At 37.7% G+C, this 137,833-nt stretch overlaps 17 protein-coding genes, 1 long non-coding RNA gene, 2 other non-coding genes and 1 pseudogene across 40 annotated transcripts; 12 read left to right on the top strand and 9 right to left on the bottom strand.

Moving 5' to 3' along the window:
• The first annotated feature begins 858 nt into the window (after window positions 1-858).
• Window positions 859-1,715, top strand: LOC125480413 (annotated as a pseudogene).
• Window positions 1,716-4,440: 2,725 nt separating this feature from the next.
• LOC125469625 lies at window positions 4,441-6,623 on the bottom strand. The gene is made up of 2 exons (XM_048567215.1): window positions 5,853-6,623; window positions 4,441-4,722 (listed from the first exon to the last, which is right to left on the bottom strand). The coding sequence occupies exon 1, from the start codon at window positions 6,561-6,563 to the stop codon at window positions 5,856-5,858; it is 708 nt and encodes a 235-aa protein (XP_048423172.1). The 5' UTR covers window positions 6,564-6,623; the 3' UTR covers window positions 4,441-4,722; window positions 5,853-5,855.
• Window positions 6,624-11,888: 5,265 nt separating this feature from the next.
• LOC103960677 (DEAD-box ATP-dependent RNA helicase 51) lies at window positions 11,889-16,526 on the bottom strand. The gene is made up of 12 exons (XM_009373157.3): window positions 16,051-16,526; window positions 15,684-15,869; window positions 15,053-15,238; window positions 14,636-14,719; window positions 14,352-14,393; window positions 14,074-14,142; window positions 13,618-13,917; window positions 13,461-13,499; window positions 12,744-12,848; window positions 12,494-12,562; window positions 12,277-12,402; window positions 11,889-12,168 (listed from the first exon to the last, which is right to left on the bottom strand). Exons 1-12 carry the CDS (start codon window positions 16,393-16,395, stop codon window positions 11,986-11,988), a joined length of 1,734 nt encoding a protein of 577 aa, XP_009371432.2. The 5' UTR covers window positions 16,396-16,526; the 3' UTR covers window positions 11,889-11,985.
• A 1,344-nt stretch (window positions 16,527-17,870) lies between these two features.
• Window positions 17,871-19,340, top strand: LOC103960667 (uncharacterized protein At4g13200, chloroplastic). Its single transcript, XM_009373150.3, has 3 exons — window positions 17,871-18,170; window positions 18,417-18,571; window positions 18,931-19,340. Exons 1-3 carry the CDS (start codon window positions 17,954-17,956, stop codon window positions 19,165-19,167), a joined length of 609 nt encoding a protein of 202 aa, XP_009371425.2. The 5' UTR covers window positions 17,871-17,953; the 3' UTR covers window positions 19,168-19,340.
• Window positions 19,341-19,511: 171 nt separating this feature from the next.
• LOC125469618 (guanine nucleotide-binding protein-like NSN1) lies at window positions 19,512-23,080 on the bottom strand. The gene is made up of 9 exons (XM_048567210.1): window positions 22,920-23,080; window positions 22,506-22,747; window positions 21,995-22,103; window positions 21,709-21,882; window positions 21,381-21,598; window positions 20,954-21,218; window positions 20,599-20,778; window positions 20,278-20,489; window positions 19,512-20,060 (listed from the first exon to the last, which is right to left on the bottom strand). Exons 1-9 carry the CDS (start codon window positions 22,936-22,938, stop codon window positions 19,689-19,691), a joined length of 1,791 nt encoding a protein of 596 aa, XP_048423167.1. The 5' UTR covers window positions 22,939-23,080; the 3' UTR covers window positions 19,512-19,688.
• A 131-nt stretch (window positions 23,081-23,211) lies between these two features.
• On the bottom strand, window positions 23,212-23,296 carry TRNAM-CAU. The gene is given in 2 exon segments: window positions 23,212-23,247; window positions 23,259-23,296. It is a non-coding gene; the product is annotated as a tRNA-Met (tRNA).
• A 7,072-nt stretch (window positions 23,297-30,368) lies between these two features.
• LOC103960712 lies at window positions 30,369-35,113 on the top strand. Of its 3 annotated transcripts, none has more exons than XM_048567196.1 (9): window positions 30,373-30,634; window positions 30,845-31,048; window positions 31,481-31,801; window positions 32,063-32,285; window positions 32,681-32,824; window positions 32,916-33,040; window positions 33,688-33,892; window positions 34,344-34,594; window positions 34,750-35,113. In XM_048567196.1, exons 2-9 carry the CDS (start codon window positions 30,939-30,941, stop codon window positions 34,916-34,918), a joined length of 1,548 nt encoding a protein of 515 aa, XP_048423153.1. In that variant the 5' UTR covers window positions 30,373-30,634; window positions 30,845-30,938; the 3' UTR covers window positions 34,919-35,113. The 3 variants fall into 3 exon arrangements, with proteins under 3 accessions (XP_048423158.1, XP_048423153.1, XP_009371472.2); XM_009373197.3 differs by having other exon boundaries at window positions 30,374-30,634; window positions 31,478-31,801; XM_048567201.1 differs by lacking the exons at window positions 34,344-34,594; window positions 34,750-35,113 and adding an exon at window positions 34,011-34,337 and having other exon boundaries at window positions 30,369-30,634; window positions 31,478-31,801.
• A 27,002-nt stretch (window positions 35,114-62,115) lies between these two features.
• On the top strand, window positions 62,116-62,556 carry LOC103961618. The gene is made up of 2 exons (XR_007261155.1): window positions 62,116-62,225; window positions 62,347-62,556. It is a non-coding gene; the product is annotated as an uncharacterized LOC103961618 (transcript).
• Window positions 62,557-63,946: 1,390 nt separating this feature from the next.
• Window positions 63,947-64,616, top strand: LOC103961626 (basic blue protein-like). Its single transcript, XM_048564094.1, has 2 exons — window positions 63,947-64,128; window positions 64,224-64,616. The coding sequence occupies exons 1-2, from the start codon at window positions 63,954-63,956 to the stop codon at window positions 64,421-64,423; spliced, it is 375 nt and encodes a 124-aa protein (XP_048420051.1). The 5' UTR covers window positions 63,947-63,953; the 3' UTR covers window positions 64,424-64,616.
• Window positions 64,617-65,583: 967 nt separating this feature from the next.
• On the top strand, window positions 65,584-67,581 carry LOC103961633 (probable serine/threonine-protein kinase PBL26). Its single transcript, XM_009374209.3, has 4 exons — window positions 65,584-65,815; window positions 66,033-66,437; window positions 66,552-66,943; window positions 67,198-67,581. The coding sequence occupies exons 1-4, from the start codon at window positions 65,668-65,670 to the stop codon at window positions 67,579-67,581; spliced, it is 1,329 nt and encodes a 442-aa protein (XP_009372484.2). The 5' UTR covers window positions 65,584-65,667.
• Window positions 67,582-69,394: 1,813 nt separating this feature from the next.
• LOC103961642 (probable serine/threonine-protein kinase PBL26) lies at window positions 69,395-70,596 on the top strand. Its single transcript, XM_018650946.2, has 3 exons — window positions 69,395-69,455; window positions 69,570-69,961; window positions 70,213-70,596. The coding sequence occupies exons 1-3, from the start codon at window positions 69,422-69,424 to the stop codon at window positions 70,594-70,596; spliced, it is 810 nt and encodes a 269-aa protein (XP_018506462.2). The 5' UTR covers window positions 69,395-69,421.
• A 2,358-nt stretch (window positions 70,597-72,954) lies between these two features.
• On the top strand, window positions 72,955-75,437 carry LOC103960750 (thiamine-repressible mitochondrial transport protein THI74). Its single transcript, XM_009373233.3, has 4 exons — window positions 72,955-73,118; window positions 73,412-74,094; window positions 74,195-74,618; window positions 74,975-75,437. The coding sequence occupies exons 2-4, from the start codon at window positions 73,558-73,560 to the stop codon at window positions 75,268-75,270; spliced, it is 1,257 nt and encodes a 418-aa protein (XP_009371508.2). The 5' UTR covers window positions 72,955-73,118; window positions 73,412-73,557; the 3' UTR covers window positions 75,271-75,437.
• A 97-nt stretch (window positions 75,438-75,534) lies between these two features.
• LOC103960775 (desumoylating isopeptidase 1) lies at window positions 75,535-77,956 on the bottom strand. Of its 2 annotated transcripts, none has more exons than XM_048567176.1 (5): window positions 77,813-77,956; window positions 77,083-77,171; window positions 76,886-76,983; window positions 76,439-76,755; window positions 75,535-76,197 (listed from the first exon to the last, which is right to left on the bottom strand). In XM_048567176.1, exons 2-5 carry the CDS (start codon window positions 77,089-77,091, stop codon window positions 75,806-75,808), a joined length of 816 nt encoding a protein of 271 aa, XP_048423133.1. In that variant the 5' UTR covers window positions 77,092-77,171; window positions 77,813-77,956; the 3' UTR covers window positions 75,535-75,805. The 2 variants fall into 2 exon arrangements, with proteins under 2 accessions (XP_048423133.1, XP_048423141.1); XM_048567184.1 differs by lacking the exon at window positions 77,813-77,956 and adding an exon at window positions 77,614-77,768.
• Window positions 77,957-79,638: 1,682 nt separating this feature from the next.
• Window positions 79,639-85,313, bottom strand: LOC103960761 (desumoylating isopeptidase 1). Its single transcript, XM_009373244.3, has 5 exons — window positions 85,084-85,313; window positions 84,397-84,485; window positions 84,197-84,294; window positions 83,751-84,067; window positions 79,639-83,512 (listed from the first exon to the last, which is right to left on the bottom strand). The coding sequence occupies exons 2-5, from the start codon at window positions 84,403-84,405 to the stop codon at window positions 83,376-83,378; spliced, it is 561 nt and encodes a 186-aa protein (XP_009371519.2). The 5' UTR covers window positions 84,406-84,485; window positions 85,084-85,313; the 3' UTR covers window positions 79,639-83,375.
• On the top strand, window positions 81,238-82,899 carry LOC103960769. Of its 6 annotated transcripts, none has more exons than XR_007251832.1 (4): window positions 81,238-81,852; window positions 81,935-81,991; window positions 82,081-82,161; window positions 82,600-82,899. XR_007251832.1 is itself a non-coding variant. In XM_048567147.1 (3 exons), exons 1-3 carry the CDS (start codon window positions 81,238-81,240, stop codon window positions 82,102-82,104), a joined length of 696 nt encoding a protein of 231 aa, XP_048423104.1. In that variant the 3' UTR covers window positions 82,105-82,899. The 6 variants fall into 6 exon arrangements, 4 of the variants coding, with proteins under 4 accessions (XP_048423104.1, XP_048423099.1, XP_048423096.1 ...); XR_007251831.1 differs by having other exon boundaries at window positions 82,261-82,899; XM_048567147.1 differs by having other exon boundaries at window positions 82,081-82,899.
• Window positions 85,314-98,510: 13,197 nt separating the features above from the next.
• Window positions 98,511-104,687, top strand: LOC103960836 (transcriptional corepressor LEUNIG_HOMOLOG-like). 9 transcript variants are annotated; one of them, XM_048567029.1, is made up of 19 exons: window positions 98,511-98,677; window positions 98,766-98,851; window positions 99,186-99,273; window positions 99,426-99,523; window positions 99,787-99,896; window positions 100,025-100,317; window positions 100,419-100,494; window positions 100,613-100,724; window positions 100,827-100,876; window positions 101,014-101,217; window positions 101,680-101,751; window positions 102,011-102,229; window positions 102,487-102,628; window positions 102,714-102,823; window positions 103,138-103,287; window positions 103,481-103,636; window positions 103,733-103,849; window positions 103,972-104,169; window positions 104,316-104,687. In XM_048567029.1, the coding sequence occupies exons 3-19, from the start codon at window positions 99,242-99,244 to the stop codon at window positions 104,457-104,459; spliced, it is 2,283 nt and encodes a 760-aa protein (XP_048422986.1). In that variant the 5' UTR covers window positions 98,511-98,677; window positions 98,766-98,851; window positions 99,186-99,241; the 3' UTR covers window positions 104,460-104,687. The 9 variants fall into 9 exon arrangements, with proteins under 9 accessions (XP_048422986.1, XP_048422978.1, XP_048423008.1 ...); XM_048567021.1 differs by having other exon boundaries at window positions 100,972-101,217; XM_048567070.1 differs by having other exon boundaries at window positions 98,512-98,677; window positions 99,426-99,519; window positions 99,773-99,896; window positions 100,972-101,217.
• Window positions 104,688-106,678: 1,991 nt separating this feature from the next.
• On the bottom strand, window positions 106,679-109,868 carry LOC103960820. The gene is made up of 2 exons (XM_009373314.3): window positions 109,729-109,868; window positions 106,679-108,933 (listed from the first exon to the last, which is right to left on the bottom strand). Exon 2 carries the CDS (start codon window positions 108,896-108,898, stop codon window positions 106,679-106,681), a length of 2,220 nt encoding a protein of 739 aa, XP_009371589.2. The 5' UTR covers window positions 108,899-108,933; window positions 109,729-109,868.
• Window positions 109,869-111,685: 1,817 nt separating this feature from the next.
• Window positions 111,686-112,136, bottom strand: LOC125469597. The gene is made up of 3 exons (XR_007251828.1): window positions 112,107-112,136; window positions 111,970-112,026; window positions 111,686-111,884 (listed from the first exon to the last, which is right to left on the bottom strand). It is a non-coding gene; the product is annotated as an uncharacterized LOC125469597 (long non-coding RNA).
• An 8,438-nt stretch (window positions 112,137-120,574) lies between these two features.
• Window positions 120,575-127,025, top strand: LOC103960811 (putative disease resistance protein RGA1). 2 transcript variants are annotated; one of them, XM_048567010.1, is made up of 4 exons: window positions 120,575-121,800; window positions 122,085-125,696; window positions 125,796-126,338; window positions 126,602-127,025. In XM_048567010.1, exons 1-3 carry the CDS (start codon window positions 120,676-120,678, stop codon window positions 125,832-125,834), a joined length of 4,776 nt encoding a protein of 1,591 aa, XP_048422967.1. In that variant the 5' UTR covers window positions 120,575-120,675; the 3' UTR covers window positions 125,835-126,338; window positions 126,602-127,025. The 2 variants fall into 2 exon arrangements, with proteins under 2 accessions (XP_048422967.1, XP_048422971.1); XM_048567014.1 differs by having other exon boundaries at window positions 120,577-121,800; window positions 122,085-125,706.
• Window positions 126,225-129,384, top strand: LOC103960798 (transcriptional corepressor LEUNIG_HOMOLOG). Its single transcript, XM_048591243.1, has 8 exons — window positions 126,225-126,500; window positions 126,731-126,832; window positions 127,117-127,158; window positions 127,258-127,374; window positions 127,483-127,680; window positions 128,403-128,612; window positions 128,787-128,907; window positions 128,994-129,384. Exons 1-8 carry the CDS (start codon window positions 126,225-126,227, stop codon window positions 129,089-129,091), a joined length of 1,164 nt encoding a protein of 387 aa, XP_048447200.1. The 3' UTR covers window positions 129,092-129,384.
• Window positions 129,385-129,745: 361 nt separating this feature from the next.
• On the bottom strand, window positions 129,746-132,032 carry LOC103961652. 4 transcript variants are annotated; one of them, XM_048567115.1, is made up of 5 exons: window positions 131,772-132,025; window positions 131,462-131,541; window positions 130,999-131,096; window positions 130,054-130,229; window positions 129,746-129,967 (listed from the first exon to the last, which is right to left on the bottom strand). In XM_048567115.1, the coding sequence occupies exons 1-4, from the start codon at window positions 131,962-131,964 to the stop codon at window positions 130,091-130,093; spliced, it is 510 nt and encodes a 169-aa protein (XP_048423072.1). In that variant the 5' UTR covers window positions 131,965-132,025; the 3' UTR covers window positions 129,746-129,967; window positions 130,054-130,090. The 4 variants fall into 4 exon arrangements, with proteins under 4 accessions (XP_048423072.1, XP_048423079.1, XP_048423084.1 ...); XM_048567122.1 differs by having other exon boundaries at window positions 129,746-129,942; XM_048567127.1 differs by having other exon boundaries at window positions 129,746-130,229; window positions 131,468-131,541; window positions 131,772-132,032.
• Window positions 132,033-137,833: the final 5,801 nt, after the last annotated feature.

The raw sequence follows: 137,833 nt of genomic DNA, 5'->3' as shown, positions 1-137,833 counted from the left end.
AGAATAAGATTTTTGGAATACTAGTAACAGTTCCCTTAACATATTATAATATTTGTTACCTGCTCATAAGAAAAATGATTGAAGATGAATAGATTGGTTTGGTTCAGCTATGCTACTAAAATTATATGTAACCTCAAGTAATCAAAATTCTGCCTCTCTGTTTAACTCCCCTTCAGACAATTGGATTTGTTAGTAAGTCATTTAGAATCAACATATGATTTTCTCTAAATTCCTTACATCTTGGTGTAAATATAACGTTGTATTCAAAAAACGTATAGCCTGCAAAAGGAAATCATAGTTTTTCAAAAGTTAGGTTTGGTTTATTTCCAAAGATATTAGAGTGTCGAAAGAAACTGAAAAGTGAAATATAGGTGGCAAGAGAAATTGGATTGTCCATAGAGTAATAGAATCACTTATCTTATCACGTTATTGAGTAGAATGTCAAATGATATCAGTTGATTATATGCCTACACTTCTCCAAAACACAATGAGAATTCTACAAGGAATAAGTTTTCTAAGTGGATTTGTCCGTGTGATACAGAACAACGGTCAAGGTGACAAATTATGCTATGTTACAACCAAATTGGCAAAACCTAACTTTCAATCTCTATTCGCGCACTTAGAAACTATTGATTTACACATCTTTTGAATCAAAAAGTGTGAAAGTACGACTGACCGTATCAAAACCCTCATAACAAATACTGTAACACAAAAAATGCTACAAACAGATGAGCTTGAGCTTGTAGTGTTGTCAAATGAAATCACCATGAAGTTCAAGATCTTAAGTTTTGATAGCAAGATGTGTGGGACAAGATGCACAAATTTAGCGTAGACTGCACTTGTTTATATGGATCACGCATGGTCCGGGTGGACCGGAACGTTCTGGACGCCTTTTTCTTGGGGAAAGCTCTAGCTGAAGCTATAAACGGCCGCATTGAGTCAGGTGTAGGCGAGTTTTTGAGCACGATTGGTAGGCTGCAGGCTGAGCAGCAGAAGCTGGTAGAGGAGTTTCAGGTGAGCAGTTCAAGTTGTTAGCAAGTTATTAGGGTTCAGTTCATTGATGAATTCTTCCTCTTTGTTAACTTTCTGCTTTACAAATTTGCTGTCAACATTTCCGTAAGCGAAAAAACATTTCCAGAATTCATGGATTGAAGCTAAAAGTGAAATCTGTTTTAGATAATTTCTAAATCACTTCAGTTTAAGGCAGATCAACACCATATTATAGTGAATAGCGTGGGATCATCGGTACAAAGTTCTCTTACTGGTTCTCGATTTGGTTTAAACTGTATATTGCCAGTGATGTGAGGGATTGAATCAAAACAACTGCATAGTCTGCATTGATGATAATGGATATTAGTCGAAGTGCTAATTTATCAATTATACACAGGAAGATGTACTGGGAAGAGCCAAAAAGGCCAAAGAGAAAGCAGCACACGAGGCCGTGGAGGCACAAGGAATCGTGACATCAACTACAGAATCCATAACACCAGTCACAACCACCAACGGCGTTACAGCAGTATCTTCGACAAACGCCACGACTCTGGTCACTTCTGTGAATCAATCCTCATAGTCTGAACCAGCTCCCTCAACAACTAAGGACAAACAAGATCCGGGTGACGAGGACACGGGTCTAGGAGTGCCAATTGATGATTGAGATCCATCTTCATGTATTAGCATATCTTACACCTTCCAGCCAATACAGTTGGTTCTTAATCTGGTGTAGATCACTCGTTATAACCTCGATAATAAGTTGTTGTAGTCCATAGAAAAATGGCATAAACTTGGATTGCATATACAAATGCTGATGCTAGCTACTTATACGTCCTCCATTGGGAAACTGTAATTCAATTATGGTAAGACTTGATCTGAATGGCAGTTCAGATTCAACTCGGTTCAGTGAGGGTGACAGTGAAAGTCACGATCTTTAGTGAGATACGATTTTGTTGTTGTTTGTATAGCGTGAAAGACGAATCCAGGTCAAATACGCAGATAAATAATCAAGCTTTTGTATTGTTAGGCAGATATAAATCCTGTCCGTACAAAAATCTGAAAACCATTAGCATTCATACATATTTCTCTTAAAAAGAACAAAAAAACTGGCTAGATCAAGACTGAACTTGGTGTGCACCTTGGACCGCCTCTGATGATACAGTTCTATTTGATCGTCCCGGCTATTTCTCCGGTTCATCAAATCCAGTACCAGACATCGGAACCTTTCTTATAAGTTGACCATCACTAACATCCATAGCGGATCCCTTGTTCTTGTAATCCACTTTAAAGTCATAGTCACCGTCAGCATCCATAGCGTCGACTGAGGCTGCGGCTGACTTGGCCTTTTTCTTTTTCTTCCTTTCTGCTTTCTTTAGCTTAGGATTGAGAATACCTTCAGCTGTATACAATTTCTCATTTTGCCTGATAGTTCTAGTAGCTTTTCCTTGGGTTTGCCACCATCGTCTTCTTCACATGCCATCGACTGGTCATCGTCTCCGTCAACCATATCAGGACTTCCATCACCATGACTTGATGGTCCTGCTGTCGTGTCAACCTGGTGCGTGGTAATGTACAATCAAATTACATTCGGAATTTGATAAATGTCCACTAAATTTTAAAATCAAATGTGAATCAGTCGGCTTCCTAGAAGACTATTGAACTTATCTGTAAACAGCATGCACAGACTACCGAAAAACTGAATAACAGAAAAGGAGTCATAAGTGATATGGTTAGCACAGATCACAAACCTCTTCAATATCTTCATCAAAATTGAGCGGGCAACTGGGAGGAACTTCGACAGGATGGAAATCACTAACAGACTTGAGGCTTCCGATGAATGAAAATTCTGCATTGTATACTTCATCAATGTTAAACGCCTTACCAGCTGCGAAACAATGTTTGCCTCTGAAGGATGATCTTGATTCCTAACTGGGGGCATAGTGTAGTACGGAATTTTACCTGAAACACATTGAACGTTTAGCAACAATTATCAACTTTTTCAGCATTTACCTTCTTTACAATTTTTTTTTTCAGAGTTCTTGTCGAATGAAAAAAGGTCAATGCGTACCCTCGTTCCAGTCATGCAGCACAATTCTTGCGGCAGAAAGTGATCAACCGAATTGAAACTTGGGAGCTTGTATAGAGTCACCAAAAGTCTTTCTGGACAAAGCTTCAAAATTTCCTTTACTCTAGAATTACTAGATGGTTGGCTCGATATGTTGGAGCTCTTGTTTCTGTTTGTTTCAAGTAGATAATATTAATATATATTAGATTAGTGTAGCGATGGCAGAGTGGATCCTCAAGAATTTAGGCAACCCAGATAATTCCTAATTTAATCTGACCTCGAATTGTTGTGCGTGACCAATTCACCTGCAAATTATAAATACGGAAATAAAATTAATTATCTATTATATATGTCATTGTCAATGGATTGGAATTCCCGTACGTAGCTTACTACCATTTTTTGTGTTACCTTTCAATTTCCTTATTGGGATTTGGATAGACTTGATGAATGCTAATTGCATTTGCCTCAATCATCCAACGCCTTGAACTCCAAGGTAATGAGTCTAATGAAATGCAAATTGAGTAGTAAATTTAATTTATACAACCTTTGTTAACGGGTTGACTAATGCGACGAATAGATTGTTTACTTAAAGCCATGACTGGCTAGGGGACTCATTAGGTAGGACACCTCAGCAGGAGCCTGGAGGGAGGCCGATCTATGATCAGTTGATCATGGAGGGTTGGGGAGTGGTACTAGGAGGCCATCAGTTGGGGCGGTGGAACCTTCGGTGGTGACGCGGAAGCCATGCATGGTGGAGGATGATGAGGCGCGCGCTTAGAGAGCTTGACATCCTGAGGCCGACGCGGTGAAGTTTTTTGGTATCTCCTGATTCTGCATCCATCGACCATGCATTGTGGTTCTTGTGGCGAGAGGGGGAAAGAGATGAGAAGGAAAAAAAAATGAATGTGGTGTGGAGGTTGCATGCATGTGGTGTCCGTGCATTATTCGGGTTTGCTTGGAGTGAAAGTAACTAGCCCTACTTTATTTATTACAATTTATTTCATATACTTGGATGACTAAACAATCTCAAACTCTGAATGATTTTTCATAAAAAAATAATTTTTGAAGAGGTTTTTTCTTTTCATAATTAATACTTTGATATATGAAGATATGTTATATATACAAATATTTGAAGACTATTGTTATTTGTATCATAGTCTTACCACCTTACAACCCGTCTCTCTAATAGAAATAAACTCTATGTATGCGGGTTTCACTTGTATTCGCGAGGTGGGTTGCAAGGTGGTAGACAAGAATGATATCCAAATAGCATCACCATCCCTAGAAGTTTTTTTCCAAAGCAAGCCAAAAGGGCTTTGATCAATTTTTTCTAATAAAACTTTGAATTTGCAGAAACAAAGATGAAAGAATTAGAGCACGAAACATAAACCGAACAACCGAATATTAGAGAAATCTTTAGGGCACGCATCACATAAACTACCAGCTAGTAGTTCAAGTACATATACTAGGATAAGGAAGAAATCTCTTGGGCACGAAATATAACGGAACCCATGCAATATTACCTAGGAGTTCAATTACGTACTAAAAACACATATCCAGTAAAGTCTAAACTTGGTAGCCAAAAGCGCTATATAGCTTCCCGATCATTCCCTAGTAGCAGTCTCTCACTCTTCAATGTCAGCTATTAGCAGTACTGCGTTACAATTCTGCAACAAAAAGAAGCAACTGCTGTGTTAGTGAAGCTCATTTAGGAAGTCCATTGGAAATGCTCTTAGGATTCCGAATGTAACTTTGAACAAATCAGAGTAATATCTAATTAATTTGCAAAATGAACCATTTTGTAAATGAAAACCATGGGGAAAAGGCCCTTCAAATAAATATATGGATGGACTAATTAAAACATTTAACAAGCTCAGAGATTTCCATGTTGTGCAAAGACTAATTAAAACATGTCACGGTTACGATCTTGAAATTCGATGTAAAATGGGTTCAACAGCTACTTCCTGTGTCTAAATGAAGATGAAGACCCCTTTAGAGACCACATTGAAACCATGCCCATATTATATAGAGGGTTGAGACCTCATTTAAACTCTCTAATAATGGTAGGGTACACAATACAAGTATGTGCCACTTCTATTAGAGAATGGTTTAGATGTGGTTTACAGAATGTAGGCTCCCTAGCATTTTATTCCTTTCTTTTTTTCATCATAGTATAAAAGAGAAAAATGCTTCAAATTATTATTTAGTAAATTTTTTGTTTCTCACACATAATTCCTACGTGTGTGCGTGAGTGTGTGTGTGCGTATTTTTTTTTTTTTTTTCACATATGCATCGATCTCAGACGGAGACACAAAAAAAGAGTGATATAGTGCTAAATTCACTAGCCACAAGAACATCTTATACTTTTCCACGGCAAATGATTTCATTTGAGCATGAAAATAACCAAACACAAGTATTAATTACCAAGATTATGGCAAAGTCACTGAATGAAAACACAAATTAAGCAGTGCTACAACATAATTAAATAGAAATTTATGCATTGAATTTAATTAGTAGAAGAATAAAATTAAATCGAAAAAAAATCCTTTTTCCACAATTAATTTCATATGCAGAACGAGTACTGTGTAATTAATTAAGAGCTTGTAGTTTATCATATATTCCGACCAAAAAAAAAGGTTTATCATATATTAAACAAGGGCAGCAAATTATTTCCCCGCGAGTTGTTCTACGGAGGTTCAAAAAATAAATGCAGAGATCGATCCATCCATGGATCCCAGAAAATCAAAATAAAAAACCACAAATATGACATATGAGTGAGCAGTAATTAGAAACTTACAGTCTATGGATCCGCACGAACCAACCCGGCATGGAGAAACCGATCCACCACGAACCCCGTCATAATGTATACACCATTATTAACGTCTCTGGGCACGACAAAAACCTTGGGTGGCGGCGCGTCCCCGTAGCCTCGACGAAAGCGGTACAGGTCGTCGGGGCCCCGCACCTTTAGTTCCCTCCTCTCAGCATCCGGTGGAATGTCTTCAGCTCGGATCTCTGCATATCGGACACAGGCAAAAACATCCCTCTGGTCATATTCATCGACATTCGCGTCCATCACTTGTCGTACGGAGTACATGTTGTCCACCCATGCTCTGTTTCTGGCAATTTCAGAGGAGCGGCGGAGGGACAGTAGTCGCCTCCCCCAAGGAGTAGCCTGGTATTTTCTGGTCTGCTTCCTCATTTTCTCTCGGAGACGCTGGTAAGTGGAGTCGGCACGCTCGGTGGGTATGGTGATCACTTGAAAAGCCCTCCTCTCGGCCACTTCTCTTATCATCGCCTGGATACGCCTCGGAACTCCGACGGGAACTTTGAGGAGAACGGAGAAGCCCGTCCGAGGAGTCCTGATACGGAGCACATCCTTCACAGTGCATGCTCGGTACATCAGCCAGTAGAAGTTGGGGAATGGTAACGGACCGCCGCCTCGCCCGAAGTTTCGTCGAACCACGCGCCTTCTCATCATCAACATGGCTTCGTCCACGTTCACCATTTTTCAGTTATCTGTAAAAGAGAGAGACAGAGATAAGAAGAAGAAGAAGAAGAAGAAGAAGACGACAATGCAGAAGAAGAATCATTAGATATGGATTTTTTTGTTTTGTGAGATCCGATACCATGTAAAGATTGCAGAATCGAAGCAGAACAGAGAGAAATATTGAGAGAGATTTGCAGATGTAAAGGTTTTTCGTCATTAATTTGTATTGATTTACAATCATTACTTAAATAGGTGTTTTCAATACAAATCTTACAGAGCAAGTAATCTTCCTTTTAACTAACTCCTTATATCAACTAACCATCTCCTCATCCCAACTAACTATATCTCTGACAACCAAGATTCCAACTGATATAACAGCCTTTGTAATCTCTTGACAAGTGGCATTGTTTTAACCATATCCTTCTCACTTGGATCACTATTTTTCGCTTCGTTCTTCTTACACGATCGACCTACGTACTGGGCAACGAAGATTATGATGAAAACGATTGAAAGAATATATATATGGAAAAGTGTGAGATAGAAAATGGCAACATTTTCTCGAGAAAATACGAGAGAATGGAAAACTTTCTTATTACCTGTTTCGTTTGGTTACTTTGTGAGAGTGAAGGAAGAGCAGAGAGAGCATGAACAGCTCTGCGCCTTGCGGACATTAAATAAGGGGGGAAACGGCAGCAAGTCTGTCCACGTGACTGACTCGTGGAAACGGTATGCCTTTTCACTTTTGTTGGGCTTTTACCCAAATGGGCCAAACCGATCTGTTTTTCAATTTCTTTGGTAAGCGGCCCAAAGAAATTTCATACAGAAACAGCCATTTCTTCTCTTTACGACGGCAGAAAGGATTAGATAGGGGAAATATGAGAGTACGAAGCTTCGGATACCACGGTAAAAAATAATTACACTGAAAGAAATTCGGATTACCCCGGTAAAAGCATAATTACGTACGGATCTGGAAATACAATTTGATTGGTGGCACAACCGACGTCTACGAGCTTTTAACTACAAACCATTAAAAATATACAAGTTACAGCCACAGTAGTAGGAAAAAACAGGGTAATTAATGCCAAATATATTTTGGCCAAAATTTGTTGATCACGGTCCCCTGCCTTACCGGCATGTCGGAAAATTTGGCTGAAGCGTTTTACGACTTTCGTCGTAGTAAGGGTGTTTTATACCTCCTTGGCCTCGCCTCCTTTCTGTACTGTGTTTAGCTGACTTGCAAAGAGTGTAGTTGCGAGCCACCATCTTCTCCTGCATCAGTCAAAGCAACATACATTAGGAGGTTCCTTAGAGGAGAAGAAAGTTGAGATTTCACTATAAAATTAATTGGCAATATACGGATTAGCCCAACTACTCATTATAAGCAATGCAATGTCTCTTTTTCTCCGATGTGAGGTTCATACTAAGTGAGAACCATTTATTGTAAAATAACATGACAACAATTGAACAAAAACAGGAAATTACCAGTTTAGACTGCACATTTTTTAGCTTATTCACCTCAAATCTCCATGGTTGAACAATGATATCTGCGGCCTGAAAGCAAAATGAAATGCGGAATTGAAACGGAGAATAAAGCGAAACATTCGATCAAGCTTGCTTTGCACTCAAACGCCCTTCTCAAAAGCATATGGGAATCATACCATCAAGTAGTGAATAAATTTCGACTCCTCAGGAATGAGGAAAAGAAATGCCTTTCCTTTTCTTCCTTCCCCTCGAGCAGCTTGACAGAGCCTACGGACATATACCTGCAAACAGATATCCCATGAGACACATGTACTCAGAGAACAAACAAGGAATACTTGATACTATTAATTAAAGAAGGAATATTAGATACCGGGTTCGTCCGGAGGATCAAACTGCACAATCCAGTCCTACAAGTAAAAGAAATAAGAAAGCAAAAGAAACAAGATTAGCACGAGCATTCTCTTATAGCAGATACTGCTAATTAATGTCGGCAATTTATTTGTTATGAGAAGCAAAAATTCCATATTTTGGTAGGTAAATTGCAAAAGTGATAGGAGATAAACCATGGCAGGAAAATCCAGCCCACAGCTGCTTCACCGGTGCTAAGTAAGAACCCTTTCTCTGCTATGCAGAAGTCGAAAAAACACTTGTCTTCTTTTGCTGCGTTTGCTTTCCATGAAGATCAAAGCAATCCACATTACTGTCATATCGAAGAAGGTTGGAGTAGAAGCTGACTACGCTACAAGAAGAGAAGAACACTATCCCTTTCTTTGAACGATTCACCATCAGAAAAGAACAAAGGAGAACAAATTTCTTCTCACTAGGCACAATACAATAGCCTTGTTCTACTTCCACCCCATGCCCTTCGTTGGTCACCTATAGATATAGTGAACACAAAGATTAGAGATGCATACATGCAAGTCGCATAAGTCAGGAACTATAAATACTACTAGACTAGCCACTCTGGAATTTACCTTCATTGTCTTGGTCTTCTTAGGGTTTCGAGCAGCCAGTTCCGATGTTTTCTTCTTCTCTCTCTTCCTCTTTCTCGCCTCGCCCTCGGGAGATGCGTAAGGGATTGTGTCTTTCATGCAGACGACTGGTTCTACAGAATTTGGCACTGTAGGGTTTCTTGGACGCAGAGGAACAAGAAGAAGAGGAGCTCTAACCCTAAGCAGATACAGCCCGAAATCCGAATGCGATGGTCGAAACTTTAGTAGTGTTTACCAACGGGTGGGCCCGGCCTTAAAATCTCATGCTTGGACTTTTTTGCCTTTTTAAACACTACTGCCAATTAGTACTACATTTTAGTGATATTTTTCTTTCTTTACAAGTGACAGGTTTTAGATTCGATTCTTACAAAAAAACAAAGTTAAAACGCATTATTATAGCAAGCACATTGCAAGGCTTAACCTACTTCCGTACTCTTTAATCTAGATATTGTCATTCATTAAATTTAAAAATAAAAAAATAAAACTTACGTAATTTACACTAATTTATACAATGTAATGTATCAGCTATAATAAATGTTTGAACTCAATTTTTTTGATACAATGATTTTCGATATTCGATAAGATGTCCTATTTAAATAAGTAACATCATTAAACAGTAATATTATGTGACAATTTAAATTTTATTTTAATCTTTAGGTATGACAAGAGAATTAGGACACTAACCCACGATGAAGATATTTCTCACTCATATTGTGGTATTAACACTTGTGTTTATTGATTGATAATACTTTCGACATTAAAAAAGTTAGAACCTTGTTGCTTACCAACCGAAATATTAACACATGAATAATATTTGCATCCACTTCATGGAATACACCCATCAAATATATTCACCCATTGCAATTGACATATTTTTACATTACAAATAATCAAAATTGTTTAAATTTGTAGTCATCATTTAGTATCTTTCCTCCAAATTAAATTTCATTCAAATAAGAGAATGTGATCACAGTATCAAAAATGAAGTCTTAATTTTCTACAGAAGTCAGACTCGAAATATATGATTGTAGGTGCATTTCTCTCTATACGATCGGACTGATATTTAAAATATCTTTTCTTAGAATGTCGTTATTAAATAAATATATCGATCAATATCGTAAACTATTGTATTAGATATTACTTAACCGTCAGTCATTTATATTTATCTGATAAATAGATAGTTATTATAAATATTTTTATTAGGTACCAACATCATCATTTTGGTTCATGCATATAAATGACTAAACAATCTTCAATTTGATTAATTTTTTAGAGGCATAAGTTTAAAATGATAATTAAGAAAACCAATAGTTTAGATTATGAAATATTTGTTCATAAGAGGTGGATATAATGGTGTATAACACATATTGTAGTCACTGCCATGGCTTATTTGACATGGAAGGCCTTCGAATTTTATTCTATTTTCTGGGTAATAGACAACATCGTTTTCGGCTTTAAGGATTCTCGTTTCTTACATGACATAAATCCTCAACGTGGGAAATCTTTTCAAGGGGAGAGAAAATTCAGGGAAGAGAATCCTCAGTCCTATAAGAGCAAGTCCATCGTGTAGTATATCTAAGGAGACCAGCACCAATTGGTGTCCAATTGCCTGCTGAAGAGGCTCCAGCCCATTCGGACGATTGGGCTGAGGGGAAGCCCGTGGCAGAGGACATGCGAGGGTCCAAGGCCCGAACGCCTGGAGCGGGGGTGACGCAAGGCTAACGTTAGCATGACGTCAGTCACGTTCTAAAAAAATTTGCTAAGGTGCATGCAACGCAAGCGCGCGTGGGGACGCATCATTGACCAGGCGATGGGGTTCGCAACTGACCGGCTGTCTTCTTAGGTTGCTAGGCGCAACGTGGCACCCTTTTGGCCGTTGCATTTCAATGGTAATTTTTCTGGACTGTTCATTTCCAACGGTAAAAAAAAATCAAAACTTCCCCCAACAGCTAGATGGCGTGGCACGATCTCAACCATTGAAATTAATTAAGTTAATAAAAATAATAATGATCCAAAATTTTTTTAAAAAAATTTAAAAAAAAATTAATTTTATTTTTCTATAAATACCTTATCATTATCTTCCACCTTACACCACACTTTCATGTTTTTTCAAATACTTGCAACCACATTCCAATCTTTCTCTCAAAATTTCTATATACTTTTGTTTCCAAAAAAAAGACTAATGATGCAGGTACGAATTGGACACTTATTGAAGATGTTGCGCTGTGTTCTAGCTGGTTTGAAATTACTCATGATCCGATTACGGATAATGAGATGCAATTCAGTGTAGACGTGAAGATGCAAAAAGTAATTATTATTCATTAAAGGTAGTTACTGTTCATTGAAGGGAATTCAATTATCAATTGCCCTAGGGAGCCCTTCCACATTGGAATTGCTCTAATAAAAACACTCGCCACAAATCTTTTTTATTTTTTAATTTTTATTTATTTTGAAAAATTAAAGACATAATTAGAGATATATAATAATAATAAAAATGTAAAATAAATTTTATAATTAAGGAGCTATGACACACTATTAGTGAGCATAAGGACCTCTCCAATGGGGACGGCTAAATATCCAAAGCAAATAAATAGTCTGATTTGTCAAAAAACTCATATTCAACCGATGACTGGGTTTTATTTTTATGGAGCCCATCAGACTATTATTTGGCCAAATGGGCACTAGGTTGACATATGTAGCCCTCCACTTAGCCCTTATTCGGAGTCTATCTCCTTAGTGGTAATAATTAATTCAAATTCAATGGCTAGAATTGAAAACATCTAATGTTTAATTAAATTAACCGATAAATTTCAAGTTTAAATTAACCCTTCAATTGGAAATGGCATAATTATTGAGAGGGCTATGTTTAGCCCTTTCGGTTGGAGATGGCCTAACCTTATAACACATCCAGTTTAGTTTTAGATACACAAGTTAATGTGGATTATTTCTTTTTGCTCAAGACCCTCCTAATGTCTTACAAATTGTCGAATTTCATCTCCACCTTTTTGCCTTCCATAGGGACTGCTCATGCTGAATCCGTTTCGACTTCCTCTTACTTTGCCCATCTTCTTCCTGAACTTTGAAGCGTTGCTGTTTAAGTTCAGACTCATCTTGGGGGGACTCGGAAAGCAAAATGAAGCTGCAACCGCCTGCACACAGTCCAATTCCAGTTAGGGTCTCTTTGCCAATTAATTCAGATGAAAAGATAAATATTAATTTCCTCTGCAACATCAGTCAAGAAAGAAAAAGTTGAGTACCTGCATATCAAGTCGTTGGACGTTAAAGATGTCCTTCATAGAGTGTGAATTATACGCTAATAGATAAGATTTATATGCCTCTTTTGCTGATTTGCGGAGATAATCGTTGCGCTGAACCATCTCCACCTGCATCAAACAAAGCAACACATAAGGTTCCTTGGAAACAGTTATTGTATAGTAGTACATTACGATTTACGATTGAACAACAGAACATTACCAGTTGCGACTGCACATTTTTCAGCATACTCTCCTTGTATTTATGTTCTTCAACGGGGACTTTTTCATCCTGAACACATAATAACATAAGGAATTGAAATGGATAACAAGCACCGAAGCGTAGCAACCTAAATAAAAGCTTAAGGCCATATATTCAATCAAGTTTGCTTTAAACGGACACCCTTCTGAAAAGCATGGCATTTTAAGATTTGGTTGCTTCCGTTTGTTTCTTATTCTTGACTAAATCATACCATCAAATAGCGAATAAACTGCATCTCTTCAGGAATGAGGAAAAGGAATGCCTTTCCTTTTCCACCTTCTCCTCGAGCTGTTCGACCAACACGGTGGATATATTCCTGCACAAAGATATCCCATAGTTGTGAAATCGTTTACGAATGGGAAAAACAAATGAACTCAGGAAGCCCAAGAAAATACGCAAGAAAACAAAGAACATGAACTATCATGGTTTGCTTATATGCCTATGTATGTCCACAAGGCACAAACACAAATCTTCACAATATCGATAATGGGTACAACCAATTATCTTATCAAGCCTCTAGATTTAAGACTCGATGAGCCATAAAGAACAAGAAATATGGAAACACTCATATATCTTTTCTCATCTTTCAGACACTTTGCCCTTCGATATTATGTCACTTTAACTCCTTGAGTTCCTCTCACTCCTCTCTCTGGATGGTATTCCCATTCACCATCTTAAGAGTGGAAGTCTGAATTCTCTCTTTGCTTACTTATGCTTGTAAACCAGCAAAGCTCTTTAAAAAGCCACGAGAAAGGCATATTACAAAATCTAGTCCTAGAACCTGATAACCAAGTATATTAAACCGTGGTTCATTGGGAAATCAACTCCAATTGGAAATTGGATTCTTATCCTGAATTAATAATGGATAAAGAAAAATTACTCGATACAAAAATTAATTAAAATACATTAGTAGAGAAAATTTGGGCACCTTGGGATCATCCGGAGGATCAAACTGCACAATCAAGTCCTACAAGCAAACGAAAAAAGAAGAATAAGATTTACCGTGAACAACTGTTTGTTGCAGTATTGGTAATGTGATAGAACAGAATCTTATTGGCATAGCATAACAATTGAAGGAAACATACCACGGCAGGAATATCCAGCCCACGAGCAGCAACATCAGTACAAAGTAAGATTCCTTTCTCTGCTTTGCAGAAGTCGAAGAAAGTTTTTGTCCTCTTCTGTTGCTTTTGCTTTCCATGGATATCAAAGCACTCCACATTAATGTATTTAAGAAGTTCAGAGTGGAATTTAACTGAGTTACAAGAAGAGAAGAAGACCATCACTTTGTTAGAACGAGTGGTCTTCAGAAAAGTATATAGGAGAATAAATCTCTTATCGCTGGGCACAATAACATAGCCTTGTTTTAGCCCTTCATTAGTGACCTACAGTGCACATAATCTTGTTAGACTTTAGAGATTTAGAGCTATAGCAAAATAAACAAAGAAAGTATTAAATACATATAAGTAGATTTAAATGCATGACAGATATTAACACAAGAAAATTACTAAAAGAATACATGAAACCATCTGGATTCCTACCTTAGTCCTCCCTTCATCCACATCAATCAAAATAGGATCTTTCAGTGACAATCTAGCAAGATCTTCAACCTACAGGTTTAACGGGAAAAGTATTATCAGAACAAGGCAATTCATGTAGCATATGGGCACACACACACACAAGTAAACTCGATGCAAGAAAAGTAAATGAACAACTGAACAATGTGCAGCCTATTAATTCATGCTAAAAGAGATAAACATAATGCAGAAAGCAAGAGATTGACTATTATAAGATAAGGACATGAATATAACGCACAAACCTTCTTCGTTTGGGTGGCTGAAAATAAAGCTGTCTGCCTTTCCTGCACATCCAATAGCAACTGAATAAATCAAGGGAATAACCACGTAAAATCCATTTTGAATTGCAACTAAAACAACAAAAATAACGCGTTGAGGCTGAATGCTGAATATAATCATACACACTACACCACATTCTGATATTCATCTAATAAAAGAAAATAAGAATATGTTGCGAGCTGGATGCATCTATTGTTCAGCCTTGAGTATTTGTAACACAAGTTAGAATGCGGAATCAAATAGTGACCTGGGGTAGTTGTTTAATAATCTGTCGCATTTCTTCTTCAAAGTTATCTTCCAAAATCCTGTCAGCTTCATCAATGACGAGGCACTGCAAGTCCAATAGAACAACGAAACCAAGGATGGTCAATTGCTATGATGTCGGGATACAAACTTACATCTCGATAAAACATGTTTAGTCCAACCAGACCAAGAGGCTAAATTTTATATCTATCACAACAACCAAAATTGAGAAAAGGGTCAGAAATTTCAGTAACGGGATTATTAACCGTTGCAGAATATTACAGAGTTAAGAAAATAGTGCGTAGAATCATCTTTCAATGAGAAATCCATCGGTAGAAATTAGCCCCACTATACAAAATAACCAGATACAAATAATTTTGATAGACTACAACAATATTTCCATAGAAGAGATGTGAGGAACCTTCAAGTTCTTATATAGAAATCCCTTGGTATTCTGGAGATGGTCAAGAAGTCGGCCAGGGGTTGCAACCAATAGATTTACTCCTTTTACAAGACTTTCTGCTTCTCTTCTCCGATTTGCACCACCAATAACCAAGTCGACAGTCTGTGAGTGATACTTGAGGACGTGCTCTGCCACAGCGTGGGTCTGAATTATTGAGAGGAAAATATTCAGGGAAGAATCAAGATGATTTATTGTAAACCTCATAATGCGACAGCACATCGACTAATAAAGCACAATTTCTTTGGTTTTGTGAAGCATAAAATTTTACATAAACATTTCCGTTTTCAAACTTCTTTCTAAGAAGTGAATTTCTTAAATTATTGAGCATGTTAACTTTCATATCATGCAAATATGAATACCAAGCCATATTTCAGCCCACTAATATAGAGGAACTCCATTAACAAGCCAATTTTACAAAACTGCTCTGCAGAATGGCATTATCACTCAAATACAGGCAGGCCTTTATGTTCAACCTAGATATGTAACAGGCATAAAAAAATGATCTTCAATTGGAGCCAGTGAAATAAGACCGACCCCTGTAACATATCAAACCAATAACAAAGAAGGAATGTACCAGGGTTTGTTTCACCTGAATCGCAAGTTCCCGTGTAGGGCAAATGACAACAACAGCAGTTCCATTACGAGGAGTAAACTTTGTGTGATATAGCAACTCCACAGCTGGTACTAGAAAAGCAAGAGTTTTCCCAGATCCTGTCCTTGCAGCTCCCAGTATATCTTTTCCGATCAATAGTGGTGGGATTGTTCTGGCTTGAATCTGCAGCAGTTGAATTTACTTGTAAATTGCGTTAAGCCAATTTCGCCCGAAAAATATACACTAAGTTACACAAATTCTACCCCAAAAAAGCCTTTATATTAGAAGCATGGCAATGTCAATCCATGAATGAATCAGGAGCTAATAAAATCATTGAATTCGACCCCAGAATTTAACTTTTTACCTGAGTCATGTGCTGAAATTTCATATCTTGAACGGCCTTAAAAGTGTTGGAAGACAAATTCAGTGATCCAAAAGACTCTGTGGTCATAATCCCAGACCCTCCACCTCTCTTAACCTTCGTCTTCTTCTCCTCCTTCGCTGCTTCTACGCCTTCGTTTTCCTCTTTTCCCGCTGTTTCCTCTACCTTCATTCTCTTCGTCTTCTCATCTTCCCCTTTGTCTTCTTCTTCTTGGTCCTCCTTACGGTTTTGAGGCTCTGATTCTTCAATCGTACCAGTCGATTCCGACAGTTTCTTCGCTCTCTTTCTCTTCCGGTTGTTCCGCCGAGCAAGCATTGCGCCTTCCATGGCCACTGGTTCTATAGAATTTGGCAATTTAGGGTTTCCGGTCTGGATTGTACTAGCAATCGGAGGTTTAGGGTTTTGACTACCATCCACGGGGAAGTCTGGGGTTTTGACTATGATTGAGTGAGGGCCAAGCCAACTCAATTAAATTAGGGAGGTGATTTTTAAATACGAAAACTTACAAAAAGTTCAAAAAAAATTTTAGTTTTTTAATAAAAAAATGACAAATAAATGTGTAGTGAATATTATTTAGTATCGGGAGTATTTTTTTAAAACACTCTTTTTAAAAACTTTCTTCTTTAATTCTCGTCATCAGAATAAATAAATTAAACGAAAATAACCGTGTACTAAGAAAAAGGATGGGAAAGGTTTAAAAACGTGTTGAATTGTAATTTTTCTTTCATACAACCGATCATCAAATGCAAGCAAATGTTGAGACAGTCAAATTTGATAATCAATCGTCACATAACAAATGCCATCATGCTCTTATTAACATAGAGAATTGTCATTATCACTCCAAAAATCTCATTTGACACTTCAAATTTTTTATAATTAGAAAGAAAAATACACTCGTAAAGAGTGTAGAATGAGATTTTTGGAGTACCAGTAACAGTTCCCTTAACGTATTATAATATTTGTTACTTGCTCATAAGAAAAGTGATTGAAGATGAATAGATTGGTTTTGTTCTGACTCTTTGTTTGAACTCATTTAGAATCAACTTATGTTTTTCTCTAAATTCCTTACATCTTGGTTTAAATATAACGTTGTATTCAAAAAAACGTATAGCCTGCAAAAGGAAATCATAGTTTTTTTCAAAAGTTGGGTTTGGTTTATTTCCAAAGATATTAGAGTGTCCAAAGAAACTGAAAAGTGAAATATAGGTGGCAAGAGAAATTGGGTTGTCGATAGAGTAATAGAATCACTTATCTTATAACGTTATTGAGTAAAATGTCAAACGATATCAATTGATTATATGCTTACACTTCTCCAAAACACAATGAGAATTCTACAAGGAATAAGTTTTTCAAGTGGATTTTTTTGTGCGATACACATCAACGGTCCAGGTGACAAATTATGTTATGTTACAACCAGATTGGCAAAACCTAACTTTCAATCTCAATTCGTGCACTTACAAACCGTTGATATATACATCTTTTCAATCAAAAAATGTGAAAGCACGACTTACCATAGCAAAACTCTCATACAAATACTATAACACAAAAATATCCCACAAACAGATGACCTTGAGCTTGTAGTGTTGTCAAATCAAATCACCATGAAATTCAAGATCTTAAGTTTTGATAGCAAGATGTGTGGGACAAGGTGCACTAATTTAGCATAGACTGCACTTGTTTATATGGACCACGCATGGTTCGGGTGGACCGGAGCATTGGAAATACGTGTGTGTAAGTTTAGGCCCACGTCATTAACACAAACAAAAAACCCGACCCGAACCCAGCTGTAGACGGCAAACCCTGAAGATTTTTGTTCTGTTGAGCCGACAAGAAAAGGCGAGAAACACCGAGTAAGTGACAGATTCTGAGAATCTGAAGTGAAAAAATGATTAGTGGGGTTTTAACATCTGCTTCTGCTTCCCCACAAGCACTTTCTTCCCTGCTTTCTAAACCCAGAAGCAGCAGCTTTTTCTCTGCGTCGTCTTCAAGCTCTGCAAGTGTTCATACAGATTTGAAGCTTAAAAGCGTTGGACTTTATGGAAGAATTGGGTCTCAGAGAAGCCGATTGGACTGCAGTGCAAATCCTGGTGGGCCCGGATTTGGTATTGTTCTTACCTCTGTGTCTTCAATTTGTAAATTCCTTGGTGTTTGTTGAATGAATCTTGATGTGGAAATTGTTGATTTGTATGAATTGGGTTTTTATCTAAATTTAAGAAAGAACAAACCTTTGGGTACCCTTCTCCAGAAATCTCAGTTTTTTTTTTTTTTTTTTTTTTTTTTTCTTTCTTTCGGATAAATGTAAATTTTGGATTGGAATTTGCAAAGATTTGAGGAACTGAATGTTGCAGGTGAGGGCGATAGCAGGAGTGTTCTGGATGCCTTTTTCTTGGGGAAAGCTCTAGCTGAAGCTATAAACGACCGCATTGAGTCGGGCGTAGGCGAGTTTTTGAGCACGATTGGTAGGCTGCAAGCTGAGCAGCAGAAGCTTGTAGAGGAGTTTCAGGTGAGCACTTCAAGTTGTTAGCATTATTAGGGTTCAGTTCATTGATGAATTCTTCCTCCTTGTGAACTTTCTGCTTTACAAATTTGCTGTCAACATTTCCAGAATTCATGGATTGAAGCTAAAATTGAAATTTGTTTTAGATAATTTCTAATCACTTCAGTTTAAGGCAGATCATTGTGCACAGACAACACCATATTATAGTGAATAGCGTGGGACGGTACAAAGTTCTCTTGCTGGTTCTCGATTTGGGTTGAACTGTATATTGCTAGTGATGTGAGGGATTGAATCAAAACAACTACATAGTCTGCATTGAGCATAATGGATATTAGTCGCTGTGCTAATTTATCAATTATACACAGGAAGATGTACTGGAAAGAGCCAAAAAGGCCAAAGAGAAAGCAGCACGCGAGGCCGTGGAGGCACAAGGAATTGTGACATCAACTACAGAATCCATAACACCAGTCACAACCACCAACGGCGTTACAGCAGTATCTTCGACAACCACCACGACTGTGGTCACTCCTGTGAATCAATCCTCATTGTCTGAACCAGCTCCCTCAACAACTAAGGACGAACAAGATCTGGGTGACGATTGATGATTGAGATCCATCTTCCTGTATTAGCATATCTTACACCTTCCAGCCAATACAGTTGGTTTTTAATCTGGTGTAGATCACTCGTTATAACTTCGATAATAAGTTATTGTAGTCCTTAGAGAAGGGGCTTAAACTTGGATTGCAAATGCACATGCTGATGCTAGCTACTTATACGTCGTCCGTTGGGAAATTGTAATCTGATTTTGGTAAGACTTGATCTCAATCGCATTTCAGATTCAACTCGTTTCAGTGACGGTGACTGTGAAAGTCACGATCTTTAGTGGGTTAAGGTTTTGTTGTTTGTAGAGCGTGCAAGCCGAATCCAGGTTAAATATGCAGATACGTGATCAAGATTTTATATTGTTAGGCAGATATAAATACTGCCCGTACAAAAATCTGAAAACCAGTAGTATTCATAAATAATTTCTCTTTAAAGGAACAAAAAAAAGGCTAGCTCAAGACTGAAATTGGTGTGCATCTGCAACTGCCTTTGATGCTACAGTTATATTTGACCGTCCCGGCTATTCCTCCGGTTCATCAAACCCAGTACCAGACATCGGAACCTTTCCTATAAGTTGACCATCCATAGCGGATCCCTTGTTCTTGTAATCCACTTTAAAGTCATAGTCACCGTCAGCGTCCATAGCGTCGACTGAGGCAGCAGCTGACTTGGCCTTTTTCTTTTTCTTCCTCTCTGCTTTATTTAGCTTAGGATTGAGAATACCTTCAGCCGTATACAATTTCTCATTTTGCCTGATGGTTCTAGTAGCTTTCTTTTCCTTGGGTTTGCCAGCATCATCTTCTTCACATGCCATGGCCTGGTCATCGTCACCGTCAACCATATCTTCAGGACTTCCATCACCATGACTTGATGGTCCTTCTGCCCTATCAACCTGGTGCGTGATAATGAAAAATCAAACTACATTCAGAATTTGATAATTGTCCACTAGATTTTACAAATCAAATGTGAATCAGTCGGCTTCCTAGAAGACTATTGAACGTGTCTGTAAACAACATGCACAGACTATTCAATGTACAATAGTTTGGCTACTGAAAAACTGAATAACAGAAAAGCAGTCATAAGTGATATGGTTAGCACAGATCACAGACCTGTTCAATATCTTCATCAAAATTGAGCGGGCAACTGGGAGGAACTTCGACAGGATGGAAATCACTAACAGACTTGAGGCTTCCGATGAATGAAGATTCTGCATTGTATACTTCATCAATGTTAAACGCCTTACCCAGCTGCGAAACAATGTTTGCCTCTGAAGGATGATCTTGATTCCTAACTGGGGGCATAGTGTAGTACGGAATTTTACCTGAAACACATTGAACGTTTAGCATCAATTATCAACTTTTTCAGCATTTACCTTCTTTACAAAAAAAAATTTCAGAGTTCTTGTCGAATGAAAAAAGGTCAATGCGTACCCTCGTTCCAGTCGTGCAGCACAATTCTTGCGGCAGCACCAATATCAACAACACCACCCTTTTTTAGCTTACCCCTAACTGTAGCCACCTTATGCAGAAAGTCATCAACCGAATCGAAACTTGGGAGCTTGTATAGAGTCACCAAAAGTCTTTCTGGGCAAAGCTTCAAAATTTCCTTTACTGTTCAACAAAGGGTAAAGTGAGTAAATCTCAACTAAATTCAAGAAGGATTGCAATACAAGTAAGTTTCATATACACTAGGACCAACTAATCATTCCATGTTAGACCAATGCATGATTAGGGTAGTCAAGCAGATTACGAGGGTTAAATGAGGAATCAGAGAATGGGTTCATACCTGGAGCAATTGGATCCTCTAATTTCTCAATTCTTTTGCAGTTTCGAAGTGCTATAGAGGCATCACTCTCTTTAGATCTAAGCATTACAACACCAGGGCAGTCCAGCAATTTGACATTATTATCCAACTGAACTTCTTGCAGTGATCTTGTTAATCCCGGAGTAGAACCAACATTGACAACACGGCTTCTCTTCAAACTATTAATCAGACTACTCTTTCCAACATTAGGAAGGCCGATAACACCCACAGTAATTGATTTCTTGATCTGTGAAAGCCAAAAGCTCACATTTACACCGGAAAGTGATGAAATTATTCAAACTTACTCATATTCCAGCAATGAAAACCCTAATTTTAGAGGGATAAATAAAATATGCCTCTGTGTGTGTGACATTATGGCATTGCTTCCTAAAACAGATGATACAAGTACCTCATGACTTCTGGAATAGTTCTTCAACAATTTTAGAAGAGTTTCAGCTCCCAGGCAGTCGCTTGTCTGGAGAAGGCTGCTTGGTTTTGATTTCTTTGAAGATGATTTCCACCCTAAGTTTGACCTTTGCTCTTGGGTGTTGCACTTAAAGGCAACAGCTGGTAACTCTTCCCTAAGATAAGTCAGCCATTTCTCAGCAGCTTCTCGCGGGACAAGATCTGAGATCCAAGAACCATCACAGATATTAAAGGTTAACGTTTAGAAACAAGAAAATAAATGAAAGTGCATATCAATGTTTTAAGATACTGGAGAGCATGAAATGTATTACCAATTTTGTTCAGAAGTAAGACGAGATGCTTGTTAGGGCCCGATTTCATCACCATCTTTTCCATATCAATACATCGAGTACCCAGGGGATCTCGAGCATCAAGGACTTCCAAAATGACATCTGAGGCTTCAATAACTTTAACCAACTCCTTGTAGAAAGCCCTATCTGAGCTATCTGTACAGAGAGAAAATCGTTTTAAGAACAATTAAGGATAGAAAAGCTAGGTGATATTCAAGCTGAACCATCCACAATAACACATTCTATAAAACACCAAGTAACAAAATACCCCTATTCTTCCCGAATCCAGTGGAATCATCAATACTCTTTTCTTCTGCCACTTCCTCTGAACTGGGGACATCTTCATCCTCTAAAATCCCCATCTTCCTCTTCTTAGCCTGAATCAGAATAAAGAGTTTTCTTACCAATAAGATACGGCTAAAAGTGTGCACTAAACTCACGGAAGTGATTGCATCTAAATCATTGCATCATTGCAGCATCTATATCAGAACTCGAACATCGAAACTTCAAATGCACAAACAAGGGTACTTTATCGAAAAAGTATACTCATTGATTCTCAGCAATCATTGCATCATATGCTATAAACTTTAAACCCAAATTCAAATGCCAAGCTGAATGTCAATTGCATCAGTAACAGGGAGAAACTATATTTCACATCCAACTGCTCAAAAACTCGAGAAACTCTAATTCGTAAATCATAACTCAAAATAATTCAAACAACAATCAATCACAAAAACAGAAAACATGGGTAACGCTTGACAAATAAACTAAAGCCGTACCCTTTCTTTGCGGGCAGCCTTCTTTTGCTCTTCTTCTTCGATATATTTAGCCCGACGGACTTCGAGAGCCTTGAGCTCCTGCTCCTTGAAGGGCCAGTCATTAGGAATACCCGGGTCCTTCTCGACCTTCTTGTTCTTGAAGCCGAGCTTCTTGGCGTCCTTGGCCTTCTTTTTGTGGTGCTCCTTCACCTTCCTTATCACCTTGTACTTCTTCCTCAACGTCACTCTCTTACTCTTGCTCTCTGCAACCCATTAATCCAATTCCAATTAATTCCAGAAAACAAATTTATCAAAAAAATTAACAAAAATAATAAAATTGCGGCTTACTCTATTCAAATTCCGATTAATCCAAAAAAAAAAAAAATACAAAATTTAACAAAAATGAGAGATTTGTAGTGAAATTAAGAGGCTTACTTTTGCTTTTCTTCACCATCGTTGGGTGTCCTTCAAATGAAATATAGAGGGTGTAGAGAGAGAAAGGAGAGGAGAGAGAGAGAGAGAGAGCGAGGCCCTGAATCGGTTTAGGGTTTAGGCGGAAAGTGAAAGAAGACGGAGCCCTGGTGCGGTTTAGGGTTTATCTAATTTGGGTCGCAGTGGAGTTGCTGGAGACTTTGGGCCGACCCGAAAGATTTTCTAATTGAGTGTGGAGCCCAGAGTTGGACCGGGTCTAGGCCCAACTAGAATAACTGAAAGCATAAAAATAATTTGGGGTGAGAGAGGCTCGAACTCTCGACCTCAGGATCACTCAGAAGCTATGAGACCTACGCGCTAGCCAACTGCGCCACCACCCCGATGTTGTCAAACTTTGGTTTTTATGAAATATAACTCTTGGCCTCATTTTAACAAAGGATCTCATTTGAAATGGATAAAACGATAATTTAACGTATGTTAAAAAGAGCCACTCAATGATTTAGTGGTATTCCTCTTCACTTGTAATTGAGAGGTCTCTTAGGTTCAAATTTCGTAGATGGCTAATTCGATACCAAATTAGATTGCCCATTGTGTTACTTAGCCGAACTCTTTCATCGCTTTAGTGTAAAATATATTGTTGTATTATAAAAAAAACATATGTTAAAAGGAGAAAGGAAAATTTTGTTACGAACTTAGGAGTATGAGAATGAATCCTGAAAAAGAAAACTTACCAATTCCAATCTTTCTTAAAATAGTAGGATTAGAAGTGAGAAAATACGTTAACATATGAAACAATATTTAATGTGGTGTTCCTTATAAAAAATTAAAAAAACCATGGAACAATATCTTTGAGTATGAGTATGAGTATGATTAGTATCGTCAACTTGTCTTATAAAAACTAATGTCATCTTCAGTTAAGGCCTAAATGCCACATTTAGTCTAAATTTGATAAAAACGATTTCCAGATGACAAAAAAAAAAAAGTAAAAAATATTATAAGAATCATACTAAATTTAGCCTCATGACATATAAAAAATTGCCCATCCACGATCCTTGATTAAAATTTGTTGCGAACCCATAGTTCAGCCCAAGCGGAAGGCATGCTCCAATATCTCATATTGTAGAAAAAGGTATGTAGGCTAAAAAATATATTTGTTATTGATACGTGAATGTGGAAAAATGGAAGAGAATGCAAATGGAAGAGAATGCTTATTTTTTCATTATTGTTTCTCTACAAGATTACAAGGATATATATACATGATACAAATGTGTAGGTAGGACAAGGTAGCCGTCCTAGTGTGTAGGTAGGACAAGGTAGGACGGCTGTAGAGGACAAGGTAGCCGTCCTAGTGTGTAGGTAGGACAAGGTAGGACGGCTGTAGGACGGCTTGACGGCTGTAGGACGGCTAGTGTGTAGGTAGGACAAGGTAGGACGGCTGTAGGACGGCTTGACGGCTGTAGGACGGCTTATTCTTCCAATAATAATATTATATACAATTACACAAGGACTCCAACCATATTCCTTATTTGTCTAACACTCCCCCTCAAGTTGGAGAGTGGATGTCAAGAACTCCCAACTTGCGTAACATACCCGAAAACTTTTCTTTCTCAAGAGGTTTGGTAAACAAGTCTGCCAACTGTTGTGCCGTACCCACATGCTTGGTCTCTATTGTGCCATCTACAATCTTATCTCGTATAAAGTGACAATTCATCTCAATGTGACGAATTCGTTCATGAAAAACAGGATTGGCAGCTATATGTAACGCTGCTTGATTATCACAAAATAAAATGGAAGGACCATCCAAAGGAATGTTCAAATCCTTCAACAAAAAACGAAGCCAAACTATCTCGCAACAAGCACCTGCCATGGCCCTATATTCCGTCTCTGCTGAAGAGAGCGAAACGGTTTTCTATCGTTTCGTCCGCCAAGAAATCAAAGAACCGCCCAAGAATACACAATACCCAGTAGTCGAACGGCGAGTGATAGGGCAACCTGCCCAATCAGAATCACAAAACGCAGTTAACTTGGTCTGGTTGTCAGAACGAAATAATAAACCTTGACCTGGAGTAGCCTTCAAATAACGAACAATACGAAGCGCAGCATCCATATGAGATATCCTTGGCTCGTGCATAAAACGGCTTAGAACATGCACAGAATAGGTGATATCCGGCCGAGTGATAGTGAGATATATTAACCGACCTACTAATCGTCGATACTTTTCAGGATCCTTGAGAAGTTCTCCTTTATCAGATAATTTTGTGTCATCCATAGGAAAAGCAATGGGTCGTGTTCCCAAAAAACCATAGTCCTTGAGAATCTCTAATGCATACTTGCGTTGAGAAATATAAATCCCTTATTTGGAACGAGAAACCTCAATACCCAAAAAATATTTTAAATCACCAAGGTCTTTTATCCGAAAATGATCACGGAGAAAAGACTTCAGAGAATTAATGGCACTAGCATCATTGCCTGTAATCACAATATCATCTACATAAATGAGCAAAGCTGTGAAAGAAATACCAGACCTTTTAGTGAACAATGAATAGTCATATTTGGATTGTTGAAAACCGGCAGAAATGATGGCACTAGTGAATTTGGCAAACCATTGGCGAGAAGCCTGCTTAAGACCATAAAGTGACTTGTGAAGGCGACACACAAGATTCTCCCCCTGTCGCCGAAGACCAGGAGGAGGAGACATATAGATTTCTTCATGTAAGTCACCATGTAAGAAAGCATTATTAACATCAAGCTGATGAAGAGACTAAGACTGACTAGCAGCAAGAGCAAGAAGACAACGCACCGTAATCATCTTAGCAGTAGGAGAAAAAGTGTCATGATAATCAATACCTTCAGCCTGAGTGAAGCCTTTAGCAACCAAACGAGCTTTGTAGCGGTCAATAGAGCCATCGGAATTGTGCTTGAGTTTGTACACCCACTTACAACCAATGAGAATTTTGCCAGGGGGCAAGGAAGTTAAAGTCCAAGTATCATTAGCATGTAAAGCTTGAAGCTCCTCAGTCATAGCACGTTGCCAATTGGAGTCAGTGGCAGCCTCGGCAAAGGAGGAAGGCTCCACAGTCCGACTGACAGAGTTAATGTAAGAAAAATGCCTGGGAGAGTAACGGTGATAAGAGAGAAAATTACAAAGTAGATATCGCGTACCTTGTGTAGAACCAGGTTGCGAAGTCGAAGATGGGTGGGATGGCAGAATCACCTGCAAGCAAACGTAGTCTTTTAAATAGGATGGAAGTTTATGGGCACGGGAAGATGTGCGGGGAAGGGGAGGATTAGTAGGTAGTGGGGGGGTAGGGAAGTCCGTGGGTAAAAGGGTGAAAGGTAAGGAAGTAGCGGGGGGGGGGGGGGGAAGGAGGGGATACCGAGAGGGCAGGGGCATGGGGAAGAACGGGTAATGGGGCAGCAAGGGAATCTGTGGGAGGCGTGGAAGGGGAGGAAGGTGGAGGAGGGTGAGGCGTCGGGGCAGGAAGGGGTGGGTTATATGTAAAGTCCAGAGGGGGTGGGATGGGTAGGGTAGGCGAAGAGGATGGGATAGGAGGGTGAGAAACGGCATAAGGGAAAGTAGTTTCGTGAAAGATGACGTCTCGACTAGTGAAAATGCGGTGATTGTCGAGATCGTAAAGGGTATAAGCCTTTTGTCCATGAGGATAACCGAGAAAAATGCAACGATGAGCCCGAGGGGAAAATTTGGTGGTGGGAGTGACAGAGGTGGCATATGCCAGACAACCAAAGACGTGGAAGTGGTCATAAGATGGGGTTTTCGAAAAGAGAACCTCAAATGGGGATTTATGATGGAGAAGACGGGTAGGGAGACGATTGATGAGATAAGTAGTGGTAAGAACACATTCCCCCCAAAACTTGATAGGAAGATGGGATTGAAAACGAAGGGCGCGAGCGGTTTCAAGAAGATGACGATGTTTTCTTTCAACAACGCCATTTTGTTGGGGGGTATAAACACAAGAAGTTTGTAAAAGCACCCCATGATCAGAGAAAAAACTACGAAGAGATAAAAATTCACCACCATTGTCAGTACGAATACATTGGATGGTAGTGCGGAATTGGGTAGTGACATAAGCAAAAAAATCCTTAATTAATTGTTGAGTGTCGGATTTATGTTTCATGAGGAAGACCCACGTAAAGCGAGAAAAATCATCCACAATGGTTAAGAAATAATGAGCACCAGAAAGAGAAGAGGATTGATGATTCGGGCCCCAAATATCACAATGAATTAAAGCAAAAGGGAAAGTGGATGAAATTGAACTCAAAAGAAAAGGTTGACGAGTTTGTTTTGCCAACGGACAAACATCACAAATATGACTAGAATCAAAAGTGCAATTAAGAGAGCTAGATGCTAAAGCTTGCAAACGAGTGGAGGAGGGGTGACCAAGACGCCTATGCCAGAGGGAGGAGAGGATGGTAATGATGTTACAGAGAGGTTAACGGGTGGGGAGAGAAGAGGTAAGGGCCACAAGGTAATACAGATCGCCACGTCACTTACCCACACCAATCATCGCCTTCGAAACCAAGTCCTGCAAAACACACCAAGAAGGAAAGAAGGTTATGGAACACGATAATCCATCTGTAAGTTTACCAACCGATAAAAGGTCCACTCGGAAATTAGGGACACATAAAACATCCTTCAAAGTAACTGATGAATTTAAAGGAAGACTGCCGGTAAAAGTAATGGGAGCGGAAGCACCACTAGGCAAAGAAACAGGCGGCAAATGTGAAGGAGAGCGATTAACCAAACATGAAGCGGAAGAAGTAATATGATCCGTAGCACCACTGTCAAGAATCCATTGACCATGACGAGAGGTGACAGGTAACAAACCTTGGGCAAAATCAGTAGTGAGCACGGCATTGGCCTGAGGAGGGGTGGTGGTGTCACGTAGAGCAGCTAGAACACGGGAGTGCTGCTCGGCAGAGAGGTCAGGCATGGCAAGCTGCAAGTCATGCAAAGTGGGCTGGGCCCCGTGCACTTGGTGGGTCGCTGGAGTAGAAGAGGAGGCGGGGGCCTGGGTGCCTTGCACGTGATGGGCCTGGGTGAAATTATGGGGCCGGGAAGTAGAAAACCGTGGCTGCTGGGGAGGACTGGAAGGTGCATGGCTGCGGGAAGAACTGGAAGCAGTGGCACGGCGCGGTGGTCGCCACGGTTGGCCATGGAGGGGATGGCCAACGGGATAGCCATGAAGTTTATGGCAGGTGTCTCGGGTATGATAATCAAAATTGCAGTAGGTGCAGTGGAGGGGAGGACGAGCAGAGGAGGGACGGGACGGGCCACGAACAGCCATGGGAACGGCAGAGAAAGCTGCCGAAAAAAAAATTAGGGCTAGGGTTATAAACCTGCTCTGTATACCATGTAGAAAAAGGTATGTAGGCTAAAAAATATATTTGTTATTGATACGTGAATGTGGAAAAATGGAAGAGAATGCAAATGGAAGAGAATGCTTATGGAAGAGAATGCAAATGGAAGAGAATGCTTATTTTTTCATTATTGTTTCTCTACAAGATTACAAGGATATATATACATGATACAAATGTGTAGGTAGGACAAGGTAGCCGTCCTAGTGTGTAGGTAGGATAAGGTAGGACGGCTGTAGAGGACAAGGTAGCTGTCCTAGTGTGTAGGTAGGACAAGGTAGGACGGCTTGACGGCTGTAGGACGGCTAGTGTGTAGGTAGGACAAGGTAGGACGGCTGTAGGACGGCTTGACGGCTGTAGGACGGCTTATTCTTCCAATAATAATATTATATACAATTACACAAGGACTCCAACCATATTCCTTATGTCACATCCCGGCCCGGGACGGATCACTTCCCGGGCCCGCTCCGCCACCGTAGCACGATATTGTCCGCTTTGGGCTTACCATTCCCTCACGGTTTTGTTTTTGGGAACTCACGAGCAACTTCCCAGTGGGTCACCCATCATGGGATTGCTCTAGCCCCCTTCACGCTTAACTTCAGAGTTCCTACGGAACCCGAAGCCAGTGAGCTCCCAAAAGGCCTCGTGCTAGGTAGGGATGGGAATATACATTTAAGGATCACTCCCCTGGGCGATGTGGGATGTCACAATCCACCCCCCTTAGGGGCCCGACGTCCTCGTCGGCACATACGCGACCAGGGTTAGGCTCTGATACCAAATTGTCACATCCCGGCCCGGGACGGATCACTTCCCGGGCCCGCTCCGCCACCGTAGCACGATATTGTCCGCTTTGGGCTTACCATTCCCTCACGGTTTTGTTTTTGGGAACTCACGAGCAACTTCCCAGTGGGTCACCCATCATGGGATTGCTCTAGCCCCCTTCACGCTTAACTTCAGAGTTCCTACGGAACCCGAAGCCAGTGAGCTCCCAAAAGGCCTCGTGCTAGGTAGGGATGGGAATATACATTTAAGGATCACTCCCCTGGGCGATGTGGGATGTCACAATAATTTGGTATCAGAGCCAAACTCACGGTCGTGGTGTGCCGACGAGGACGTCGGACTCCCTAAGGGGGGTGGATTGTAGTATCCCACATCGCCCGTGAGGGCGTGGTCTTTGGGCCTTATATATCCATGCCCAGAGCTTTAACTTCAGAGAGGCCTTTTGTGGACTACGGTCCACAAGAACAAAATCGTGCGGTAGCTGGGTGGCTGCGACATAGTCCAGGCCCAGAATGCCAAAGCGAACAATATCCGAGAGGTTGGAGTCTGGGATGTGACACCTTATTTGTCTAACACATATGGAGAACAAAATATTTGAAATGATCAGGTTGAGTAGTACATTTAACTCAATTTATAGGTTATCTCGTAGTAGTTATTTTTATCTAATGATCAAACTACTAGTATCTTGCTTCATTTGCTAGTTTATGATCACCTAAGTACAAAAGAATCCAGCTTAAAATGTATTAAAAAAAAAGAGTTGGATCCACCGTCCAATGGAATTCAGATTATTTTCAAATCTCGCAGTCCGAAACTGATGAACTGAAAAATCTGGATCATTCAAAAGAATGAGAAAAAGAACTAGACTCTTAGTTTGTGTGAGGTGGGCCAAATAAATAGGTTAATACGTGTTGTAAAATTTAAAATGAATGAGTTAGATTTTCGATTCATCGACTCTAGACCGCAAGATTCAAAGAGAATCTCTGTCTATTGCATTTGTAAATGCAGATAGAGAGAAGAGACTAGAAATTAAATAATAAAATACAAATTCAACTGAAAAGAAAAAGAAAACAAGCAAAAGGAGGAAAAAGAAAGGAAGGCATATTGTTTGCCCTCCTGTTTGGCTATCATTCCTGTACTCTCCTATTTTATGCGATCACGGTTAAGGCACGTCAATATTTTATATTAATTTTTTATAAAGATAATAAGAAAAAAAAATAATATAAATATAAAATATTAACATAACATAACCATAACCGCGTAAATAAAAAGAAATGAAAATAACACTCAATCTGCCCTCCAATAGAAAGGAAAGTGTAAGGCATAGAAGCGCTGACCAATCAGCGACGGAGTTTATAGTACTTTGATTTTGTTTAGGTTGGTTCCCTCTGAATTTGAGCCGTTAACAACTCCAATATTATATCCAACGACCATTTGCCTTCGCCATCTTCTTCCTTTCTCATAGCCCAATTCATCTCCCAGATTCCCAAACCCTAACCCTAATTCCCCCATTGCTCCTCTACAATTCTGGAGTTCCGGATTCATAAATTCATGTATTGTACTGGGTAAGCGCTCGAATTGATTGTAATTTTCGATTGTATATATATGTGTGTACGTAAAGTTTGAGGCTTGGGATGTTGTATAGCAGTTCGACATTGGTTTATGCTCTTATATCTGTTGGGTTTATGAGTAAATATGCTAGCTGATTAATTGGTCAATGTTATTTTTGAGTTTGGAAACAATGGAAAGTGATTGTATGCTGGTGTTATCTGCAGAATTTGATGAGGTAGCTGAAATTCTCGAATTTTCTCATCGGCTGGTTTTATTATTACAATGTGCTGATTGAGGGGAGAGCAAATTTTGATTCGAATGGCGGAATGTCTGGCTTCACCTTTATGTATGAAGCTGCAGATGCAGAGAACTTATGTCGCAGAGAAAGGCTTTGTACACTGGAGTTCACGTCTGAAGAAAGCGCAAAGGTATACTCGTGGTGTTTAATTGTTTCTTACATTTATGCTTGTAGTATTGTAATTTGCATTATGTTGTTTGGAGAATAGGGGTTAGTGCACCAAGCAAGAACAAATTGTGAATTGTGGGTTAACAATGGTCTTTATTGAATGATAGTCACATATTACTTCGTACACGTTTATGGTGGGACAGTAATGTCTTTCTAGTGACTCCATGCTACAGTTTAGGTTGGAATGGGATTCTCTCTACTTATTTTCTCCCTCTGCATCTAGTTGTTGAGTAAGATTTGCCCTGCAGCTATTTTGGGCTTATGTGACAGTTAATGATTTCTAATGTCTCCCAGAAAAGTATAGAAATTGTGTTGACGTCAATATTGGCTTAACACTTCGGGGGTTATGTTTCATATTATGATTCTCACCCCTCTACTATATTTGTTGCAGTAGGAAGTATTCGTATGGAAGCTGCAAGACAGTTCCTTTTCCAACCTGGAGAATGTGTGAGTTCACAGCTCCTGGCATTTCAAATGTGAAAGTTGGTCCTTTTTCTGAGGCTTCCTCGAAATGTGCTTGCTTGGGGTCTTTGGTAGGCTCTGATGGTGCAAAAGCCTCTGATTGGGTACCTATTGCTGATCAAGTGCTTCTGACAGCCAGTGTATTTCTCACATATATGGCTGGAGTAATTCCTGGTCGTAGCTCTAGTCCAACTTTTCAAAAGGACATTTCCAAAGACAATGTGGGCTGTGAAACCTCAACCGCTTCTGGTAGGTAAGGGTAAGCATGTCCAAGTTTTGGAGGTTGAAGTCTTCGTCCATTTAAAATATTTCTTGTTAAATTAACCCTGGAAGTTACCTTCCAACCTTATTCTCAAGGGGAGGAAGTGCTATCAAGTACAAAATATATTGGCATTCAATTATGTTTCTTCAAAATGAATGACAAGTTTCTTGTCTAAAACTGAAGCTGCAATGCTTATGGTTTTTTTTATTTGGCTTATTTTAGTTAGCTGAGGTGTATTTTCTCTAATTGCAGTGGGAGAAAGAATGATGATCCAGAAAATTCAGGTTATGCCTTGGATTCAGTGAAAAGGAAACTTTCAGATTCACTCCAAGCTTTTGAACTTGGGGGTAATTTGGGAGACAGGGTCCTTCAACGTGAAGGATACACTGCAAAGCGACCTTTAAGTTTGAATGCTGTTGCTGATGGTCCAAGATTAAGATTGCTCTGGGCCTCATTTCTGCGAATTGAGGAAGAGGTCAGTGCTATCTCTTTTCTCCTGCTTTGCTATACTTTGTTTTTCCCCTTTCTTTTTTAAGACAAATATGGCATCTCGTTTAATTGAATAAACACAGTTGCGGTTTTGAAAGTGCTATGGGATAAAGTTTTCTTCTTTTCCATTTTCTCAGAGGTTATTCAATTAAATTCATTTATATTTTTGATATATTTTCTTTGCATTTGATTAACTGAGTCAAACAGATACATCTATGAGAACTTTCCTTGCACTACTAAAAACATGCTTTTATGAAGGAGCTACTTGGTACATTCGGCATTGAATGCTGTAATAAAACAGATTATAATTATATAGTTCTTTGAACTGCCTGAATTATTTTTCAGTCTTCTGATAATATTTCTCTAAAACTTGTTTTATAGGTGATTAATATCTCAAATTCTGGAATTTCTAAATTGGATGAGTGCTTGACGGATTTTTCTGATGTTATACGAAAGTCGTGTCAGCCTGTCTGCATGAGCTGGTTAGAAACAGAACTTCATCTTTTAAACAGCAAGCCTACCAAGGTATGTTGGATGGAAAATCTTGCCCTCTATGTTTTTTCCGCAACTTACACATTTAGATAAATTCTCTTATTCTGCTATGCATTCTGGCCAGGCACTTGTCACGCTGATGGATGGAAAGTTAGATGGAGACAATACTGTTTTACAGAACATCAGGAACTCAGGCAAGGAAGACCTTTATGCAGAACTAATGTGCTTTCTCAGTTTCGGTTCTCTCAGGTAAATTCAATTATGATCGTCTTTTATCTTGGCTGTGTTTCACGAGAACTGGTCTACTAATCTTCTGGTTTCTGCCATGTTTGAATTCTCTTGTTGGTGTTTCAGATTTCTTCTGCAAACTTAGATTCTCTACCTATGCAAAATCATATCTTTTATTGTCAATGGAAACAAGCACTTGAAGCTTACTACTCTTAGCATAATTGGATATGAAAGTTTTGAATTTCTTAATACATAGGTCATAAATTCATAATATGGCTCCAAGAAACACATTGCTGTAAAGCAATTGCCATATAATTGATAGGCTCACTGAGGAATAGAAACTAGGTAGTATTAGTAACGAGAAATAGGTCGATTAGGCTCTATTGTATGACTTCGACAGGTGTGTTTAATGTGTGGTTAACTATAATACTTTATTTAATTTCATCATGTACTCCAGTTACCAAGATGGTACTTATTATTGGTGATGAAGAGTTAAAATCTGTGGCATGTTTGTGTTACATTTCATGTTGTAATCATAGTAAGTACATTTGTGTTACGTAATTACATTCTGGATTAGCATCATGGCTTTCTCATGCATTGCATTCTATATTAATCTGCTAATTTTCATCTTATTGAGACACTTATTGTACCTTTATTGGTTTCATCAGGGAGGGATGCTGTTATGACGGTAGTCTGTTTAAGAAACACGGAGTTTCCATACTGGAAGATTTGGTGATAAGTTTAGCAGATGGGATAGTAAGCATATATTTGGAGCTTATTTCTGTTGACAGCAATTTCTCAGATGAAATGGATAACCTGCCTTTGACATTGTGTACATTGTCAACACGAGCACTTCAAAGATTACGAAATGAGGTACAGTTTGACAATTTCATCTTCAGCTTACTAGTATAAATATGACAATTGATTCTTAAGCATATTATTTTTAATCCTCTCTCTCACTTCCACGCCCACATACTAATGTTTGATGCAGAGATGGACTGGATCGCTTTATCATCAATCAAGCTGTTTGCTTGCTTATTATCTTGAATGCTGCACCACTGAGTTTTTATGAAAGGCCTCATAGTTTTATTCTTAGTTTCTTGCATCAATTTTTCTGGAACTTTATTTTAAATGTTATCTGGTCACAAATTAGGAAACTGTTGATTGGGCATGCTATACTTCCTTTAGTGGCTGCCTATGTATTCCGGAGGTGGTTGTACGTAGAGAGCTTGTGGGTTTTACGTACTGTATTATAGTTCAGTTTGATGTTAGACATTTAGAAACAAAATCCCAATTTTTCACCAAGACATGCCATTTTTACCAGGTAGCTTTGTACCAATGGTTGTATCAAAATTTGGAGGCAGTTGCATCAATGTATGAGGATCGATTTGATTTATGGACATTTCAGAGCCGGCTCATCGAGGAATCAAACAATAGCTGGACTGAGAATTATAATTGGTGGAAGTGGCTTACCGGGAAAAAATCTGACACCACATCATCATTACATCAGGTTGTGATAAGTCAATTCTCTATGCCTGTAAAGCGAACAAAAGAATTAAGGGCCCTTACGGGGTGGTACGCTCTTTCCCTTTGCCTCACATTATTATTATTTTCTTTCCATCTTCTGCATTCCAAATATCTTTGGCCATCACCCTATTGCCGGATTTAATCTTGACATAATCGAATATGATTTGCCTTCTCATCCATTGTTATTGTCTTGTCTATTGCAGGAGGTATTACTTCAGCCTATTCCTTGAGTTATATGACATCAGTTTGCCTTTGATTAGAGCAATTGTTGACAGCGTCAGCAAGGGTCTCTCCTTTTTTCTAAAATGCTTGATTGGAAGGTCATTAGGACTTATCTACACCGGAATTAGACAGTCTCTACGATGGAAGTGATACACCGGTACTCCCTTCCATTGTACATTGCAATTTACCTTTTTGTTAGGGAAGAGTTGGTTAGAAGAAACTGAAGAATGTAATTCGAATCTGTCTGGGGCCATTTGAGGCACTCCTTAAACCACATTTGTTAACAATCTGAGAATTACAATGAATTTAAATTTTGGCAAAAGTTTTGGTCTCTCTTTCAATCCATCTTTCTAGTATCGAATAGCCAAGTGACTGTCATACTGAAGAATTACTCGATCGGGTTTGTCTTGCCATATTCCATATGTCGCAAACTTTTATGTCTAACCTGGATTTTGAAATTGTGATTATATCCCTTAATGTTGATGAAGAAAATAGTTGGAAAATGACTGGCACATAATGATTTTACTTTTCAGAAGATCACAAAAGCAAAAGTTTAAATCCTCGGAAGATAATCTTTGTGATGGGAACACGGATAGTATATCACGTGTTTTTATATAAATGGTGAAAATTTTTAATTTTTAAATTATTAACCTTTTAATATATATATCCCACCATTTATATAAGCACACGTAATGTACCCTCTCACGTGACGGTCAAATTGAAAAATCTCTTCTACCATCTTTACATCCTAATCCTTTTTTTCTTGTTAGAAACTTCTTATTAGACACTAAACAATTCGTGGTGTCCACTCCTTTATATAAAGCAGGTTTCCCACTTTTAGCCTTTACCTAATTACGAAGAGGAAACATTATTGAGAAAATTGGTTACTTAATGGAAAAACCACGCTTACTCTGCACTATAATGCACTTTGCATCTACAAAATCATATGCATAAATGGAACAACTCAATCACTCAAAGCCATGCAATTGTTGGCTTTGAGTTATGCTACTGTCAATTGCATTGGGATGTGTGACGGTATTTCTTTGTTTGACGTGTGTGAGCCCCATTGAGAGACCGCCACGTACTAATGGGCCACTGGGGCCGCATTTTCCTTGTTGGATTGAGGTCTAGAAAGGGACTTGGATTGTCTACTTTTCTCATCTCATACTATTTTCATTTTTTTTTATTTCTATGATTATAATTAAGTCACGTTAACATTTTATATTTTTATTATTTTTTATCTTATTATTTTTATAAAAAAATTAATATAAAATATTAACGTGATTTAACCATGATCACAAAATATAAAGAAGAATGAGATGGATATGAAATGGAAAGGACAGACAATCCAGATCCTAAATCTTTTGCAAAAACATACATAATCTGGCCACATTCATTGAGAAGGCCTGGTGGACAAGATGGGCACAGAAAAATGGAATAACACAACAAGGGAGGAGAAAAAGGCATGATTAAAAACAAAAAAGAATAAGGGGGTTGAGGAAGCGTCACTATCCAAGCAAAACAGTAAGAATATTTTATTTTATACTATATTTATACTAAGGAAGTAAAGTATTGAGCTAACCCGTACAAAGTTGTCATTTATAATAGTCGAATCTAAAAATTCATAATTTGATGGTAACGAATATCATTACTGAGCAGCGAACAATATGGAATTTAAAAAACCTAATTGATTTATTTAATTATTTCTGTTTATATTTTATGGTAACAAACAAATGAATCTCTCTTAATCATAGAATAGAGTAATCACCTTTTCTTAGCAAAGATTGGACAATTATGAAGAAAACGTTGGTTGCCTGGTGAAAAAAAAAAAACTTACATACCTATTTGACGTTGTTTATGAATCTTGATGTGCAAGTGATCTAATCAAACAAGAAGAGGAAAAATAAGAGAAATATATTTAGAGTTGTGCTATCGATATGTTGACAATCTCTGATCATTGATTAATGCCAAAAATTTCACTTTAGAGTTTGTAAGCGACCTAGCTTTAACAAACATGAGCATGAAGGAATTCTGAAAATTAAATCGTAGCAACGTAAAGAGAGGAGCAAGATTATCACTCTCCCAATTTTAATTTTTTTTTTTTTTAAATCTATCATCTTTTTAAATAAATAAGGTAAATATTACCACCGACAAAGACAAAATAAGTATATTATACTGAGATATTGAAGTTAATTATTTGCATGGAGACATGCATTGCAATGAGGACAGCCTGAGCCTAAGCGGCCACCCTAATACCCTATATCATATTTTCCTTCTTCTCTTTGCTTCCATATTTGACCAGTCTTTCTTTTGCTTTGTAAAAGTTGAGGGGGACAGGAAGCTATCTCATTCCAGTGCTGGGCAACTTACAAAGTAGGACTTATGTAAAAGAGACCATCGACAGCGAGACTCTTACACAGGCCTTGTGACATCCCACATCGTCCAGGGAAGTGATCCTTATATGTATATTCTCATCCCTACCTAGCACGAGGCCTTTTGGGAGCTCACTGGCTTTGGGTTCCATGGGAACTCCGAAGTTAAGCGAGTAGGGCACGAGAGCACTCCCATGATGGGTGACCCATTGGGAAGTTCTCGTGTGAGTTCCCAGGAACAAAACCGTGAGAGCGTGGTCGGGGCCCAAAGCGGACAATATCGTGCTACGGTGGAGTCGGGCCTGGGAAGTGGTCCCGCCCGGGCCAGGATGTGACAATTTGGTATCAGAGCCTAACACTACCCGTGGTGTGCCGACGAGGACGTCGGGCCCCTAAGGGAGGTGGATTGTGACATCCCACATCGCTTAGGGGAGTGATCCTTATATGTATATTCTCATCCCTACCTAGCACGAGGCCTTTTGAGAGCTCACTGGCTTTGGGTTCCATGGAAACTCTGAAGTTAAACGAGTAGTGCACGAGAGCACTCCCATGATGGGTGACCCACTGGGAAGTTCTCGTGTGAGTTCCCAGAAACAAAACCATGAGGGTGTGGTCGGGACCCAAAGCGAACAATATCGTGCTACGGTGAAGTCGGACCCGGGAAGTGATCCCGTCTGGGCCAGGATGTGACAGGCCTTGATCTGCATATAAAAATCCTATGCAGATTTGACTATAATTGTTTGACTGCGATGATCTAAAAGTTAAAGTATCATACTCCCTATATATAAGGATTGCAGGAAATTGAATCAAAAGGATACAATAAGATAAGCCGCTGAGCACAGAAAATTACAAAGTAGCAATCGGCGAGTGGCACATATAATGTATTTATTTATACAATTAAAGGTGAGAAAAAAGGGGTAGCCCCATACCTAGAATTATGTGTGGGAACTGTTTCGGACGTATAAAGTGTAAATAAATAGCCTCTGCCTTCAAAGATGAATTGACCAAACACTGTTTGGTTACTGAGTAGCAAGATTAATGTTCATATGTATATAAAAGAAAGCTAAAGCGTTAATTAGCTACAAGATATGGCGCTAAGCTAACCACTCGTCTGATCCTATTACATAACATTTCTCATAATCTGAACGATCATTTTTAAGGTTATGATTAATAGAGCATCTCAACCAAAATTCACAAGAACCAAAGGCCCTTTGGTTAACCTAATAAATAGACGATCAATCACAATATTGTCGGAAAACAATGAAATCTTCATAATAACAATTAGAGAACTAAGCAATATTCCGATTTGAGTGTGTTTTTAAAAGGATGATCTATGAATTATGACCTAAAAAATGAAGAGTTCAAATCATGAAATTACTGTGTGGAGTAAACCAAATAAGAATTAATACCGTATTAAATTACTAATTAGTTAGCATTTGAAGATTCACCAAAAAGTGGCACTCATCAAATTCTTTGGGATAAGCAACTCCTAGACTTTCAATGGGTTCAAGGTTCGTGCTAAGCTTCTACGATCTAAGCTCCAAAATGCAGCCTTAGGGTTTGAAAAAATTATCACAAAATGCTATTAAAGTTTCTCACCATTAATGTTTTCAATTTCCACTCTTTTTTCTTTATTAAAAGAGAAAAATTCTCTTCGACGCCGTCTTCTACTTTTCTTGATTTGCAATGTTTGAAATTGTATTAGTGATTGACTCAGTTGAATTATTGGAAATCTGAGCCAAACTGTGTACATCAATTATTCACGTTGGTTCATTGCATTGCATATATGTTCGTTGCTTGATCATGTATACTAAACACACTCAACCATTTAACATGTCAACTTCGATTCAATCAGTCTAGTGGCCCAAACTCAAGAAACAAAATACTGATCAAAAGCCATGCATGCATAGTGGTAGGGCTTCTGTTTTGAAATTAAACATGACCCACATTGCTAATCAGTTGGCCAAATAGATGACCTTAATTACAACTGGTTGTATACATATATAGAGACAGAGAGTCTTTATCCATAGGATTTCCATTTTTTTTCAAATGGGGACTAATTATAGAGTTCATTCTATATCGAACTTTAAAAATTCGAATCATCTATTTCTTTAGTCTTCATTCATAGTTTGTTTTTGTAAAAATTTAACTCAATCCGAAAGTATTTATCCATTTGATTGTCATGATGAAATTCCAGCCTTAGAACACAGTGTTTGTCAATTTCTTTGAACATAATTAGATGCCTTAAACATTTTTGTTTTGACTAATATTTTGCAAAGATGATTATGAAGTGCAACTTGAAAAATAGAAGGTTCGAATCATTGAAGTTCGATGTGAAGTGAGCTCCACAACTAGTCCTTATTTGTACCAAAAAATGAAATGTCCTTCGGATAAGGGGCATATATATATTGGGCTACAGCTAATTATATAACGTTATAAGAAGTTAGATAGATGCTGTGTGTGCTCCTGATTATAAACCCTAATTCCCTATAGAATGGTGACGTTAAGGAGGGCTTATAAGTGTTACAAGATCGCCTTCATTCCTTACATATTTGTGGCAAGTGATTCATTACGTGTTACGTGAAGATTGAGAAAGAAACAATGGGAACATGTATCATGTTTCAGACAAGTTTGGCACCAATTATCCATTGAATAATTGGACATTAATTTGTCCACACTGCATCTGCATGTCAGTTCGTAGTAATATATGTAAGTGGGAAAAGAATTGTGATCATATAGGAAGCAATTAAAATATGCTTTCTAAAGTGATTCCTTACGCTAAAAGGTGGTTTATCTTGAACATTCGCTTCCCACCTAAGAATTGGAATTTAATTATTTGACTATTAAGCAGCGGCGAGGAAATAAAGGAGGGAAATAAAGTATCAGGTACATAAAGTTTGTGCAAGTATTGAAATCATGCAGACTATACAGATAATATTCTAATTGCTTTAGGCCTTAGGATGTCATTTCTTTGGGTCACATCCATAAAAACCCATCATCTTTACTATCTTTTTTTACATGCCGCAAAGGAATTATTTTGAGTGTCGCCGAGGCCATATTTCAATGTTATTGTCTCAGTCATCTCGTGAATATATTCCTAGTTAGACGGTTGAATCTATATTAATTAACAGATTATACATATGTATATCGTTGTAACTCCATGTATGCCTGTAGAGCTTAGACATACTCATTTATCGACAATAAGTATGACTTAACTTTTTCTGCCAGAAAAGGAAGAAACACGGCTTGTGATCAAGCATGTTCATAATTCCTTGGGTCGGCTTTTTGATATTATTATTAATTACTTCTCTGATGAACTACTTTCTTAATACAGTGATTCATGTTGGATGACAATCAAGCACGTGTGTGTGTGTATATATATTGCAAGAATAAAACGAAATATATATACAAATTAATATGTTAATAAATAAACAAATTGCAATTATGTATATTGACAATAAACAAGACTAATATACAAATAAGCGAAATGAAGATTGACGCTTGCGTACCGCAATTTACTTGAAGCAGAAATTCACCCTTACTCTGTGCTTGTAGTTTGGTAAGGGTCTACTTTACCAAAATTCAACGATCTAAGTCAAAATGTGCATTTTATAAAAGGAAAAAACTATATGTCGGTTTTTGGGGATTTCAGATCCCTTTCTCCTACTCGATGACAACAACCATTTTTTCCCTATTTCCTCTGTTCAAATCCCTTTCTCCTCGTTCATTCATCCACACTCAAAATTTCCCCCCTTTCCTTTCTTATTCTCTCCGGTGCCACCATTGCGAAAATCCACCCACCAACAAAGAAATATAGACAAGAACAAGTATTGATAATGAAATCATTATGCAATATTTTCATGATATGAAAAAACGTCATTAATAATTGTAATTCATAAGTTGTAATGTTGTTTCTTTTATGACTAATATTAGTACCGTTTAATTTCAAAGTGTCTTTATTGTCTACGGTCACTTAAGAGCTTTCATATTTTGCCCACCCAAGACTAATTTTTTTGGATCCGCCCCTGAGTTTTCTTAATATTACCAAGAAACAAACAATAATGGTTACTCAAAAAAGAAAATACACATCAATTACCTTTTTCTTTTTTTTTTCTTTTTTTTTTTGTACACTACAAGAAAAATGGGCTATGGATACAAAATTGAGGACACGGATGAGGAGTTTGTGTCCCTTTGAACACTAAAAGGGTGGAACAGTGCACATTTTATAAAGGGCACCAAGTATTGTGCCCAAATGTTAAAAAAGTTGACACAAGCACATTATTGGGCACGAAAATCGAGACTTTTGTGCCCAAATGTCCATCCAATTTTCATGTGTCCTTTTAATATCAGAAATGAAAATTTAATATTAATTTACAAAGACACAATAGCAGTTTTCGTGCCCTCTAATTTAATATATTTAAATAAAAAATATGGTTTTTGTGCCCTCTACATATTTACTTTTTCCTATTCCACAATAGTAAGATTGTTTATTAATTTCAAATTGACACAATAATATTTTCGTGCCCTTTGTTTTAAATAAAATAAGAATACCACCCTCAAATGTACATTTCGAATTATTTGCCCTATATACTTTTTAGATTTCAAACGGCATGTATAAAAATAATTGTGCAAAATAACAGTGAAAAAAATATGAAAAACTTGAAGATGAAAAAAGGTTATTAGTCTTCTCTCTCATCCCTTCATCCTGTCTCTTCCTTCCCCTTCACTCTCCTTCCCGTATCCTTCCTGTCCATATATTTCAGGCAACAGCGCCGCCTTCCACTTGTCACCACAGACCGTCAAATTATACCTTCATAATCATCTTCCCATCATCTTTCCGATCCTCAAGTTAGTTTCTACAAATTCATAGCCAAGTTTCTTCAATTTCAGATCTAAGAAACATATGATTTTGTTCGGGTTTTGTGTGTTTTGCAGGTATGAGAGCCGCGTGCGGGACGGCAAAAAGAGAAGTAGCAGTGGCGTCGATGGGTGATGAGGCCCGAGCTGGTGATGAAGCCGATCGTTTCTCTCGGTGACACACGACGCAAACGGTCTCGCCTCCGTCCTATCCTCATCTCGCTGCCGACTCCCTTCTCTCGCCTCCGTCGCCATTCTTATCCTTTTTCCACCTACCTTAACTTGCTGTACTAAAAGAGACACGAGAGTCTTAGAGCAGTTGAACCCGTCCAGCTCCACCTCGAACTGCGGCGGCGTCCTCCAGCTCTGTTTCTTCACACGAGCCTGAGGTGAGGACTCCATATTTCCCTCTTGCTTTGCTGTACTGGTCGTGTTACTTGATGGAACTGCGGCAGTGCTCTTCAGCTGCTGTGTTCTTCAATCATGATATGTTGCTTTTAATTTTTGGTGCAAAGCTTAAAGGAGATTGTGAAAAACTGCGCTCAGGTCCTCCCCAACGAAGCCGTCAATGGACTCCTCGCCCAAGGTCCTCCGCCTATTTCTCTCTCCTCACTTTGTCTCTCTAAAATTTCAGATTTATTTCTCTAATTTTTTAAATTGAAGTTTTTGGTTCTTTCTATTTTAGGCCAAATGAAAAAAAATAGAATTGGGCTGAGGCATAGTTGTATTAATGAATCCCTAACTCAGCAACAAGGGTGTGGAAGCTCACACGCTCAGATTTCAACGCGTTTCGAAGGTGGAAATGACAAGAATGTGCAGTGTGGACCTCCAATTTCTAGTGCTATGATGCATGAGGATTGCCAAAGTGAGAATACTGGTTAGTTGTCATCAAGCAGCCCTTGTAGATGTGTATTTTGTTTATATATTGCTAGTTTAACCATTAGTACGTTTGACTTGGGGATACAAGCTTGGATATGTTATATTTTGTTGTATATAGAGAATCCCGGGTATGTCCAGCATAGGATAACATGTATTTTTTGGTATAACATTTGGATGGGTTGTATTGTTAGGTTGCATGAATCGGTCTTAGCCGAGAACATGGGTTATGTAATATATTAACTTCACTATTTTAGTGCTAATGTTGATTTATGTTTAGTTTGTAATGGATGATTTGTAAGTTTCTAAATTTAGGTGGAAATTAGGTTCTATGAGCAACCTGATGATTTCCATGTTTAAATAAAAATATCCAATTATGCCACAAATTTTTAATTGTGCTGGAGTTTTATTGTATTTAATAAAATATAATAGTGGCACAATTTTAAAGTTGTGCCCTTGCTTTAACATTTATACAGCAATCTAAGCCTTTAAAATAGCAATTGTGCCCATCTTACACCATACATTCAGTAGCCTTTATTAGAGGTAAGACACAATAAGGGTTGTATTTGTGCTTAGCTTTGGGCACAAAACATCATATTGTGTGCTATAAGTAATGGTGACGCCCATAGAGGGCACAGATACAAACTTAGTTGCTGCACTGTTGCTATTGGTCTATGGGCACAAATGTTGGTGCTTTTTGGCCTCAAAAGGCACATATAATTTTTTGTGTGCAGTGCTCATTTTTTTTGTAGTGGTAACAACACATCAATTATCTTGTCATTGGCAAAACCTGCTAAAGGCAACACCCACAAACGATATTAGATTAGGGTTAAGAGCTTACCTCCCTTTGTTGACATTTCGAGCAAACAATAGTAGCAGTGTGGTACTGGTTTTGGTTTGCTGCTACCCCTAGGTCTACTATTATACCTAACTCAATGAAAAGAAGGATTAATATATGAAGGATGTCTTGTCTTTGTCCCTTTGAGATATTGAAATCAACTTTTGCAGATTTATTGTTGTTGTTAACTTGCATCACCTGATTTCTAAAATACATTTGCAAACGTCCACTCAATTGACTTCTGGGTTTTGGTCCCAGATGTCATGGAACCATACACACCAACAACACAGCACATGGCCTCAACTTACATTTTTTGTTTGATGTTTATTCTTCAATATTTTTTCATTTTATTTTATTTTTTATTTTTTTTTTGCATGTGCAGACTATTTTTTCCCAGTGAAATTAGCATGATATTAAATAGAAGTGTTTTCTTCGTGAATGTGTTATCTCTTATTCTTACCAAAGAAAGAAAGGGCATGCATTACTTACGCAGAAATTATTTATATATAATCGGTTTTGCTTTTCTTTGCTTAAGAAATAGGAAACAGCTGAAACTTGACCTTGTATTGATAAGGTGGATGAGAAGTTTGTATCAACATGTTCAATCAGTCTCTGTTGATGCCGCATTATGTTTAGAAAAGTAGCTTTTGTCATTTCCGTTAGATAGTTTTCTTTATATACACTTTTTTCATTCTCATTTTTATTATACAAAGCGAGAAAACTGAACACAAAAATTTCAGATGTAAAAGTTACTTTTATCTAGTACTAGTAAATATGTTTATGAAGGAAGTTAATTACATGACTGCAGTTTAACAGCCTTCATGCACATAAGTTGTCGAAAATTAAGAAGAAGATCTCTTATTGATTGTGTTTTAAACTTTTAATTGAGTCACAACATCAAATTCATATATAATTGCCATGAATCACATATTTGGGATAAGTACTCCACCATTGTTGGAGACATGTCATAGTTATAGTCAAACAAATTAACCCATGATTCACTCAATCAATCCCACAAATCTCTCTAGCTTTCTCATTCTAGCTTCTTGTGAACACGAAAGATTCCTTGAAACAAGAAACCAGAATAACGTGTACAAAATAATATTTTTGTGTTTATTGATTTTGGGGTTACGATCTCTCTCAAATTTGGTCCTCTGATTCTATCTTCGTAGGGTGTAGGTTTGTGGATGAGTTGTTGATCCAAAGGGCCGTCGGGGCTTGATCTAAGGATGAACAGTTGATGAACGGATCTTCAAGGGGCGTTGGGCTTGATCTTGAAGAATGGGTGTATGGATTTCTTCAAGGGCTTTTGGGCTTGATCTTGAAGGTTGATGGATGAGCAGATCTTCAAGGGCTTTTGGGCTTAGTCTTGAAGAACGATTGGATGTGTGGATTTGTTTGTGCTGTTGATCCAAGGGGCCGTTAGGGCTTGATCTTAGGATGAACGATGAACACTTTCTTCAAGGGCCGTCGGGGCTTGATCTTGAATAATGGTTGTGTGGATTTCTTCAAGGGCTTTTGGGCTTGATCTTGAAGGTTGATGGATGAGCGGATCTTCAAGGGCTTTTGGGCTTAATCTTGAAGAACGATTGGATGTGTGGATTTGTTGAGGTTGTTAATCCAAAGGGCCGTCGGGGCTTGATCTTGAATAATGGTTGTGTGGATTTCTTCAAGGGCTTTTGGGCTTGATCTTGAAGGTTGATTGGATGTGTGGATTTGTTGAGGTTGTTGATCCAAAGGGCCGTTGGGGGCTTATGCTTAGGATGAACGGATGAACACTTTCTTCAAGGGCCGTCGGGGCTTGATCTTGAAAGAGGATTTAACGAAGAACGAAGAGAGCTTTCTTGATCCTTCGGAATTCTTGGGAATTTGGATGGTTGAAAGCTTTGGAGTTTCAAAGCTTCAAGGATTTGGGGAATTCTCTTCTAATTTTGGAGTAGGGAAATGTATTTGTGAATTCCTTGATGCTTGATACCTTGATGGAGAAGCCTATTTATAGGCTTTGATCTTGAAGGAGGATTTGACGAAGAAACGAAGAGTGCTTTCTTGATCCTTCGGGATTTTCTTGAGAGCTTTAGGACTTTAAGGCTTCAAGGTTTTGGTGTGTAGAGAAATGTATTTGTGAATTGGTTTTGGTGTGTGTTGGCTTTTCTTGGGAATTTGGATGGTTGGAAGCTTTGGAGTTTCAAGGCTTCAAGGATTTGGGGAATTCTCTTCCAATTTGGGAGTAGAGAAATGTATTTGTGAATTGGTTGATGCTTGATACCTTGATGGAGAAGCCTATTTATAGGCTTTGAGAATGAATCACCACCACAAAATATTTTTTTCCTTTCCAAGCACCATTGCCTAATTTTCCCACTTAATGCAATATTGAAATTGAAGTGGTGTAACTTATGGCCTAATTTCCCACTTAATGCAATATTGAAATTGAAGTGGTGTAACTTATGGCCTAATTTCCCACTTAATACCATTTTAAACTTGAAGTGGTCTAACTTATGGCCTAATTTCCCACTTAACACCATTTTAAACTTGAAATGTGTATGCTTTGTCATTGCCCAAAATGAGAAGAACTTGCTTTGATCCGTAATGGATTGAAGTGTGCTTGCCTTGTCATTGCCCAACATGAGAAGAAAAACTTGTTTTGATCCTCAATGGATTGAAATGTACTTGCCTTGTCATTGCCCAAAATGAGAAGAAAAACTTGTTTAGTCCTTCAAGGGTATTTCTTCCTATTTTGTTGAGTCACACGCCATGTGTACAATTTGTACAACACGTGGCGTATGCCATGTATGCCTTGACACGTCAAAACTTTAATGCATTGGTGAGCATTTGTTTTACTGAAATTTCGATGTCTACAAATGCCCCCACTTCAAGGCGCGTCGTATACATGTGCTTGTCACGTGTAGAAGATGCGTTTTGAAGTCCCTTAATGTAGATGTCAACCCAAGGGCCGTCGAGGCTTGATCTTGAATTGGGCTGGAAATTTCTTCAAGGGCCATTGAGGCTTGATCTTGAGTTTGACTGGAAGATTTTCTGGTTTCCTTCAATCGTTGATTTTCCACAAGCTTAGTCTTGAACTGGGCTGGAAATTTCTTCAAGGGCCATCGAGGCTTGATCTTGAGTTCGACTGGAAGATTTTCTGGTTTCCTCCAATCGTTGATTTTCCTTTGTGCTACTCTTGAACTGGGCAGCAGGAAATTTCTTCAAGGGCCATCGAGGCTTGATCTTGAGTTCGACTGGAAGATTTTCTGGTTTCCTCCAATCGTTGATTTTCCTTTGTGCTACTCTTGAACTGGGCAGCAGGAAATTTCTTCAAGGGCCATCGAGGCTTGATCTTGAGTTCGACTGGAAGATTTTCTGGTTTCCTCCAATCGTTGATTTTCCTTTGTGCTACTCTTGAATTGGGCAGCAGGAAATTTCTTCAAGGGCCATCGAGGCTTGATCTTGAGTTCGACTGGAAGATTTTCTAGTTTCCTCCAATCGTTGATTTTCCTTTGTGCTACTCTTGAATTGGGCAGCAGGAAATTTCTTCAAGGGCCATCGAGGCTTGATCTTGAGTTCGACTGGAAGATTTTCTGGTTTCCTCCAATCGTTGATTTTCCTTTGTGCTACTCTTGAATTGGGCAGCAGGAAATTTCTTCAAGGGCCATCGAGGCTTGATCTTGAGTTCGACTGGAAGATTTTCTGGTTTCCTCCAATCGTTGATTTTTCTTTGTGCTACTCTTGAACTGGGCAGCAGGATATTTTTGGTCTCCCCCGAAGGTCTGAGCTTTACTCCTTTTTTTTCTGTTTCTTTGTTCAATCTCTCCAATTCGTATTGAAGAGGGTTAGAGGATAGCTCAGCATATGCAGTTGTTGCTTGTCTCCACATGCTTTAATGTATCATTTTCACTTGCCTTACTTGCTCCCCTTTGCAGAAGTGGTCCCTTCTCTGGAAGTGTATCAACCGTTGAAGATGACTACTCGAGAGCAACGCTAGGTAAGCAACCAGGGAATAGATTCCAGGCAGTCGGTTCCAGATCGGAAGACTGACTCCAAGTGCCGGCTGATTGCTTCTTTCACTTTGCCATGCGAGTAAGAACAAGGACAAAGGAAAAGACAAGGAAAAAGCATGATATGAGATACCTTTGCTTTCGACCTTGATGATATGAGATACCTTTGCTTTTGAAGAAGCGGCGAATGGATCAGCACATGTATTTGTTGTGCTTATCTCCACATACTTCAATCTACCGTTTCCTCCTGGGTCATCTGTACTCCAGGCATCTGGTATCTTCTTTGGGGAAGAAGAAAAAATTGAGTATTTCGAAAGGCTTTGCTGGGAGTGCGCCCTCAGAGGTGAGGAAGAGTTGGGCATTTTTTTTTTTCAGGTATGCCTTGCCATAAAAGATGAAGGTCGACATATATAGGGATTTCCCAATAGCAAGTGGTGGTTATGTTCTTTTACCCTTGTCGACAAACGTCTCTTCGATTTTTTAACAAGCGTCTCTTCGATTTCTGAGCGAGCGCCTCTTCGAAAAAATAGTCACGGGTGCGGCTCTGTCACCACGCTTGTTGGCAAAGGCGCGTAGTTGGGATGATAAACTTCACGTGTTTTCAACTTTGTCAGAGATCTTTTGACAAAGTTGAACGCGTTATCTGAAAAGCCGCGAAAGCGTCGCCGAACTTCACGCAGGAAAATCCGATTTTTTGAATCGGTGGTCGTGTCGCCTTGGCTTTTTATAGAGGTATCGATTACCTCCAACATGCACACTTTGAAGATCGCCCGTTTGTGAAAATCGTCTTCGGCCCTTTCTGATTTTACTCCATCCACCTTTCTCTTTTAACCTTTTGACAATGGCTAACCCGTCTAACATTTGCTTAGATTTGAGTCTCAGCAGTGATCCGAGTGCGCCGCGTCAGGTAAATGTATGGTGCCCTTCTTTCTTATCTTCTAATGGCCCTTTGACAGGTGAAGATTCTGTGATGAAGGACGCAACAACAGCTACGATAGTAGCTAGGAACTTCCTCACTCCAAAAGATAGTAGGCTGCTTTCAGAACGGTCCGATGAGTTGGCCGTTCAAGAGTCCCTAACTCTCAGTGTTCAGTGCGCAGGCTCTGTATCCAACATGGGCCAACGCCTACTTGCTCGATCCCGCCAAGTGGAATCATTGATGGCGGAGGTGGAAACTCTTAAGCAAGAGATCAAACAGCTTAAGCACGAGAATAGAAGTTTGCATGTGCTTGCAAATAACTATTCGACGGGCATGAAGAGGAAGCTTGATGAGCTGCAAGAATCCAGTGGTCGAATTCAAAGTGACCGTCAAAGTGACCGTCAAAGGCTTGCTGCTTTTTTCCAGAGGCACCTTTTTCCTGGCTCATCTAGCGTTCCACCAAGTATTGAGGCCTCTTCTTTGATGCCTCCCGCTTCTGTAGTTTTCCCAAGTAGTGGGGCTTCACGTGAACAACCTTTATGAAAGCTCCATCTCTTTTTTTTTTTTTTTTTTTTTTTTTTTTTTTTTTTTTGTACGCACTTGTAATTTCTCGGAGATCAATGAACATGCTTTACTTATTTAGTGTATTGTGCTAAATACAGATAAAACATATACATCACCAAGATGTGTTATTTCCTCTTTTTTTTTTTTTTGATGATGTGACTGTACTTGAAGTTTTGAAGTTTCAAGTTGCCTACGTACCCTTGGTTGAGGAGGGATCAAGTCATGACGTAGTTCAAAATGAGTGATGATTTTTTTTTTTTTTTTTTTTTTGATGATTTTGCCGTACACAGTTTATGCTCTTGCGGGCCAGGAGCGTTTGGTGCCGTTTGCAGTTTCAGCTCGTGCAGGCAATGAGCGTTTTGGTGCCGTTTGCAGTTTCAGCTCGTGCAGGCAAGGAGCGTTTGGTGTCACCTTTTAGGCTCGTGCGAACGAGGAGCTTGTGGTGTCGTTTGCAGTTTCAACTCGTGCAGACAAGGAGCTTTTGGTTGTCGCCTTTTAGGCTCGTGCGAACGAGGAGCATTGGTTGTCGCCTTTTATGCTCGTGCGAACGAGGAGCGTTGGTTGTCGCCTTTTATGCTCGTGCGAACGAGGAGCTTGTGGTGTCGTTTGCAGTTTCAACTCGTGCAGACAAGGAGCTTTTGGTTGTCGCCTTTTAGGCTCGTGCGAACGAGGAGCATTGGTTGTCGCCTTTTATGCTCGTGCGAACGAAGAGCGTTGGTTGTCGCCTTTTATGCTCGTGCGAACGAGGAGCGTTGGTTGTCGCCTTTTATACTCGTGCGAACGAGGAGCTTTTTTTTGAATTTGTCAAACGATCTTAGAGAGGCATTCCTCACAATCTTCATAGGAAGGAGCCATGACCGAGTAATTGAAAAAGTCTTCTGGGAAGAGGTCGCACATTGTGATGGGGATGGACGATCTTTGTGTCGAAATTTCATCATCTCCAACACTTTCACATTGTTCTGGAGGTTGACAAGAGCTGTTTTGCCCCCTTTTCGACTGATAAACTTGTGGACAAGATGGTTGCTGCTTGTCCAATTTCTTCGAAGCGATCTTCGAACTGCATTCCTCACAATCTTCATAGCAAGGAGCCTTGATCGAGTAATTGAAGACGTCTTCGAGGAAGAAAAGATCCCGCATAAACGATCTTTGTGTTGTAATTTCATCATCCTCAACATTTTCATGTAGCTTTGAAGGTTGACAGTAGCTGCTTTGCTCCCTTTCCGATTGGTGCACTTGTGGAGAAGACATATGTTTCTCGTGCAGTTTCTTCGGAGTGACATGAGTCCATCCTTCAATTTCACTTGACTTGGAGCATGCCCCCAACAGTCGAGGTGAAGACTTTGAGTCGAAAGAGCCAGAAGTGACATCTTTCTTAGGGATTTCATCTTCAGTGCCGTTCTCTTGGGTTTGTTGGCATGAAGATTTGTCAGTGTGGACGATGATGCGCCTCTTTACCTTCAGTGGTCCTTTTGTGTCGACCTCCAGGATTGCTTGGCGCTTCATCCTTGAAGGAATCAAGCTTCGAACGTCGCATTTTTCTGCTAACCCATCGAGCTTTTCTTCCTTTGGTGTTGTCTTCCTCTTTCCAAAAGGCTTCTCATTATCTTCAAATCTTTCCGAAGCTGATCGTCGCAGAGCAGAGATAGCTGTGTTGCTTTGTTTTTTAGGCTTTAACAACCTTTCAAAAACAGAGCTTTGGGATGTTGGCGCGTTAAGCCTCTTGAAGACGGAAGTTCGGTCTTGCCCACCAATATGATCAAGTGCCGAAATTCTGGGTTTTGAATGATTCAGCCTATCGAAGACTGACACTCGAATAGAAGGTTTAGGCTCCTCTTGATTTTGTTCAATGCTCACGCTGATGTGTTGAGCGCTAGCGTTTTTCGCTTTGCTTGAAATCTTCACGAGTGCATTTGGTGTGAAGCCAAGTCCAGCTTTGTTGTTGTCAACTCCGTAATCATGCTCCTTCAACTTCTTTTGAGTCTCGGTGAGGTCACGATCTTTGTCATTGACGGTGTTTGAAACCTTCTTTCCAAGATTTGAAGAGGAAGCAAAGTCATGCCTAGCCTTTGACATAAATTCGTAGGCATTTGGGTTAAAGCCTTCTTCGGTCTTCTTAGTTGGAAGAGAGCTTGGTTTCACTTTGACGCCATGCTGTGCCTCCAGACGGTTGATGAGTCCGGCGGTTTGCAAGTTTTTCTCCTCTGCAGTCTTTATCAGCCTTGCAACTGTTTCCTTTATCTGAACCAGCTGTTTTTCAATGGAGGTAGTGTCGATAGTCATGACTTGTTCTTTGTTTGAAGCCATGGACTGTGCTTGAATATCTTGAACGGAGACAGAGATGAGAGGTAGAGATTGTCCCACTGGGCGTGCCAAATTTGTGAACACGAAAGATTCCTTGAAACAAGAAACCAGAATAACGTGTACAAAATAATATTTTTGTGTTTATTGATTTTGGGGTTACGATCTCTCTCAAATTTGGTCCTCTGATTCTATCTTCGTAGGGTGTAGGTTTGTGGATGAGTTGTTGATCCAAAGGGTCGTCGGGGCTTGATCTAAGGATGAACAGTTGATGAACGGATCTTCAAGGGGCGTTGGGCTTGATCTTGAAGAATGGGTGTATGGATTTCTTCAAGGGCTTTTGGGCTTGATCTTGAAGGTTGATGGATGAGCAGATCTTCAAGGGCTTTTGGGCTTAGTCTTGAAGAACGATTGGATGTGTGGATTTGTTTGTGCTGTTGATCCAAGGGGCCGTTAGGGCTTGATCTTAGGATGAACGATGAACACTTTCTTCAAGGGCCGTCGGGGCTTGATCTTGAATAATGGTTGTGTGGATTTCTTCAAGGGCTTTTGGGCTTGATCTTGAAGGTTGATGGATGAGCGGATCTTCAAGGGCTTTTGGGCTTAATCTTGAAGAACGATTGGATGTGTGGATTTGTTGAGGTTGTTAATCCAAAGGGCCGTCGGGGCTTGATCTTGAATAATGGTTGTGTGGATTTCTTCAAGGGCTTTTGGGCTTGATCTTGAAGGTTGATTGGATGTGTGGATTTGTTGAGGTTGTTGATCCAAAGGGCCGTTGGGGGCTTATGCTTAGGATGAACGGATGAACACTTTCTTCAAGGGCCGTCGGGGCTTGATCTTGAAAGAGGATTTAACGAAGAACGAAGAGAGCTTTCTTGATCCTTCGGAATTCTTGGGAATTTGGATGGTTGGAAGCTTTGGAGTTTCAAAGCTTCAAGGATTTGGGGAATTCTCTTCTAATTTTGGAGTAGGGAAATGTATTTGTGAATTCCTTGATGCTTGATACCTTGATGGAGAAGCCTATTTATAGGCTTTGATCTTGAAGGAGGATTTGACGAAGAAACGAAGAGTGCTTTCTTGATCCTTCGGGATTTTCTTGAGAGCTTTAGGACTTTAAGGCTTCAAGGTTTTGGTGTGTAGAGAAATGTATTTGTGAATTGGTTTTGGTGTGTGTTGGCTTTTCTTGGGAATTTGGATGGTTGGAAGCTTTGGAGTTTCAAGGCTTCAAGGATTTGGGGAATTCTCTTCCAATTTGGGAGTAGAGAAATGTATTTGTGAATTGGTTGATGCTTGATACCTTGATGGAGAAGCCTATTTATAGGCTTTGAGAATGAATCACCACCACAAAATATTTTTTTCCTTTCCAAGCACCATTGCCTAATTTTCCCACTTAATGCAATATTGAAATTGAAGTGGTGTAACTTATGGCCTAATTTCCCACTTAATGCAATATTGAAATTGAAGTGGTGTAACTTATGGCCTAATTTCCCACTTAATACCATTTTAAACTTGAAGTGGTCTAACTTATGGCCTAATTTCCCACTTAACACCATTTTAAACTTGAAATGTGTATGCTTTGTCATTGCCCAAAATGAGAAGAACTTGCTTTGATCCGTAATGGATTGAAGTGTGCTTGCCTTGTCATTGCCCAACATGAGAAGAAAAACTTGTTTTGATCCTCAATGGATTGAAATGTACTTGCCTTGTCATTGCCCAAAATGAGAAGAAAAACTTGTTTAGTCCTTCAAGGGTATTTCTTCCTATTTTGTTGAGTCACACGCCATGTGTACAATTTGTACAACACGTGGCGTATGCCATGTATGCCTTGACACGTCAAAACTTTAATGCATTGGTGAGCATTTGTTTTACTGAAATTTCGATGTCTACACTTCTTTAATTACTTACTAATGTGACATCATTTTATTGTACAAATGTCAAAATTGGAATGGTTTATTCTTTTTGTGACCATCAATTTGTTCAACACATATGAATGACTAAACAATCTTCAAAATTGAATGAATTATCTATTGAAAAATTTAATTCAAAATGAACTAAATTATTTCATGTGAATATAAATTATATTAATGAGTTGTGACCATTGAATAAGGTTGTGATTGTTCCATTAAAGATAATGGGTGTAACCTTTGCCTATAGATGCAACCATCAACTCGTCAAGTAAAGACATAATTATTCTGAAGAGTCACTTCTACATCTATATAAAGGCCTCATCATATTGAGTCATTTGTGAATCAATTAGTGAAGTCATACAAGTTCTGTCTCATATCATTCTTAGGATTAAGTGAGCCTTGAGAGAGTTCAACACAATCGTGATTCATTAGAGTCTTACGATTTTGTATGCTACTATTTCTAGGAGATGGTCGTTGTATCGTGGGAGACAAACGCTGAGCAACGAAGATTAGGGGCGGAAATTGTCTTAAGGAGAGAGAATTAAGTTCTTAACTCGACCATATTTTCATGTTTTTCTAATCCAATGTCATGTGCATTAGCATTGTGTTTTGTTTATTAGTATGTACCAAATTCTTGTATTTACTTTGCATGATAATTTATGAATTTTGTGCTTGTTTAATATAGCAATTATACACTAATTTCTTGATTAATATAGCAATTATACACTTATTTTTCTCAACATTATCGAGATGATATCATGATAATAAAGAGAAATGAACCGATACCGACTATCCTTATTGTATGATAAAAAATAATGTCACATTAGTATAGAACGAAGACTTTCCTCTTTTTGAAGAGTGAAAGTATTGTCCTTCAAGAAATACGTTAATGAGAGAGAGGGGTAATTTTTAGTTGCTTAAAAGTCATCTTAAGCCCTTATGTCTAAAACCCCGTATATTATAGAGATGGTTAATTTAGAGGTTACTTTCTTCGTGGAGCAGTTAGCGGCCATGGAAGCAATATGTCTTTATACATTAGCTCTCTTTACTGATATCTGAACTGAATGGGAGGTAGCTCTAGCATTTTGGTGGGACTTGGAGTACAAATAAACGTATTGATTATATATATATGTATGCATATATGAAATTGCCAACATAACCTTAACGTACTATCCCTCTCTTGAACATGTTTCCGAGGTCGTGGGGACCCATGCATCACTTATCATGGGAGACATTGCATACAATATGTCTTTGGCCTCTTTCAGTACTCTCTATATAGTAATAGGAGTAGGATTCTCTCCCCTCCTATTCTCATCCATTTCCCTCCCCTCCTCTCACACATTGTTTTTTGTCTTATTATCTCTATAAAAAAAATCAATATAAGATGTTAACGTGGCTTAACCGTAACCGTTCAAATAGGAGGAGAGGAAAGAGGAGAGAGATTAAAAGGGGAGAAAATCCTGCTCCATAATAATATATAAAGTAATCCATATATGTATACACACACTGAAATATATGAGTCATGACTCACGACTCATGAGAGAAGAAGCAATGTGTAATATGTATATATGATAGACAATACGATGCTTTGCTTTCAGTGTGCTTTTTCCTATTTTGTTTCCAGACCAGACCATAATTTTGCTACACACACCCACTCTCGGTTCAAAAGGGGTTGCCTCACACTCTACATTCAATCAAATATTCAAATTAGAATACCCTACATCTTTGCTATAGTTGTTAGATTAAACATTCATCCCTTTTAAAAATTTGATTAAGGTGCTTCGATCAATTGTCACCTCAATAATTTTCTATTTATTTAATTTTCATGTCATTAATTTAAATGCATTTATATAGAGGCATAAGGTAGTTTAACAACTAATTGCCTATAATATAGGAATTTAATTTCGTCAATCCCCTTCTACGCATTAAATGACATTTTTTAATAAAATAAAAAATCAATTAACTAATTCCTTATTTAAAAAAACTCTTTCAATTAAAATTGTCTCAATAAAAAGTCTTCAATACATATTTTTTTCCTGTAGAGATATATAAAAAATATAATTAAAACTTATGGTAAATTTGAGAATAAAAGTATCGACTTTTGGTACGTTTAGATTTCAAATGTACCAAGAAACCAAATGTACCATAAAACCAAATGTATCCATTGTTATGTAACCCTTTTGGTACGTTTATATTTCAAATATACAGAGAAACCAAATGTACCAAAATTTCAAATGTATCATAAAACCAAATGTGCCCTTTGTCAGGTAACCCTTTTGGTACGTTTAGATTCCTATTGTACCAAAAGACCAAATGTCTGTATCAAATAACCATTTTGGTGCATTTACATTCCAAATGTACTGAGAAATACAAAAAATCAAATCCACTATAAAATAAATGTGTCCATATTATAGGTAACTAGACGTAGCTATATAATCAAACAAATCTTTATTATGTGTTGGGTCTTCTAAATAATAAAATTTGACAATTTTTTTTATTATAAATATTCTACTATATTCACAAAAAAAAAAGTAAAAATTATAACAAACAATAAAAAAAAATGCATAGAGATGGATAATAAATGCATAAATATAGGGATAATCAGAAAAGAAAACGAAATGCCCAGGAGAAGTCGTGGAAAACTAAAATTGTAGAAAAATTGAACTTATGTGAAAAACTGAAATTAATAACCAAAATTTTAGGAAAATGTTTGATCAAATTTTCAAAATGAGTGTATGTTTAGTCTAAAAAAATTTAAAAACGATGTGCCTATATCAAAACGCCCTTTTTTTTAAAAAAAAGTACAATATTCAGTAGTGGTACAGAACAATATGTATGTGAGAGGATATGGTATATTATTTAGTCTCAATAAGAATTTCAAAAAGTACATAATACGTACAATAATACATTCACATATATATATAATTATTTGAGTTTATTCATTCTCTTATAGTACTTGTAAATTCACGGTTTTTACCAATTTTTGTTGTAATAAACAATTTTTGGGCTTTAAATTACAAATTATAGTGGCTAGCAATTTATGTAAAGCAAACTCAAGAATATTCGAGTGTGCAAGGCACGCAAGAATGGAAGGGAGGGTAAACGAATTCTCTTCATGAAAAGAAAAATAACGCAAAGAACAAAACCAGTATATTTTTCCATTGTTAGGGTTCGCCAAGTCAAAGAAAGATTTCTTGAGGAACCGGCCAAACAGGAAAAAGCCACCACCTCTCTCTCTTCCCTTTCTCGGTAGTGCATTGCCTTTTTCCTTTCCTCTTTAATATTTCACTAATTTGTGCATATGAGTGCTAACTTGTCTTCGTTTCATTGCATTTTACAAGGGTTTTTTGGTCAATTCCTTCTAAGTTATAACTCTGTGAGAAATTCTTGAGTATATTTATAAATTAAACACCGCCACATTGTAACTTCAATCTCTCATAAATACAAATGTGTATTAAAATTCAAAACCTACTTTATATTCCTCACTTTTGCTGAAGCTTCTCTTCTTCTCTTTCTCCCTTGTCTCTCTCTCTCTCTCTGATCATCATCACTTTCTCTTTGTCTCTCTAGATCTCGGTCTTCCCTTATTCTTATCTAGCCTTGCTGCTGGTTCATGGATATTGAACCCTTGTGGGCTCTTGGGGGGTGGTTTCTTCTTCCAAATTGCATGGCAGCTGCACCTAAAACATCATCATCACCGCCGTCATCACCATCCATCTCTGAATTCCCCACCAAAGTAAACCCTAATTTGCTTCTCTTTCTTGCCCTAGTTTTTTTCATTTTTCTTCTTCTTGTCAGTCCATCATCAATGGCCTCCTCCTCCTCCTCCGCATCACCAATCACAAGCAAAAGGCTTCTCTCCGAGCCCTCATCAAAGTCTACCATAAATTTCCACCCAAAAAACACCAAAAACCCTACAACTACAACGTCGTCTTCAAATCCGAGTGCCAGAAGAGAGTTTGGAGCTGAAGCTCATGAAGTTCCTAGCGGACCAAACCCTATATCAAACTAGCTGCAGAGATGGTGAAGGTAGAGAGAAGAAAGGAGTTGTAACGGCAACAGTTATTATGGTTTGTCATATCTCTGGTTATTGTTGTAAAACTGCTTTGTGCCTCAGTGATGAATGAGGTTTGTTACCTTTAAATTGTTGTTATCATCATCCGTATTAATTAGCATTACCTTTTCCTTTATTATTTTCCTTCTTTTTTGCTTTTATATTGGGGCTAGAAATGTATAGCAAGAGTACACTTTGGTTATAAATAATATTTCATATTATGTAACATCCATCTATTTGTTTCATATATATATGATGATGGTATGATTTTGGGTGGTGGTATAGATTATAAATGGGATTGTTCCTTTGCTCTGATTAATTATAATACTTATGCATCTTAAATTTCGAAATGCTTTGTGTGTTGATGGTGAAATTTTGGTTTTTGTTCATATATATTGTCAATAGATATATGAAAACTCAAGTTTACTTTTGGTAATATTGGTTAACAAGTTTTTTCTCATAAAACTGCTATGATGCTATCATTTCACATTCAAAAGAAAAAAAAAGAAAAGAAAAGAAACCTCTGTAAACTTTTTGGCGAGTTTACATAGTACCCCTTCAAATTGAAGAAAGAAATGCATATACTTTGTATATATTGGGAAAAAATGGAAGAAGAAAATCAGATGTAGCATGTGGCTTTATTGCATGGAATGGTAATGATTCTTTAAAGCTGAAAAAAAAGGGGAGATAATAAGAAGAGAAATCTGAGGCTCAAGAGTGAGGGAAGCAATGGTGTCAGATCTTTCTGTGATAAATGCAGTAGTGGAAGCAGTGAAGGTAGGGGAGGACCTTTTGTTTTGCCTGCTGAGAAATTGAAATTATTTGATCGGCTTTTTGGAATTTGGCTTTTGTCTTCTCAAATACAAAATCCGAGAAAGCTGATTCCAACCAAGCAACCAAAACTAAAGTCATGATTTTGATAATGATAACAGTATCATTGCCTGTTGCTGAGTAAGCTGCTCCCAATCATAGGCTTTATCATTCTGCTTTTGAAAATAGGATTTCTCTTTCATATATATAATTAATTTCAAAATTTTCTAGCATACTCCGATATATGAAAAGAGTAAGTCTAATAAAAGTTTAGCAAAATCTCTGAAGTTAAGGCGAGAGAGGTCATATTGGATGGCCACTGTTTCATTATAAATTTTAATGATATTACCTTGTTTTCAAATTCATATTATGGTGTCGAAGTTATATTATCACTTTGCATCACACAAAAATGTACCCCAAAATTTGACAAAGTTCAAAAAGTAGGTCAATGGTCAAACACTGGTATTGTCATCAACTTAACAACTTGCAAGCCCAACAAGAATGACGACGTTTTATCTTAAAAGGTTTCAATATAATTAAGATTGGAACCATGCATTATATATTGTAATTTGTATGTTAAATGTTTTATGTAGAGTTTTCAACAAAATCCAAACCCAGAAAGTCAACTTCGTGAGACAACTTCATTTTCATGATTTCATCATAATTTTCTATCTTCTATATAAAAAATATAAATGCCTGCATTAAGTTTATAAGGCAAGCCAAATCAGAAAAGGAATTACCAATATTGAAAAATCAATAAAAGTAGAGTTGTAAACTTAAAACTGACACAAAAATCATCAGAGACTGATTGCCATTGTTTCATCAACCAAAATCTTGAGTTATTTATTTTTCCAAAATTAATGTTTGTTTTGTGGTTTATGCTTTGAAAAGGTAACTCTATATAAATAGTAACTTTTACTTTAATCTCAGTCAAAGACAGAAAAAAAGAGATCTGTCAAAGTTAAAATTTTGCATGCTTACCGTTTCATGATTAAAGGGTAGGCAGTGGGAAACACTTTCAAATTTATTACAAAATGTACATCCTCAAGTTCAACAATTTCAATCTTTGGAATCACACTTTTATTTATCTTTCCATATTTCATATTAAAGGTTCTTGAGGACATTACAAGGGATTAAGTCTCACCGGTACGACGATTCGAAGATAAATACACGCGACATGGACCTCGCAAGAGCCAAGAGCGTCTAGCTATAAGGACTTGAGTTATTCCTCCAATTGACAATTAGTTTTGAAGGTAGAACCTCGTATTTTTCATGGTATCAAAACAAGTTTGTACACATGTGAAGCCTAACGACTACACGTGGTTCATGCCACCTAGTTAAACTTGCTATACATGAGAAAGCGTGTGAAAATGTGATAATTGTCTCACATCAGAAAGTTAAAAAACTTTTAAGAGCGGATAAAGAGTTGAACTATTCATTTATCTCGCATACATAACTAATCACATATGAGAGAGAAAGACATTCAAGAAACAGAAACAGAAAGATGGGGGTGTATTCGATCAAGAATTTGAGAGTTTTTAGTGGATTTTTGGAGTTTAATTGATTTGTAGAGATTCCATATAAAATTTTGATTCAATTCCCTCAAAATCTCATGGGAAAATGTGAGATTTGTGGATGCTTAAAATACACTGCGAAATCTCTCCAATTGCCTCTAATTCCTCAACTTTCTCAAATCATTTAAAATCAATTTCTAATTGAATACACCTAGAATGTTATAAACTTCTTCAAAATCCTAATTGAATACACTCGGATTTTTAAGGATTTTAATAAACTATCTTAAAATTCTGATTGAATACACCTTGAATTTCGGAGAATCACTTAAAATCCTGATTGAATGCCCCTAGATTCATTAAAATAATTAAAATGTCTCAAAATTCCAATTGAATACACCCCCGAAGTTTGCATTATGAACTTTTTATTTTTCTTTTGATAATATTTTGGGCCAAATGGGATTTTTTTGGTTCTAGTCCAAATGGTCCAATCCAATCCTAAAACCCTCAAAAGGGCTTAAACCATAAGCCCAAAAAGATTAAAACCCCGCCTTCGGCCATTGACGTCGAACCAAAACCCCAACGCCCACAGCCAGAGAAACCACATGTTTCCGTTACAAAAATGGCTCTCAGATATAAGCGTTTCAGAGAAATCTCACGAATTTTGCCTCGAATTCACTCCGGTAAGCTTCACCCTCCACATATAAACTGAATTAACAGTTTCTACAATCTCATATGAATTATATAATTCAATTTTGGCATGAAAGAAACTCACTTTTACTTGCAATTTGTTGAAATTTAGGAAGCAGAAGTCTAGAAAAGTTCATTTGAGATTTAAAAATTGAATCTTTGATGTGTTGGTGCAGGTGATCATCTTCTACAATGTGGATTGGTTACCAAGTTATCGGCTTTGTCCATAATTCCACATTCACATGCTGTGGAAAGAATTGATACAGAGATTTCACAATGTGGATTTTGTGCTAAGTGGTAATTTTAAGTTGAATTTCACCTGTGGTTTTGTGACATAGTCATATTGTTTGTTCTAGGTTCAATTGTTGCTTGGCTCAGTCAATTTTTAGTTTGTAAGTTTCCGTTGGTGTTGTTGTTGTTGTTTTTTTTTTTTTTTTTTTTTTTTATGTAATTGGAGTTTTGCCCTCTGATTGACAGTCTCTTTTAGGCTCTCAACCACGTCAAAAGTATCACACGAGCGTACTGATGAGCTTGATCTTTTGGCCTTCATTAAATGTGCTCGAAGGTACTCATTTCTTCTATGTTAAGATTCAAGAAATGTTTTTGCAAATGTCGGTTGCTTGATCTTTTTTATGTACTTATTTAGTTTCATATTAATGTACAGGTCCTTGCCATTGTTGGTTGAATAGATCCAAGGGAGGCAAAGATACCTTTAAAAAAGATGAACTTTCTTGGTTCTTGTTGGACAGTTCCTTGAAACTTCTTTAACAACTAGTTGTGATGCCACAATCATGTTAGAAAAGGTGAAGTCACGTCAACAGAGGTAAACGATAAAATGTCATATGTTTGGTAAATTTTTTTTGTAAAAGTTCATTTGAAAAAGAAAAAAAAAAAAAAAGTAGTGTTATAGTGTTTGATAAACTTTTATGTAAAACAAATGTGAAAAAAAATCTAGTTTTTCAAAGTTGGGTTTTGCATCTTTTTTTGGTTTTTTTTCACTTAAAACTGTGAAAAAAAGCTGAAGCTGAATGTTTACAAAACATAAAAAAGCTTTCAGCTTTTTTTGATTGCCACTTTTTTTTCAGAATCACCTCAGTACCAAACTAGGGCTTAGAAGAAATATGTTCCTCTGCTGTCAGATGTTTGTTTTCGCTGCTTAGAATTGGATGATTTGGGTGAGCTAGTAGTCATTCTAAAGCTCTCTTCTTTGCGTGTGTTCTGTTGTAGGTTTCCTCGGCTCCACATTATGGGCTTTGTGTCAGGTGGTTCGATTCACTCAGCTGCTGATCGATACAATCTGATCCAATACGTACTGAAGGAATACATCACATTTCCTATTATATTGTCGAACAAGAACTTCACTAAGGTGAGGTAAAGATCCTTGGTTTGTCTTGTGAAAGGACCTACACATACAAAATCCATAACTATGTACACATTCATTGGCCTGTTGACGGTTCTCAACATTGTTTCTTACAATTATTATGTAATCATTAGTTTTTGTGAAGGAAAATTAATTAAAAGGGTTTAAATACTTTGAATTTTAACAATAAGGATAAAATAAAAGGTAAAGTGAATAGTACCAAGATTGATTTTTGAGTGTAAAAATATGGTTTTTCGTTAAAGTGAACAGTACCATGAGCTTTTCATTAAATTTTCCCTTTTTTAATGTGTTTAGATGGAAAACAGGGCATGCTGCATTTTGTTTAAAGGTTTTAAAAGTCTAGTGGTTTACCATGAGAAGGACATGGATATCAGAGTTCTTAATAAAGGTATGCATGTATTCCTGCATGACGTTGTTAAAAGTTTGTTTTGGGAGAATATGTTTCTTCCTGTGATAACTGTTAATATCTCTATATTATCATGCAATTATTTTTTTGCTTAAAATTCCAGTTGCACTTCGAAATAAGCCAGGGTACTTCCTGCTTTCAACATCCTATTTCTTTTCGACTTTTGTAGCAAGGGAGGGGAGGGGGTTACAAAACTTGCACGAAGTAATCTTTCATTTGATGAATCACCAAGACTTCATTCTTTATTGTTGATTCTAGCAAATGTAAGTTGTAAATCCTTTATGAATATATAAAAGTCATCATGAAATTCAAAGGTGGTTTCTATGCGCTCTTCTTTATTCCCATAGACCAATTTCAGTGGCACTGCATGGTTATTATCTCCCAAGTCTACGGTGCGAGCTGTTGTCACGATGTCATTGCTATTGCTTCTACCCGCCATAAACAAGACGTATAGCATACCAGAAGAAAACAATATATCAACAAGATCCTTTTCATGCCCCAAATCCTGAACGACAATCCATGTCGCGTCTCCAGGTCTACACAAACCCAATACCGTACTACAAACATTAGAAACCAGAAGTACGGTTGCGACCGCACAAGATTTAGAATTCATACCTGAGGTAGATGACAAGCCCCTTGAACTTGGTTCCAACGGCTTAATGCTTTCATGTGAGAACAAGGCTTTTCTCTCAATGCCAGTTTTCCAAGTCACGCTCACAATTGAAGAACACTAATTTAACATTATAATTACTTAATTTTGGGGTTACAGGATCCAAAATTTACATATTGGCATAGGATTCGATTCAATAGTGTCCATATCTTAAGACATGAAGTTAAAAGGAAGAAAAGGATCCTTTGTCAAATTGGTGACCATGGATAAGATAGTGCTGGTTGCAATTTTTCAGTCAAAAAACATTTGTACTAATAAAATTTTAATTTCTTTCTGAAAAAGATATAAAAGATTGAATAGTAATTTTTCTTACTTCTTAAGTTTCAAGTCCTTTGCAAATTTGCAATACTGGTTCAAGTACTTGGTGAAACTTAAAGGTCCTTTTCAAATTCATTAGGGGTCTAATTCTTTATCCTCAATAAAAATATAAGAATTATTAGGGGCAATTCAAATGTAAAATACAAGTTCATAAGAAATTCAGGAGATACTCTTATGCAAATTTTGCTTTAGACGACCGAGGAGCGCTTTCAAACGATCAAAAACACTCTGCTGGAGTACATATAAAAAGACCCTTTAATGTTTTTCCCCGAAGCTGTTCAACTTTAATTACAATTTGTTATGTTTAACAAAAACTTATGAGCATACCAGCTTCCCATCCAACCACCACCAAACGAGCCCGGAATATATTTATTTTGGGTTCCTATCGATTCTTTATTGGCTTCATACAAGACCCGTGAAGGAATGATTAATTGCTAATTATAAAGGGAACTATATACATAAGCATCATGGTTTCAAAATCCACTGCTTATTTTTTCTTATTCACTTTTCGATGGATCCAAAAAGGTCCAACGTATATTTTCAAGTACTTCTTTTTATTTTATGGAAAAGTGAATAAACAAAAAATAAGCGCCATTTTTATTGAATTAATGTTTTAAAGTTTGGTAAACTTCCGATATGCGACATTCTTTGCATTCCCTCAATCTTTTTATTATATAAGAAAACCTTATGTGTGATAATTTTATCATATCATCACATCAAGAATGTCTCACCAGGGAAGATGCAGTGTAACTCAAGCCAATGTTCATCTCCTCTTTCTCTTCCTCACCATTGTGTCTGCTCAAAAAACCACCTTCACAGTTGGTGACAAATCTGGGTGGACTTTCAACGTCGAAAACTGGACAGATGGAAAGAAGTTCAAAGCCGGCGATGAACTTGGTAATACTAGCTAGAACATTCATTATACAATTTTCTCTTTAGCGATACGTGGTGTTTTCATTCGTTTTACACGTGGGAAACTTATTTTTGTGCAGTTTTCAACTATGATCCATCCCTCCACAATGTGGCAGTTGTTGATGCCAATGAATATAGTAGTTGTAGTGCTTCTTCAAGCTCTAGGACATTCACCACTGGCAAAGATCCCGTCAAATTATCGAAGGGACTCAACTACTTTATCTGCACCGTCCCTGGCCACTGCGATGCTGATGTGAAGATTTCGGTTAATGCTTCCTAAATAGTTGGGAAAAATTGAAGGGGAGGGTGGGTTGTCGAGTGGTATCTCTATGTAATGTATGTAATTAATAATGTGGCTTGAATATTTATCTTTATGTGAAAAGGTTGGATTGCATGAATAAATGAATGTGCTGATTTTGATTATGTAGTTTTAACAAAGTTCTATTTTGGTCCATGTACTCTCAATTGTTACATAGTTTACTAATCGTCACAATATCAGAACAATTACGTCACTTTTTCAACAAAATTTTCACGTTAATGGCATGTTTGTAATGTTTTTATGCTTCAAAAAAGTCTAATTTACCTTCACATACATATCACAAGTGAGCTACAACTAGTAAATAACAATGGTTAAATCGATTACAACGTTAAAATAAGACCGAAGCTGAACTTTGCTCAAACAACAGCACTAAAATCATGATTTGGCCTATTTCTATTTTCATCTTTTATATTTAACTGAGCTAGAAAAATCCAATAATGCTAAACAACACCATAACCACCACAGCTTTTTTTTTTTTTTTTTAAGTTGAGCGATATTGTTGTTAAGTTAGAATTAGTTTGCCACTGGAGGGTTCGAACCCCCACTATCATGCAAGGGCGTCATTCCTTTACACCACTGTGGTAGAGGGCCACCTGCACCACAGATAATAATTAAGCTTTCTTTTTTTGGGAATTAATAATTAATTAAGCAGATTTGGGTCCGACGTTTTTCTGTTTATAATTCAGACACTTTGACAGCCTCACTTTTCTTCTTCTTTTCCATGCTCTGCGGAAACACCAAAAGATATGTAATTAACCTATTTTTGGTTTCTTGCTGACCTACACTTTCACCATTTTTTCCGGGAAATCGTAACGGCGGTTTTTCTTTTGCATGCCTGGAAGTTTGTTGATTCTGTTAGTTTCTTGATGGTTTCAGTTTTCTGGTAGTTGCTCTAGAGATTCAAACATGGTTGTACTCAAAATCTTTTTTTTTCGGTTTCATGGTTATAACCCCCTCTTCCCTTTCCATGCATTCCAATTAGATTCATGACACACTTCTTTTGAGCCTACCCAGCATTCCGTATCCTCACCGAGTTGTGAGAATTTCTTTCGTTTTTCGGGAGATCTTCATGATCAACTTTTTATCTGCAGTTGATCATATCGAAAAGTTTGGGCCTGAATGCAACATTGCATGGATCATAAACTGAGATTTTTTAATTTGCAAGGACTTTTTATAAGATTTCAAGCGATTATATTGCGCGTAAGATGAGTTGCTTTTCTTGCTTTTCATCCCATGAAAAGAAATCATCTAACACAAGATCAAATAGTGGGAGGAGAGCACAATTGCCTACCACTGTTTCTCAGAAGGAACACAATGTTCCACCAGCACAACAGCCTCGGCCACCCCCAGCTGGTAGGTCGGATTTTTTGTGCCTTTCTGACGAATAAAAATTGTGGTAACGTGTGATTTTTTCGTGTGACGAAATGATTTGCCAATGCAGCCTTCCCAGCATCGTTGAAAATTAGATTTTTGCCTTCTGTGTTTTGCATCACAAATCTTGCTCTTCCGATTTTTTACACTTTCGTATGGCAAATTATTAGCTTTCTAATTATTGGTTATGCATAAGCAGAAGTTCCTAAACCAAAACCTACACCACCAGCTGAGAATCCAGTAGCCAATGCCCATAATGTCAATAAAGAACCCGTAAACCACAACAACATTGCTGCGCAAACTTTCACATTCCGGGAATTGGCGACAGCGACCAAGAACTTCAGGCAAGAATGCCTCATTGGAGAGGGCGGATTTGGAAGAGTTTACAAGGGAAAACTTGACAAAACAGAACAGGTTGTGGCTGTGAAGCAACTTGACAGGAATGGCTTGCAAGGAAACCGAGAGTTTCTTGTCGAGGTGTTGATGTTGAGCCTCTTACACCACGAAAATTTAGTAAATCTTATCGGATATTGTGCAGACGGTGATCAGAGACTTCTTGTCTACGAGTACATGCCCTTGGGATCTGTGGAAGACCATTTACTAGGTACTATTTTGATGTGTTTGTAAACTGATTTTTCCCTCCATCTTGCAGCTACTTCCATTTGTATCCGCAAAGGGCTTAAACCCGGTTTCTCATGCTTCGTATCTTAATTTTCAGATCTTCCGGAAGGCCAGAAGCCACTAGATTGGTTCAAAAGAATGAGAATAGCTCTGGGAGCTGCCAAGGGACTAGAATACTTGCATGACGAGGCAAATCCACCTGTTATCTACCGCGATTTAAAATCTTCCAACATTTTACTCGACAATGATTTCAATGCAAAACTCTCCGATTTTGGTTTAGCTAAGCTTGGACCTACTGGAGACAAGACTCATGTATCTTCAAGAGTAATGGGAACATATGGTTATTGTGCCCCAGAGTATCAAAGAACAGGACAGCTCACGGTCAAGTCCGATGTCTACAGTTTCGGAGTTGTGTTGTTGGAATTGATCACTGGAAGAAGAGCAATTGACACCACACTATCAACCAGGGAGCAAAATCTAGTTGCTTGGGTAAATATCCCTGCATAATTTTCTTCTTAATTCTTATTCATGTGCTTTGCGTTGAAGAATCGCCGGATACTTGACAAAATAATACACGGTACATAAATGATTTCACTAGTATAACACCGAGGCTCACACCTGCTAGATTATGCAGGTGGTTAAGTTATGAACAATATCATGTTCGACTAATTAGTAGTAGGCTGCTAGTCCGTCTCTGTGAAATCTTTTGACACTTTTTATCATAATTTTTTTATCTATAACAGGCACAACCAGTATTCAAGGATCCTAATAGGTATCCAGAACTAGCTGATCCACTTCTTCAAGGAAACTTTCCTGTGAGAGCACTAAATCAAGCCATGGCAGTTGCAGCAATGTGCCTCCACGAGGAAGCACCTGTTCGTCCCTTGATAAGTGATGTGGTCAGTGCTCTTAGTGTCCTCGGGACAGGTCCGGACACAGCTACCTCGCCTGTAAGCAGCCTTCCCTCTCCATCACCGGATCAAACAATGGTCATAAACGAGGATTCTCAGCTCGAAGACAGTGTAACTGAACGCCAACGCGCTGTGGCAGAAGCCATGGAATGGGGTTCGAGCTCAAGGCACAATGGAGTGGTAGCATCACGGTGTGGAAGTACTTCTTCCTTGTAAAACTACAAGTTGCATAGTACAATGTTGTTTCCACAGGAGCATTTAATTTCTGTTGTAAAACATGTCTTTATGATTCGTTTGCTCATGAATTACTCAAAATTTGTATGAGCAATGTCAGATTGTAACAATGTATCGGGTTGTAAACGCGATAAAAATCAAACAGATTGAATGAGAAGTCAATTATATCGAGTTTTCTTTTATCAATTTATGATCTTCATTTGTCATTGCTTCCAGGATCTATTAATGACTTATCATCAGTTGTTTAGTTAATCAAATTAGAGATCTTTTGATATAGGCACCTCAGTTTTGAATTTTCTAAATCAAACATTCATGTCTTTTAGTGATTTGATTAAACTTTTTTTTGTCATAGTTTTGGTGCTATATGCACATTATATTGTATCAAATTTCCTATAATCTAGCATTTTGATTACACTTTCCTCCGTTAGAGATAATTGTAAAAAAAAAAAAAAAAAAAAAAAAAAAGTGGGTTAGATTCAATTTATTTTCACAATAATGCTACAATTTAGCAATAATTATCTACGATTTAAGATATTTTCTTTTCAAAATAGTTTAAAATATTTTTAAATCCCCAAAATCAAACGTACCGAAATAAGTTTTTCTTTTAGTACGTTAAGAGAAAATAGGATTGAGAATAATATAAACGTACCAATACACAATGTGTACAAAATAAAACGTACCAAAATAAAAATAATGTATCAATATTAACAATATGTGTCAAATCAAACGTACCAAAATTGCAAATAAACGTACCAATTAATGATTTTTGTAAATTCTACCCGCAGATAATATATACGTAATGTATTGTACCTAATAATAATTCGTCAACAACCATACTTAAAAAAACAGCAAAAAATATATATATAATTTCACAAAAAAATTGAAAAAAATTACACAGAGTTTTTATGTTGATCACCAGCTATTTGAAAAAGAAAAAACCATTTGGAAAAAGAAATAATATTAAATGTTTGCACAACCAAAAAAAAAAAAACCCTGTGATCGAAAAAACATATTTGAAAGAGATAAAATATAGTTTAATTACTAATATCTCCACTAAATAAGAAAAAAATGCATCATGCAGAATAATTAATTAGCGTTATATGTGGTAATTCTATCGTTACTTGAGTTTGTAAGTGGCCCAAGAAGTAGAACTAAAAGAGACGCTAACTGTTAATAAAAGGGCATTGCACGTAATATTTATATGATTTATTGTTTGTTTAGTATATGTCTAATATGTAATGAATCTACGAATCATATTTCATAGGTTTGAGTGCAAAAGTTCATAACTTTCTTATGAAAGAAACAGTGCGCACAAGGGCGCAACTTGTTTTCTAGTTCAATGTCAATGATTTTTGCCGAATTTTGTCAGTGAAACATTTATTGAGCACTTTATGAGCTTGTAGACTATTGCCGAGCCATGCCGTCGAACCATGTTGTCAATCCTGGTCGACATCTCTCGAGACAAGTCGAGCTCTCTTAACATCGATCAAGCCATGACAACATCTGATGAGCATATATTTCATCAAACACTTAACATTCACTGCTAGGTCACATACCAGATTGCCATACAACCTTTGGAGGGGGTATTCCAAGACATTTTCTTTCTTCCATAGGGTCCAGGAAGGAACCAACTAGCTCCCTACTGGATAGTTTTATTTTTTTTAATTAAAAATCTTGTAGTGTTAAAGGAAAACTTAGAGAGTTAGGGTAGGAGAGCAACGACAAGAGAGAGAAAGCTCAGCTGGTTTGTAATCGCTTGTTTTTCTTTTGTGGCTTTAAGCGTTTATTTAACGGTGATCAGAGACTTCTTGTCTACGAGTACATGCCCTTGGGATCTGTGGAAGACCATTTACTAGGTACTATTTTGATGTGTTTATAAACTGATTTTTCCCTCCATCTTGCAGCTACTTCCATTTGTATCCGCAGAGGGCTTAAACCTGGTTTCTCATGTTTTGTATCTTGATTTTCAGATCTTCCGGAAGGCCAGAAGCCACTAGATTGGTTCAAAAGAATGAGAATAGCTCTGGGAGCTGACAAGGGACTAGAATACTTGCATGACGAGGCAAATCCGCCTGTTATCTACCGCGATTTAAAATCTTCCAACATTTTACTCGACGTTGATTTCAATGCAAAACTCTCCGATTTCGGGTTAGCTAAGCTTGGACCTATTAGAGACAAGACTCATGTATCTTCAAGAGTAATGGGAACATATGGTTATTGTGCCCCAGAGTACCAAACAACAGGACAGCTCACGGTCAAGTCCGATGTCTACAGTTTCGGAGTTGTGTTGTTGGAATTGATCACTGGAAGAAGAGCAATTGACACCACACTATCAACCAGGGAGCAAAATCTAGTTGCTTGGGTAAATATCCCTACATATTTTTCTTCTTATTCTTATTCATGTGCTTTGCGTTGAAGAATCGCCGGATACTTGACAAAGTAATACACTGTACATAAATGATTTCACTAGTATAACACCGAGGATCACACCTGCCAGACTATGCAGGTGGTTAAGTTATGAATAATATCATGTTCGTCTAATTAGTAGTAGGCTGCTAGTCCGTCTCTGTGAAATCTTTTGACACTTTTTATCATAATTTTTTTGTCTAACAGGCACAACCAGTATTCAAGGATCCTAATAGGTATCCAGAACTAGCTGATCTACTTCTTCAAGGAAACTTTCCTGTGAGAGCACTAAATCAAGCCATGGCAGTTGCAGCAATGTGCCTCCACGAGGAAGCACCTGTTCGTCCCTTGATAAGCAATGTGGTCAGTGCTCTTAGTGTCCTCGGGACAGTTCCGGACACAGCTACCTCGCCTGTAAGCAGCCTTCCCTCTCCATCACCGGATCAAACAATGGTCATAAACGATGATTCTCAGCTCGAAGACAGTGTAACCGAACGCCAACGCGCTGTGGCAGAAGCCATGGAATGGGGTTCGAGCTCAAGGCACAATGGAGTGGCAGCATCACGGTGTGGAAGTACTTCTTCCTTGTAAAACTACAAGTTGCATAGTACAATGTTGTTTCCACAGAGCATTTTATTTCTGTTGTAAAACATATCTTTATGATTCGTTTGCTCATGAATTTCTCAAAATTAATATGAGCAAAGTCAGATTGTAACAATGTATCGGGTTGTAAACGCGATAAAAATCAAACGGATTGAATGAGAAGGAAATTATATCGAGTGAGAACTTCTTTTTTTTTATCAATTTATGATCTTCATTTGTCATTGCTTCCAGGATCTATTAATGACTTATCATCAGTTGTTTAGTTAATCAAATTATTTACACCACGTAAATAATTAATTAGCGATTATATGTGGTAATTCCATCGTTACTTGAGTTTGTAAGTGGCCCAAGAAGTAAAACTAAAAGAGACGCTAATTGATAATAAAGGGCATTGCACGTAATATTGATACGATTTATTGTTTGTTTAGCATATGTCTAATATGTAATGAATCTACGAACATATCTCATAGGTTTGAGTGTAAAAGTTCATAACTTTCTTATGAAAGAAACAGTGCACACAAGGGCGCAAATTTTTTTCTAGTTCAATGTCAATGATTTTTGCCGAGTTTTGTCAGTGAAACATTTTATTGAGCACTTTATGAGCTTGTAGACTATTGCCGAGCCATGCCGTCGAACCATGTTGTCAATCCTGGTCGACATCTCTCGAGACATGTCGAGCTCTCTTGACATCGGTCAAGCCATGACAACATCTGATGAGCATATATTTCATCAAACACTTAACATTCACTACTAGGTCACATACCAGACTGCCATACGACCTTCGGAGGGGGCATGCCAAGACATTTTCTTTCTTCCATAGGGTCCAGGAAGGAACCAACTAGCTCCTTAGTGGATAGTTCTATTTTTTTAATTAAAGATCTTGTAGTGTTAAATGAAAATTTACAGAGTTAGGGTAGGAGAGCAACGACAAGAGAGAGAAAAAGGAAGCTCAGCTGGTTTGTACTCGCTTATTTTTCTTTTGTGGCTTTAAGTGTTTAATTATACTAATCGCATGACCTTTACTTGCTATACAAGGAATTGGAAATCCTTTCAGAATTCTACTTCTAAATTTACACCATCACACTCCTAGATAATATTAACAACAATATAGCTAATATTATTTGTGCATATTTGGCAATATATTTTTTTCAATGACAGACGAAAAAATAAAGGTAAGTTACACAAAACTACCTTAACCATAGATATCACAATCTTATACCTCATGTTTTAAACATTACAATGTCATACCTCAATTTTTGAATTCGTTGCAATGTTAGATCTCGGTTAAATTTTCTGTTAATTTAGTTGTTAAATGATGACATGACAGGAGTAGAGCCCACAACTCTGCCAACTAGAATAAAAAAACTAATTATTATAAATAAATTATTTAATAATTAAAATTAATTAAATAAAACCTTTCTCTCTCCTTTCTTCACAGATCGCCTCACTCCTCCCCTCAATCCTTCCTCCTTCATCACTCCCTTCTCCTCATACCATTCCATCCCAAACCCAATCTTACTCTGATTCGCAGCCTCCTTCTTCTTTCCCCCGGGAACTCCGATCACCGACGGCAGCCTCGACAAATTGCTCAAGCCCAGCGCCGACCCTTTGTAATTATGGTTTTGCAAGGAAAGAGGTGCTGAAGCTCACGAAATTGGGAGGGAGAAAGTCCATTCCATGCCGCGAAACAAAGCCGTCGACCAAGGTGTTTGGGTTTGTCCGATCTGTGAGTGGTGGCCCGGGAAGGGAGTGAGGTGAGGATGGGGAATTGGCCGGGGAGAATAGGTGGAGGAGATGGGGGAGGGTGGGGATGTGGTATAATTTTATACTTTCTGAGTTTGGGATGGAATAATGGTATGAGGAGGAGGGAGTGAGGGCAGGAGACGACCGGCGACGTGGGGAGAAAGGGGGGAGAGATAGATTTTTATTAATTAATTTTAATTATTAAATAAAAATTAATAAATTATTAATTAAAAATGAATAATTTATTAATTTTTTATTCCAATTGGCAAAAGAGTGGATATAGCTCTTCTGACTTCATTATTTAACAGCTAAATTGATAAAAAATTTAATAGAGATCTGACACTTCAACAAATTTATAAGTTGAGGTATAATATTGAAATGTTTAAAATATGATGTATGAGATTGTAGTTCAACTAATAATTAGGGTAATTTTGTATATTTTACCCAAAAAAAAAATAAAATGTTTGACTTTGTGTCGAGTCTGGATTTGGGCTTGTGCTGAAAAGTAAAAGACATCACAATATTTCCGAAGCTGGGCCTAACTAACGACTAACGAGGCTGACCAGTACCCGCACCAATTTCTTTAGATTGTGTAACGTTGTACGTCTCTTCACGACCGGTGAAAAAAGAGGTCAAAATCCAACTGTATTACAAAGCTTACAACTTTGACAAACAAACAAAAAAAAAAAAAAAAAAAAAAAAAAAAAACAGGTACCTCTCTCCGTCAAAACAACGAACCTCTGAATCCGATGTGAATCTCGTCCCAGGTACATTTTCCATCCCCCTTCAATTCGCTATATATATATATATTTGATTTTTATTTTTTTCAGTTTTTATACTTCTTTTCAAATTATCTTTCTATTTCTGGGTTCAAATCCTCATTGAACTTAAATTTGATTAAATATTTCACATATTGGGATTTTGGGTCTGAGATTAATTCAGTTTATATCGTCATGGTATCGAAAAGATTGCGTCTTGGTGCAGTTTAGTATTATGGGGTTAATTCCACACCTCTTTCCCCCCTTAATTTTGGTAGTTTTTTTTTTTTTGGTGGTTTCAGGTGAGATTTGGGTTTATTAGTGACATGGGAAGTTGTTATAATTCTCTGAAAGCACAGAAAGTTTGCGTTTTCGGGCTTGGGGAATCGGATAGCTGATTTTTAGCAATATTTGGGAGCTGATTTGATTTGGGGTTGACTGGAAAGATATGAAAACTGAAGTTTGGAAGTGGGTTTTAGGTTTGATATACATATTTGCTGTTGCATCCATCTGGATAGCTGCCAGTTTCGTAGTACAGTCGGTGGTAGATGCCGGTGTGTCCCCGTTCCTCATCACATACATATGCAATTCTCTGTTTGTGATCTACATTCCCTTAGTTGAAATCGGGCGGTATTTGGAGGATAATTTTGAGGGGTTTTGGATTCGGAGAAGTAGGAAGAGTAGCCCTTTGCAAAGGTTAGGAGAGTCGGAGCAAATCACTCTCCTTGAGGAGACTGATGGAGTTGTGATAGTGGATGCGGAAGAGGGGGAAGTTAATCTTGGTGTAGAACCGAAAGGTGTATCATACGAGCTTGTTGGGATTTCAGCAACTCAAGACAATGTCACTGAAACGGTAGATAAGCTAGTGGATGGGAAGGGGCGTTGGACACGAACTCGAGTGGCTAAAGTTAGCTTACTGATTTCCCCGTTTTGGTTTTTTGCACAGCTGACTTTCAATTTGTCATTGAAGTATACTACCGTTACAGTAAGGATTTTTAGTGTTGCATGGCACACCCTGCTTCTTAAATTTGTCCATTTGTTTCATCATTTCGATATGATTGATTTGTTGTGTTTGTTGCGTGCAGTCGAATACCATCTTAAGCAGTTCATCCAGCCTTTTCACCTTTTTGGTCTCCCTAGTATTCTTAGGGGAGAAGTTTACTTTGGTTAAGCTTATTAGCGTTCTTCTTTGCATGGGAGGAACGATAATTGTCAGCCTTGGTGACTCACGAACTGCTCTGAGTGCAATTGCTTCAAACCCTCTCCTCGGAGACATACTTGCTCTTGTCTCGGCGGCCTTGTATTCTGTCTATATTACCCTCATTCGCAAGAAATTACCCGATGAAGATGATGAAAAAAGCGGCCGTGCCAGTATGGCTCAGTTTCTAGGATTTTTAGGGCTTTCCAACCTTCTTATATTTCTTCCGGTTGCCCTTATACTTCATTTCTCAAAGCTAGAGCCGTTTTATATGCTTACATGGGAGCAGGTTGGTCTCATCGTTGGTAAAGGTGTGTTCTTAACTTATACTTTATATTCTTTTTAACTTGGAGTTACCTGTGCTGGAGTTTTGCTTTGCTTTTTTCTATTTGTCTAAGCATGCATTCTATAGTAATGCCAAAGACTCCGACCCTAGAATTCTGGATAGGCAGGATTTTATTTCATCAAATTTAGTCTCACTCTAAACCGTATTATTTTTAACAACTAAGATGCGTGCAAATATCTTCCTTATCATTTGATGGATAAATCATAAATGTCGAGGACAAGATATGAACATAGTTGACATGAGGCGTACTGATAAACACAGATGATGTAGAGTTTTATGTAGTGTTTCTCCTGTGCTGAATCATAATTGTGTTGTGTTTAGGCTTGTTGGATAATGTTCTGAGTGACTACTTATGGGCCAAGGCCGTTCTTCTAACAACCACCACGGTAGCAACAGCCGGTCTGACAATCCAGGTTCCATTGGCGGCAATTGTGGACTCGATGACTGGCAATGCACCTCATTTTGCTGATTACCTTGGAGCAGGGGCTGTCATGATCGGATTCGCTGGCATAAACATTCCCTCTGATGCTTTTAACAGACCAAAAGAAGCCATACTAGTGTTAGAGAACGAAAATCTCAGCGAGACCAGTGAACGTCGCAATGCATCGGGCACATGAGGGCCGGTTTCAGCTGCCTCTTCATAGCATGCATTTTACACGTAAAAATGTGTGATATTTGTACTGTTTTCAGAATTTTTGTAAATGCAACTACGATAGCAATATTCTAAGCTACTGTAACTTACACAGATGGAAATCACACATCATAATAACCGTAGTTCTTTGAATTTCTTTCACTCGGATCAATTGACGATTAATGCAAATACAAATTAAGCTCATTTTATAAGATTCAAGTGATTACTCCTATCTAAATGCACTTAACAGTTAACAATGGCCATTCAATAATAAATTACTCCAAATCCAAATGAGTCCCTTTCGAGGACAAAGTATATGTCTACAAGTAAACATTAAGATTTTGAAACGACAAGGCCACAAATGAACGCTATAAGATCAATAATTATTCAATAAAAATTTACCAAAACCGTCTGATCATCCATCGGAGGACGTACTCAACTTCATTCAGGTAACATTGTTGATTACTTGGCTTCCCAAAAATAATTGCCAAACTCAAACAACTCTGAAACAACGCAAACCCTTAACTCTGTGACATCGTGGAACCTGCATGACCATATCTCTGCATCACTTTTCTCGTTGCAAGGGCTGCAGCCTCGCTTGCACGCAGTGTTCCACTGGCCATGATCGCAGCAAACTCAGCAGAGATCTCCTCTTGCACCTTACTACGAGCATCCCCAAGAGGATCTACAACTCCGTTGGGAGGTTTAACAGCACTCCCTGATGCTACCCGCTCCTCCGACTTGGTGAGCTGCTGCACTCCAGATTTCGATTTATCACCAGTCTCTTTGCTCGAAGTACTTGATGATTTCACAATATTAGCTGTTGGTTGCACCATGGAAGGAGGCCGGAATTGTGGAGCTTGAGGAGCAGCACCACTTTTCAACGTTGCTTCCAGATTCTGTATCATGGGCACTGCAAAACAAAGGCAGTGAAAATTCGCATTATTGAGTATTTAACCACATGGTTCTCCCATTAATCGCAATCCTTCTATCAATTTATAGTCATTATCTGAAATCAAATGGCACTAATCACTAATCAAATACAAATTAAGGCGTATTGAAAACAAAGGAAATAAATAGAGAACAACAAGAATTATAAATTAGCTTTCAGAATCAAATAGGGCAGAGTAGTATCCAAAGGATGAATAACTTACTAATAAGAGCTCCCATTGGACTGCCCATAACTTCATTAGGAAGCTGCAAAATATAGTCCGGAATGGTTGCACCCACCAAAAATTGAGCAACCTCATTGCTAAAGTTGTTGCAATTGTGAGTAAGCAAACTATAGGTTTCAGCAGTATACCGGGGACTGATCTCCTGCAAATACATCTCAAAGACATCCTTGGGTACATGTGTCACACCCAAATCTACCACTTTAATCGGTGTCCCATATGGCGTTGACCCAGCAGGAGCATGTTGTATGCCTCCCCCAAAATAGTACTCATTACCATAAACCACCAATCCCGTGTGCCTGAAATTGAAAATTCACATGGAAAGTTTAATTACCTTTACACATGCCTTGCTAAGAAGAAAATACAGAAATAACAATATGTCTTCATATCGAAGTTCTCATCGTATTCCAATGAACAAAAAACACTTACCATATGCCCTCGATGGCTTTCCCCAAGAAAGCCATGGACATTTGCCTGGCTAATCCTTGGCTCAGGTCATATACATTTAGAATAACCTTGTGACCCTCCTGCAACCAAATTAATACATCAATTAAAGAACTGCATTGCAAAGCAAGAAAAGAAGTCAACGCAATGAAACGCCAAAATACAACAAATATAACACACACCTCTGCCATCTCTGCGGTCCAAAATCAAAATGCTGAGAACACGAAAATGCGGGGTATTGAGCTAATGAAGATCGCGTATTCCAATCACACTGATAAAGATAACAATTAAAGAAACATCGTAAGGGCCAAAATTCAGGGAAAAAAAATAACAAATTCAGTTATAAGCAGCTAAAGCTGGACACTATGATTGCCAGAATCGACATCTAAACGCCCGAATTCTAAAGTTTGCAAATTGCTAATACAAGTTAGAAAAATAGTACTTCTGGTTTGCTCCTGTGCTTCAACCACCACCACCAAAAAACTTCAAAATACAAAAAAAATCACCAAATTGTATACGCAAAACAGTTTTATTTGTTTAACATCATCGACATATTTTCCCAATTGCAAAACAAAACCAGTAATTGGAGCTACATTGTTCAAATCTACACTAATTATCATACAAATCACCGAAATCAATGAACAAAATCCTGAATTACCTTAAAAAAACACCTTTTAAATATTCAAATCTAGCAATTACATACAGCAATCTACCTTAAGCATTGGATCCCACAGATCAAACCAAAATTCCACACAAAATTACAAAATTTAAAGTGTAAACTTTTCTACAAATCCTCAACAAAATTGAAAAATATATAAAGCGCATTACGGAAAGCAAATTCGATTAAACAACTGAAAGGCTGATGGATGACGACTAGGGATTCAATTGCGATTTTGTAACGAGAGAACGTACCTGAGCGCGAAGAAGCCGCGAAGAGAAGTTCTTACTTTTCTGCGGTTTGCGTGAGCCCGTTCGGATCCGTCGCTTTAAATACTTCCAACGAATTGGGACGACAATTTGGATTCCGGTCACTTCCATGACCTTCTAGAACTTACTAACCAGTTATGTTGGGACACGTGGATTGTCATTCAAAGCCCACGCGCTCTCTGGAAAATATTATTTTACTTTTCTTCTTCTTGTGTTTGGCGCGACCTCCTGTTAAACTCTTCCCGCTGATCTATCCTTTGTGTTAAAAGGTGAAAATAAATTAGGCTTTTTTTTTTTTTAAGGAAATTTAATTTAGGTAATAAATTTTCATATATTTGGAACACAAATTAATATTTTATGCGTCACAATACACATGAAGAGAAGATACATTTTTTAGCATTCTTCTATTTATATTATAGCACGTGGTATACTGACTTATATCATAAATAGACAGAAAAATTACTCACCAAATACAAAAAAGAATGCTCTTAAATAACTAAGCTTCAAGCTCATTACATTGTCGTTTTTCTTTTGAATATTTAGCAATAAGCCTTCAATTTTAGCCCAAAAATTATCTAAGGTCCCATTTTGGGGTCTTACATTTGTTTTTACAAATTTCACCTAATTCTTTTATTTGGAACTATGTCATGTTTTGTTATGTACTGGTAGGTATCAAGTTTGTTATCAAGGTATGAATGCAATGCGCACTTGTTCAAAGGCCAAATATAACTAAATGCTTGTATAAATATTTGGATAAGAATGTTCTCCGCAATAGCTACATACAACTGTCTGTTTACATCTCACATTACGCACGTTAGGCAATCGAAACATAATAAAGTTCACCACTTAGCTACTCTCTTTAAATATCAAATGGTATGCGAGATAATTATTTTTAAATATCTAAAGTTATTCAGATTACGAATAAAAGAAATCACAACCTAATAAAACTCATCACCCTACTATAATTCAACATAAAATCGACTAAACACTTTCTCTCAACTTATGTTGTTATAGAGCCTTGTTCATCAAATTGACATTCAACCACCACTAATCACATTGTTAACCAAATTAAAGTGAGATTATATTTTTAATTTTTGAGATCAAAGTGAGATCTATTATATGTTCAAAAAACAGATTAATAGATGTGTGTGGCACAAGATAGTTTCATGTCTTTAAGGAAGAAAACTGTTATTAGCACTTTAAAAATCTCATTCTATATTCTTTTTAGTATTTTTTTTCTTCTACTTATAGAAAGTTTAGAGTGTAAAATGAAATTTTTAGAATATTAATAACGATTATCTTAAAAAATAAAAATTGTTAACACCTATTATCACCCGGTGGATCCCACAACAGAGCAAAACCCAAAAGCCCGATGTCGAAACTCCGAACCAAAATCCGAACCTTATCCCACAGACAATAAACTCCCCCAACCGTTACTACTCCTAGCCTAGCTTCGGCTCCGAACCTAAAAACCAGCCTCTGTTAATATCTTCGTTGGGCGATTCCTCCTCCGCTTCTCTTTAACTGTTATAAATCTGGAAGGTTCCTCTTCCTACTTCAGTTACTTCTAAGAACAAGAGTCCATTATTTTCTCGGGAAAATTATCCACACTGTATGAACTCAATTGAGCATGTAAGGTCTCAGATTACTCTAGCTGCGCGAAATTTCAATTTGTTTGTGCTTTTGTTTTTCAGTTCGGGTTAGGGTGCATGAGGTGGAGATCTCCCGGAATGGCGGTGTAGGATTTGATCGGTTGGCTCACTGGTATGGTTTTCAGCTGAATTCCGATGGAAATTGTCAGAACTCTGTGATTTTTGTTTTTGAGTTTTTGCTCTGTTTGGTTGCTGGGAAAATCCAGGACGATGGAGGGAGAAAATTTGTGAAGTTGCGCATTATCTAGTTTTGTATTAGCGACATAAAAAAGTTCAATGTAATTCCTAAAGATGATAATTGAGATAATGATTGTGAACTACTCATAGTAATGGTTCAATTCCCATTTTTATACTGAAATTAAGGGCTGCAGTTAGGATTTTGTAGGATTTTAATAGACTTTAAAATCTAGGTGTAGTCGATTAGAGCTTTAAAAGAGGATTTTAAAAGTTTTTGAAATCATGGTGTAGTTAAATTACGATTTAAGAGGATTTTGAAGAATACATTCAAATCCAGGCCAGGGGTAGTCGATTTAAGAGTTTAAAAATACATTCAAATCTAGGTATAGTGAGAATTTCAAAGATTTATTAGGATTTTAATGGCCTAAGGGATTTTGGGGGATTTGAAGGTGGGTGGTATAAATACAAAGTGCCATCAAGAATCCAACCATACCCCATGTGATTTCTTTTCACATTCATCACAGAAGTGGAACAGTTTTGTCTCTCATCTTCCTCTATCGCCACAAGGTATTGCAGTATCTTTATAAAACTACAAAACTATTTGGGTGTGGCCAAATAGAAAATTCATAATATGTTATTCTTCTGTTGTATCTTTATGAATTACAAAACTTTTAATTTTTTTTTTTAAAGAAAGGCCTGAGAAAGTTGCAGGTATTATACATATCCTTCTGTACTCCACGGAATGCCTTTATACATTTGTTTTGCCATGCTTTATGGGATTGTGTTACTCTGTCCTTTACATTTGGGATTGTGTTACTCTGTCCTTTACATTTTTTTTTTTCCTTCCACTTGTTTCTTTGTAATTATATGTAGCAACGTAATTTTCATGGATTTAAAAGAACTTATAGAAATGAATAATTCAACATCTTTTAGGAAAAGTTGACAGAAAATGTATCTATGAATCTGTGTTCTCTTTTATGTATGGAACATAGAGAAAATAGACCTTAGGAAACATTGCGCAACTGAGTCATGAGACTTGGAGTTTTTATTTGCAGCCAGTGTTGGCATCCTTAAATGTCTTTTGAATTACCGATTTAAGATATACAAGTTAGGAAGATCTTGGGTTCTGTTAGATAGTTCCTAAGAAGATTTACATGATCTTTGAAATGGACAACTGGTATTGTGAGGACAAGCTGATCGAATAGTATTGGAAGTATGAGGTATCTGTGCCTTGTGCCCTTGCAGATTTGAGTGGTTTCTGAGGAGCTTTTAATTGGGTTCTTTTGATTTAGTTGTCTTGCTCTACTATTCTTCTTAAGTTGTGTGCATTGGGTTGAGTTTTATGCTTAATGTCATGTGTTTATTGGGTTTCCTAAATAGGTACTGAAGCTGCAAAAATGAAGATGCGTGTGGGATGAGTTTATCTCATATATTTGTCATTTAGTTTGTTATGTTTTGATTGAACATGTGCATATCTCTTCATGTAGGAATTATTTGTACATTATATGCTGGTAGTGAGCAAATTATAATCTCGTAATGTTATGTGATATATCATCCCACACGCATTGAGTCGTTTATATAATGTCTCAATCAAGCATGGAAGCGGAAGGTGGGGAAGAAATGAAAGTGGACGAAGTGGATGAAGAAATGGAAGTGGAGCAAATGGTGGAAGAACAAATTGAAGAAGAAGAAGAAATTGAGGAAGAACTTTATGAAACCATTAAATATTTATTGATTGCAATTCAAGCTATAGTCCACGTGCTAAAAGAGTTTATAATTACATTTGGACAACCTATTGAACGTCCTTTAAATCGACGATCAATTACTATAGAAGGATACAATTATATACATATAGTATTGAAAGAGGACCGCCCAGAGGATTTCCGGCAAAGGTATAGAATGTATCCTGATGTGTTTGTGAAGTTATGCACTATTATTAGAGAAAAAACACTCTTACGAGATACAAAATTCATTTGCATAGAAGAAATGCTTGCAACATTTTTGCTTATTGTTGGACACAATAGTAGATATTGTCTACTATGTGATACGTTTGAGCGATCACATTGGACTGTCAGTAGAAATTTTAACAAAGTTTTGAAGGCCTTGAACACAATAGCACCGGAGATGATGGCCAAACATGGATTAGCAGTGCCATCTAAAATAAGGGAAAGTACAAGATTTTACCCTTACTTGAAGGTATGTATAGTGTGTCGTTTTTTTATTTTTTATTTTGTATCATTCTAATTTATTCCAAATGATAAACTTAACACTATTTTAGGATTGTATTGGAGCTATTGATGGCACACATATCCCAGTATCAGTGTCCGGATGCGATGTAAGCAGTTATCGTAATCGTAAGGGTGTCATATCACAAAATGTATTAGCTGCTTGTAACTTTGATTTGGAATTCATGTACATCCTTAGTGGGTGGGAAGGATCGGCTCATGATTCAAGAGTACTAAATGATGCTTTGACAAGAAGGAATGGACTTAAAAGTGCCACAAGGTATCAAATTATTATTTATCATTTTTATTATTATTTAATTTCTTATTAATCCATTGAGTTGCATAATAAAATATATATTATCACGTAAATTTTTTATAGTAGATTGTGGATTTCCAAATAAACGTCAATTCTTAGCTCCTTATCGAGGAATCCGATATCATCTCCAAGAGTATAGTGATTCGGGTTGTGAGCCTAGAAACGAAAAAGAGTTATTCAATCTTCGTCATGCTTCTTTAAGAAATGTCGTTGAGAGGATATTTAGTATTTTAAAATCACGATTCCTAATTTTAAAGATTGTACCTCCATTTCCATATGCAACACAAGCGGAGGTAGTATTAGCTTGTGCAGCAGTGCACAATTTTCTTCGCAAGGAGTGTAGATCAGATGAGTTTCCTGTTGAACTAGATGATGAATCTTCTTTGTCTCCACCATTGTCAGTTTCTGAAGGGGATCTTGACCAAGATTTTCAAACACAAGAACAACGGAATATTGCTAATGAATGGAGATATAATATAGCTTTGGACATGTGGAGAGATGCTCATAATGATAACAATGTGAATGAAGGATAATGAGTCACAAATAATTCTAGTGTGGTAGTGATGAATTTTTTATGATGTTCTTGTAATGTTAGGTTTTGTGGTTGCGTTTGAGAAAGCAAAAAAGAAAGAAGAAAATATTACTTGTAATGTTGAATTTCTAACTAATATAAGGTTTTGTGGTTGTGTTTGAAACTTTGAATTTGGAATTTCATCTGATTGCTTAGCTACTACGATTACATTATTATTTTATGTATTTGAGTTCATGATTGTGCTTGCTAACATTTCAAATTTATTGTTAATGGATCTCCTTTGATTCAAAAAGTTTATGTTTCTTGTGCATTATTTCATTTTATGTTATAAGATTCAACTAATAAATCCTAAGAAATCCACAAAAGAAATCCATACAAATCCATACAAATCTATAATAGAAATCCATATAAATCTGTCGAAATCCATATAGAATTGAGAATCTTTTAAAATCATTTGAAATCTATCACTTAAAAAAAGTCTATTAAAATCTTGTAAAATCCAAATTGACTACACACCCATAAATTAAATTTACTTGTTAATTTAGTTCAATTTCCTTTGATGAGGGAATCTCAAGCTATCGGTGATGTATAATTGCTGAAATAAACAGTGACATTGCTGGTGATTTCTTTGTTTGCACTATCTCCGTCAGATCATCCGTCCGAGGAGTCTACGGATCAATCGTGGAGCAGCTGGAGCTTGAGGGGCAGCGGGAGCTTGAGGAGCAGCCGGAGCTTGAGGAGCACCACGTTTCAACGTTTCTTCCAGATTCTGTATTATGGGCACTGCAAAACAAAGGCAGCAAAAATTCACATTATTGAGTAATTAACCACATGGTTCTCCCATTTACCACAATCCTTCTATCAATTTATAGTCATTATCTGAAATCAAATGGCACTAACCACTAATCAAATACAAATTAAGGGGTATTAAAAACAAAGGAAATAAATAGAGACGAAGAATTATAAATTAGCTTTCAGAATCAAAAAGGGCTGAGTAGTATCTAAAGGATAAATAACTTACTAATAAGAGCTCCTATTGGACTACCCATAACTTCATCAGGAAGCTGCAAAATATAGTACGGAATGCTTGCACCCACCAAAAATTGAGCGACCTCATCGCTAAAGTTGTTGCAATTGTGAGTAAGCATACGATAGGTTTCCCGAGTATACCGGGGACTGATTCCCTGCAAATACATCTCAAACAGATCCTTGGGCACATGTGTGACACCCAAATCTACCACTATTACTGGTGTCCCATATGGCGTTGAACCAGCAGGAGCATGTTTTATGCCTCCCCCAAAATAGTACTCATTACCATAAACCACCAATCCCGTGTGCCTGCAATTGAAAATTCACATGGAAGGTTTAATTACCTTTACACATGCCTTGCCAAGAAGAAAATACAAAATAACAATATTTCTTCATATCGAAGCTCTCATCGTATTCCAATGAACAAAAAACACTTACCATATGCCCTCGATGGCTTTCCCCAAGACAGCCATGGACAAAGGCCTAGCAAATCCTTGGCTCAGGTCATATACATTTAGAATAACCTTGTGACCCTCCTGCAACCAAATTAATACATCAATTCAAGAACTGCATTGCAAAGCAAGAAAAGAAGTCAACGCGATGATATGCCAAAATACAACAAATATAACAGTACACACCTCTGCCATCTCTGTGGTCCAATATCAAAATGCTCAGTAGACAAAAATGCGGGGTATTGAGCTAATGAAGATCGCGTATTCCAATCATACTGATAAAGATAACAATTAAAGAAACATCGTAAGGGCCAAAATTCAGGGACACTATGATAGCCAGAATCGACATATAAATGCCCGAATTCTAAATTTTGCAAATTGCTCATACAAGTTAGAAAAATAGTACTTCTGCTTGCTCCTGTGCTTCAACCACCTTCGCCAAAAAACTTTAAAATGCACAAAAATCACCAAATTGTATACGCAAAACAGTTTTATTTGTTTAACATCATCAACATACTTCCTAATTGCAAAACAAAACCAGTAATTGGGAATCAATTACACTAATTATCATACAAATCATTAAATCAATGAACAAATCCTGAATTACCCGCCAAAAGCACCTTTTAAATATTCAAATCTAGCAATTACATTCAGCAATCTTCCTTAAGCATTGGATCGCACAGATCAAACCAAAAACCCTAAAAATTCCGCAAAAAATTCCAAAATTTAAAGTTTAACTTTTTCTACAAACTCTCAACAAAATCGAAAAATTTATAAAGCGCATTACGTAAAGCAAATTCGATTAAACAACTGAAAGGCTGATGGATGAATATTAGGGTTTCAATTGCGGTTTTGTAACGAGAGAGAACGTACCTGAGCGCGCAGAAGCCACGAAGATAAGTTCTCGCTTTTCTGCGATTTGCGTGAGCCGGTTCGGATCCGTCTGATAGCACCAAACCTCAACAAACCTTTTCTCAACCTGCAAGTTATGGAAGAAGAGAGGGAAGGAGGGAGGCAGAGAGAGACCTTCCCACAATCCAGCCAATTCGTTTCGTATACGTTTGCACTACCACCAATGACCAAACAACTTGATTAACTACTAATTAGTACTAATAAGCTTCTTCTAATTGCGATCAAGGTAATCACAGTCATAACACTATCGCGTTAAACACTTCTCCAAACAATTGGGAAGGCAAGTTGGATTCTGGTCCCTTCTATGACCTTTTAGAACTTGCTAACCAGTTATGTTGGGACACATGGATTGCTTTCAAAGGACACGCGCTCTCTGGAAAATAAAATATTATTTTACTTTTCTTATTTTTGGCGCGACCTCCCGCTAAACTCTTACCGCAGGCCTTTCCTTGTATTATAAGATGAATATAAATTATGTTGAAAATACTGATGGGTAGTGAATACCCATAGTATCTTGGTGGAGTTTTTTAATGCCCTCACAGATTGGTTTTTAATATTGGCATTGTTTATGACTATACACACACATTGTTAATTCCCATAACAGATTGAAATTGACTTTGGAGATGCAGGAGATCATATTTTCCAAAAGAGTGTTATAATTTTTCAATGTATAATTAATATATCAGTATTGGAGTTGCTCTATAAATAGAGCACTCTGTATGCTTTCAAGGTACACAGAGAAAATCATAGAGAAAAACATACAGATTGAAAGAAAGAAAGATAAATAACATCATCTATTCCTCCGTCTTTTATTTGTCATTCACTTAAGTTATAATTACGGTGTGGTACTTTACATCTGCCTCATATCTATCATTAAAAATGTTATCTCTCTAACTTTTACATATTTATAACACGTTATCAGCACTAATCTCTAAATATAATTATTCTCTCATTTCTCTTCGCCGAACGAAAGAAAGAAAAAATGTTTCCTCTAAGGTTTTTACTGTTCATCTTCTTCCTCTGCCTCAACTGCGCGGTATACCCTCACGACGAACTGTTTGCTCCATGCTTACTCTTAGTTTTCAACCTAACGGTTACATACATCTTTGATTTCTTGTTTGGTTTGGATATTGATTACTAACCCAGTGTTTATTTATGTCAATTTTACTGCAATTCAAGATGGTGTGGTACAATCGCCCATCTTGAGCTGCAAATTTATTCTTACTACGATCCAAGATGGTACGGTATCATCGCCTATCTTGGACTGTAGATCTAATTTTACTGCAAATTTTAGGTGGAGCGGTATAATCGCCCACCTTACTCTGCGTATTTAAATTTTCCTACTGCTTAAATGGTGCGGAATAATCGCCCATTCTATGTTACATTATTTCAATGAGAATGGTAAGGTACAATCATCATCCTCATTCACCTTGAAAATCTCGAGCCAGAAGTTTCGAGTACTTATCATTTTGGCCTGAAGATCAAAATGAAAAATTCGTAAGAACTAGAAGTTCTAACACTATATTCCTCCAGGAATACATATTACTGCAAGTTCTTACACATCTCATTTTCTGTCAGCAAAGAAAATGACGAACTTGACGAAACTTGATTATGCTGCCCTGGACATTACCGGAAAGAATTACCTGACCTGGGTACTGGATACCAAGATCCATCTGGAAGTAGGGAATCTTGGAGATACCATCAGGGAAGAGATCAACTCATCCTCTAAAGATCAGGCGAAGGCCATGATCTTTATTCGTCACTATCTGATGAGGCACTAAAGAGCAAGTACTTAAAGGTTAAAGATCCGTTAACTCTCTGGAAGGCCTTGAGAAATAGATACAATCACCCGACAACGATGATTCTTCCAAGAGTTTGTTATGAGTGGACTCACCTAAAGATCCAGGATTTCAAGTCAGTGGCTAAGTACAATTATGCGATGTTCAGAATTACCTCTCAGATGAAGCTCTATGAGGATACCATTACTGAGGAAGATATGCTGGAAAAAACTTTCAGCACATTTCATGCCTCTAACGTGCTTCTCCAGTAGCAGTATAGAGTACGAGGCTACACTGAATACAACCAACTGATATCTGTGCTCCTAGTAGCCGAACAAAACAATGAGCTCCTGATGAAAAACCATAATTTCAAACCTACTGGATCTGCACCATTCCGAGAAGTGAATGCTGCTTCCCCAGAAGTGAACGCCACATCATTTGGTGGTGATAATCATAAACGAGGACATGGTCACAAGCAAGGTCGGTGGAACAGGAAAGACAAGAATCTTGGAGTTCAGTTTCACAACCAAATTCTGAGGCATAATTCAAGCCTGAGCTTTAAAAATGTGAATCACAACAAAGGCAAAGCTCATATGAACAATGCTCTTAGGAACTCTGAAGGAGCCTGCCATAAGTGTGGTGGCAATGGGCATTGGACACGTACTTGTCGTACCCCAAAATATCTTGTGGATTTGTATCAAGTCTCCCTTAAGGAGAAGGGTGTCGAGACCAACTTTCTAGATCAGGCTAGACCAATGGATATACTTGATCCAGTGTGCGACTTATCAGGACAGTTAAACACAGTGGCATGTAAATTTCTTGTTATAACTTGCTTTTAACTCTGATTCTCTTACTCAGAGAGCATAGATAAAAACTATAGTCATTCTCAAAACATGAAAAATGGCGAAGATATTTGTCTTGCAGACTGCGCAAGAACGCATACAATACTTCTAGATTGAAAGTGTTTCTCAAGATTGATGCTTACAAAAGTAAGGGTAACAACAATATCATGACCTTCAGATGTAATTGAAGGCTCAAGGAAAACTCAGATTATGTTACCAAATGGAACAATATTGTCCATACAGAATGCGTTGTACGCTACTCGATCTACTCGAAATTTGTTGAGTTTCAAAGACATACGTTTAAATGGATACCACATTTAAACGAAAAGTGCAGAAAATGTGGAATATCTATGCATTACCTCCAATGATACCCAGAAACGTATTTTGGAGAAGTTGCATGGTTTGTCGAGTGGATTGTATTATATATACATAAAGACAGTTGAATCACATAATGTCATGAACCAGAAGTTCATTGACTCAAAAGTTTACATGATTTGGCATGACCGCCTGGGTCATCCAGGATCTACCATGATGCGTAGGATCATTACCAACTTTAATGGACATCCATTAGTGAGCAAACACATTGCTATCTCAAATGATAACCCTTGCAAGGCTTGTTCTCAAAAGAAGTTGGTAATTAGACCATCACAACTAAAAGTTGATGCTGAATCCCTATCATTTCTGCAAAGAATTCAAGAGGATATTTGTAGACCTGTTCAACCATAATGTGGACCATTCCGATATGTTATGGTTTTGGTTAATGCATCTACCTGATGGTCACATATTTGTCTCTTGTCTACTCAGAATGTAGCATTTGCGAGACTTCTTGCTCAAATAATTAAGTTACGAGCATAGTTCCCAGATTACCCCATTAAGTCAATCCAACTTAATAACACTGATGAATTTACATCTCAAACATTTGATGATTACTGCATAACATTGGGTATTGATGCTGAACACCCTGTTCCTCATGTCTATACACAAAATGGTTTAGCAGAAGCATTGATCAAGCGGCTTCAGTTAATAGCTCGCACTCTGCTTATGAAAACCAAATTACCAGTCTCTGGATGGAGACCTGCCATCTTACATGCTGCATCATTGGTTTAATTGAGACCTATAGTTAACCATCAATACTCATTAGTACAACTCGTGTTTGGACATCAGCCAAACATTTCACATTTACGAGTTTTTGGTTGTGCTGTTTATGTGTCTATTGCACCACCGCAACGCACTAAAATGGGACCTCAATGTAGACTGGAAATTTACGTGGGTTTTGATTTACCATCTATCATTAGATATTTGGAACCATTGACAAGTGATATGTTTACAACTCATTTTGCTGATTGTCATTTTGATGAGACAGTCTTACCGTCATTAGGGGGGAGAAAAGACCGTTCCAGAAGAATGGAAAAAGCTGACTTGGGTTATTTCCACCTTGTCTCATTTTGATCCTCGAAGCATTCAATATGAAAATGAAGTGAAAATGATCGTTTATCTTCAAAGTATTGCTAATCAAATGCCAGATGCATTTAATAATGCTATGAGAGTGACAAAATTACATATACCAGCTGCAAATGGACCTGCAAAAACTGATGTCTCTGTTGGACAAAATAAAATGGCAGCGAATGATTCATCTGGTACACGCCCGAAGCATGGTAGACCTCCAGGTTCAAAATATTCAGCCCCTCGAAAGAGAAAGTCGAGGGCATAACTGAATCCAGATGAAATTATTCAAGAAGAAGAAATCAATAACACATCCACAATTCATGATTCTGTACCTTCAAGAAAAGAAAATGTCCTTGATGAGACACATGTCCCTGAAGAAACAGAGGTACATGAAAATAAAGAAATCTCCATAAATTATGCATGTACAAATGAATTATGGGATCATAATGAAATAATCATCGATGATATGTTCGCATTCGCAGTAGCCATTGAAATCATATTAAGTGATGATATTGAACCCCACTCTGTTGATGAATGCAAACAGAGACAAGATTGGCCAAAGTAGAAAGATGCAATCCAGGCAGAATTAAATTCCTTAGAAAGGCGGAATGTTTTTGGACCAGTAGTGCAAACCTCGCTTGATGTAAACCTCGTGGGTTACAAATGGGTATTCATAAGGAAACGCAATGAGAAAAACGAGACTGCAAGATATAAAGCTCGACTTGTTGCACAAGGTTTTTCTTAAAGACCTGTAATTGATTATGATGAGACATACTCTCCTGTAATGGATGCAATTATGTTCCGTTACTTAATAAGTTTAGTGGTTTCAAAAAGACTTGACATGCGACTTATGAATGTCATCACCGCGTATCTATATGGAGAATTAGATACTGACATATATATGAAAGTCTCAGAATGATTTAAGTTGCCTGAAACAAGTAACAAACCACGAGGTATGCTCTCGATCAAATTAAGGCGATCATTGTATAGACTGAAACAATCTGGACGAATGTGGTATAACCGTCTCAGTGAGTATTTGATCAAAGAAGGATATATCAACAATGTCATTTGCCCTTGTGTGTTCATTAAGAAATCAAACTCTGGATTTGTTATAGTGGCAGTATATGTTGATGATATGAACCTAGTTGAAATTCCTGAGAAGCTCAATAAAACTGCTGAATATCTGAAAAGCGAATTTGAAATGAAAGACCTTGGAAAAAAAAAATTTTGTCTCGGCCTACAGATCAAGCATTGTGCTAGTGGAATTTTGATACACCAATCAGCTTACATTGAAAAAATTCTTAAGCGATTTGGTATGGACAAGGCTTATCCACTCAGCACGTCAATGGTCGTTCGTTCTTTGAACATTAAGAAAGATCTATTCCGTTCAAAAGAAGATGATGAACTGGTCTTTGGTCTAGAAGTACCATATCTCAGTGCAGTAAGTGGTTTGTTGTATTTAGCATAATATACTAGACCAGATATAACTTTTTCAGTTAACTTTTTAGCAAGGTATAGCTTTACTCCAACAATTCGTCATTGGAAGGGTATCAAAGATGTATTGCGATAACTTCGTGGGACAACAGACAGGGTCTCTTCTACTCAAAGAACTCCACAACTGACCAGGTCCTTGTTGGATATGCATATGCTGGTTTTCTCTCTGATCTGCATAAAGTCCGCTCACAAACTGGATATATGTTTAAGAATGAAGATACACCAATCTCATGGCACTCAACCAAGCAAACATTAGTTGCTACATCTTCAAATCATTAAGAAATACTTGCTTTACATGAAGCAAGTCGTGAATGTTCTTGGTTAAGATCAATGATCCATCATATGCGGAATTCATGTGGTCTAACTTCGAAGACAGCCAATCCAACTGTCATCTATGAAGATAATGCAGCCTGTGTTGCCCAAATGAAAGAAAGATTCATCAAGGGCGATAAAACTAAACACATATCTCCAAAATTTTTCAGTGCACATGAGCTTCAGAAGGCTAAAGTAATTGAAGTCAGACAAATCCGTTCTAATGAAAATCTAGCAAATTTGTTCACCAAATCTTTACCAAAATGCACGTTTCAGAAGTTAATGCAAAGTATCGGATTACGTTGACTTACCAAACAACTAAATTTGGAGAATGCGGAATTAAGGGGAGATATATATCAGGTGGAGCATCCATGATACATGCATGTTGTACTCTTTTTTCTTCGACTAAGATTTTTCACACTGGGTTTTTCCTATCAAGGTTTTAACGAGGCAACATAAGCATACATAACACTATATCAACAATCCAGGAAAAGTTGTACTCTTTTTCCTTAGCTATGGTTTTTTCCTACTAGGTTTTTCCAAGCAAGGTTTTAATGAGACAACTGATGTTGATATGTGGGCATCCAAGGGGGAGTGTTGAAAATACTGATGGGTAGTGAATGCCCACAGTGTCTTGGTGGAGTTTTTCAATGCCCTCACAGATTGGTTTTTAACATTGGCATTGTTTATGACTACACACACACATTGTCAATTCTCATAACAGATTGAAATTGACTTTGGGGATGCAGGAGATCATATTTTCCAAAAGAGCGCTGTAATTTTTCAATGTGTAATTAATATATCAGTATTGGAGTTGCTCTATAAATAGAGCACTCTGTATGCTTTCAAGGTACATAGAGAAAATCATAGAGAAAAACATAAAAAATGAAAGAAAGAAAGAAAGTTAAATAACATCATTTATCCCTCTGTGTTTTATTTGTCATCTACTTAAGTTATAATTACGGTGTGGTACTTTACATATACCTTGTATCTATCACTAAAAATGTTATCTCTCTAACTTTTACATATTTATAACAAATTAGGTTTTTTTTTTTTTTTTTTTTTTTTTGTTTTGGTTAACCACGAGTTGATGTTTTGAGCAAGGTTCTAAAAGACGTTAGACGCTAGTAGGACGGCGGATTGGGATCTAACGCCTAGGCGGGCGTCTAGGCAAATTTAAGTAAATATATTATATTTCGTTTAAATAAGTATCTTGTTATACTTAAAATATATATATTTCATTATAAACTACAAAACATAATGACAAATATCTTATGAAGTATTAAAACATAATAAAAATATGGGATACACATATAATGTGTGTTCATTTAAATTTGCAACAAGTCTCTTACAATTTATTAAAAAAAATGCAAAATGAAAATTATCTATTTTCTGTCTAAGTAAGTCGCAACATAGGCGGGTGGCTAAGCGGGTTTGGACGGGTTAGATGGGTGCCTAATTGATCTAGGCGGGCGCCTCAGCAGGTATAGACGTTCTTTTTTAATCTTCAAAAGTTTAGGCATTAATCAAGATAGTAAACAATTGCCTAATGCCTATGCAACGTTAGACGGATATTTTTAAAACAATGATTTTGAGATGAATTTTCAACTAATATCAACAAAAACAATTTTTCTTTTGAAAAAAATTACATTCCAACGCCATTTCTTTGCAAGCAAAAGGTTGCATCGAAAACTAAAAGAGCGGAATGGTGGTTTAAAGTCAGTACCATTTATTAAAATTTTCTTTATTTATTAAAAAAGTATTGATTGATCAATCACAATATTTAAAATATTCTATAAGCTTTAATAAATTACCCTTTTTTCTAGAATGAATTTTTTTTTCTCTTCACTGGGCTTCTACCATTTTTAGGTGAGATATTGTCATTTTCTTTGTTTATTTTATAGAAGTGATAATGGGGGGAAGAGAAGATTTGAATAAGAACCTTTTGTGAGAGACGTTTTTACATATTCGGAATACAAATATATATTTCATTATAAACTACAAAACATAATGACAAATATCTTATGAAGTATTAAAACATAATAAAAATATGGGATACACATATAATGTGTGTTCATTTAAATTTGCAACAAGTCTCTTACAATTTATTAAAAAAAATGCAAAATGAAAGTTTTCTATTTTCTGTTTAAGTAAGTCGCAATATAGGCGGGTGCCTAAGCGGGTTTGGGCGGGTTAGACGAGTGCCTAAGTGATCTAGGCGGGCGCCTCAGCAGGTATAGACGTTCTTTTTTAATCTTCAAAAGTTTAGGCATTAATCAAGATAGTAAACAATTGCCTAGTGTCTATGCAACGTTAGACGGAGATTTTTAAAACAATGATTTTGAGATGAATTTTCAACTAATATCAACAAAAACAATTTTTCTTTTGAAAAAAATTACATTCCAACGCCATTTCTTTGCAAGCAAAAGGTTGCATCGAAAACTAAAAGAGCGGAATGGTGGTTTAAAGTCAGTACCATTTATTAAAATTTTCTTTATTTATTCAAAAAGTATTGATTGATCAATCACAATATTTAAAATATTCTATAAGCTTTAATAAATTACCCTTTTTTCTAGAATGAATTTTTTTTTCTCTTCACTGGGCTTCTACCATTTTTAGGTGAGATATTGTCATTTTCTTTGTTTATTTTATAGAAGTGATAATGGGGGGAAGAGAAGATTTGAATAAGAACCTTTTGTGAGAGACGTTTTTACATATTCGGAATACAAACTGAAATATTATGTGTCACAATACACGTAGAAAGATGATATATTTTTTAATGTTCTTTCATTGGTGTTGTGATGTGTGGTATACATGCTTGTATTATAGATAGATAGAAAAATTTCTCACCAAATAAAAAAGATGATGCTCTTAACCAACTAAACTACAAGCTCATTATATTATAATTTTAGGTAAATGACAAAAAACTACATCAACTATTGGTGTTATGACACTATCATACATCATCTTTTAAAATTGACAATGTCATACCTCATCTTTAGAATATGATCCAATGTTATACCTTCCGTTAGCTTGGCCGTGAATTTCTCTGTTAAATGTTGACGTGGCTTGATTTGAAACCCACTTTCTATTAAAAAATTAATAAAATATTAAAAAATAATAATTTCCCCAAAAAAAAAAAAAAAAAGAAAGCCCAATCTTCCCTAACCCCTCCCCTGTCCCCTTCCCCTCATCCTCTCGCCTCTTCTCCCCTATATTCATCTTCTTCCCCTGACGCCCTACCTGCAACCCAGAAAAAAAAAAAAAAAAATTCCCAATTCGTCTTCCCCCTACACCCACCCTCTTCCCTCATCTACACACCCCACTCCTTAAATCCACATTCACTCCCCCATTTTCTCCACGCCCAAGTTCTCCATTTGCGGGATCGCCCTGGTGAAGGGGGTTTCCCGATTCCAACTCACAAACCCGCCAATAGCGGCGTAGGCATGATCTGGGTTTTTTTTTCTTGGTTGCAAGTAGTGTGTCATATCCTGGCCCGGCCCCGCACCACATTTCGAGCTCGACTTCACTGTAGCACGATATTACCTTCTTTGGGCCCTTACCACACGCTCACGGTTTTGTTTTTGGGAACTCACATGAGAACTTCCCAGTGGATCACCCATCATGGGATTGCTCTTGCGCGCTATTCGCTTAACTTTGGAGTTCCTATGGAACCTGAAGCTGGTGAGCTCCCAAAAGGTCTCGTGCTAGGTAGAGATGAGAATATACATATAAGGCTTACATGATTCACTCCCCCAGACAATGTGGGATGTTACAATCCACCCTCCTTAGGGGCCCGACGTCCTCGTCAGCACATTTCCGGGCATGGATTGACTCTAATACCAAATTGTCACATCTCGCCCCAGGCCCCCACCACATTCCAGACTTAACTCCACCATAGTACGATATTGTCCGTTTTGGGCCCTTACCCACCCTCACGGTTTTGTTTCTGGGAACTCACACGAGAACTTCTTAGTGGGTCACCCATCCTCTGATTGCTCTTACGCGAACTCACTTAACTTCAGAGTTCCTACCGAACTTGAAGCTAGTGAGCTCCCAAAAGGCCTCGTGCTAGGTGGAGATGAAAATATACATATAAGGCTTACATGATCCACTTCCCTGGACGATGTGAGATGTTAAATAGTGGGTGCGAGGGTGGGTGCAGAGGGTTTAGGGAAGACGGAAGGGGGGAAGAAAGGGGTGGTTGCAGGGAAGAGGGGATCGGGGAAGATGAAGATAGTTTTTTTTTTTTTTTTTTTTTTTTTTTTTGGGTTGCAGGTTGGGCTCAGGTGGGGGAGAAGAAGGGGTGGGGAGAGGGGGAAGACAAATTGAGAGTGGGTGTGGGGGGAAGACAAATTGGTTTTTTTTTTCTTTTTTTTGTTTTTGTTTTTTTTTCTTTTTTTTGGGTTGCAGGTAGGGGGAAGAAGATGAAGATAGGGGAGAAGAAAGAGAACGGGGAAAGGACGAATTGAGGGTTTTGTTTTGCTTTTTTTTTTTTTTACTTTTCTTTATTATTTTAATATTTAAAAAATAGTAAATGATTTTTTTTAGTTTTTAATAATTTTTTAATAAAAAGTGGTCTCCATCTCAAGCCACGTCAGAATTTAACAGAGGAATTAACAGACATCTGACGAAAGATATAACATTGGATTAAATTCTAAAAATGAGGTATGACATTGTCAATTTTAAAAAATGAGGTATGATAGTGTCATGAGACCAATAGTTGAGGTAGTTTTGTGTAATTTACCCTATCATTTTTCTTTTGATTGGGTAAAACCTTAACCCATCAACTAATTTGTTTGAGTATTTAGCAATAAGCCTTCAATTTTAGCCCCAAAATTTATCTAAAAGTCCCATTTTGGGGTCTAAAATTTGTTTTTACAAATTTCACCTAATTCTTTTACTTGGAACTATGTCATGTTTTGTTGGTATGAATGCAATGTGCCTTGTTCATCAAATTATGTTGTTATAGAGCCTTGTTCATTAAATTGACATTCAAGTACCGCCAATCAAATTAAAGTGAGCAAAACTCCGAACCTCATCCCACATGCATTAAACTCCCCCAACTGTTAATACTCCGAGCCTAGCTTCGGTCCGAACCTAAAAACCAGCCTCTGTTATATCTTGGGTAAATTACATAATACCCCCTCAGGTTTGAGGTCTATTACAATCTCATACAACATCTTGAAAACATTTCACTTTCATACCTCACCTACTATTTTTTTATTTCAATATAGTACCTTCGTTACATTTTCCATCCATTGATCCGTTAAGAACTGACGTAGCTGCCATATTTGTACCACGTGGTTGGCACCTATATGCCACTTGACAAATTTTTTTTTTTTTTATAAAAACCTGAATCTTCTCAAAAAAAAAAAAAAAAAAAAAACTGAAAAACGCAGAACCTATCCCATTTTCCCCGCAACCCCTCCATACCCCTCTTTTCCCTCCCAGAACCCATCTTCCCCCTAACTCACATCCCTCTCTTGCACCCCACCCACCCTCCCTCCCTCCCTCCCTCCCTCCTTCCTCTCTCCACAACCGACGCCCAGAAGAATTCACACCCATAAAAATGGCGCATTCTTCCTTATATCCCACTCAGTCGCCGACTGCCTCACCCCCATTGGCTCCAACCCCTTCCCCCACCTCCACCTCCCCTATAACCCCCCCCCCCCCCCCACCAACCCCACCCAAAACCCCAAAAAAGCCACCATAAACTTCTTCGACGCCGCCTCCCCATTTGCGTTATCGAGCAAGTTTTTGCCGTTCATCTTCACCCTCTTTCCCTTTTTCGTCCATCCCCCCTCCTTTTACCACCAAAACCACAACTCACTCCCCCATCCCTAAAGGCAGAGTCACAAACAACTAATAATCTGGAATTTTTAGGAAAAAGAAACCTTAATTTCTACAATTAGGAGGCGGAACTTTGAGATCGGATGCCAGAATTTGCCGCATAGTACGTTGGAGGAGAGGTCCAGCACATCAAAGAAAAGGAAGGGAGCGGGCCTTTGACGGAGAGTGACGGGAGTAAGGATGGGCAAGGGTTATGGTGGGCGGGTAACCACAGTTATTTACCCATAACCGTTTATGTTTATACCCGCATAACTGTTTACCCATTGGGTAATTGCATAAACGGTTATACCCATAACCATAACCGTTTATAAACGGTTATCCATACCCATAATCGTGTACCCATTTAACCATAACCATTTACCCGTTTACTCGTTTTTAAACCCGTTTATCCTTTTTTTAACCATTTTTTTACCCGTCTACATGTTTTTTTTACAACTTGAAAACTACAAAAGAAAATTTTTCCGAAACTAAACACTTTCGAACACATTCAATGACAAACTATCATCGACTCGTTTTAACCGCGGGTAATACCTATATAACCGTATAACCTAACAGTAAATGTTTTGATGTATTTAAAGCCATGTAAAAAAAAAAACTCACTGACTGAATTAAAAGCCCAACTAACAGTAAATATTTTTTTTCCAAATTTACCCCTGACAGAACCCAACCAAGGCCGTTCACTGTCTTTGCCTTTTTTTATCACATACGGGGCTTTCGTGTTGCCTCATTTTCCACACTCACCGCTGTCGGTTAGTTTTTTTTTTTTTTTTTAAATTATTTTATTTTTGTTGTTTTTTGTGTGTGTGTGTGTCTGTGTTTTCAAAGTCCCTGAGTAATTGTAGGTTTTGTCAGGTGTAAATTAACATTTACACTATCAAGTTCATATTTTTATTTTTATTTTTATTTTTTTATAATTTCGAACACTTGCGATAATTTTTTTATTATTTTTTACATATATTAAGTTAAATGGGTAAATAGATACCCGTGTAACCGTGGGTAATACCCATAACTGATAGATACTCGTTATAACAATGGATAATACTCATAACCGTCCATTTAAATTTCACGGATAAATGGTTATACTCATAACCGTTTATTTGTCTAAACAGTTACCCATAATCGTAACCGTGAACTTTAAATAGACGGATAACCACAGTTACCAAAATCAATGGGTATTTTACCCATCCCTAGACGGGAGGGGTGCCAACCCAATCATAGTGCATGGTGGAAGGCCATCACGAGGGGAGAATTAAGGGTTTCTGAGGGCGGTTTTGAAGGAAATAAGGGCTTCTCGTTTTGGGTTTTAACGAGTAGAAAGAGGGGACTCATAAACTATGAAAATAACTAAAAACAAAAGCGAGGAAGCCATTGGAGAGGTGGAGGGAGAAGTGGGTGTGGGGTTGCAGGGAGGTGGGGGGATGGAGGGGATCTGGGTGTGGGTGTGGGTTTTTTATTTTTAATAAATAGGATAAATGTTATAATATTTTAAATGGGTGAAAAAAAAAAATTTGCCATGTGGCACAAATATGGCAACCACTTTAACTCCTAACAGATTAATAGATGAAAAATATAACGGATGTACTATATTTAAAATAGTAAATGAAGTATGATAGTGAAATGTTTGAAAGTGAAAGAAAATAATAGACCTCAAACCTGATTGGTATTACGTAATTTGCCCTTATATCTTCGTTCGACGATTCCTTCTGCGCATCTCTTTTCACTGTTATAAATCTAGAAGGTCCCTCTCCCTACTTCAGTTACACTCTAAGAACAAGAGTCCATTATTTTTCTCGGGAAAATTATCCACACTGTTTGAACTCGATTGAGCATGTAAGGTCTCGGATCACTCTAGCTGCGCGAAATTTCAATTTGTTTGGAGGATTTGAAATTTCAGTTTGTTTGTGTTTTTGTTTCTCAGTATTGGTTTATTCAGTTCGGGTTAGTATGCATGAGGTGGAGATCTCCCGGAATGGCGGTGTAGGACCTTGATCGGTTGGCTCACTGGTATGGTTCTTCAGCTGAATTCTGATGGAAATTGACAGAATTCTGTGATTTTTTTTTGTTTTGGAGTTTTTGGTCTGTTTGGTTGGTCCGAAAATCCAGGACGATGGAGGGAGAAGATTTGTGAAGTTGTGAATTATCTAGTTTTTTTTTTTAGTGACTTAAAAAAGTTCAATGTAATTCCTAAAGATGATAAATTGAGATAATGATTGTGAACTACTCATAGTAACGGTTGAATTCCTATTTTTTTACTGAAATTAAATTAAATTTCTTTGTTAATTTAGTTGAATTTACTTTGATGAGGGAGTCTCAAGCTGTCGGTGATGTATAATTGCAGAAAAAAACAGTCACATTACTGGTGATTTTTTTGTTTGCACTTAATAAAGGTAAAACATGGCTCAGAGTAATTGGGAAGCCGATAAAATGTAAGTTTTTGGTTTGATCATTTTTCCTTTCAGTCTGCATGTAATTTCTATATCGGTATTTTTGTTGTTGTTGCTTTGTTTTACTGCCGTGAATTGATCGTCGGATCGATATTTATTGTTCACCCTATTGTTGATTTTGCTGTGTGCTGCAGGCTTGATGTTTATATTCATGACTATTTGTTGAAAAGAAAATTGCTTGCTTCTGCAAATGCGTTTATGACGGAAGGGAAGGTTGCTACAGATCCAGTAGGTAATGTTTCCAACTTTTAATTCATTCTCAACTCGCTTACTGATTATGTTATTTAGAAATTCTGCTTAGGATGCATTTGCACAGCAACATTTTGTAATTGTTGTGTATGCCCAGATTCGTTCACCGGGATGACATGTTTTGATAGTTTTTATTTTTATTATTTTTATTATTTTTTATTTTTTAAAGATTTTGTTGTGAATATTTTACAGTATATATTGAGTAATTCTCTGGAGAGTAAACCTGTTTTAGACTTGAATATGCAGCAATTGATGCACCAGGAGGATTCCTCTTTGAATGGTGGTCTGTCTTTTGGGACATATTCATTGCAAGGACAAATGAGAAGCATTCGGAGGCTGCTGCAAGTTACATTGAGGTTCCTTCATTTTGTTATATTTGGATTTTGTTATTTTAGAAATATGTTTTCAGGAAAAAAGAAATTTGTTGTTTGGGAATTTTTATTTCTTTCTGAACACGTTTTCGTCATGTTTTCATGGTATGAAGGCACAGCAAATTAAGGCAAGGGAGCAACAGCAGATACAAATGCAGCAGCTACAGCTATTGCAGCAGCACAGTGCTCAGTTACAGCGTAGGGATCCTAGTCATCCTGCTGTTGGTGGTGCTATAAATGCTATAAACTCTGAGGGTGGTATGGGGCAACCATCGGCCAGTGTGCTAGCCATGAAAATGTATGAAGATCGTATGAAACACCCTCACTTAATGGATTCAGAGGCATCCCCTTCACTTATTGATGCCAGTAGGATGGCCCTGCTCAAATCAGCTGCAAATCCACAAGGGTAACTTCTCCTTAGTTTTTGCATGTATTTGAGCTTTATTTTCATTCATTTCTTTCCTGGCCAGAATGGGTCGTTCATCTGTTTGGTTCTCGTTGATTCAGCCAGTTGGTACAAGGCAATTCTGGGAACATGCCTGCTGCCTTGCACCAAATCCAAGCACGAATTCCTTTAACCACTGTAACTACTCATTACCTTTACTATTCGTTCTTTTTTTGTTTTGTTCAAATGTATAACTCTTTGCCTCTTCTTTTCTAGCATACTGAGCAATTAGTATGTGGACTTGTGGAGATTGTAGGACATCAAAAGCGAAGTTAGCTTAGGTGCAACTCAGAAAAGTTTGCCTATGGATCCTTCATCAATTTATGGACAAGCAATTTTACAGTCAAAATCTGGACTAAGCAGTGCAGGTGACAACACTTGACCTTATCATTGTTAGATACGGCCCCACAGTTAAATATGATCATTATGCTCAGAGATTTCACGTCTGAATGCTTTCTTTCTTCCTTCAGGATTGAATCAAGGTATTACAGGTCTTCCTTTGAAGGGTTGGCCTCTAACTGTAAGTTATATGTGGCTTTCTCTTCTTGGTTGTTTTTCCTTTCAAGTGTGGATTTAACTCTTTGTTGCAAAACTACTCCATAAACCATAATACAGGGAATCGACCAGTTACGACCAAATTTGGGTGTACAAATGCAGAAGCCAAATCTTCAGACCCAAAATCAGTTCCTTTTGGCACCTCAACAACAGCAAGTTTTGGCACAAGGTAATTCAACAAGTTACGGAGATATGGATCCTCGCAGATTTTCTGGACTGCCTAGGGGTAGCTTGAATGCAAAAGATGGTCAATCTACCAGAAATGATGGATCTATGTCCTCTCCAGTTTTATTGAGTTCACCAAAGGTAACCTTTCTGATGTATCTGTTAGGCACACACTTAGACAGAAAGAGTTAAAAATTTGTTATTACACTGTTGTGCATAAATATGATAAGTCTTTACCTTCCTAACTTTTGCATGTGGCGTTTTTTTTCAACAATGATTAAGAACTTAAGTATTCTAAATTTGGCATGCTATACCTGCTCAAGAATAATGAAACTTCCAGGACTTAAAGTAGGGCATACATGACCCCTTTGTGAATGTTGGGGTCCTATAGTTTAAGGTGCTGTTAAATCTATTGTCGTAAATGCTTCTGCTCTATTTTCTGCAAATTTTGTCCTTTTGACTTTGAATGAGTTTCACTGGTTTGATCAATCATTATTTCATGTGATTTCTGACTTTGTCTGTTGACATTTATTGTTTCCAAAAAATTTGATCCTTTGAAAGGTGCAATTTTCTTTATTTGAGGCTTTTGTTGGTGTTCAACAGATAAAAATGGCTCAGATGCAGCACCCTTCCTCTCAACAACACGAACAATTACCACAACAGCAACTGCAACAGGTTGTGCATAGTTATGCAGACTTAAACTTTGTACTCTTTCTGTATGTCCTTGGTTAGGGATCCAAGTCTGGGCAAGGACAGCATTGTTATCTCTTATTTACTAGTAAGCTTGTTACGAATATTAGCTGTTTAAGAGAACCAAATTTTAGACAACGATGATATGATTTCTGCGACAATCTTATGCCTTGTGAATTAGGGCCTGAAGAACTTAGTTTTGGATAAGCTGATAAACATCTATTGATGTTTTTTTTTTCTGCAGAAAAACAGAAAAAGGAAACAACACTCTTCCTCTGGACCTGCCAACAGCACTGGCACAGGAAACACTGTTGGCCCTTCACCCAGTTCGCCAGCATCAACTCACACGCCTGGTGATGGAATTAACACAGCCAATAGTATGCAGCATGTCAACAGTATGCCAAAAAGCTTGATGACGTATGGTCCAGATGGAACAGGACTTCCGGCATCTTCCAATTTTCTGGTATGCTGAGTTGCTGACATTAAATGTAGATGTGAAAAGTACTTGAGCTGCCAATTTAATTATAAGTTTTCTCAAGGTTACCAAAAAAAATTATGCTGTCAGTAAACATTGCCAAAAGACTTGGTTCTATAGTTGAGGAATCACTATTATGATTGTGTTTTGAGTATCAAATTTCATTGATATTTTATGGGTGCTGAAACGGAGAAGGTAGAAAAGCCAGAGAGACTCTTCTTCTAATAGCGTCGGATTTTGTGCAGGATGACATTGAACGATTTGGAGATGTTGGTTCTTTAGAAGATAATGTGGAATCATTTTTGTCAAATGATGGGGGCAACGGGAGGGATCTGTATGGGACATTAAAGCAGAGTCCTAAACAGCACCAAAAAGATTCTTCTAAAGGTAACTTGAGGGTTACACATTGTATTCAGAGAGTTGCTCAAGTTTCTTCACTGTACCTAAGCTGTGGCTGCATTGTCCAATTCAGGTTTTACATTTGGTGAAGTTGGCTGCATACGGACCAGAACCAGTAAAGTTACTTGCTGTCACTTCTCTTCAGATGGGAAGTTGCTGGCTAGTGCTGGACATGACAAAAAGGTATGTACATGCTATAAGAAGACATTCAAATTATATGTACACACACACACACACACACACACGCATATCGTTCTCACGAAAAGTATTATCTACTGGATTTGACAGTTCTTATTAGTTTCGAGGTCAAGAAGTCTGTTCTACACGAGTGTGTTTGCTTGCACATGTTTTAAATTTTAATGAATGGAGAGGTCATGAGCTAAATAGATACTGCTGGTTCAGTTAATATAACGATTTAAATGCATGTAATGAAGATGCATGATTGAGATTGGAGGCTTGAAGGAATGAGAACAATTAACATTTGTCATATGCACCAGGTTGTTCTCTGGAACATGGATACTCTGCAGACAGAGAGTACTCCCGAAGAACACAAGTTAGTTATCACAGATGTTCGGTTTAGACCAAATTCATCTCAGCTGGCAACAGCTTCAGTTGACAAATCTATACGATTGTGGGATGCAGCCAATGTAATTGTCTTTACTCTCTTTTATGTATGGTCTGAGCTGACAACAAGGGTGTACCTCTAGATGTTAATAATTTAAGATTTTTTCTTATTCTTTAGTAACTTAGTCGTTAGAAACCTTATTTTACAGACTGCATAGTTTGTGTGTGCATTTTCATTGTACTAGCGTTGTTGACTTATTAATCTTATTGTGGCAGCCTAACTATTGTTTACATGCATATACGGGGCACAACTCACCTATCATGTCCCTTGACTTCCACCCTAAGAAGACTGATCTATTTTGTTTCTGTGATCATGACAATGAAATTCGGTACTGGAATATTAACCCATTCTCTTGTATTCGTAGTTCGAAGGTTTGTAATCTTCTGTTCTTTCCTTCCAAGTTAAGGGTTTTTTTATTTGTATGAAAGCTATAGTCACCCTAAAATTGTCTTTATCATTTGGGGCAGGGAGGTACTGCGCAAGTGAGGTTTCAGCCAAGAACTGGACAACTGCTGGCAGCAGCCTCAGATAAAATGGTTTCCATCTTTGATGTCGAAACTGACAGGCAAACGCACTCGTTCCAGGTACCATGTCCGTAAATATGGGATTGACTAACTGAGATCCTGATTAATATTAATCTGTTGCTTTGGGAACAAGTGATTAGGTATTAAGAGTTGTATAATTAAATCACCGTTCTCAATCTCAGGGGCACTCTGACATGGTAAACTACATTTGTTGGCATGCAAATGGAGAATATCTGGCATCTGTCAGTCAGAACTTGGTGAAGATTTGGTCAATATCTTCGGGAGAGTGTATTCAGGAGCTCGGCTCTAACGGCAACCGGTTTCATTCGTGTGTTTTTCACCCAAGTTATTCAACTCTCTTGGTCATTGGAGGAATCTCGGTAATTTCTTAACCTCTTCTAGCAGTAGCTTTATAAACAAATAAAGTATTCATAGTAACTGCATTGACCGTGGTAACCTATGATTAGTATGTTGTTACGTAAAAAGGTAACTAATGCTAATAGTCACTTTCATCCTTGTGAGCTAGTCTTTGGAGCTGTGGAACATGGCTGAGAACAAGAGCATGACAGTGGCGGCACACGAGAATATAATCTCGGCTCTGGCTCAGTCGCCTGACACTGGAATGGTTGCGTCGGCAAGTCATGACAGCTCCGTCAAGTTATGGAAGTGAATTCAAGCTTAAAATCCTCGGAGAGCGCTTTGGGGCGGAAATCTGGAGGGAGGACTGCCTGGCAGATCGAATGTGCAGTGTTTCCAAGTAACAATCTCATATGGTAATTAGATGATCCTAGTTAAACCCCTTGAGAAATAATGTAGAATAAGTTGTTTTTCTTATCTATGGGTTTATCTCTTCTGTCTTAATATAATCTTTTAATTTTAGTTTATATATTATTAAACATTTTTTTTGTATCTATTATTTAAGTTGGTTTGTGGTTGTGGTGCTTCTAAAAAAAGTAGCATATAAGAATTTGGAACACCAGATAAAAAATTGTTTTTTTTTTTAAAAAAAAAATTTAAGAAATTGCTGTCAATTGTAGTAGAAAAACATAGGAAAACATAAGCAGAGTTTATCATGTTTCTAAAATAAGTGTTTTTTTTTTTTTGTTTTTTCAAAGCATAGTGAATGGTGCCCATTCAATAAAATTTTCCAATGATAAGTATAGGAATTATTGTTATAATTAAGCCAACGATTGTATGCGATCCAAACTTGCTATCTCTATGATTGATATTCCTGACACAAAGCATAAACATAAGATATAAAAACTATGGTTTGAATCAATGTCGTGTCATACATTGTTGTACCGTAAAAAGAACTTCAATGGTTGTACAACTCCTCTCCTACACATATGGTCAGTGTACAAGATTGGCTTTTTTTCTTTCTTTAAATGAAAATAGAAAGTATATAAAGCATCTGGTAATTCCGTTCAGTAGGTGGTTAATTAAGTTACCGCAAGAATATGTGTATTCGATGTGACATCCAACAGCAAGCTCTCTCTCTTTCTCTCTCTCTCTCTCTATTATATACATTATGAATGCACTGCACAATTAACGTCTACTCGTATCACCTAGCTTATTACCGTTTGAAACTTGAAATCTACTACAGAAAACAGTGCACAAAATATCAGTCAGAATCAACAATGATTGGTTTTAAGATATTGAGTTATGTCCTCCGTCATTAGTATCGTAACTTCGAGCATATGATCTCATGCATAAAAGAAACGTAACAGTACATAGATTAGGCACAAAAGAAGCTAACAATACATAGATTACATATTTGTCCAGCAATATATGTGAGTCACAACTCACGTAGAGAGAAACACAAAAGCAACCTGCACATGCATTTGGTGGTATTGCTTTATTACATGGTTACTTCTTGAGAGGACGCACGACTCCAACTACCGGTGTCTGTTGTGAATGTTATGGTACGTTATACACTGAGAAACTAGAGAGAGAGAGAGAGAGAGAGAGAGATCAAAGAACAAGAGAGAGAAGGGAAATCTTTCTGTGTATTTTCATTAACCAACTCAATGTAACAGTACAACAATCTAACGCCGCTGTGAAATGTTCGGAGCCTTTGGGCGAGCTGTCTGCTGCTTTTATAAAATTAACTTTTTCCTTTCATTTTTGGGCGGAGGTTAACGCAGAGCTAGTTACAGTCCGATAATTCTTTTGGAGGTTTTCAGGCAGTTACGATAAAACTGGAATTATTTCTGAACTTTGCATTTCTATTTTCCTGTATACGTAGAGAAACAAAGCCGTGATTCTCAGCAGCAACGCCTGCTGATGTACATTATACGTTCTGTGGCTAACTATTCCCCCCGGAGTCGTCAACATTGTGATCAAATGGGTGTTAATGTGGATTAAGAAAATGGGAAGTGGGCGCTGCTTTCTCCTTCTTCACTTGGTTTTATAAAGCGTTGTAGGGATGTTTGTGACATTCACCGACTTATTTAGCTTTATTTTCGGTAGTAGCAGTCACTGACTAATCCCAAATGACATGGTTTTTACATTCTTCGAAAATGTTCTCTAAAAAGCGCGACTAGACTACACGGCCACTAATTCTACCTCAAGGCAATGCTAGCAATTCGTTAATCAACTGGTTTTTTAAGACGGTGGAGACTTTTCTAAGCATGGTGATAAGTTTGCAAATGAAAAACCAGATGATTCAAGAATGTTTCGAGTTTGTTCACATCACTGGCCGTATAGTGCAATTAATTGCTAGCACGCGCTTGTTTTGGCATGGAGCACAAGCTTTGGACATGCTCATTCTTGTTCTAAGTTTCATGAGTTTTTGCAGTCTTTTTAACAAGCGTTAATGTCTACAAGATTTGAGGCTTTTCAATAACATCCAAGTATTTTCATTCAAGTATTCAGGTTCAGTACCTCCGTTCACTTTCCCACGATGAGTTTTGCTCTCGCATGGCCCTCATTTATTTGGAACTGCTCTCCTATGCCAAAATGAGCCATCAATAACCAAACAAAAGTCACTAGCTCTCCACCTTTGCTCAGCAGTTGCGCATGGTCATTCGCTCGGCAATGAGTTGCGGTATAAGACAGAATTTCCACCCACACTTCACTCATCAGCTCCCATTTCCTGTCCTCCAATTTTCTCAACTCTTTGGCCAGAATACAAGCATCGAACAACACTGATTTACTTCTATCTCCTTTGACAGCAACTGGCTCAACATCTGTATTTACCTCCAGGAGTTTTTCGCAAGCTTCTTTCACTTGTCCAGATTCTAGATCCCTTCTGCTGAAGAATTTCTTGGCTTCTGCGCACGTGTCCCGGAATCTTATTTGTCCAATTCCTGTTATAGAAGACATCATAGAAGGCTGCATAACTAAGAGGTACAACATATAATCAGATATGGTCCTACTGTGTTCTTTACTTTTTTTAGTTTCATCACTAACTTCAGGCGCAGCTTCACCTTCAGTTTTGCTTTTGTCATCGTTGAAACACAACTCCGTAGCAATGTGCCACAATAAAATGCTCTTGTCATATTCCACATCAACAACGTAAGATAGTAACTTAGTGATCACATTACTATCCCAATCGCTACCCTCGAGAACCCAATCACCTCTGGCCGCACCTATTTTCCTTGCAGTTTCAGGATCATCAGCGAGCATGGATTTACTTATCAACTGCTCAAAAATAAAAACCCATAACTCTTCAGCGAGCGGCTTTTTGGTCCTATATGTCAACTTATCATGAAGATCCTTGAGGCCAAATAAGGTGATGACTTTAATGTAGCCAATGCCAAAGCAGTCATACCATTTCGGGGACTTTTTCCGCTTCTCCTTGAGGGAATAATGTATCAAGTTGAATGTAGAGACAGATTCGTACCACCTCCGAAATAGGATTCGCCTAATCCACTCCAAACATTTCGTTGCTTTTGTTTTAGGAACTTGGCCGCCCTCATTTCTTGTTTTTGCCGTAGGCCACCCCCACGATCTCTTGAAATCGAGATACTTTCCAAAAATAGTTTTGGCTAGACCAGAATTTTGCCAAAACTTATTCAGAGCAGCAATAGTCCAATCTGAGAATGTAAGCATAACAGTAGCTATTGAATCCAAGCTTATGGCACCAAACAGCAAGGTATAGGTAATTCTAACATCAAACGAGTGCAAACCCTCTTTCTCTAATCTATAAAAGAAAACAAGGGCTACAACAATCGCGCTGAAGGAAACCACCCGGAGAATGTATGCTGGCTTAGTATGCACCACAGCAGCCTTGGTGAAGAGAGCTTCATACATAAAGTTGAGCTCGACTGCAATTAATTTAAATGCTTCTTTCGGTGTTCTTTCATGGAAGACTGCACGACTCTCATGGCGTTCATGGAAGCTGAAAATGAGATCCACAATTAGACCCTTGAAGATTTGATAGAAATAATGAGCATGTCTCACCACTGCAATATCACTGTCCAGCTCATCTTTGCCTATCACGTAAGTCACCGTCCTAGATTCCTTGCTGCGTTCTGCTGTGAGTTCTATATGAGTTGGAAGTTGGGAATTTTTTATCGAGGAGTACTCTTCCATAAGCTTTGCGTAATTCGGTCCTGGATCAGGTTTTTTCATCATGGCTTCCTTGAAATTATCCAAGCTTGCACTATACAAGGAGCGTGTGCGCTCAGCATACTTGATGATTCCAGCAAGAAAAAGGAGGCCGGTTGGGAGCCATAGTTTGTTTTTGGGGAAGGATCGAATGTAGACATACACAGCAGCTGCAACCTGGAATATGAGGCCAAGAAAGTGCCTGAGCCACAGAGTGTTATCTTCAAGCGCAAACGCAGTAATGGTGTCTGGACCGCCAAGGTGCAACAAAAGAAAGGGAGCCCAAAATGCCAAAAGATCACCAGGATAGTCGTCACCTGCATGGTCGCCTTGGCTGTTTGAGATTAATCCAATTGCAAAGTTAGCAGCCCAGTCAGCGAGCAAGTAAGATGACCAAACGATGAACATTATCCCCATGTTTGGCGTCCGCTTTCGCGCGGGTGCAAAAAGAATTAGAAGGGTCTGCAATGTGAGGCTTAAGAGGATAAAGCCCCTGAGGTTCCACTTGTCCCATAGCTTCTTGATGCTGTTAGGAATGGGGTCAACCGTACCGGCCATTTGGCTCCCTTTCCCTTTCCTTTTCTTTCAAACCACTGGAGAAGAGCAATTTCATAGTTAGATTCTACAAACCTCTGTTACTAAAACATGATAGACAAAATGTCGGACTCTATACCCCTATTTAGTGCAAAGATTTTAACAATATGTGTAGAGTAATTTTCATTTTTAACTCCAAAGACCTTCAACCTGCGCACCTTTCATGTATTGTCATCGGATTAAACACTAGGGAAATGATTTCATCAGCACTCGTGTTTAAAATTGCCAATTGATTCTCCTTCGCTTTATTCGATTCAAAGGCCAAAAATAAACAAGGATGTGTGGTGCGGGAAAAATGGTATGTTGAAACCATTTCCTTGAACACTTGTCGGTAGGTGATTAAATGTTCAATTGAGAAAGCACATACATAACAAAATCCTGTTATCCCTAAGGGGTGATTAGTAAGCAGTTGAATCAAAACTGCAAAAATGCTCAAGCTTTGTGAATTTGAGGAACCAGGAACCAGGCGGGGTTGAATAACTATATAACTATTTGAGGACCTCCTCTCTCCTTTTCTTGATGAAGAAATGACATCCTTGGTATTCTTTCTTGGATCCCAATTTTTCTGTTTTCGAAACTAATCAGTGGGAAGTCATTTGCATTTATTATTTTTAAAACTATAAATTATTTTCAAATGAATACCAAACAACCTCAAAGTTATTCACTAAATTGGCCTTCTTTTCGTCACATAATATATAGAGGGAAGCGTGGCTTTTCAAAAAATAAGATTTTATGAAGCAGACAATGAAGAGAAAGCAGGAAATGAAGATGAAAGAAGAAGGTTAGTGGAAAACCTGATGTGTTTCGAGCTGTGCGGGAGGTTGCCTGAAGCTTACTGAATTTCCTGTCTCAAGTCTGAACCTTGTCATCAACCATACTGGGAGTCAAGTCAACTGTGAAGTCTCATAAAGATGGATGGAAACTGAATTATTAGCTGGGGAAGAAAAAAAGGCTTTTTTCAATTCATACCATCACACATACTTATATGATTGTGCCATAAGATAAATTAAAAATATTCTATGTTATTTGAGTTAGAGATACTTTTTAACAAGGGAGTTTTAACGAAAAACCCGCGGTACTTTTCACTTTAACGAAAAACCACATTTTTAAACTAAAAAATCAAACCTGGTACTATTCATTTTACCCTTTATTTTGTCCTTATCATTAAAACTTAAAGTTTTCAAACTCTTTTCATTAGTTTTCCTTTTTAACAATGCTTCTACCTCTTTCAATAAATGAAGATAAAAAATATGTATATGATTGTGTCATAGATATTATGAATGCAAAAAAAGAAGGATTATTAAAACTAATGAGCGTGCGTTTGACAACCATTGGAACTTAATCAAATAAACACATATAATGCGCTACTAGGACCATAAAAATGTGTATTCAAAAGAAAGCTTATTTGGTGCGATGGTTACAAAATGTTGACAATCCGCATTTTCGTAGAATTATGCGGATTGTCATAGTTTTTATTATAACTTGGATTGCCATGGTAAAGAGATCCCTTGTACGGGCTCTAAAACCTGTTGAATCCAGCAGATCCCCACAAAAGGAATGCGTCCTAGCTGCATGAAAACTGCTTCTCCGGAGATGGTCTAGGAATCTCTGATAGCACCAAAAGTTATCATGCCCCGATCATGACATACGTCTAGGATCAACACATGACGATGGACTGTAGGGGTGAAGGAAATACAACTCCTCTCCTACACATATGGTCAGTGTACAATATTGGTTTATTTTTTTTCTTTAAATGAAAATAGAAAGTATTTTTAAAATGAAAATAGTAAGTATATAAAGCATCTGGTAATTCCGTGGGTGGTTAATTAAGTTACCGCAAGAATACGTGTATTCGATGTGACATCCAACAGAAAACTCTCTCTCGCTCTCTCTCTCTACAACCCTAGTGTTTTGCTTCTATCCTCGAGATCCCTACACTGCCTCCAATGGACGAATCAGATCATCAAATGATTCAAATTTCAAACCGCAACGTACAATTGGAGGAGGAAATCTCGGAGTCCTGATCTAAAAACAAGACCTAAATTGAAAATAAACTGATTTCAATTTTTACATTCTTTCTCCTTCCTCCACCACTTTTCTCTCTACTAGCCTCTCTGCACGCACTAACGTGCGTGCGAGAGGCACTTTTGCATCACGGGCGCTACGCGCCCAAAGATGTGTTGTTTTAGATATTTTTATATTTCTTAAGTGATTATTTTATAAATTGTGTTTGTGTCCATCACAACAATTTCTTATTATTTTCAATTTTTTATTATGTTCAATCATCTAACTTAGTCTTTTTGCACCTGCCCATTGTACCCAAAAATGAAATTTATGAATGGGATAGTTGATACAGTTAGAGGAGTGAGTACATAATTATGGGTGTGCCATTTTGGGTTGGGACTGAGATGTTCAACATTAAAGCATGGGCCAGGCTACGTAGTTCCAATTGCTTGAGTTGAAGAAAGGTTGATGAGATAATGGTGTTACCGTACAATCATCCCATCATTCCAAAGTGATAATGGTGTTATCGCATGCCATATTGTCATATTGCCACATTTGTTGAATAATTTAGGAGCATATATTCCATCCAATTTGCACATATGTGAGTAATCTCTCATACATTTTTTACTATTTTTTCTTTAAAACAACAACGAAGATAAAATGGGAAAACATATACTATTTATAAATAAGAAAATATGAAAATATGACATGTAATTGGATTTCTAAATACATATTGACAACACTTAATGTCCTTAAATCAAAATGTTTCAGATTCATAAGTTTTCAATCAAAGTTATAGGCTAGCTAGGGATGAACTCCTAATATATGAAGCAAAGCAAAATATGGACAACATGTACATATGTAAACATAGCGCCTACGTGTGAAATCAAAGCCATGCTTGCCACCCACTTGCTTGCACTTGATGCTTTAGATTTTCATGGTTAATCTGCAAGCAATGATGATAAAATAAGAAGTCTAACTATAATGCACAATCCCAACTATAAAGATTGTAAGCAACTTAACCTAAATACCTTTAAGTTTGACAATTTTCTCATGGCAATACTTTTACTCCAGTTACTTGTAGAATACTGAAAGATAAATATATTTGTCAAGTTTGAGGTAACAAATTGTAACCATATTAAAAAAATTAAATAATAAGAAATATTACCTTAATCTTGTACTTCAACCTTTGTACTTTTGAGACGGGTGTAATGCTTGTAAAACTGACAAAAAATGCAATTTTATTTATATTTGAAAATTGAATGCAATTTGAATTTATAGTATACTTTTGTATGAAAATAAGAGAAGACTTACCGTATTTAGAAAAGTTGTTTGGCCACTGTTAATCTTTTTTCTGCACCCATAAATTGTTTTATTTTATTTTATAATTTGAGATAATTAATTTGTAGAATGATATAGAGAATGCCATTAAAAATAAATAGGTAAGAAATGGTGTTGTACCTTATTTGTTGGACTTTATTCCAAATACGTATGATCTGAGGAGTTGTTGAAGGTTTTAATTCTTCCACAGCCTTTTTCATGCGCCACCTATACATTGAAGGTATATATAATGTTAGATTTCTTGTAACAAATTTGTATATAATTTAGGATACATACTGCTCATGCTTCTTCTTTTTCCACTCTTTGAGAATCAGTTGGCTTAGATCAGTAGTTTTTACTCCGACAGATATCTCCCAACCAGGTGTAAAAATAGAGACACGTCTGTTTGAGATCTTATCAATCGGTTCCTTCTTCAATTTTTGTGGGTATTCTTGTAAATATCCTAAGAATGAAAACAAATAATTTTTAAAATTACCATAGCACACGTATAGCACATTAAGATAATAAAAAATGAAACTCATAATCTGACCGAAATTTTAAAAAACACACAATGAAGATTTCAAAGGAAGAAGTTAAAAGAACCCATATGAAGCTAAACCTGGATATTCATACAATTACATATTATGCTTACATGAAAATGTGTAAAATGAGTATAACCATGCAGGAAAAAAAGTGAAAAAAAAAAGCTTACACCTAGATTAATTTCCTTTTTACGCCTGGGGAGAGGGAGTGGGAGAAGAATGGCAAAGCAAAAAAGCGAAAAAATTGAAATTAAGAAGAATGATGACTCGGGCGTTGCTTAATACCTGTTTTATCCTACGTTGGAGTGTGAGAGTCTGTAAAACCAAGCAACAACTGTTGATAGCAGTTGTATAACTGAGGGGAAAATTAACATTTGAATTTGGATATGGGAAAATAAGTAGGAACGGAAAAAATGGGATTATACGAACGGGGAAGTTAGTGCTTGTATAACAGATGTTTTTGAACTCTAATATTGTTCAATGTAAATTTTTGCTTGAAAAACAGACAAAAATGAAGAACAATTGAGCCCAACTCTACAAATTCAATATAGCAAATGATAAGATCAAATCCATTACCTGTTCTCTTCACATGAACTACTCCCATTAGTCACAGCACCATCAATGGACTGCACGTTTTGCTGCGGCTCTGGCGCTTTCTTTCTACCAAACTTGGCATCCTAAAAATACAAATAAATTTATTAGTAGAGAAAACAGAAGCAAGCAAAACAAACAAAAGAAAGCAGTACTCTGTAACGCAAAGCAAAACCTATAATTTAAAAGAAAAAACCCAAAACCACTGCTCCCTTTTTGTATTGAAAATTCATTTGCTCTTTTCTTGAAAGCTTTTAGTCGAGTTTATGAGGCCACGTTGTTGAAATTTTGTACCCACTTTTTGCTGGCGGTTTATTTCCTCTCTATAACCGTTCCGCTTTGTTTGCAAAGGCAGAGACGTAGAGGAAATACTGATGTGGGAGTGGGAAGTTATAGGGGAAAAAGCAATGCTATGCGTGCGAAGGAAACGTGGAGGTTTGAATCACACGTTCAATTTTTTTACTTTTTTTTTTCCTCTTTTATTTATTTTATTTTACTTTTAAGTTTGACGAAAATATCCATCATGAAATATTCATAAATTCTAGGTAGCTTTGTATCTGAGGTAGTTTTTTTTTTTGTTTGAGGGGCTTTTTAGTTCAATTATTTTTGGTGAAGCCTTGAGACACCAAACTTGACTTCTAGCTTTCTAATATTAGTTGAAACATCCTAATCCGTCTAAATTAGTCGGACCATATGCAGATATTAGTATAATTTATTAGATTTTTTTTAATATAGATATTAATATTTTCTCCTAAAATGGAGGAGAAGTTATTCCGTTCTTGTTTTGTTTTTTTTTTTTTCCCAACATAACAAATTTTAATTTTTCTGTTTAATATCTCTCAGCAGTTATTCACCATGTGGCCTTTTTTCACTTTATTTTTTAATATTTCTCTCCTAAAATGGTGTTCTTCACTTTATTTTTTAATTGATTTGTTTTTATTAAAGTGTTGATTTTTGTTTTTTTGTTCGGTTATGGTTTTTTTTACCAATTTGTCCTAGCTTTTTGAACTGTTAAAGGTTTGATTGTGTAGATAACAAAAGGACTTTCTTGGCATTTTGAAATGCTTCACCAATTTGGCATTCTCCCTTTATATTGAGCAACCCGCAATCAAATATGGTTTTTATGATGATTATCAAAGACTTTCGTGATAAATGAAACCTTACTTTAGCCTTTGTAAGTTTGGATAATTAGCTTCCTTAACTCTAAACCTCACAATTTACTTTTAACTTTTTAATGCTCAATTACTTGGATTTCTAGCCTTAGTTTAGGTTTTTAGTTCAAGTTGTCAAGAGAGGTCGCAAGCTCATATTATTCAAGTAACGAAGAACTTCAATCGCAGCAAGTTTTTTTTCTTTTGAGATTTAATTAGCCAACCGTCAATCCTTGGGTAACAAATGAGAGAGCGGCGGCTCAGATTTTGAAAAATGTTAACTAATAGTTATTAGATAATATAAATGCAACCGGTACCTTACAATGTCACAAATTGAAAGTTGGTTCAGAGGATTTCCTAAGGAAGATCTTGAGTTTCAGTCTCCCAGTCAATTTTGTTATAATTATTTAATTTCTATTTAAACAAAATTAATAAAATAAATAATATGAATATCGGTTCGGGCTGAACCGAAAGTTTGACTTTCATAATTCAATCTGAATCTGAGGCGAACGGTTTGGGATAAAAACCGGAAAAAAAAATTCAAGATAAATTAGGTCGATTTCGATTCAAATTGGGTCATGCCAATTATCTTATACTAACCTCTCTGAACGCGCTCACGCACATGCGAGAGGCATTTTTGCATCACGGGCGCTACGCACCCCAAAGATATGTTGTTTTAGATATTCTTATATCCTAATCAACGTTAAAGAGCATATCTTTCACCATACAACTACATTGACGGGTGTTACACATTTCTAAAGATCTTTTTATATTATGTCTAGTCCACATCTGTAATTTGGTATATGAAACTATTCAGCATTATACAAAAAGTTGAAAATTCTATCACCCATTTACATAAAAATTAAAACTCTATAAAAGATGCTAATTACACCATGTAGCAACTGTAAATTGACTACTCCCTTTGATGACATGCTTCAACGTGAACCAAGGTTCTAGGTAGTTGCATCTTTTATATGCATGCCTCTTTTTCTCCATAGGCGAGTGAAGAAAAGCTTTCATCATCATATCTGTAATAGAAAAGAAATATGACATTCAAATGGTGTAGTAAAGGAATGTATACAGTACAAAATGCAGAAAAAATATACCAAAATACAGTTTCATATAACAAATGACGAATGTGGGGTCGATATAATATAAAAAGATCTTTGAAAAATGTGTAATACCCATAAAAAGAGGCTAAAAAGCTACAACATGACATGTAATTTTGGCATAACGTAAAAGATCGTTTGGAAAAAATATCAATTGACAGCAACGAAGAAAGCTAATGTATTTCTCGTTTATTCTTTATTTGTCCGTCTTCTCTCTCTCTTACCTTTACGTTGGCTTCTTCAACCGTGTCATCCAATCTCAGTTCTCTGTTGACAAATTTCACTGGGGCATAATAGTTAGACAAATTAAACAATGACAGCGATTTTACAAAAACAAATTCAGAAAACTGGAGGCAAAGGGATGAAACAAACTTACTCAGAAGAAATGAAAACTAATTTTCCTCTTCTTTCTGTCTTGTTTTACGTTCTAATAAGCAATAGATGCAGCAGGGCAAAATTAAACACAATAAAGTTCACTGAGGCATAATATATCATTGCTAGAAAAGGAACCATTCGCTTTTAGGTTTACAGTTTTTCCGTTAGTGTAACAGAAGCACTGAATTGGGAAGATCTAGAAACAAAATGCACACCCCAAATGTTAAAATCCGTAAATAACTTACATTTACTTCGTCAATGATGACCAAACAAAAACCCTGAACTTTGAATTGCAATAGAACTTAAAATGACTTTGAATTGCAATCGAACTCCATTAAAGATTCAACTAATTTAGCATCTTTAACTTTCCAAGTAATTGACTAAGCTCAGGTTGATGCAAAGATGAAAATATGTTGTAAATACACTCGCCCAAGATAATTAATTGTAAATGACACTATCCTAAGTTCCAAATTATATTCAAAATGTCAGTTGATTTAATGTTACTTTGTTTGACATATAGGCACTCACACACAAAAGAATTAGGGTATATTGTTTACAATTTAGAAGATTGTTATTGACATATTGTGTGCTCTAACTATTGGTGTTTGTACTTTTCGTGGTGGGAAACATGAATTTTATAGCTTGTGGTAAAATACAATATTACAAAAGGCCAGAGGAGATATTTGAATGAAAAGTTTCTTAAAATCATCAAAGAAGAACAACACAAATGTTAAAATGAAAATATAACTTTGTACATCACACGTAGGGCCCGTGATTACAACCAATTTACACAAATCTTACAAAATTAATCATGTTTTAATTGAAAATTCTAAAACTGATCTCACTACGTAAACATAATTCAACTTTGTGAACTCAAATCCAGAATGATGTGAACAAATTCTCGCTTTAATGTAGCAAGACCAAAGAACTACCATGATCGAGCTTCATACCAAATTCCAAGAGAAATTAGTTTCACGATTAAATTAGATTTTCAAACGCATAAATGAGTAATACTCACTCAAATTCAAAACATAACGTTCAACTCAAAACCAATATCTTCCCCTCCTCCCTATCTTTCTAGCAATCAAATTGAATAAATTCCTACATAACGGCTCCAACATTACTAATTAAAACAAAAACCTATTTGTAATACCGTATTAGCATACGTAGCTGAATCCTAAATAATTTTTTTCATAAAACTGGGTAATGCACCAAATTCGTAGCAGTTGATGATCAACCAAACAGGGGAAAGCAAACAACCCATCACCAAATTTCCGAAATCCAAATTACATAAATCATACAGTATATTGCTATACACTAACAAAAAGTTCCAGTCTTTAACGTTCAGCAAAATGAATGCATAGCTGAAAGGTTAACAACAAATTCATAACGTTGTTTCATACCTTATTGACATTGAGATCAGTAGGCCAGTAATGGAGGAACTTGTAGAAGTAGTCGAACGTTTCCAAAGATGACCCAAATGAAATAAGGCCCCTATTTGTGATTCTCAATTTCCTTCAGTTTCCAAAAAAAACTTTGACTGAAATTGAACTCGGATGTCAACTGGGATAACATTATAGTTAAGCGAATGATGATTAAGTCAAACAATTTACTACCTGGGTAGGGTCGGCGGGCTAAGTACAAATTTGGTACTTCTTGTTGACCATTGGAAATTATGAGAACTTTCTCGGCGTCTCCGTCGTAGTTTGTGCTTCCGAATTGCAACAATGGTGTCATGTCGTATGGCCAGCGGCAGCACCGAGTAGCCCTCGTAGTCTATGTGCTCTCTGGTCAAGTTCACTCTCCTTGAATCCACCGTCCGGTAAAAAACTCAAACACATGCACAAAATCGAAAACTGAAAAAAAAAAAAAAACAAAACAAAACAAAACCCCAATGAGAGAGATAAAGAGGACCCACCTGAAGAGCGAGCGAAGAGCTAGGCCTCGTCGAGTTGGGAGGAGTGGCCGTAGACGGCTTTGAGGGTGTCGTGAATTGGTTGGGATCGGAAGGTCTTCGTGTGTTTACCATTTGTGCCATCAACTTGATTAAACACAAACTGAAAGCCCCCCGTGACGGTGACGCAAGCAAACAAAAGCTTTAAGTTATCTAATTAGACAATATTTAGGACACTCTTTGATGAAGACGATGATGATTGGATTATATAGGACACTGAAGTGAATAAAATCTTGGGTACCTGGAGGACATGGTAATGAAGACGACGACGGAGGCGGAAGTGAGAGAAGATTCAGAGGACTGAATGCTTAGAAGGCCAGAGACTATTGGTGGTGAGGGCAGCAGAGAAGGATGCGTTCTGGTACACTGAGCGACTGTCTGAATTTATCACTGGGTTGTGGGGATGGAGTGACCCGTTGCTCACTTTAAACGTGAGGTATATGGCAGTTCCATCTCTGCAGTTTGCAACCGCTGCAAGTGCTGTGGAGAATTTCGTCTCTGCAGTTTGCAACTGCAAGTCTACAACTGCTGTGGAGAGTTCCGTCTCTGCAGTTTGCAGCCGCTGCAACTGCTGTTGAGAGTTCGTGGCTTCATGCCCATCTGAAGTATTTTTTTTCTTTTTTTTTATTTATTTATTTACTTCTTGTTTTTGTATAGCAGAAAGATAGAATGTAACGAAGTAGTTATAGGATGATTAATTTAAGGGATGATAATGAATTTAAAGTTTGTGTGTTTTCATCTAGTGGTTCATAATTGTTATTGTTGTGATGGGTGCACATACAGTTTGCAATGAATAATTTTGTTTTTCAACTTGTAAATGATTTATAAATAGTAACATATTTACGAATTTGACCCTATTATTGTGAGCAGTTATCCGTGTGCTTTATGTATGAAATCAGGGCATTCTTGGCATTTCTGAAAGCTTTACCAAACTGACCTTCTTCCTTTATATATATAGATAAATTCAATCAACAACACTCTCCCCCACTTGATCTCTCCCGTCTCTCCCTCTGACACACACATCACTTCATCATTTTTTATTCACTCTCACTCTTCCCACTGACTTTCACTCAACTCTCCCCTTTCTTTTTATATTTTCTTCCATCCCACTTCGTTTCTCTCTATTTTACATCTCTCTTTCCCTCAAACTCTCTCCTTTCCTCTGCATGCAGAGAGCTCTCGAACAAGGAGCTGTTGCTCCATTTGGTTAGCAAGCATCCAGGATCATCCGTTAAAATTAGGGGTTTGGTGTGTGGAGATTGTTAGATGGTTTGTCTTGTCAAAGCTCGGATTATCGAGGTGAGTGGTTTATGTAATGTGTTGCAAATTATACTTATTTTCAAATATCTCTATTTCAAGTCAAGCATGTTGAATTTGTGGAAATGCTTTCGGAATTATTAATATAGCGATATGTGGATATTTGGGATTGTTCATGGAGCATAAGAACTTTAGTGTTGCATTAATCCGAAGAATAAATGTAAACTGCACATGGAGACATTAGGGCATAATGGCCAATAGGAGTCACGTGGTGAGTTACTATTTATGAAGAATATAATGAATACGTAAAGGGATGATGTGATATGGCACTACGTGCACGATGATTTTGATATTATTATTGTATTTTCTATAGTGAATAAAATGACATTGCTTGATTGACATATTACATATTCTACTCACTGAGTGATGATGGTTGCTGCTCACCCCTTATCCTTTTATTTTACAAATGAGTTATTTGACAAGACATGTGCTAGACGAGTTAAGTGGGATTTAAGAGTTTTTTTTATTTTTGTACACTCTGTAAGGATTTTTGTAATAGTTACTTGTATAAGAGAAGTTATTGTCTTACGTTTTTAGTTTTTAGTTTTACTTTTACTTTTACTAGCGCACGGGGCGTGGAGTCCCACGGATTCCGGATTCGGAGAGAGAGAGAGAGAGAGAGAGAGAGAGAGAGAGAGAGAGAGAGAGAGAGAGAGAGAGAGAGAGAGAGAGAGAGAGAGAGAGAGAGAGAGAGAGAGAGAGAGAGAGAGAGAGAGGAATTTGGGTTATCTTTACTTACAGAAAAGAGAGGATTTTTGGGAGAGATGATCATAAACCTTTTTATGATTTAGTTTGGGGCAAAAAAGTAATTTTATAACTATTTATATGGGCTTGAAACCCATGTAACATTCCTTATTTGACCTATGACTAATTAACAAAAATATTTCATTGATTAAGTCCAAAATAAAAATTGACCATTGATATATGGTTCATTAGTAAAATTTTTATTAACCTTTTACTAAATTTCCTGAAATTTCATTATAGTTTTTACAGTATCCAAACAATAAACTTCACAATTTTTAGGAAATTAAATTTTACAATTTTTTAATTTTTTAATTTTGATTTTCTTAGTAATCTTAAATTTCTCATTTAAACAAAAGATAAAATTTCAATCAATGCAGTATGAAAATAAGAGATGTGAATCTAATTTCTCTTTAAAAAACTTGTGACCGAAACAACAAAAGTCAATTGGTATCTAGTGACCACATATACAACAACTTTACGTTAGAGCCACAAAAACAGATACAAGATAAGGCAAACATGCATTATTGTCATACGTACCGCTCCTTGCTATCTATCAACCAGACTAATACTGTGCCTATGCGCGCTGTGTTTTGGTTTTAATCTGTTCTTTGATTTGAGATCTGTGTACGGAAGGATGGATAGGGCAGACATATCTAGTTTCACTGCTGAGGGAATACTTGCAAAGGCAGCTTCACTTTCCAATGAACCGCTCGTCCGTTCTTGGGAACTTGAACCAAAACTGAAAAGCCTGCATCAAACATTAGCCATGATTCAAGATATCACGCGTGAAGCTGCTGAGCAACCACAAGATCCGCGTGAGGCAGTGGCGTCGTGGGTGCAGAAACTTAAAGACGTAGCCAATGATGCTGATGATGTCTTGGAGGAAATCAACTATGAAGTTCTCCGCCATAAGCACGAAATACAAAACCATCTGAAGAGAAAGGTACTCAACTTCTTTTCACTCTCTAATCCGGTTGCACTTCGTCTTAAAACAGCACTTAAAATTAAAAGCATCAACGCACTGTTGGTGGATCTCGCCAGTCGGGCATCTTCTATGGCACTATTTTCCAAAAATATAGATGCAAGTTCTCAAGCAATGAAATCGAGGAGAGAAACCAATTCATCAATTGGCAATGAAATCATCGTTGGCGGAGATGATGCCGTGTCAAACATAGTTGCAACCTTGACCAACTCAAAAGATGAAGAAAATCTTTCTGTCATGGCCATTGTGGGGATGCCAGGCTTGGGAAAAACTACTTTGGCCAAGTTGGTTTATAATGAAGATGCGATAAGTCAACAGTTCGATAAGAAAATATGGATATATGTATCCAATACATTTGATGCCGATTTAATTTTGAGTCGAATCTTAGAATGTGTTAACTGCGGAACGGTTGATATACAAAGTCAGGAGGCAGTGCTTAAAAGCCTCCAAGAACAGTTGACGGAGAAAAGATGTCTTCTTGTACTTGATGACGTTTGGAATGAAAATTCTGAAGAATGGAGCAAATTGATGATTTGTTTGTCAGAACTTCATTTTGCACGGGGGAGCACCATACTTGTCACTACACGCAGTTCCAAAGTTGCAACAATTACGGGAACACTTCCTCACTATGATTTGGGATTTCTATCGGAAGACGAATGCTGGTCCATATTGAAGGGAAGAGCATTTGTAGATAATACTGCTCCTACAGATCCTGATCTAGAGAAAATTGGAAGAGAGATTGCCAAAAAGTGTGCAGGTTTACCATTTGTGGCAAAGGTAAAGACAATTTATTTTGTATTATTTATTTGAAGCTTACAAATGAGGCTATTCAGAAATACATGGTGCTCTTCTTAGTGGGCCTAAGCGACCCATTAACCTTATTACAGATATTGGCCCATTAATATTGTTAGGGTCCTAACATTCTCTTTATCCATTAACATCAACGTTATAATATTAGTTACCCAGCTTCTGTCAAACTACCAACTAATGTTTATTGTTATAATCACTTATGAAGTCCATGAATAATTTAACAGGAAATCTAACCATATATGAACCAACAGGTTTTCGGAGGAATGTTGCGTTCTAAGAATGGTGCAGATCAATGGTCAGCAATTCTACAAAGTAAAATATGGGACTCTCCAGAAGCAAAAGAGATTATCATCTCGGAATTGAAGTTGAGTCTGGATAATTTGAAACTCCCGTTTTTGAAACAATGCTTCACTTACTGCTCAATGTTCAAGAAAGGATCTGAAATCGAAAGGGATGACCTAATCCAACTGTGGATGGCTCAAGGATTTCTTCACCCCTCTTCCGAGAATATTGATATGGAGATGGAGGATATCGGCATTGAGTATTTTCATATTTTGTTGCAAAACTTCTTATTTCAAGATCTTACGAAGGATGAATTTGGTGGTGTTGCCAAATGCAAGATGCATGTTCTTGTGCATGATTTTGTAGAACTTGTATCAAAATGTGACAGCGCAACTTCGGATTCTAATGAGATGGTCGGAACACTGAAGATTCGACATGCTTCACACATTCCTACTTCGGTTTTGCAATCAATTTCGAAAACAAGTTCAAGGGGATTGCGCTCATTGTTTTCTAATAGTGAAGTTCCCAGTAACATGTTGCCAAGGTATAGAGGTTTACATGTCTTGAATCTTTACGACACTGATATTACGGAGCTGCCTATTTCAATTGGGAAACTGAAGCAATTGAGGTACTTAAACGTTTCTAGAACAAAGATTGAAGCACTCCCCAAATCAGTCGGCAAGCTGCATAACTTACAGACATTAAGAATGGAGCATTGTAGACGTCTGAAGGTGTTTCCTATGGAAATGGGAGATTTGATCAACTTGAGACACATCTATTTTGGTCCTGTCCAAAAAAAGAAACGTGCTAATTTTGGTTGGTACAGGGAATCTCATGTTAGGGTTGGGCAATTGACTAGTCTTCGAACCATGCCTTATTTTATTGTGAGTCCTGATGGAACCGGTCGTGGAATTGAGGAATTGGCTGGCTTAAACCACTTGAAAGGTGAGTTGGCTATTTATGATCTGGAACATGTGAGGGATGGAGAAGAAGCGAAGAAATCAAATTTAGTTGGGAAGAGAAACATACGAAAGTTATCACTTATATGGGGTGAGGAAATGAGGCCATGCAACAACAGTGAAGAGGATGTTCTCCAAGGCCTCCAGCCGCACCCTAATCTTGAAATTTTAGAGATTCGCAATTTCATGGGTGCTCAATTTCCATCTTGGAAGCCACACAACAACTTGAAAGAGATTCGATTATTTCAGTGCGATGTATGTGGGGAAGCCCCTATGCTTGGCCATCTACCTAGTCTTATGCATCTTGAGTTTAATACAATGTGCAATCTAAAACGTTTGGGAGATGAGTTTTATGGCATTGATGATGCAATGAAGACCAAGGCTTTGTTTCCTACATTGAAGACATTTAGAATTATTGCGGCCCTAAATCTGACCGAATGGATTGAACCACCAGTGGTGAAAGAAGAACAAATATCGGTGTTTCCTTGCCTTGAGGAGTTGGATCTCGTGGAGTGTCCACAAATAAGAAAATTTCCTGATCATTTTGCATCCCTTCGTAAGTTGGAGGTGAGTATTTGTCACGAGCTATCAAACCTAACAAGTCTGGTAGAAAAGTGTGCCTCTCTTCAGAATCTGGAAATATGCAGCTGCGACAAACTCAGATCCCTTTCATTATTTGGTTTGACATCCATCCGGAAATTGTTGTTTAGTTCACGTGGTGGTAAATTAACAACAACCAGCCAGCATAGTGGACCAGAATTGTACACTGGAGTTTCTCTTGAGGAGTTGTCCATAAAATGTCCATCTCTTGAAAATTTGGGAATAAGCCGCTGTGATAGTCTGATATCCATTTCAGTTCACGGTGTAACATCCCTTCGAGGATTGGAGATTAGTTCATGTGGTGGATTAATATCAATGGACCTGCAAAGTCTACCAGAATGCTATATCCCTCTACAGGTGTTGTCTTTAAGGTCGTGCAGAAGTCTAGAGTCAATTTCAGGCTTACACGGATGCACATCCCTCCGTGAATTGACCATTGAAGATTGTGATGGACTAAAAACTTATGGGCTTGAATCTTGCACTTCTATTCGTGCACTGGGTGTCGACGATTTTCTACAATTGAGGCAGCATGCAGCTGATGGGTTAGACATGTCTCTTATTGAGGAGTTGACCATTTATAAATCCCCCAAGTTAATAAGCATTTCAAATCACGGTCTAACGACACTCCGCAAACTGGTACTTATTGCAAGTTGTGTACCGGAATTGTCTATCGGCAGCAGTACTACACTGGAGGAGTTGTCTTTACAGGATTGTACATCCCTTGGTTCATTCTGTATCGACAAATGCGAATCTCTGAGGCATGTTTCGGTTGATGGGCTAGAAACACTCGCTATTCTTGAGGAGTTGACTATAAGGAATTGTCCTAGTCTAACATTCATTCCAATCATTCCATGTCTTCGAGGATTAGTGATTGAGGGTTGTGAGAAGCTTTCAAGTTTGCCGAGTGGGTCGAAACTTGAGAGGGTTAAAATAAGTGGTAGCCCCAACCTACCATCCATTCCAATCACACCATGTCTCCGAGAATTGGTGATTGAGGGTTGCGAGGAGCTTTCAAGCTTGCCGAGTGGGTCGAAACATTGCGACTCACTTGAGAGGGTTAAAATAAGTGGTAGCCCCAACCTACCATCCATTCCAATCGCACCATGTCTTCGAGAATTGGTGATTGAGGGTTGCAAGAAGCTTTCAGACTTACCAAGTGGGTTGAAACATTGCAACGCACTTGAGAGATTGAAAATAAGTGGTAGCCGAAACTTAGTACGTATTCGAATTTCAGATGTATTCCCGCCATCCCTTGGGCAATTTATAATTGAAGATTGTGCTCAACTATTAAGCCTGAAAGGCCGTCATGAATCTCTTGAGGAGTTGAGTATTGTGAATTGCCCCATGCTAAGATGGAGTTCAGTTGCCGATAAGGGGAAGAGTCTGACCGCCCTCCGGAGATTGGTTATTGCAAGTTGCAGCGGACCAGAATTGAACATTGACTCTATCAGTACTCTTGAGGAGATTTCTTTACGCGATTGCACCTCCCTTGTCGTGTTGGAAGTTTTGTGGTGCGATAATTTGATATCTCTAGCAAATGTCGATGTAACTAGCTTGCAATCTCTGTCCGAGTTAAGTATAGATTCTTGTGAGAAATTACAATACTTGCCGACGGGTCTACACACTCTGACTCGTTTGAAGAAATTATCGATTGGTGGGTTGTGGGAGGAGCTCGATTCTTTCCCGGTTCCGCAAATTCCATCATCAGACTCGTTAGAATTCTGCGGGTGGCCTAAGCTCAAGTCTCTGCCTCAAGTAATTCATCACTCGACTAGTCCTGTAACAAAGCTAACAATAGATCATTGTGATGGGCTGGAGACTCTTCCAGAGTGGTTGGGTGACCTTACATCTCTTACCCAACTGGGGATTAACAATTGCAAGAATCTCAAGTCTCTGCCTTCCGCCCAAGCTATGCAACGCCTCACCAACTTAAAACATATATGGATTGATAAATGTCCCTTTCTGAAGGAAAGATGCGCCAGGGGTACAGGCACAGAGTGGCCCAAGATTTCTCATATTCCGGTAGTCACAAGTAATTCCTTCTCTCTCAAAACAAATAATTCATTTGTTCAATTCTCCTTCTCTCACGTTTCTTAACTTTCTTTGCCTCTTCTTTTGTAGCACACTGAGCAATTAGTATGCGGCTTGTGGAGATTGTAGGACATCAGAAGCGAAGTTAGCTTAGGAGCTTAGGTGCAACTCAGAAAAGTTTGTCTATGGATCCTTCATCAATTTATGGACAAACAAGCAATTTTACAGTCAAAATTTGGACTGAGCAGTGCAGGTGACAACACCTGACTGTCAGATACGGCTCCTTTCTTCCTTCAGGATTGAATCAAGCCTCAAGGCATTACAGGTCTTCCTTTGAAGGGTTGGCCTTTAACTACTACATACTACAGGGAATCAACCAATACGACAGAATTTGGGTGTACAAATGCAGAAGCCAAATCTTCAGACCCAAATCAGTTCTTTTTGGCATCTCAACAACAGCAGGTTTTGGCACAAGCTCAGGCACAAAATAACGTTGGAAGTTCAACAAATTATGGAGATATGGATCCTCGCAGATTTTCTGGACTGCGTAGGGGTAGCTTGAATGCAAAAGACGGCCAGTCTACCAGAAATGATGGATCTATGTCCTCTCCAGTTTTATCAAGTTCACCAAAGGTAACCTTTCTGATGTACCCGATGAGGATTAGGATTCATGGTTGTTGTTGGGGTTCTATGGTTAAGGATGCTGTTAAATCTATTGTCGTAAATGTTCCTGCTCTATTTTCTGAGAATTTGGTCTTTTCAACTTTTAATGGTTATGATCAATCATCATTTCATGTGATTTCTAAGTTTGGCTGTTGATATTTACTGTTTCCAAAAACTTTGATCCTTTGAAAGGTTAAATTTTCTTTCTCTGAAGCTTTGTTGGTGTTCAACAGATAAAAATGGCACAGATGCAGCACCCTTCCTCTCAACAGCATGAACAATTGCCACAGTAGCAACTGCAACAGGTTGTGCATAATTATGCAGACTTAAACTTTGTACTCTTTCTGTATGTCCTTGGTTAGGGATCCAAGTTAGTTATCACAGATGTTCGATTTAGACCAAATTCATCTCACCTGGCAACAGCTTCAGTTGACAAATCTGTACGATTGTGGGATGCAGTCAATGTAATTGTCTTTACTCTCTTTTATGCATGGTCTGAGCTGATACAACCAGGATGTACCTCAATACGTTTATAATTTCAAGATTTTTTTATTCATTTGTAATTTTTAGTTGTTAGAACGTTCTAACGTGCATTTTCATTGTAGCATTGTTGACTTATTAATCTTATCGTGGCAGCCAAACTATTGTTTACAAGCATATACGGGACACAGCTCCTATTATGTCCCTTGACTTCCACCCTAAGAAGACTGATTTATTTTGTTTCTGTGATCATGACAATGTTATTCAGTACTGGAATACCAACCCATTGTCTTGTACTCGTAGTTCGAAGGTATGTAATCTTCTGTTCTTTTCTTCCAAGTTAAGCGTTATTTGATTTGTACGAAAGCTATACTCACACCCTAAAAATTGTCTTTATCATTTGGGGCAGGGAGGTACTGCCCAAGTGAGGTTTCAGCCAAGACCTGGACAACTGCTGGCAGCAGCCTCAGATAAAATTGTTTCCATCTATGCTGTTGAAACTGACAGGCAAACACATTCGTTCCAGGTACCATGTCTGTAAATATGGGATTAACTGAGATCCGCATTAATGTTAATCTGTTGCTGTAGAAACAAGTGATTAGTTATACGATTAAAACGTCGTCCTCAATCTCAGGGGCACTCTGACATGGTAAACTACATTTGTTGGCATGCAAATGGAGAATATCTGGCATCTGTCAGTCAGAACTTGGTGAAGATTTGGTCGTTATCTTCGGGAGAGTGTATTCAGGAGCTCAGCTCTGACGGCAACCAGTTTCATTCGTGTGTCTTTCACCCAAGTTATTCAACTCTCTTGATCATCGGAGGAATCTCGGTAATTTCTTAACCTCTTCTAGACTTCTAGCAATAGCTTCATAAACAAATAAAGTAGCAGATGATGATATTCATAGTAACTGCGTTGACCATGGTAACCTATGGTTAGTAAGTTATTATGTAAAAGGGTAATTATTGCTAATAGTCGCCTTCATGGTTGTGAGCTAGTTTTTGGAGCTGTGGAACATGGCTGAGAACAAGACCATGACAGTTGCGGCACACAAGAATATAATCTTGGCTCTGGCTCAGTCACCTTATACTGGAATGGTTGCGTCGGCAAGTCATGACAGTTCCATCAAGTTATGGAAGTAAAGTCAAGCTTAAAATACTCCGAGAGCGCTTTGGTGTGGAAATCTGGAGGGGAGACTGACATGCAGATATAGAGTTGAATGTGCAGTGTTTTAGTATTTCTAGTAAATAGCTTTATATGCAGGGTTTTCCAACAACCGTATATGGTAATTAGATGATCCTAGTTAAACCCCTTGACAAATGATGTAGAATAAGTTTCTTTTCTTATCGATGGGTTTAACTCTTCTGTCTTAATATAATCTATTAATTTTAGTGTCTAATATAATTTTTAATTTTAGTTTATATGTTGTTAAACAATTGCCACAACGATGATATGATGCTACAATCTTATGCCTTTTGAATTAGGACCCAATGAACGTAATTTTGGATAAGATGATCAACATCTATTGATGTTTTTTTTCCGCTGAAAACCAGAAAAAGGAAACAACACTCTTCCTGTGGACCTCCAACAGCACCAGCACAGGAAGCACTGTTGGCCCTTCACCCAGTTCGCCAGCATCAACTCGCACGCCTGGTGATGGAATTATGACAGCCAATAGTACGCAGCATGTTAACAGAATGCCAAAAAGCTTGATGATGTATGGTTTAGAAGGAACAGGACTGGCTGCATCTTTGAATTTACTGGTATGCTGAGTTGCTGTCAGTAAACATTGCCAAAAGCTTGGTTCTATTGTTGAGGAATCACGATTCTGAATGAGTTTTGAGTACCAAATTTTATTGTTATCTTATGGATGCTGAAACGGAGAAGGTAGAAAAGCCAGAGCGACTCTTCTTCTAACAGAATCGTTTTCTGTACAGGATGACATTGGACAATTTGCAGATGTTGGTTCTTTAGAAGATAATGTGGAATCATTTTTGTCAGATGATGGTGTGACATTAAAGCAGAGTCCTAAACAGCGTCATAAAGATTCTTCTGAAGGTAACTTGAAGGTTTTCACATTGTATTCAGAGAGTTGCTTCAGTTTCTTCACTGTACCTAAGCTGTGGCCGCACTGTCCAACTCAGGTTTTTACAATTGTGAAGTTGGCTCCAGTTTCTTCACTTCTCTTCTGATGGGAAGTTGCTGGCTAGTTCTGGACATGACAAAAAGGCATCAATTTTGAAGAAGCACTTACATGGAAAGGAAGCCCCTGAGGAGAGGATTAAACTTCTCTCTTGGGTCAAGGACCAATTCAGCTAAATTTGGTAAAAAAAAAAAAAAAAGTGGCAAAAACTGCCCGGAAAAGGTCACCTTTGGAGAGGTCAATCTCCTAGGATATTGAATTTCAACGTCTGGGTCTTGTAGTAGAAGAAATAGGGCATCAATACGAACTCGTAACTTCTAACCTCGCGTGATTCGTTACCATATGAGACACTTATGAAGAATTTAAGATTGAAAAGAAGGAAATGAGAGGGATAAACGAGAGGGAAAAATAAAATGGATTGGACTAAAATTGTTAGGTATAAAATCAACCTGAGTCAATTATTTTGGTTGGGCTAGTCTAATTGGGCTTGTTTAATGTTGTATTTTATTCTAACCGTTAAATAAAGTTATTAATGAGTTTTTGGTTAAAATTCTAAATTTTAAAGTCATTTTCACTGATTTTATTAAATGGGAACGTATCTTGTTCTTTGGTTTTTCCTTCTTGTATGCGAAAGAGTTCTAGGACAGTGCAGTCCAAATCCGACCCAACACGGCTTAGGTAACCGAAAGTTGAGGCCCATTTTGATAGTATCTTTCTAGTGCTCGAGTTGTTCATCGACAGTGTTCAAGTGAATTGTTAACAACTCAGTCTAAATTTCGACGTACGAAATGAAATTCCCAAAAAAATTCAGATTGATGGAGTTTGGATCGTAACGTGACGAGATTTGTCAACGTACTTGTTTGACTAACTATGAAGGTTCCTGCTCCAATCCCCCGTTCCAGTCCCGATGCTGGATCACAGGGTCCAGATCTTCACAACGCCCCTTCAATCTGCCACGAAGTCGACTACCGCAAGCTTAAATACAGACAGTACATAAATTAGCGTTAACAAGTCACTAGTCCATCAGCCCAAGGACTGAATGGAATGGATAAGATTCCTACCGCTAAAGAGAAATGCAGTAATGCAATTTATGTGATGCTATGGCGTTGGAGGCGCTAATTTTGCTCCCTGCTTTGCTTCTGACATTTCGACTTCACATGCACTGGTATTTGTAGATTTTTCATTCTCCACTGCCATTTCCTTGATCCTCGCTTGTTGTATGGCACGCAGCTCGTATCTGATGATCAAATCAAGAAATCACGTTTAATGAGTGTGTTCGCATGTGCAGATGCTAAACATGATCTAGGGCAAGCAAAACATCGCATAGTTCAAAAGAGTAACGACGCAGATGTCTTGACAAAGTATGGTGATAGTCACGTGGACTCGTATCATCATATGCACCTGTATTTATAGCTTGAATCTGTAAATTTGAAAATGTGTAGTGATGGTCACATTTAACAGTTTTGATTTTAACATGACTCTTTTGCTATAAGCATCATCCTGTTGTGGACAAGTTTTCAGGGATCGAAAGAAGCTTCAGGTGCAAGCATGATCGCAGCAGTTCAACATTGTTGACATCTGCTATAAACTTATAAGCCTTACCATGTCAGACTAAATCAAGAACTTGGTGCTATCTGATTCAAATGGAGTACATATGTATTTCTGTGCAGTCTAAGCCTATGTGTTTGACCAAACCAATTCCAACTGAAAGTTGAGTATTCAAGTTCATTGAGATGAATGGATCGTGTTTGTTTGATTCGTTTTTCCAAACCAGTCTTCACTGGCCCTATGATATGAAGAGACTACGAGTCTAGAGCTCCATCAGGAGCAATCAGTATGTTCCAAACACTAACAAGATAATCGGCTCAAAATATTCAAACTAAACCACCTAGACGAATACTCCTAAATCCCATCAACAACTAATCAATCATTCAGGAGTTCGGACTACGATATCAGATAACATTGGTGCGAAATGATAGAAAATCCGAAACTTGTAAAATACTTACTCCGCCACGTGTTTCTTGACAAGCATAAAGTACACTCTCCAAAATTGACGTTCCTTCAAGTAGCGGGGGCATAGCTTATATCTCAAATGTGAAAGTTCCTGAAAATATGAAAGATCCAATTCATAAAAATGCTCTTAAAGGGCTGTATAATGCAGTGCAGCTCCAAAGTTATAACTAATAAGAAATCTAGATATGGGGCCTGGAACACCCAGGGTAATCGAACTTCCCGAGCTCCTAGGACTACAACCATTTCTTATTTGTACTACAAATTCAACACAACTAAAGGCACTAACCATTATAAAAGCAATTACAAATTGCTAGAGAACATTCCTAAAAGGCCAAGGAGCAACATTCTACAATTGTTGATTTAAATTTACATGCTTTACTCAACGAACTTTAGAACTGTGAATTTGACATCAATTACAAAAAATATTAAACATAAACAATGAGCTAGAATTCAAACCCTAACTCTTGAGAGCACAATGGTGGCATGCCTTTCCTGCCATCCAGACAGATCTTCATCTTCTTCAGCTCCCTCATCGTCTGCACCGCAACGAATCAATGCAAATTAACTCCATTAACATGAAAAGAAAGAACCCATTGCAGTCCTTATCCACACAAAGAAAAACCCAGCTCATAAATTTTCATTATTTACCCAAAATCAAATTAACTGAAGAAAAAACCCCATTATCAAGCTAAAATAATTACTGTTCCAAAACACCAAAAGAAACAATTAAAATTAAAATTAATTCAGAAAGCTGTTATCATTGTACCTGGAAGTGGGAAATTCCTGAAAGTGTCCAAAGTGAAGGACTTGACAAGATCGACCAACCGCTCCGTGACTCCCAGCTGCTCTTCTTCCCTTTCGTTTTGCTGGGGAAGGAGGGTTTGCTCTGAGGGATCTGGGTTACTGGTCTTTTCACTATTCTTCAAGAGTTTGCGTCTGAACCACGAAGATAAATCCATTGGCAATGCCAGAGTGCATGGTAGTGAACACACAGATGTTGAACATCAATATTTTTTTTTTTTTGGCTCTTTAGATATAAATCCTTAAAACTCTTATTTCTTATCTAAAAACTCACTTAATTATAAACATTCAAATAAAATTCAAATTTAAAAATGATTGTCACATAGGAAAGTAATTGACCTATTAATACAAATTATTTACAACTTGTACCACAATATTCAAAATAAATCAATAAATATTTTTACTCACCTTAATTACAATGAACAAATAATTTAGAGATTGTTATTGACACTCAAAAATTCTCATTCTACACTCCAAACTTTCTATATTTAGAAAGAAAAATACATTTGTAAAGAGTGTAGAATAAAATTTTTGTAGTCTTAATAATACTTTCCATAATTTATTGCATATTATTACCCCAATCACACACATATATATACATATATACGTTCAAATGTATACAGAACTACCATAAGCTCAATATATATATATATATATATATATATAGTTTACCTATATATATAATACTACTATACGTTCATATATACATATATATATGTATGTATGTATGTATGTATGCATAGTACTACATATATAATAGTAATTAATCTACCTATATGTAAATTTATGATGAGCAAATAACATATATTTTTTAGGTACATTGAGCACATTTTATTATTATATGTACAAAATAATACGTAAAATAATATTAAATAAAATAATTTTTTTTTTATGTAGGTACATTATTTTGCATACATTGCATTTGCTTTATTATGTAGGTTAATTATTTTGCATGTATTTTACATAGGGATGTGATATCTACACACTCTTGTTTACTTCTCACACACCCTTCTAAATTTTTGGCTACCGGATCAGATGAATTAAAGAATATCAAAGGAAAAAAATTAACAAAGGGTGTGTGAGAAGCCAAAAAAAACAAAGTGTGTGAATAGCACATCCGTTTTACATAAAATGGGGAAATTATTTTACTTTTTTTAAGCAATCTAACAATTTAACATTCGAATTGTAGGTGCACCGAATCAAATAACATTTTTTGTTGGTAAATTATTTTGCATGAATTTTTACACATACCATGCATTTTTTTGGTTATATATATGTTACCTACATTTATATGTAAAATATAATTTGTTGACTTAACTAGGCATGTATTATTACGTATATATTAGGCATGTTTTGTTGTTATTATGTATTAGGAAATAAATTTATTACTTTTTATTTTCGTAAAATCATTAATTCTCCATTACAATTTGTATGGAACTAATTGTGTACATCAAACATTCAAATATGGGTGTTTTGGGCATCAAAATTTTTTTAATGTGTAAAGTCAAATATAATTAATGAAATTGCTGATATGGAATCTAGTCAATGAGTTTTATTTGAGTAAAAAACTTATGACGTGTTTTATATCAAGAAAATTAAATTTTAATGGCTAAAGTCATATTTTCAGTTTTTTTTTTTTTTTGGTGGAGAGAAGTCCGTGATCTAATGCTTTATGGTTTATCGTAACGATTTGCTGCGGACAAGTCATTGGATTTGACATGCAGTACGGGCCTAACTTAGATGATATTATTAACGGGCGAGTGAGTAGTGAGTTTTAGATCACTTTTTTTTTTTTTTTTTTAATTTCTTTTTATACATACGATATTATTATTGTGACATCCCGTCCCAAAATTCATATTAACGTACGTGGGAAATTACGATTTTACCCCTAGTTCGTTCGTGTACGTTTAGTGTTGTTTGTGTGGTGTTGACAAGCGTAGGGTCACACACACACACACCCTGTCTTTCTCTCCCGTGATTCCCTCTCCTTCTGTCTCTTCTCTGTTTCTTCTCTCTCTCTCTCCCCGAGTCCTCTATCATTCTTCTTCTTCTTCCTTCAACGTACGGACACACACACAAATATACCAAATCATCACCCATCGAGGAAACTAAGGACACCATCGAACTCGTGAAGCTCGTACGAGTGCAACGATACCATTTTCAGGTGAGAAATCCTACGTTTTCACGTCGATTCGACAATGGCCGATTTGAGTACTATTCATGCAAATTTAATCTAACTTGTTTTTGGAATTTTTAAGCTCGTAGATGTCTTAGTTAGGTCCCAAGGAGCCTCGGAGTGCTTCGTTGGACGAGTTTGGACGTCGGGAAAGCTTAGTTCAAAGTTGGCCGGTTTTTGAAGTTGTGGACAGGTATGATCTAGTAGTTTTTAGGCTTTAAAACTAGTCTATCGTGATTCTACTAGTCCTAAGCTTTATTTTGGTCCAAGAATCATGAAAATTGGTTGAGAAACGAGTGAGAAAACTAAGTTTGAAATTTTCCCAGTTTTCCGGCGCCGGCGACGGCGCCGGAGAAGGTGACGGAATATTCCTGACGCCGTTAACGGAATCTATCAAAACTGACGGAATATTCCTAACGGCGTCAGTTGACACCGTCAGTGTGCGCCACACGTGCTTGCGCGTGGCCGGCGCGTGTGGCCGTGCCTTGGCCGGCGCGTGGGGACGCGTGCGGCGGAGGAAAATTATTCTAAAAATATGGTTGTGATCCTGAGGTTGTGTAGAGTACGTTGGTATATTCAATTGTCCATTTTGAGCAATGTATGAGAAGTTATTACGAGAAGTTGGTTATGTGCTTTTAAATTAACGTTTTTGTAGTTGTTTCGCGTATAGGTGATACGTATCCCGAGGATGAGCGTGCACACTCGAGGCAGGGGGGCTACGACCCTTCCACTTATCAGTGAGTGGGCTTTTGGTTTTCCGTATATACCTATATACATTTATATTCCCAGAAATTTAAATAAAAAGGGTTATTGTTTTATGCCATGCATCATATGAATGTCGTTTACGCATCATCGCATGTATTAGTAGTGGCATACATATATATATGCGTATTGGGTGCTGTGGATGCACAGGTAAGTGCCAGGTAAATGTTATTCGTATTTACATTCAGCAGTAGTTTGAGATGTTTAGAGAGCTCATAACCTGCACCCCCGGTGTTAGTGCTCCCGCCCTGAGCAGGGCACAGTCCTTCACGTGCTGTTCACCTCCCGCACCTCATGCTCAGCTTGGATCCAAGCTAGGTGCACAGGCCTGTCGTACAGACCACATTAGGTGGTTCCGACTCGTAGGTGACCCGCGATTATTCGCACAGCCTTCACGTGATCGTAGCACTAGAGCGTATATATACGTTACACCCAGTCCTGTCGTACAGACCACTTTAGGTGGTTCCGACTCGTGGTCAGGTTCAGTTGTTCAGTTATTGAGTTTGAGATTGGAGCTCTATATGCAGCCGTACAGGTCACGTTAGGTGACTCCGGCTGCCAGATGTTATGCTATTGATGTGATTTATACCTGAGCACTTGCATATTATTATGAGGCGTTGACATGGCATATTCTTGAGCGTGATTGGCTTACCCTTGAGCATGTTTGGCATATTTATACATACGTATATATGTTTATTTTCTGGGAAGTATACAGGTTTTACGGCGAGGGGTTAGAATGTATTTTGCTAAATGGTTTTCAAAGAGCTTTGTTTTTGCCCACTCACGCTTTTGTTTTTGCGCCCCTCCAGGTTCTAGTTGCTTAGCAGTTTCGGTGGTTTTCCCAGAGGGCGTCCCGGCATTTCTTACAGACACTCACCATTGTAGGGTCACCTTCGGGTGTACTATTATCGTATCATTTCTTTGGGCTGCTGTAGTCTTGCTCTGAACTTAGTGTATCACTTACGCTAGCACTTGTCTTAGTACTTTGTATGCTAGTTTTTAAATTATTCGTACTTTTACATTACTATCTCATTAGCTTCCGCACGTGCACATGGCTACGTCACCTTCGTGTGACGGCCAGCACGCTCCGATCTCGGTCGGGGTGTGTCAGTTTGGTATCAGAGCTTAGGTTTGGCAGTCATGTGTCCTTGTGAGTATTTTAATGGTTTGGTGTCTTCTGTCAGAATTATGCCGCCTCGTCGGGAACCACGTCGTTCTTCTGAGTCTAGCTTCCCCGATGTTGCTCAGTTGGGGGAAGTTATTGCTACAGCCCTTCCGTCAGTGATGCGCCCTCCCCAGAGGACTCCTCTGGAGACTATGTACAATCTGAAATTGGATAAGTTCAAAGGTAGTGAGGGTCACGAGGGCGCAGAACGGTGGCTAGAACACATTGAAAAGACGTTCCGTGTGTTGCACAATCAGGGGAACCTTCCTATGGAGAGGTGGGTCGAGACAACCTCATGGTTTCTGGATACGGAGTCTGCAGCCTGGTGGGAGCAGGAGCTTCGTAGATTGACTCCAGCTCAGGTGACTGATTGGAATGTTTTTAAGGATTTGTTCAAGAGAAGGTATGTACCCCCTGAGTACATTGATTGTAAGAAACAGGAGTTCACCGAGCTGAAACAACGGAAGATGACGGCTAATGAATATTATCGTAAGTTCACGGATCTGTCCCGCTACCACCCTGATGTTAATGGTAATCCAGCAGAGATGCTTCGTCTTTTCCGTTTGGGCACCAAGAAAAGATGGCGTTCAATGGCGACTACTACACATTGTGAGTCCTACCAGGATTTCTATGAAATATTGTTGAGGATTGAGGACTCTGAGAACATGTCGAGCGACAGTGATGAAGAAGAAAAGGACGGCAAGCAGAAGAAAGATGACAAGGGAAAAGGTCAAACGTCGCTTGGGCCTCGCCAGACTCAGAACTTCAAAAGGGGTGGTGCTAGTTCGAGTTCGTCTAGCGGTGGTTTCAGTGCCTCTGGACAGGGACGAGGAGGTAGGTTTGCTGGAGGCGCTCGAGGCCAGAGACAAGGTGATGGTGGTCGAGGCAGAGCCCCAGTTTGCCGTAGGTGTAACAACCGGCATTTCGGCGAGTGCAGGCGTGGCAGCAGTGGTTGTTTCACGTGTTGATAGATGGGACATAGAGCGGTGAATTGTCCCCAGGGTAAAACAGCAAAAGCCGCAACAGACCTTCATGCCGCCACCTGCACCGATTCTGCAAATTCAGGGTCCGAGTAGTTATGGCCAGGCAAGTAGAGGTGGTGCCTACCACTACCAGGGTGATGTTGTTCCCTATGCCCCGGGACAGTATCAGTACCCCCAGGACCCGTATTCACAGGGTAGTTATCCCCCGTATCCCAGCAGCTACATGCCGTATCCTCCAGCTCCAGTAGGTGGCTCTCAGTGGTACCAGGGAGGACAATATCAGCATGGTGAGATTGCCACTAGTAGTGCAGGGTCTTCGAGACAGTTGGGTCAGCCCAGTCAGGGGCATGGAGCTCAAGGTCGCGGTGTTCAGGTGAGCAGAGGTCGCGGCGGACGACAGCAGGGTCAGGGGCGTATTCACAATATTTCTCTGCAGGATGCTCAGAATAACCCGGACTTGATTATGGGTACGTTAAACATTCTTGGTTATTTTGCTAGAGTCTTAATTGATTGTGGAGCTCCACATTCCGTTATTTCTCATACATTTGCTCAAGTGACGCAACCTCGCCCCACACCTCTAGGGTACGATTTAGAGTTCGCTATGCCTAGAGGAGAGAGATGTATGGTAGATTGTATGTACTCAGGATGTCCAGTGATAGTAGAGGGTGTTGTTATGCCAGCTGATCTTATCCCGTTAGATATTGTTGACTTTGATGTGATCTTAGGTGCGGATTGGTTGCACCCTAATCGTGCCAATATTGACTGTTACGGGAAAATAGTTACGTTTCGTCGTCCTGGACTACCTGTGGTTACTTTTATGGGTGAGCAGAGTGGGGTGAGACACGGCGTTATTTCGGCTTTGCGAGCGAAAAAGTTGTTGTCGAAAGGTTGTCAGGGGTATCTAGCTCATGTGGTGTTAGATGAGGCCGTTCCTAGCAGAG

Source organism: the organism of the source record quoted next, unplaced genomic scaffold (genome assembly GCF_019419815.1).
Source record: "Pyrus x bretschneideri cultivar Hongxiangsu unplaced genomic scaffold, Pyrus_bretschneideri_v1 Contig10, whole genome shotgun sequence".
Taxonomy (NCBI): Eukaryota; Viridiplantae; Streptophyta; class Magnoliopsida; order Rosales; family Rosaceae; genus Pyrus; species Pyrus x bretschneideri.
Note: the sequence above shows the minus strand (reverse complement) of the source record. Positions and strands in the feature narration are given on the sequence as shown.

Bases quoted from the DNA above. Each gene is read 5' to 3' on its own strand.
- LOC103961642 (XM_018650946.2), top strand. From the start codon at position 69,422: ATGCCCTTGGGATCTGTGGAAGACCATTTACTAG. The intron at 69,456-69,569 runs GTACTATTTTGA...CTTGATTTTCAG, and splicing joins TGTGGAAGACCATTTACTAG to ATCTTCCGGAAGGCCAGAAG. The intron at 69,962-70,212 runs GTAAATATCCCT...TTTGTCTAACAG, and splicing joins AGCAAAATCTAGTTGCTTGG to GCACAACCAGTATTCAAGGA.
- LOC103961626 (XM_048564094.1), top strand. From the start codon at position 63,954: ATGTCTCACCAGGGAAGATGCAGTGTAACTCAAGCCAATGTTCATCTC. The intron at 64,129-64,223 runs GTAATACTAGCT...ATTTTTGTGCAG, and splicing joins CAAAGCCGGCGATGAACTTG to TTTTCAACTATGATCCATCC.
- LOC103960775 (XM_048567176.1), bottom strand. The intron at 76,756-76,885 runs GTAAGTGTTTTT...TTTCAATTTCAG, and splicing joins AAAGCCATCGAGGGCATATG to GCACACGGGATTGGTGGTTT. The intron at 76,198-76,438 runs GTAAGTTATTCA...TTTGTTTTGCAG, and splicing joins TCCAATGGGAGCTCTTATTA to TGCCCATGATACAGAATCTG.
- LOC103960820 (XM_009373314.3), bottom strand. From the start codon at position 108,898: ATGGCCGGTACGGTTGACCCCATTCCTAACAGCATCAAGAAGCTATGG.
- LOC103960769 (XM_048567134.1), top strand. From the start codon at position 81,238: ATGTCTCAATCAAGCATGGAAGCGGAAGGTGGGGAAGAAATGAAAGTG. The intron at 81,853-81,934 runs GTATGTATAGTG...ACACTATTTTAG, and splicing joins GATTTTACCCTTACTTGAAG to GATTGTATTGGAGCTATTGA.
- LOC103960811 (XM_048567010.1), top strand. From the start codon at position 120,676: ATGGATAGGGCAGACATATCTAGTTTCACTGCTGAGGGAATACTTGCA. The intron at 121,801-122,084 runs GTAAAGACAATT...ATGAACCAACAG, and splicing joins GTTTACCATTTGTGGCAAAG to GTTTTCGGAGGAATGTTGCG. The intron at 125,697-125,795 runs GTAGTCACAAGT...CTTCTTTTGTAG, and splicing joins CCAAGATTTCTCATATTCCG to CACACTGAGCAATTAGTATG.
- LOC125469625 (XM_048567215.1), bottom strand. From the start codon at position 6,563: ATGGTGAACGTGGACGAAGCCATGTTGATGATGAGAAGGCGCGTGGTT.
- LOC103961652 (XM_048567104.1), bottom strand. From the start codon at position 131,964: ATGGATTTATCTTCGTGGTTCAGACGCAAACTCTTGAAGAATAGTGAA. The intron at 131,542-131,771 runs GTACAATGATAA...GTTGCGGTGCAG, and splicing joins CAGGAATTTCCCACTTCCAG to ACGATGAGGGAGCTGAAGAA. The intron at 130,230-130,998 runs GTAAGTATTTTA...TTTGATCATCAG, and splicing joins GTCAAGAAACACGTGGCGGA to ATACGAGCTGCGTGCCATAC.
- LOC103960836 (XM_048567021.1), top strand. From the start codon at position 99,242: ATGGCTCAGAGTAATTGGGAAGCCGATAAAAT. The intron at 100,495-100,612 runs GTAACTACTCAT...TGGAGATTGTAG, and splicing joins CACGAATTCCTTTAACCACT to GACATCAAAAGCGAAGTTAG. The intron at 102,824-103,137 runs GTATGTACATGC...CATATGCACCAG, and splicing joins GTGCTGGACATGACAAAAAG to GTTGTTCTCTGGAACATGGA.
- LOC103960750 (XM_009373233.3), top strand. From the start codon at position 73,558: ATGAAAACTGAAGTTTGGAAGTGGGTTTTAGGTTTGATATACATATTT. The intron at 74,095-74,194 runs GTAAGGATTTTT...TGTTGCGTGCAG, and splicing joins TGAAGTATACTACCGTTACA to TCGAATACCATCTTAAGCAG. The intron at 74,619-74,974 runs GTGTGTTCTTAA...TGTTGTGTTTAG, and splicing joins TGGTCTCATCGTTGGTAAAG to GCTTGTTGGATAATGTTCTG.
- LOC103961633 (XM_009374209.3), top strand. From the start codon at position 65,668: ATGAGTTGCTTTTCTTGCTTTTCATCCCATGAAAAGAAATCATCTAAC. The intron at 65,816-66,032 runs GTAGGTCGGATT...ATGCATAAGCAG, and splicing joins GCCTCGGCCACCCCCAGCTG to AAGTTCCTAAACCAAAACCT. The intron at 66,438-66,551 runs GTACTATTTTGA...CTTAATTTTCAG, and splicing joins TGTGGAAGACCATTTACTAG to ATCTTCCGGAAGGCCAGAAG.
- LOC125469618 (XM_048567210.1), bottom strand. The intron at 20,779-20,953 runs GTATGAACCCAT...TTTGTTGAACAG, and splicing joins AGAGGATCCAATTGCTCCAG to TAAAGGAAATTTTGAAGCTT. The intron at 20,490-20,598 runs GTACGCATTGAC...AATGTGTTTCAG, and splicing joins GCTGCACGACTGGAACGAGG to GTAAAATTCCGTACTACACT.
- LOC103960798 (XM_048591243.1), top strand. From the start codon at position 126,225: ATGGATCCTCGCAGATTTTCTGGACTGCGTAGGGGTAGCTTGAATGCA. The intron at 127,681-128,402 runs GTAATTTCTTAA...GCTGAAAACCAG, and splicing joins TGATCATCGGAGGAATCTCG to AAAAAGGAAACAACACTCTT. The intron at 128,613-128,786 runs GTATGCTGAGTT...TTTTCTGTACAG, and splicing joins CTGCATCTTTGAATTTACTG to GATGACATTGGACAATTTGC.
- LOC103960677 (XM_009373157.3), bottom strand. From the start codon at position 16,395: ATGGAAGGCGCAATGCTTGCTCGGCGGAACAACCGGAAGAGAAAGAGA. The intron at 15,870-16,050 runs GTAAAAAGTTAA...CAACTGCTGCAG, and splicing joins AATTTCAGCACATGACTCAG to ATTCAAGCCAGAACAATCCC. The intron at 13,918-14,073 runs GTAGGAATCCAG...TGTGCACTGTAG, and splicing joins TGGATGAAGGGAGGACTAAG to GTCACTAATGAAGGGCTAAA.
- LOC103960761 (XM_009373244.3), bottom strand. The intron at 84,068-84,196 runs GTAAGTGTTTTT...TTTCAATTGCAG, and splicing joins AAAGCCATCGAGGGCATATG to GCACACGGGATTGGTGGTTT. The intron at 83,513-83,750 runs GTAAGTTATTTA...TTTGTTTTGCAG, and splicing joins TCCAATAGGAGCTCTTATTA to TGCCCATAATACAGAATCTG.
- LOC103960712 (XM_009373197.3), top strand. From the start codon at position 30,939: ATGGCGGAATGTCTGGCTTCACCTTTATGTATGAAGCTGCAGATGCAG. The intron at 31,802-32,062 runs GTAAGGGTAAGC...CTCTAATTGCAG, and splicing joins ACCTCAACCGCTTCTGGTAG to TGGGAGAAAGAATGATGATC. The intron at 32,825-32,915 runs GTATGTTGGATG...CATTCTGGCCAG, and splicing joins TAAACAGCAAGCCTACCAAG to GCACTTGTCACGCTGATGGA.
- LOC103960667 (XM_009373150.3), top strand. From the start codon at position 17,954: ATGATTAGTGGGGTTTTAACATCTGCTTCTGCTTCCCCACAAGCACTT. The intron at 18,171-18,416 runs GTATTGTTCTTA...TGAATGTTGCAG, and splicing joins TCCTGGTGGGCCCGGATTTG to GTGAGGGCGATAGCAGGAGT. The intron at 18,572-18,930 runs GTGAGCACTTCA...AATTATACACAG, and splicing joins AGCTTGTAGAGGAGTTTCAG to GAAGATGTACTGGAAAGAGC.